Raw genomic sequence first — 144,179 nt, 5'->3', positions numbered from 1 at the left:
TAAGGTGCACCCCATCACTCCTAAGGTACCTCCATGTATCCACCTCCAACTCCCTATGCCGTATGGTCACACCCCCATTCCGCATAATTAACCTGCTGATTTCCTTATTTACCTTTACTCGGGCCCTATCAACCTTTTTAGCAGACAAAGCCCACCGCCATGACGTCCTGTAAGCGTAAAAAATCGCATTTTATGTTGTGGATAAAATCCCTCATGGACCTAACCCTCATGTCATTTCCCCCCACATGAAGCACCAAAACATCTGGAGCCCTGTCCCAACGAGTGAACTTGTGGACTTCTGACCTTACCCTGTTCCAAAGCATACCCGTTAACCCGATCCATCTGACCCGAGCCTCCTGTCTTGGGATACCTATCTGCCTACCATTCGGCCGAACATCAGCTCGTTTGGCCCCCCAGAAAAGGAATGAGTGGCCCAAGAACCAAACCAGGGCCCCTGAGTCACCTGTAGAGCAAGATTGACAAACACAACAGTTAGTTCCCCCCAACCTTAAAGTCTAACCCCAAACTGAAACCCCCGTTAACAAGCCTGTAATAAATGTGGGCGGATATAAAGCTTGAATCTATCTGAGTCCCACCTACCAATGCGCTTCACTGCTTCAAAACTGAGACCAGCCCTAGCAGCCCCTGTAGCAGCACCTATACGGAAAGAGTGGGATGAGTAGCTTGTAGGGTCGTAGCCGGCTGCCGATAAACATTTTTTGAACACTGCTATAAATTGAAATTTTGACAAGGATGACCCATCTGCATGCATCAAGAATGAGCCCAATAATCTTGGAGGCATATCTATGAATGATACCACCGCTTTTACCAGACAAATGTGTGATTCCACAATCCGGAAAACCTCCAGTTGCACTCCCTTCCCGATCTGATCAGTTTTAGACCGTTTAATACATATTCTAACCAGATCATCCCACTGAAGCCCCCATTTTGCCCGCTTGGAGGGGCTAACCAGTTTGCTTACCCGTAACGTCCCAAAGAACGCTAATGGAAAAGCCGCGTGGAATAAAGCGCTTTCAAACTCTGAACTGCAAATGGATGATATATGTCAAAATAGACCGTGTAATCAAAAGACACCGGGCGCCGACCATCCCTCTTCCTATGCGCTTTCCTGTATCCTTTCACTGCTTGTTTCACCCAGAAGTCTTGTGTATGGTCTCGCAGCCCTTGTAACTTAAAAAGAAAGGCCAAACCTGCCAGTTTCTTATCGATGGCAGCTACCGAGATGCCCTGCTTAAATCCCATATTAATAAAATAAAGAATCGCATGAGGTACCTCCCGCAGGGTCGATTTCCAGCCTATGCAAGCATGCCAGCCAGTCTTGCCATACCTTGGAGTAAGCGTCCCAAGTGGCCTTACTCACGGAGTGTTGAATCCACCTTGCCGCGTCCCCAAGGCAACGTTCCACATCCAGTCAGGGCAAGTAACTCCCTGATGCTCTGCGTCTGGTGCCAACTACCAAAACCTGTCCCACTGAAAATGAGACAGTGCATCAGCTAAGGTGTTCTCAACCCCTGGTAAGAGTACAGCGTAGATGAAAACATTCAATTTCAAACAGCGCAATACTAAATACCTCAGCAACCTGACCACTGGCATGGACTTGGCTGACAAGAGGTTAATCACCTGGACAACACCTAAGTTGTCACAGTTGAGCAGCACTTTCAAGTTATCCATCCAGATTTCCATTGCCACCACAATTGGAAACAGTTCCAGGAGGACCAGGTTCTTCAAAAACCCAGCCTCCACCCAAGTAGGGGGCCAGCGAGCGGCACTCCAAGTTCTTTGAAAAACGGCCCCATAGCCCGTAGATCCTGCCGCGTCTGTGAATAAGTCAAGATCCCAGTTACTGATGGGACCTGACATCCAAAGAGCACGCCCGTTAAATGATTCCAGGAATTCATGCCATACCCACAAGTCCTCTCTATGGTCACTGTTAAGAGTCACAAAGTGAGTGGGGGTGGTGACCCCCGCAGTCGCTGCCGACAACCGCCGGCAAAAGACCCTACCCATGGGAATTATTCGGCAAGCAAAATTCAGCTTACCCAATAACGATTGTAGCTGCCTCAATTGCCCCTTGTGCTTACCAATGGTCCCACGCACTTCTGCCTTGAGAGTTTCTAGCTTGTCCGACGGCAGTCGGCACTCCATTCCCATGGAATCCACCTCAATTCCCAGAAAAATGATATTGGTCGTGGGGCCCTCCGTTTTGTCTGGCGCTAACGGGACCCCGAAACGCTCCGCTATGTGCTGTAACATCCCTAATAGGACTGCACAAACGTTAGAACCCGCTGGGCCAACACAAAGGAAATCGTCTAGATAGTGGATGACTGAATTGATCCCAGAAACGTCCCGTACCACCCATTCCAGAAACAAACTGAACGTTTCAAAGAAAGCGCATGAGATAGAACATCCCATCGGGAGGCAGCAATCCACGTAGTATGCCCCATTCCATGTGCAGCCTAGCAAGCAGAGACTTTCCGGGTGGACCGGCAAAAGCCGGAAAGCAGATTCAATATCCGCCTTTGACATAAATGACCCCCGCCGTAGCGACGGACCCATGATATTGCTGCATCAAAGGAAGTATACGTAACCACACACCTCCGGCGCAATCGAATCATTGACTGACCCACCCTTCGGAAAGGAAAGATGATGAATCAACCTGAATTTATTTGGCTCCTTCTTTGGAACTACTCCCAATGGGGATATCACCAATCCTGGAAGTGGGACTGAAGTAAAAGGGCCAGCCATGCACCCCAACTGTATTTATTTTTCTAATTTTTCCGCAACCACTGTCGGATGTGTGAGGGCCGAATGTAAATTCTCGCGAATCCTGATTCCAATAACTGAGCAGCATTTCGGTTGGGGTACCTACTGAGGAAAGGACGCATCCTTTCCACCCGCACCGGCGTCGTCCCTCTTATTCGCAGGCTCTCCGCCACACCCCTTCCCTCTTCTAAAACACTTTGACAGTGCGTGAGATCCCCCGCAACCGGAGCATTTGTGCTTGAATAGACAAACTTACAGGTGCCCTCATTAAACTGCCAACAGAAGCCCCATATCTTTTCGGTGGGTTGTCCTGGAGCTGTGGTACCTCCGACCCCTGCCTGAAAAAACTGGTTCGGGGCCCTCGCTGCAGTCATAAGCTTCATCCACAGGCTGATATCCTTATGATCCCAGCATAGTGAAGGTCATACAGCCATCCGTTGCCTAAACTGCTCGACGTATCGCAGCCATGCCACTCTGCCGTATATCTGGTGCGCCTCACTAATGGCATCTTAGTACACAAACAAGGCCGAGCAGTGCTCGGGGGACTTTTCCCCAACCACACTCGCCAAAATAGCGAACGCCTGCAGCTAATTGTCCCAGCTTCGATTGTTGGTGTAACCGAATTTCCACTAACCGCCACCATTGGTGCTGGCGTAGCCACTGCAGCTGCATCTTTTCCCTGTGGTGTAGCCCACGCCCTCGCTGGTGATGAACTGTCCCCCATGGTCAGCTCAAAGTGCTGTACTAAATCCTGCAAACCTGCCAATAAATCCTGCAGGCCTTCTCTTGCCTCCCTGGGTTGTTCTGCAGGTGGCCTAACCACACTAACCCCTGCTGAACTACCCCCTGGAGGAACCCCCTTTTCTGCCCTGCTCGAATACCTTTTCTAACAAAAGAAGAAATAGATAAAGTAGAGCTGCACTCACCAGGCTGCCCAGGACTGGGCCCACCAACCGCCACTCCGGAATCCACCGCTGACAAATTTCCCTGGTCCTCATCCCTCTCCGACCCAGACAGCTCCCCTTCTGATCTGTCGCTGACCTCCTCCGAACGAGCGAACGTTGGCTGCACTCCAGAGGTAATCGCTCTAGCTGCCGGGGGTCTGCGCTGTTGCTCTTGTCCCACTCTCTGAGTTGTAATGCCAGACCCGTGTCCTGCCCACCTGGATGGACTTCTGTGCCGCCAACCAGTCTGGGCATCTGTTGCTCTCCCTCTGCCTCTGCTCACCAACGACACTGCGCTCCTCACGGTCCGTCCTCTGCACGGCACAGGGCTGCTGGCCACCTCGGCCACCTGGCCAGCCACCCGATTGACTGATGACGAACTCTAGTCCGACTGGCTGCTCAAGGCAACCCGTGAATCACCGGCCATCTGCTCCTGACATCTGCAACAAGCTGAGGGGGGGAACCATGGGTTGCGCTGGTCTCCCCCATCCCTGCACTCCGGCCTCTCTGCTGTGTCCCCCTCGAGTCCCCTCTTCTGGCTCCCTAAACCTGCTGATCACTGGGGGTGGCTGGATCAATCCCCCTCTGGCCTGATGCTGTGGCCTCTGACCCCCAGGAGCTGAGTCAGGGCTGAATCACTCCGGCGTCCTGGAACGGAGCACACGTGGAGCCTCTGGGCCCCCCCGTTCATTGCCGCTCTGTCCTCTGTAAGGATGGCTGAGACCTGAGCCTGCAGCCAGTCTGCCCCTTGTGCTGCCACCACCGCTTGCAGCTGTTCCAACATCGCTGCCGATGAGATAGCCACCAATGCAGTAGAATCAGTGGAGCGATGGGAGCGTGTGTGAATCTTTCCCCCCGCTGCTCTCCACTGACGTCAATTCCCCCTTCTTCCACCTAATCTTCCCCCAGCATAGCCTCCCCTGCTTCTGCCACTCCCCCTTTCTTAAAGGGGAAAAGCATACAACAGCGTGACTGTGCAGTCCGCACATGTCATGCTGTCCCTACGCTGATCCCCTTCTATCCTCTGCTCTGGGACCTTCTGGACAGGCAGGGTCAGGGCCAGAGGCATTACTAGAACCTTCAGGGCACTGGTGCCAGAAACCATGCAGGGCCCCACTGACCCCTCCCCACCACCATTACATCACGGTCCGCAGCGTTCCCCTTTACATCACGGTCCGCAGCGTTCCCCTTTACATCAGAGTTTTCCCTTACATCATGGTCTGTAGCATTCCCCTTTACTTTAGAGTTCCCCCTGACATGAGGGTCTGCAGAGTTCCCCTTTTCATCAGAGTTCCCCTTTACATCACAGTCCACAAAGTTTTCTCTTACATCAGAGTCCACAGAGTTCCCCTTTACATCAGAATTTGCAGGGTTCCCACTTACAATGTATCCTGATGAAAAGGAGAACTCTGATGTAAAGAGGAATGCTACGGACCATGATGCAAGGGAGAATTCTGCAGACTATGGTGTAAAGGGAAACTTTGATGTAAAGTGGACTCTGGTCAACAGAGCCCCCCCTTACATCAGAGTCTACAGTGTTCCCATTTACATTATGGTCCACAGCACTCCCCTTTACATCAGAGTTCCCCTTTACATCATGGTCCGCAGAGTTCTTCCTTGCACTGTAAGGGGGAATCCTGCAGACTTTAATATAAAGTGGATGATGTAGAGGGGGGGCTCTGGTGACCACATTAACCCCCTTTAGACTCTGTGTGGCCCAGCTGGAGCTGTCACACTTACCTCACCTCCATTATTTGGGTACAGGGCAGGCTCAGTCAGACAGACCTTGGCTTTTCTCCATCATCCTCTCTTCTCCCGGCGTTCCCACTCCTCCTCTTCATATCACCCACCCGTTCAGTGTAGTTGGTCATCTCTAGCACAAGTAACATTTGCCCCAATATAAGTGCTGTGTCCAATCACAGCTGATCCCATGTAAACAAATACCAGCATTTCCTTTCCTCAGCACTGTCACTGATTATCAGTGCAGCCCCATCAATGACAATCGGTGTCCATCAGTGCATCAATGACAATCGGTGTCCATCAGTGCAGAATATTAGTGCAGCATACCAGTGCCCATCAGTGCTGCCTATCAGTGCTCATCAGTGCCACCTTATCAGTGCAGCCTTATAAGTGCCCATCAGTGACTGCCCATCAGCACAGCTTATCAGTGGCATCAGTGCATTTGCCCCAATATTGTTGAAGACCAACTCTACTCTATGTATGTGGGCAGACTTCAACAAAATGGCACGGCAATAAAGACATCATCTTGTCAGTGGGGGAGGGGGTTTCAAGCTCCTGGTGATGGCGAGCTGAAGGAGAGATGTACCGTCCAGGCCGATGTCCGGAGTGCGGCTCTGCAGACTTTGCTTCAGTTTTCTGTAATCTGGTATTTCCTGTGTGCTGATCTAACCTCCTTCTTTATACAAATGTTACCATGCCCGCCCTGGCCCTTGAGCCTGTCCAAACCCGAGCACCATTTGGCCGTCTTGGGGCCCCCCACAGTGGTGGAATGCCAGGGCCTGGTTGCAAGTGTGACCTTTGCGACCCTGGTAGTTTCACCACTGGTCAGGACATCCCCAGACATGTTTTTAAATGGAGTTTTGCATCTTTCAGCATTATCGATTTTTGCATGAGGTTCCCACTTAAAATCCATACCGAAACCATAGGGCCTGGTATTAATTATGGGGGGAACCCCCTGACATTTTTTTTATCTAGCATAAAGGTTTGGTATATATCCGACTGAAGTCTGATCTATAATGGGGTACACAGTATAATAAGGGGGATGAACACTGCTCTGATATATACAGAGTTAATAGAAGGGACCCAGCAGGGACAGGACACACGTCACTCACCTGGACAAGCATCATGTGTCTGATTGGTGGATCTCTCACTGATGTGGTTCTTTGCTGAACAGCTGATATTCCAGGAATCGGGTGGTGACACAGGAGGCACAGTGACACGGACTGTCCACTCTGAGCTGGTGACATTATATACCTCCAATTCTCCACTCACAGTCAGGTAGATGGAGGGGTCAGTCCCCTTCTCCACCCCGCAGGAGATCTCAGCGCTGCCATTCTGGAGACACTTCACATCCAGGACTGGATCCGATACCGGAACTGAGAGACACAGAGATAGGGAGATCTGTAACATGGCACTATAATGGAATATAATCCCCTGTAATACCCCGTCCACCCCAATCCATTACAGTCATAAAAAGTCACCGAAATCCTGAAATAGTTTTACTGCAGAAACCTCCACTGCAACATCCCACAGGGGCCAGTCATGTGATCAGGATGCCTAGGCTTTGGTTGGGGGATCTCTGCAGAAGGTGACCACCAGCCAATGAAAATCTACTCCTCTTCAGACTAGGCATTGGGTCACATGACCACACTCTGTGGGATTGCATTCAGTGGTTTGTGCAGGCATTCAGGCATTTTTGTTGGCTTTTATATGTTTGTTGGTAATATTATTATTGTTGTCCTATAACAGATTGATGGCTGGGTGGGACTCTCCTCTTTTCGAGTGGATGTCATATGACGTCCTCCCGGTCACACCACTTATGCACACCCCCGGCAGCACACAGCACGGCGATTGATGGTAAACCGTGTCCCTTATACACAGCACATCACTGATCAGGGTAAATGTCATTGGCTCTTTACCATGTGATCAGCTGTGTCCAATCACAGCTGATCCCATGTAAACAAATACCAGCATTTCCTTTCCTCAGCACTGTCACTGATTATCAGTGCAGCCCCATCAATGACAATCGGTGTCCATCAGTGCAGAATATTAGTGCAGCATACCAGTGCCCATCAGTGCTGCCTATCAGTGCTCATCAGTGCCACCTTATCAGTGCAGCCTTATAAGTGCCCGTCAGTGACTGCCCATCAGCACAGCTTATCAGTGGCATCAGTGCATTTGCCCCAATATTGTTGAAGACCAACTCTACTCTATGTATGTGGGCAGACTTCAACAAAATGGCACCGGCAATAAAGACATCATCTTGTCAGTGGGGGAGGGGGTTTCAAGCTCCTGGTGATGGTGAGCTGAAGGAGAGATGTACCATCCAGGCCGGTGTCCGGAGTGGGGCTCTGCAGACTTTGCTTCAGTTTTCTGTAATCTGGTATTTCCTGTGTGCTGATCTAACCTCCTCCTTTATACAAATGTTACTGTGCCCGCCCTGGCCCTTGAGCCTGTCCAAACCCGAGCACCATTTGGCCGTCTTGGGGCCCCCCACAGTGGTGGAATGCCAGGGCCTGGTTGCAAGTGTGACCTTTGCGACCCTGGTAGTTCCACCACTGGTCAGGACATCCCCAGACATGTTTTTAAATGGAGTTTTGCATCTTTCAGCATTATCGATTTTTGCATAAGGTTCCCACTTAAAATCCATACCGGAACCATAGGGCCTGGTATGAATTATGGGGGGAACCCCCTGCTATTTTTTTTATCTAGCATAAAGGTTTGGTATATATCCGTCTGAAGTCTGATCTATAATGGGGTACACAGTATAATAAGGAGGATGAACACTGCTCTGATATATACAGAGTTAATAGAAGGGACCCAGCAGGGACAGGACACATGTCACTCACCTGGACAAGCGTCATGTGTCTGATTGGTGGATCTCTCACTGATGTGGTTCTTTGCTGAACAGCTGATAATCCAGGAATCGGGTGGTGACACAGGAGGCACAGTGACACGGACTGTCCACTCTGAGCTGGTGACATTATATACCTCCAATCCTCCACTCACAGTCAGGTAGATGGAGGGGTCAGTCCCCTTCTCCACCCCGCAGGAGATCTCAGCGCTGCCATTCTGGAGACACTTCACATCCAGGACTGGATCCGATACCGGAACTGAGAGACACAGAGATAGGGAGATCTGTAACATGGCACTATAATGGAATATAATCCCCTGTAATACCCCGTCCACCCCAATCCATTACAGTCATAAAAAGTCACCGAAATCCTGAAATAGTTTTACTGCAGAAACCTCCACTGCAAGATCCCACAGGGGTCAGTCATGTGATCAGGATACCTAGGCTTTGGTTGGGGGATCTCTGCAGAAGGTGACCACCAGCCAATGAAAATCTACTCCTCTTCAGACTAGGCATTGGGTCACATGACCACACTCTGGGGGATTGCATTCAGTGGTTTGTGCAGGCATTCAGGCATTTTTGTTGGCTTTTATATGTTTGTTGGTAATATTATTATTGTTGTCCTATAACAGATTGATGGCCGGGTGGGACTCTCCTCTTTTCGAGTGGATGTCATATGACGTCCTCCCGGTCACACCACTTATGCGCACCCCCGGCAGCACACAGCACGGCGATTGATGGTAAGCCGTGTCCCTTATACACAGCACATCACTGATCAGGGTAAATGTCATTGGCTCTTTACCATGTGATCACCTGTGTCCAATCACAGCTGATCCCATGTAAACAAATACCAGCATTTCCTTTCCTCAGCACTGTCACTGATTATCAGTGCAGCCCCATCAATGACAATCGGTGTCCATCAGTGCATCAATGACAATCGGTGTCCATCAGTGCAGAATATTAGTGCAGCATACCAGTGCCCATCAGTGCTGCCTATCAGTGCTCATCAGTGCCACCTTATCAGTGCAGCCTTATAAGTGCCCGTCAGTGACTGCCCATCAGCACAGCTTATCAGAGGCATCAGTGCCATCTTATCAGTGCCCATCAGTGTGGTGTCATCAGTGCCCCATCAGTGCCGCCTCATCAGTGCAGCCTATCAGTTCCCATCAGTGCCGCCTTATAAGTGCCCGTCAGTGAGTGCCCATCAGCACAGCTTATCAGTGCTGTCTCATCAGTGTAGTGTCATCAGTGCCCATCAGTGCTGCCTATCAGTGCCACATTATCAGTGTCTTTTTCTTTTTATTTAGCAAATAATAATAAAAAAAAAAAAAACAGTGGCGATTAAATATCACCAAAATAAATTTCTATCTGTCTTTAAAAAAAAAGATAAAATTGCCATATGGGTACAGTGTTGCATGACCTCACAATTGTCATTTAAAGTGCAGCAGTAGCCAAGTGTTTAATGAAAGGCCAACAATCCTCCTTTCTCTATATCTATCGTCCTCCATCTTATCCAATTGACTTCATAAGGTGGGCTGAACCTGAGATAAAACAACAACAAGGAGAGGGGTGCCTCTGAGTATAAATCATAAATACATTTTATTAAAATAACAATATCCACTCACATGGAAGTTGGAGAAGTTGCATTAGGGTCAGTTGGCTGGGCTGGAGAGATGCGGTGGAACTACAGGTCACAGCGGTTCCTGCAGGGCATGCCAGGTCCAAAGAAGATTAGTTCTTGCAGCCAGGTGCAGTCTCTTGCAGCAAACAGTCCAACACAGATCCTGCTGAGTTGGGAGCCAAGTTATATCCCAGATGCACAGATAGGGGTTCCAGGGAAGGGGAGGGAGAGATGTGTAGGACGTCAGAGCATCCGTTCAGCCATGCTGCTGCTCACTGGTAGAATGGTGTGAAGCCTCTAGGAAGGGATAAGGCCGGCCGAGCCGAAAATCTTCTTTGGACCTGGCATGCCCTGCAGGAATCGCTGTGACCTGTAGTTCCACCTCATCTCTCCAGCCCCTCTCCTTGTTGTTGTTTTAGCTTGCTGGACCCTGCTTTTGGCTCCTTTGGTGGCCGCCCTGACTGACCTCTCGTATATACCCCCAGTATATATGCATGAACTTACACATGCATCTTTACAGTTTTCAGTTCCTGGACTAATCGGTTTTACTTTCAAGGTAACTGTGCTTTGCGCCTTTTTACTTGTATGAACCTGAGATAAAAGGATAACAAGCCTGAAACTACACATGGAGGGAAAAATGGAACACATTTAAACCTAAACACAGCCAAAAACACAAACAGAAAAATCAGCACAAGGGACAAAACTTACAGTAAGTAGAATGTGTCCCTTGTGCTGATTCTTCTTCTGTCGTTAGTAATTCTCCTCCATCCTGAACACCACGCTCACTGCCATAATAATACAGCTCAGGGGCTGTCACAGGCTCTCATCAAAATATCTGGATTATGCCCGCCCTTTCCTGCCAGAGCCACCAACCATAGAAGCCTTACTATGTCAGAACTTTTATGAAGAAAATAGGTATATTTTTTCATTTCAATTTTTGGATAGGAGACAGATTCCAAATAAGCAGAGACCAATATTTTAATTGAAGTCTCTACCATAAGGCATTCTGTTTTTCTCAACTGGAACTGCTGAGGGGTCTGTAAACAAACTTGCTTATGGAGCTCATGAGTTTACGTTACTTCTCCCACCTAAAGCCTAGAAGAGACTTTTCTTATTGTCTTCCAAAGAGTTTCTGCTTGACAAACATTGGACCAAATAAATACAGTCCTTGAAAAAGTATTCATACCCCTTGATATTTTTCACATTTTGTCATGCTACAACCAAAAACGTAAATTAATTTTATTGGGATTTTATGTGATAGACCAACTCAAAGTGGCACATAATTGTGAAGTGGAAGGAAAATGATAAACGATACAAATAATATGTGAAAAGTTTGGGGGGGGGGGCATTTGTATTCACCCCTCTTTACTCTGATACCCCTAACTAAAATCTAGTGGCACCAATTGCCTTCAGAAGTCACCTAATTAGTAAATAAAGTCCACCTGTGTGTAATTTAATCTCAGTATAAATACAGCTGTTTTGTGAAGCCCTCAGAGGTGCATTAACCTTAGTGAACAAACAGCATCATGAAGGCCAAGAAACTCACCAGACAGGTCAGGGATGAAGTTGTGGAGAAGTATAAAGCAGGGTTAGGTTATAGAAAAATCTCCCAAGCTTTCACCATCTCACAGAGCTCTGTTCAATCCATCATCCGAAAATGGAAAGAGTATGGCACAACTGCTAACCTACCAAGACATGGCCGTCCACCTAAACTGACCGGCCGGGCAAGGAGATCATTTATCAGGGAAGCAGCCAAGAGGTCCATGGTAGCTCTGGAGAAGCTGCAGAGATCCACAGCTCAGGTGGGAGAATCTGTCCACAAGACAACTATTAGTCATGCACTCCACAAATGTATTTATTTTTTATTTATTTATTTCAGGTACTTATATAGCACCTTCAATTTACGCAGCGCTTTACATACACATTGTACATTCACATCAGTCCCTATCCTCAAGGAGCTCACACTCTAAGGTCCCTAACTCACATTCATACATGCTAGGGACAATTTAGACAGGATCCAATTAACCTACCAGCATGTCTTTGGAGGAAACCGGAGTACCCAGAGGAAACCCACACAGGCATAGGGAGAACATGCAAACTCAAGGCAGGTAGTGTTGTGGTTGGGATTTGAACCAGCAACCCTTCTTACTGCTAGATGAAAGTGCTATCCAGTACACAACTGTGCCACCCAATAAATCTGGCCTTTATGAAAGAGTGACAAGAAGAAAGACATTGGTGAAAGAAAGTCATAAGAAGTCCTGTTTGCAGTTTGTGAGAAGCCATGTGGAGGACACAGCAAACATGTGGAAGAAGGTGCTCTGGTCAGATGAGACCAAAATTTAACTTTTTGGCCTAAAAGCAAAACACTATGTGTGGGGGAAGACTTATGCCCCGTACACAAGGTCGGATTTTCCGATGGAAAATGTCCGGTCGGAGCGTGTTGTCGGAAATTCCGACCATGTGTGGGCTCATCGGACATTTTCCATCGGAGTTTCCGACACACAAAGTTGGAGAGCAGGAGACAAAATCCATTGTCGGAAATTCCGATCGTGTGTACACAAATCCGACGAACAAAGTGCCACGCATGCTCAGAATTAGGGATGAGCCGAACACCCCCCTGTTCGGTTCGCACCAGAACATGCGAACAGGAAAAAAGTTTGTTCGAACATGCGAACACCGTTAAAGTCTATGGGGCACGAACATGAATAATCAAAAGTGCTAATTTTAAAGGCTTATATGCAAGTTATTGTCATAAAAAGTGTTTGGGGACCCGGGTCCTGCCCCAGGGGACATGGATCAATGCAAAAAAAAGTTTTAAAAACGGCCGTTTTTTCAGGAGCAGTGATTTTAATAATGCTTAAAGTCAAACAATAAAAGTGTAATATCCCTTTAAATTTCGTACCTGGGGGGTGTCTATAGTGTGCCTGTAAAGGGGCGCATGTTTCCTGTGTTTAGAACAGTCTGACAGCAAAATGACATTTTGAAGGAAAAAACTCATTTAAAACTACCCGCGGCTATTGCATTGCCGACAATACACATAGAAGTTCATTGATAAAAACGGCATGGGAATTCCCCAAAGGGGAACCCCGAACCAAAATTTTAAAAAAAATATGACGTGGGAGTCCTCCTAAATTCCATACCACGCCCTTCAGGTCTGGTATGGATATTAAGGGGAACCCCGGCCAAAATTTAAAAAAAAAAATGACATGGGGTTCCCCCTAAATTCCATACCAGACCCTTCAGGTCTGGTATGGATTTTAAGGGGAACCCCGCGCCAAAAAAAAAAAAAAAACGGCGTGGGGTCCCCCCAAAAATCCATACCAGACCCTTATCCGAGCACGCAACCTGGCAGGCCGCAGGAAAAGAGGGGGGGACGAGAGTGCGGCCCCCCCTCCCTCCTGAACCGTACCAGGCCACATGCCCTCAACATTGGGAGGGTGCTTTGGGGTAGCCCCCCAAAACACCTTGTCCCCATGTTGATGAGGACAAGGGCCTCATCCCCACAACCCTGGCCGGTGGTTGTGGGGGTCTGCGGGCGGGGGGCTTATCGGAATCTGGAAGCCCCCTTTAACAAGGTGACCCCCAGATCCCGGCCCCCCCCTGTGTGAAATGGTAAGGGGGTACATAAGTACCCCTACCATTTCACGAAAAAAAGTGTCAAAAATGTTAAAAATGACAAGAGACAGTTTTTGACAATTCCTTTATTTAAATTGATCACACCTGATGTACTGGTGGCCTATCTCTGATAATTCGTCATCAATGGGTGTTTTGTGTACAGGGAGAAATTAGTTATTAACCACTGCAGTACCGGGCACTTTCACCCCCTTCCTGCCCAGGCCAATTTTCAGCTTTCAGCGCTCTCACACTTTGATGACAATTGTACATTGTCATGTAATGCTGTACCAAATTTGTTTTATATTTTTTTTGAGACAGATAGAGCTTTCTTTTGATGGCATTTAATCACCACTGAGTTTTTTTGCTAAACAAATGAAAAAAGACCCACATTTTTGAAAAAAAAAAGTTTCTGTTACAAAATTTTGTAAGTAATTTTTCTCCTTCACTGATGTGCGCTGATGAGGAGGCACTGATCCAGCACTGATGAGCAGCCTTTGTGGCACTAATGGGAGGCACTGACAGGCATTACTGGGGGGCACTGGTGGGCATCAATGGGGGGCACTGGTAGGCATCACTGATTATCAGTACAGATCCCCCTGTCAGGGGAGACACTTATCACACCTTGTGAGCACGAGTAGATGAATGACAATAACTGGCACTTCCTATTCACACTGTGATTGGACACAGCTGATCACATGGTAAAGAACCTATGTCATAGGCTCTTTACCGTGATCTGATAATTGTTTGTCCTTTTTTTCATACAAATAGAGCTTTATTTTGGTGGTATTTGATCACCTCTGGGTTTTTTATTTTTTGCGCTATAAATGAAATAAGACCGAGAATTTTGAAAAAACACATTTTTCTTTGTTTCTGTGATAAAATGTTGCAAATTATTAATTTTTCTTCGGAAATTTTGACCACAATTTATACTGCTACATATCTTTGGTAAAAATAACCCAAATTAGTGGATAATATTTGGTCTTTGTGAGAGTTAGAGAATCTACAAGCTGTGGTGCAAATCATAAAAAATTGATCACACCTGATGTACTGGTGGCCTATCTCAGTTCTTGTGACCCAACAAACCAGGAAGGTACAAATACCCCCCAAATGACCCCCTTTTTGAAAAGTAGACATTCCAAGGTATTTAGTAAGAAGCATGGTGAGGTTTTTGATGTTGTCATTTTTTCCCACAATTCTTTGCAAAATGAAGATTTTTTTTTCCACAAAATTGTCTTTGTAATAGGTTATTTCTCTCACATGGCATGTATATACCACAAATAACACCCCAAAATACATTCTGCTACTCCTCCTGAGTATTATGATACCACATGTGTGGGACTTTTTCACAGCCTGGCCACATAGAGAGGCTCAACATGCAGGGAGCACCTTCACGTGTTCTAGGAGCATAAATGACACATCTAATTTGTTGACTACCTATTACACTTTTGAAGGCCCTGGAGCACCAGGACAATGACACGTGACACTGATGTGGCACTGATGACAGATGGCACTGATACATGGCACTGATGACACTGATGTGGCACTGATGAAGATGGCACTAATATGTGACCCTGATGACACGTGACACTGATGACAGATGGCACTAATACGTGGCACTGATGACACGTGACACTGATGACAGATGGCACTAATATGTGGCACTGATGACACTTGACACTGATGTGGCACTGATACGTGGCACTGGGGACAGATGGCACTAATAGGTGGCACTGGAGACAGGTGGTACTGGGGACAGATGGCCCTGATAGGTGGCACTGGGGATAGATGGCACTGATAGGTGGCACTGGGGACAGATGGCACTGACAGGTGGCACTGGGGACAGATGGCACTAATAGGTGGCACTGGGGACAGGTGGGCATGTGTGTTGTGTGTGTGGCACTGTGTTAGTGTTCACTCACGTTTCACTGATGCTGCAGCTGCAGCACAGAAGCTCCCCCTCCTCACACGCTGTCTCTGTGTGAGGAGAGAGAGATGGCGATGAGAGATGATCTCATATGTTTACATATGAGATCACCTCACATTGGACACGCCAATTGAGTGCTAAATGGCCGCTGCAATTGGCCATTTAGCACGATATGTGATTGGCTGTGTCCAAGGTACACGGCCAACACAGAACTTCCCTGACGCGCACCCGCGGCAGCACGCAGAGGGGAAGTAAACAGGAGGACATCAAGGGATGCCCTCCCGGTGCTGTAGCCATCTTTCAGCTATAGCGCGGGCATGAAGTGGTTAAGTAAATACATACAAACACTATCAATTAGCTGAAGAATCATATAATATCAATTGATCAAAGTCATTCACACATACTATATTAATGAGTAATCATAAATCCAAATATATTTTGCAAGCTTGCCATGAATATAATATAACACCTATGAGTGCCGAATTATAAATTTGGAATAGTATTCTAACAGTGGGTCAGTGTAACGGAGGGGGAATTTGGACATGAAAGTGGGCAGTGTGACAAGATGGAAGGGGCAATGTGACAAGAGGGGAGGGGCAGAGTGACAAGAGGGAGGGGCAGGGTGACAAGAGGAGGGGGCAGAGTGACAAAAGGGGGGGCAGAGTGACAAGAGGGGGGCAGAGTGACAAGAGGGGGGGCAGAGTGACAAGAGGGGGCAGAGTGATAAGGGGGGGCAGAGTGACAAGAGGGGGGCCAGAGTGACAAGAGGAGAGGGGCAGAGTGACAAGAGGGGGGCAGAGTGACAAGGGGGGAATGACAGGAGGGGGGCAGAATGACAGGAGGGGGGCAGTTGGACGTGAGGTAGGGCAATGTGACAGGAGGGGGACAGTGGGGCAGGAGGGGGGAGGGAGTATAAAATGAGGGGGCAGTATGACAGGGGCACTATGACAGAAAGGGGAAAGTGTGACAGGAGGGCGTATCAAAAGGAAGGGGGAGTGTGACAGGGGGGCAGTGTCAAAAGGAGGGGGAGGCAGTGTGACAAAAAGGGAGAGGCAGTGTAACAGGAGGAGGCATTGTAACAGGAGCCAAGGGCAGTGTGACAGGAAGAGGGGCAGTATGACAGGAGGGGGAGCATGTGACGGGGACAGTATTAGAGGAAGGAGCAGTGTGACAGTATGGGAAGGCAACATAACAGGACCTCGGAGCAGTATGACAGGAGGGGGGCACTGTGAGCAGAGGGGGGCAGTGTGACAGGAGGGGGAGGCAGTGTGACAGTGTGACAGGGGGTGAGGGCAGTGTGATGGGAGGGGGAGTGTGATGGGGACAGTATGACAGGAGGGGGGTAGTGTGACAGGAGGGGGGGCAATGTAACAGGAGCCAAGGGCAGTGTGACAGGAAGAGGGGCCATGTGATGGGGACAGTATGACAGTATGGGGCAGTGTGACAGGATGGGAAGGCAACATAACAGGAGCTGGGAGCAGTATGACAGGAGGGGGGCCGTATGACAAGAGAGGGAGGCAGTGTGACAGGAGGGGGACGTAGTGTGACAGAAGGCACCAAAGGGGCTATTTAAACTGGCTCATTCCCCAAGATCAGTGCTGTCTGGTCTACAGCGTTTCCTGTCTCCTGCTATCCGCTGCCTGTACCAGTTCCTGTTGACCTACCCGGCTTGCTCCCGACTACTCCCGTTATCTGCCTGCACCTGACGGCATCTTGCCTTTGATTACACTCCTGTCTGTTCCTTCTGCCACCTCGCTGTCAGCCTGTTGCCAACCCTGCCTGCATCTGATTACGTTTCTGCATCAGCACCTGTTCTGGACTTGTTCTCCGGTGTCTGATTCAGCCTGCATGCACCTGCCTGTGCTCCAATCATTACCAACACCAAGTTCTGCTAACTGCTGTACCTACGCTCCAGTCTGTGGTACCCAAGTACCAGCCTACTCCAATCTCCAGCCATTCAGCTGTTCCTGGTCGTCCTGGTGTGTCGGTGTTCCTCCATGGCTCTGTCTTCAGTTCCGGTTCAGACTCCCTGCTAGCAACTTGCCAGGCACTCCTGCGACCCTGCACTCCTGTGCCACCTGTCTGCTCTACCAGGGACCTGGAGTCAGAGGTGTAAGAGAGGCCTTCCTCTGCATAACAGACTCTACCATCAGGTACGTGACAGAGGAGAGCAGTATGACAGGATTGGGACCATGTGATGGGGGAACAGAGTGACAGGAGGAGCGGAGAACAGCATGACAGGAGGAGGGGGAAACAGAGTGACAGGAGGAGGGGGAAACAGCGTGACAGGAGGAGGGGGAAACAGCGTGACAGGAGGAGGAGGAAACAGTGTGACAGGAGGAGGGGGAAACAGCGTGACAGGAGGAGGGGGAAACAGCGTGACAGGAGGAGGAGGAAACAGCATGACAGGAGGAGGGGCAAATAGCATGACAGGAGGAGGGGGAAACAGCGTAACAGGAGAAGGGGAAGGGGGAACAGCGTGACAGGAGGAGGGGGAGGGGAAACAGCACGACAGGAGGAGGAGGAGGGGGGAACAGCATGACAGGAGGAGGAGGGGGAACAGCATGACAGGAGGAGGAGGAGGGGGGACAGCGTGACAGGAGGAGGAGGAGGGGGGACAGTGTGACAGGAGGAGGAGGAAGAGGGGGGGGACATCATGACAGGAGGAGGAGGAAGAAACAGCGTGATGACAGGAGGAGGAGGAGGAAGAAACAGCGTGACAGGAGGAGGAGGAAAAAACAGCGTGACAGGAAGAGGAGGAAGAAACAGCATGACAGGAGGAGGAGGAGAGGGACAGCGTGACAGGAGGAGGGGGGACAGCGTGACAGAAAGAGGAGGAAGAGGAGGAGGAGGGACAGCGTGACAGGAGGAGGAGGAGGAAGAAGCAGCGTGACAAGAGGAGGAGGAGGAGGAAGAAACAGCACGACAGGAGGAGGAAGAAACAGTGTGACAGGAGGAAAAGGAGGAAGAAACAGTGTGACAAGAGGAGGAGGAGGAGGAAGAAACAACGTGACAGGAGGAGAAGGAAGAGGGACAGCATGACAGGAGGAGGGGGGACAGCGTGACAGAAGGAGGAGGAGGAAGAGGGACAGCGTGACAGGAGGAGGAAGAAAAAGCGTGACAAGAGGAGGAGGAGGAGGAAGAAACAGCGTGACAGGAGGAAGAGGAAGAAACAACATGACAGCAGGAGGAGGAAGAAACAGAAAGACAGGAGGAGGAGCAGGAGGGACAGAGTGACAGGAGGAGGGGGGACAGCATGACACAAAGAGGAGGAGGAGGAGGGACAGCTTGACAGGAGGAGTAGGGACAGCATGACAGGAGAAGGAGGAACAGTGTGACAGGAAATGGAGGGACAGTGTGACAGGAGGAGGAGGAGAAGGAGGAGAAGGACAGCATGACAGGAGGAGGGGGACAGCATGACAGGAGGAGGTCAGTGTAATGGGGGGCACTGTGACAGGAGGGGAAGTAGTATGGCAGGAGGAGAGGCAGTATGAAAGGAGGGGGGACAGTGTGATAGGAGGGGGCAGTAAAACAGAAGCCGGGGGCAGTGACAGGATGGGTACAGCATGACAAAAGCGAGATGCAGTGTGACAGGAGGAGGAGGGCAGTGTGACAGGAGGAGGAGGGCAGTGTGACAGGAGGAGGAGGGCAGTGTGACAGGAGGAAGCTGTCAGGAATCAGTGGCAAGGAGACCAGACATGTAGCTACACCCAGAAACTGAAACCAAACAAAGTATATATATCCTTTACCACTTCAGATTCACGCTATAGCCGAATGACTGCTACACCGCGGACCTTCTTTGCCGGGAGGATGTCTATTGATGCTCACGCTAATAGCGTGGAGAAAAAAAAGCTGATCACCGGTGGCTGTCAGAGGGACATCGGTCCCAATCAAAGAAAACAGCCACCAGCTCATTTGTGCCCACCTGTGCCACCTGCCAGTGCCACCTACCAGTGCACAACAGAGCCACCTATAAATGTCACCAATCAGTGCCTCATCAACAGTGCTGCACATCAGTGTCACCTACCAGTGCACAACAGAGCCACCTATCAATGTCACCAATCAGTGCCTCATCAACAGTGCTGCCCATCAGCGTCACCTACAAGTGTTATCTATCAGTAATACCTATCAGGGCCCACCAGTGCCATCGCCTTATCAGGGCCCAGCAGTGCAGCTATGAAACATGATTTTTTTTTAATTTTTTTTGTTTTTTTTGTTTGTTTAGCAAAAAAAAAAAACCCCAGTGGTGATTAAATAACACCAAAAGAAAGCTCTATTTGTGTGAAAAAAATGATAAAAATTTCATTTGGATACAGTTTTATGACCGTGCAATTGTCATTCAAAGAGTGAGAGCGCTGAAAGCTGAAAATTGGCCTGGGCAGGAGGGGGGTTTAAGTGCCCAGTGAGCAAGTGGTTAAAGTGATATTTATTATTGAATTTAAATGAAATATAAATATATGATATGTATTATTAGTGAACACACACCAATAAACATAAACCACTTCAGCAAACAAGAAGAAAAAGTAACTAATAAACCTAACTACTAACTATATACAATATATGTACAATATAAAGGACAAAAAGTAACAGGGATGCAAGGAAGGGAATTACGACTGGGTGCAAGAGCAAGGAGCAGTAGCAAGGCAGAGGGGTGCAGGAAGGATCAGGATACATAGTTACATAGTAGGTGATGTTGAAAAAAGACACAAGTCCATCAAGTCCAACCTATGTGTGTGATTATATGTCAGTATTACATTGTATATCCCTGTATGTTGTGGTCGTTCACGTGCTTATCTAATAGTTTCTTGAAGCTATCAATGCTCCCTGCTGAGACCACCACCCGTGAAAGGGAATTCCACATTCTTGCCACTCTTACAGTAAAGAACCCTCTACATAGTTTAAGGTTAAACCTCTTTTCTTCTAATTTTAATGAGTGGCCATGTGTCTTGTTAAACTCCCTTCTGCAAAAAAGTTTTCTCCCTATCGTGGGGTCACCAGTACGGTATTTGTATATTGAAATCATATCCCCTCTCAAGCGTCTCTTCTCCAGAGAGAATAAGTTCAGAGCTCACAACCTTTCCTCATAACTAAGATCCTCCAGACCCTTTATTAGCTTTGTTGCCCTTCTTTCTACTCGCTCCATTTCCAGTACATCCTTCCTGAGGACTGGTGCCCAGAACTGGACAGCATACTCCAGGTGCGGCCGGACCAGAGTCTTGTAGAGCGGGAGAATTATCATTTTATCTTTGGAGTTGATCCCCTTTTTAACCACTTCCAGCCCGGCCTATAGTAGAATGACGGCCGGGCGGTGGTTCAGTTATCCTGACTGGGCATCATATGATGTCCTGCAGGATAACAGCCGCTGCATGCCCGTAGCCCTGTCCTCAGTTATAAAAGAGCTGTCACCTGAGAGGCCGGTCATTATGGCGGGTGCCTCCCATGGAGGCAGATCATAGGCGGCGTGCGACTTTTTTTTTTTTTTCGGTCCGTTGGAGCGAGAGAAGAAGAAGATGAATGGACTTTGTGGGACACTTTTATTTTTTTATTTTTTAATAAAGAACTTGTCCCAAGCCGTGTCTTTTTTTTTTTTAACAATTTTCATACATTTTTTGTGAAATAGTAGGTGTACATCTGTACCTGTTACCATTTCACACAGGGGGGTGTGGGATCTGGGGGTCCCCTTGCCAAAGATTCCGATAAGCCCCCCGCCCGCAGACCCCCACAATCACCGGGCAAGGGTTGTGGGGATGAGGCCTTTCTCCCCATCAACATGGGGACAAGGTGCTTTGGGGGGCCGCTACCCCAAAGCACCCTCCCCATGTTGAGAGCATGTGGCCTGGTACAGTTCAGGAGGGGGGTGCTCTCTCGTCTCCCTCTCTTTTCCTGCGGCCTGCCAGGTTGCGTGCTCGAATAAGGGTCTGGTATGGATTTTGGGGGGGACCCCACGCCATTTTTTAAAAATTTTGGCGCAGGGTTCCCCTTAATATCCATACCAGACCTGAAGGGCCTGGTATGGAATTTGGGGGGACCCCCATGCATTTAAAAAAAAAAAAAATTGGTTCGGTGTTCCCCTTAATATTCATACCAGACCTGAAGGGTCTGGTAATGGACTGTGGGGGAATCCCATGCTGTTTTTATCAATGAACTTTTATGTGTATTGTCGAGACCGACAATTCATTATAGCCGCAAGTACTTTTAAATTACTTTTTTTCCTTTAGAAATGTCATTTTGCTCTCGGACCGTTCTAAACACGAGAAACATGCGCCACTTTACAGGCATACTATAGACACCCCCCCAGGTATGAAATTTAAAGGAATATTTCACTTTTATTGTTTCACTTTAAGCATTATTAAAATCACTGCTCCTGAAAAAAAACTGCCATTTTTAAAACTTTTTTTGCATTGATACATGTCCCCAAACTATTTTTATGACAATACCATGCATATAAGCCTTTAAAATTAGGACTTTTGATTTTTCCCATAGACTTTTAAAGGGTGTTCTGCGGCTTTAGAATTTGCCATGAACACCCCAAATTGTTCGCTATTCGGCAAACAGGAGAACACCCGATGTTCGCGTTGAACATCGGGCTCATCCCTAATGCCAATATTCTGATACAGGAAGCACAAGGATCTGCTTGCAAGGGGGCAATCAACAGGATAGTGACACGCTGGGGGAAGGGAGGAGCAGCCTTAAATATCTACCTGGCAGCTGAACCCTGGTGTCACTGATCTTTCCAACCTGATGGCTCTTGCGAAACACCTGCTGGTGGACACTGGAGCTGCAGCAAACAGCCACCATAGTGCCGCCAGCAAATGAACTCAATCCTAACAGACTCCGCCCCCTTAGGTAGCGGCCTCCGGATGCTCCAAACAACCATAGCTGAACCAGTCTATAAAAGACAGTCATCAATTACATGAGCCCAGATCAAAAGTTCCTCATAGCCTGAAGTGCCGAGTTCAAAACTAAATACAATACTGCCAAGATCCAGCGATAGGCAAAGTGTCCCATCGGCCGGGTCAGGTGACTGACTGGGTACCCCACTGCTGGGGTCAAGCCACTGGCTGGGTCTCCTGCTGGCCAGATTCTCTGAGATGTACAGCATTCTGGAGTTTGTGTCCAATCATGGCTGATCACGATGTAAACAGGAAAAGCCGTTGATCAGCTTTTCCTCACTCGTGTCTGACAGATGTGAGTAGAGGAGAGCCGATCAGTGGCTCTCCTGACAGGGAAGGTCTGCGCTGATTGTTTATCAGCGCAGCCCCCCTCGGATGCCCACACTGGACCACCAGGGAAGCCACCAGGACCACCAGGGAAGCCCCCAGCATGTGGATGGCCAGATATGTACTCCATGGCCATCCACATATAAAAAAAATGTCCAATACATGCCAATCAGTGCCCACAAATGGGCACTGACTGGCACCATTACAGAAATAAAAAAATAAGTGATGCCCAGCAATGCCACCCACCAGTGTAATCAGTGAAACCCTCAGTGTCCCTCAGTGCCACCTATCAGTGCTCATTCATGCCCATCAGTGCCCACCTATCAGTGACCATCAGTGCCTATCCATGCCACCTATCAGTGCCACCCATAAGTACCCATCAGTGCCACCCATAAGTACCCATCAGTGCCGCCTATGAGTGCCCATCAGTGCCGCCTATGAGTGCCCATCAGTGCTGCCTATGAGTGCCCATCAGTGCTGCATACCAGTGCCACCTATCAGTGCCCATCAGTGGGTGTCCCCTTAAAATCCATACCAGACCTTAAGGGTCTGGTATGGATTTTGAGGGGGATTTTGACGCGGGGTTCCCCTTAATATCCATACCAGACCTGAAGGGCCTGGTATGGAATTTGGGGGGACCCCAATGCATTTTTTTAATTCTGGTTAGGGGTTCCCCTTAATATTCATACCAGATCCGAAGGTAAATATCTAATCCTAACAGACTCCGCCCCCTTAGGGAGCGCCCTTAGGGAGTGGCCTTCGGATGCTCCAAACAGCCATAGTTGAACAAGTCCATAAAAGACAGTTATCAATTACATGAGCCCAGAGCAAAAGTTCCTCATAGCTTGAAGTGCCGAGTTCAAAATGAAATGCCATACTGCAAGCATACAGCGATAGGCAAAGTGTCCCACTGCCCGGTTCAGGTGACTGACTGGGTACCCCACTGCTGGGGTCAAGCCACTGGCTGGGTCTCCTGCTGGCCAGATTCTCTGAGATGTACAGAGTTCTGTACTTCAAATCTCTCAAAACAGCAGGTACCCCAATGCTGAGGTTCCACGGGTTATCTGCAGACTTAGAGCTGGGGTCATGTGACAATAATGGAACCCACTCAAGTGTCTCATCGTAACCAAGTAGCTTGCCTGGTTTCCAAGACTTGTTCTGCACATCAAAAGCCACCTAGGTCTCTCTGAGGCACTGGTTACCCAGGTCCCATAGAACATCCAGAGCTGTGGCAATCACATTTGGATCATGGCAAGGCACAGATTGTAGTCTGCCATTCCCCGTGAGCTTACCACGACCATGAAAGCTGATGCAGCTACCAGTTGCCAAGGTTATGTCCGGACCACCAAGCTTTGGTGCAACAGGAGTAGCACACTGCCAGAGGGACTCAACCTTCAAATGAATCTCAGGCCAAGCAGGTGACCCAAATAAGTTATGTGAGGACTTGGAGCTTTCAGACCCATTAGTAGGTGAACACTCAGCCTTTGCATGAGTGTTCACCTCCTCCAGTCATACTGCCCCCTCCTGTCTCACAAGGGGGGACAGTGTGACAGGAGGGGGAGAAGTATGACAGGAGGGGGAGAAGTATGACAGGAGGGGGAGAAATATGAAAGGAGGGAGAGGCAGTGTACCGGGGGAAGTGTGACAGGAGGGGGAGAATTATAACAGGAGGGAAAGGCAGTGTACCAGGGGGCAGTTCGACAGAAGGGGGAGGATGAAACAGGAATGGGCAGTATGAAAAAAAGAGGAGGAGGCAGTGTAGCAGAAGCAGAGGGCAGTGTGACAGGATGGGGGGCAGTGGGACATGAGAGGGGTATTATGACAGTAGGGGGAGGCAACGTAACAGGAGCTGGGAGAAGGAGGGACAGTATAAGAGAGGGAGGAGGCAGTGTAACAGAAGCTGGGGGCAATATGACCAAAGGAAGATGCAGGAGGGGGAGGCAGTGTAACAGGCAGTGTAACAAGAAGGGGAGGCAGTGTGACAGGAGGGGGAGAAGTATGGCAGGAGGGAGAGTCAGTGTACCGGGGGGCAGTGTGACAGGAGGGGGAGCTGTATGACAGAAGGGGGGCAATGAAACAGGAAGGGGCAGTATGAAAATAGGATGAGGAGGCAGTGTAGCAGAAGAAGGGGGCAGTGTGACAGGAGGGGGGAGGCAACATAACCAGAGCTGGGAACAAGAGGTAGAGTGAAACAGGAGGGGGCAGTATAAGAGAAGAAGGAGGAGGCAGTGTAACAGAAGCCGGGGCAGTGACAGGAAGGAGGCAGTGTGACAGGAGGGGGGAGGCAAAGTGACAGGGGGGGGCAGTATGAAAGCAAGGGGACAGTTTGACAGGAGGGGAGAGTGTGACAGGAGGGGGAGGCAGTGTAACCTCTTCCTCCTGTCATTCTGACCCCTTCTTCACAATGCCCCCCTCCTGTCACACTGCACCCATCACACAGCCCCCCTGTCATACTGCCACCATCTTTCACACTGCCCCCCTTCTGCCCCCCTTCTGTCACACTGCCTTCGGCTTCTATTACACTGTATCCCTCTCCTGCCATACTGCCCCCCTCCTGTCCCATAAGCCCCCACCTGCAGCCCCCAACAACTGCAGCACAGGGTTGTCAGGAAGAGGCCCTTGTCCCCATCAAAATGGGGACAAGGTGCTTTGGGGTGATAGGAAGAACCCCCCCTGCTACAAGGCACCCACCCCCCTTATGTTAAGGGCATGTGGCCTGGTATGGTTCAGGGGGGTCATTCGCTCATCCCCCCCTTTCCTGATCTGCTGGGCTGCATGCTCAGATTAGCATCTGGTATGGATTTGGGGGGGACCTCACACCATTTTTTCCTAATTTTTTCAATAGCCAGGTGCAGGCAACTGAGTCATTTACTGTAGAATGTTTTATACAGTACCTGCCCACGAGAATGTGTTTCCAGCGCGATCCCATCGTGCTGGTTCTCGGCGACAGGGTACTGTACATCTCGCACTAGCTGCAATGGGAAAAACTCATTTTCCTATTGCAGCGAGCATGAGAAAGAATTCCCCTCCAGGAGCATACCAGGCCCTTGTGTCTGGTATGGATTTGAAGGGAAACCCCCTACGCCAAAAAAACGGTGTGGGGGCCCCCCAAACATCCATATCAAATCAAAAGTGCTAATTTTAAAGGCTTATGTGCATGGTATTGTCATAAAAAGTATTTGGGAACCTGGGTCCTGCCCCAGGGGACATGGATCAATGCAAAAAAAAGTTTTAAAAACGGCCGTTTTTTTTCGGGAGCAGTGATTTTAATAATTCTTAAAGTGAAACAATAAAAGTGTAATATTCCTTTAAATTTCGTACCTGGGGGGTGTCTATAGCAGTGTTTCTCAACTCCAGTCCTCAAGGCATCCCAACAGGTCATGTTTTCAGGATTTCCCTCAGATGAAATGGCTGTGGTAATTACTAAGACTGTGAAACTGATCAAATCACCTGTGCAAAATAATGGAAAGCCTGAAAACATGACCTGTTGGGGTGCATTGAGGCCTGGAGTTGAGAAACACTGGTCTATAGTATGCCTGTAAAGGGGCGCATGTTTCTTGTGTTTAGAACAGTCTGACAGCAAAATGACATTTCAAAGGAAAAAGTCATTTAAAAGTACTCGCGGCTATGGGCGGAGACGGCAGCCAGAGCTCATGGACATGTGAGAGGAGAGCTCTGACACACCGGGTGTAATCAGCGGCTCACAGCGCACCAAAACCAGCCAAAAAGCATACCTTTTAAGAAAGGAGAGCGGGGGGCATACAGCGGGCACGATGTTCAAGCGAAAGGAGAGAGAGGGACCCTGAAAACTGCAGATTTTCTTCTGCCCTGCTGAGGGCCGAAATTTCCAAGATGGGAGCCGTTCATCTGGCTCCACAGCACAGTCACACAGCAATCCAATGCCATCCTCGGGTGAGTCACACTTTAATGACAATCCATTGCTATCCTCCCCATTCTGCAGCCCTGTCAAACAAAAAAGGAGGCTTGGGGAAGGAGGGGAGAATGAGGATGAGGCAGGAGCTGCAGGGGATGAAATGGAGGAATCCTCCACACAGGCAGAGCAGCTAGATGCATTCCCCACCTCAGGTCAGCCTATTATTGATACTACAATGAAGGAGATGCTGCAGACACTGAGGGGAGCTCTTCAATCTGATATAGCAGTGTTTATGAGCAACACAAAAAGGGAAAATATCAGCTGTCAGCAACAGAGTGGAATATGTAGAGAATAAAATGGAGGAGTTCACTCTAGCTCACAATGAACTGGTTGATGCTCACTTTGAGGTAGAAGACGAAATCAGGGCCATGCGCCTCAAAATGGTGGATATTGAAGATCGGGCCCGAAGGAACAATACCAAATTTAGGGGGGTCCCCGAGACGGTCAAACCCGCAGAGCTCACTACCTACCTGCAAAAGCTCATGATGACTGTCCTCCCTTCTCTAAGCCCAGTAGACATCACTATTGACAGGGCACACAGACTGCCAAAACCATCCTCCCTGCCTGAACAAATACCTAGAGATGTGATAGCAAGAATCCATTTCTACCACATTAAGGATCAACTCATGCGATTCACAAGACAGCATCCCTCTCTCCCTGACCCATATGCTGGTATTGCACTTTATGCAGACCTGTCACAAGCCACCCTGACAGCCAGGCACAACTTAGTACCTATCACTAAGATTTTGCGCAACCACAAGAGCATCTACAAATGGGGTTTCCCTGCTAAACTTCTGGTTGACATGAACAATGAATCGCATGCAATAACATTGATAGAAAAGGGCCTGGACCTCCTCCAAAAATGGCGCTTGCTTCCCGCAGACGCAGTACCTGAGGACCCTAACTCACAATTTGTCAAACGCAACAACCAATGTACACCTAAGAAATACAAATAGCATCCTGCTTAAGTTTATACTAGGGATGAGCCGAACACCCCCCTGTTCGGTTCGCACCAGAACATGCGAACAGGAAAAAAGTTCGCTCGAACAAGCGAACACCGTTAAAGTCTATGGGACACGAACATGAATAATCAAAAGTGCTAATTTTAAAGGCTTATATGCAAGTTATTGTCATAAAAAGTGTTTGGGGACCCGGGTCCTGCCCCAGGGGACATGGATCAATGCAAAAAAAAGTTTTAAAAACGGCCGTTTTTTCAGGAGCAGTGATTTTAATAATGCTTAAAGTCAAACAATAAAAGTGTAATATCCCTTTAAATTTCGTACCTGGGGGGTGTCTATAGTATGCCTGTAAAGGGGCGCATGTTTCCTGTGTTTAGAACAGTCTCACAGCAAAATGACATTTGGAAGGAAAAAACACATTTAAAACTACCCGCGGCTATTGCATTGCCGACAATACACATAGAAGTTCATTGATAAAAACGGCATGGGAATTCCCCCCAGGGAAACCCCGAACCAAAATTAAAAAAAAAAAAAATGACGTGGGGGGGTCCCCCTAAATTCCATACCAGGCCCTTCAGGTCTGGTATGGATATTAAGGGGAACCCCGGCCAAAATTAAAAAAAAAAATGACGTGGGGTTCCCCCTAAATTCCATACCAGACCCTTCAGGTCTGGTATGGATTTTAAGGGGAACCCCGCGCCAAAAAAAAAAAAAAAAAAAAAACGGCATGGGGTTCCCCCAAAAATCCATACCAGACCCTTATCCGAGCACGCAACCTGGCAGGCCGCAGGAAAAGAGGGGGGGACGAGAGTGCGGCCCCCCCTCCCTCCTGAACCGTACCAGGCCACATGCCCTCAACATTGGGAGGGTGCTTTGGGGTAGCCCCCCAAAACACCTTGTCCCCATGTTGATGAGGACAAGGGCCTCATCCCCACAACCGTGGCCGGTGGTTGTGGGGGTCTGCGGGCGGGGGGCTTATCGGAATCTGGAAGCCCCCTTTAACAAGGGGACCCCCAGATCCCGCCCCCCCCTGTGTGAAATGGTAAGGGGGTACTTACCCCTACCATTTGACTAAAAAACTGTCAAAATAGTTAAAAATGACAAGAGACAGTTTCCTTTATTTAAATGCTTCTTCTATCTTCCTTCATCTTCTTCATCTTCTGGTTCTTCTGGCTCTTCTGGTTCTTCCTCCGGCGTTCTCGTCCAGCATCTTCTCCGCGGCGTCTTCTATCTTCTTCTCCTCGGGCCGCTCCGCACCCATGGCATGAGGGGAGGCTCCCGCTCTTCTCTTCATCTTCTTCTTCATCCTCTTCTCTTCTTCATCTTCTTCATCTTCATCTTCTCTTCTTTTCTTCTGCGGGCCGCTCCGCATCCATGCATGGAGGGAGGCTCCCGCTGTGTGACGGCGTCTCCTCGTCTGACGGTTCTTAAATAACGGGGGGCGGGGCCACCCGGTGACCCCGCCCCCCTCTGACGCACGGGACATGACGGGACTTCCCTGTGGCATTCCCCGTGACGTCACAGGGAAGTCCCGCAAGTCACCGTGCGTCAGAGGGGGGCGGGGTCACCGGGTGGCCCCGCCCCCCGTTATTTAAGAACCGTCAGACGAGGAGACGCCGTCACACAGCGGGAGCCTCCCTCCATGCATGGATGTGGAGCGGCCCGCAGAAGAAAAGAAGAGAAGATGAAGATGAAGAAGATGAAGAAGAGAAGAGGATGAAGAAGAAGATGAAGAGAAGAGCGGGAGCCTCCCCTCATGCCATGGGTGCGGAGCGGCCCGAGGAGAAGAAGATAGAAGACGCCGCGGAGAAGATGCTGGACGAGAACGCCGGAGGAAGAACCAGAAGAGCCAGAAGAACCAGAAGAAGAAGAAGATGAAGGAAGATAGAAGAAGCATTTAAATAAAGGAATTGTCAAAAACTGTCTCTTGTCATTTTTAACTATTTTGACAGTTTTTTAGTGAAATGGTAGGGGTAAGTACCCCCTTACCATTTCACACAGGGGGGGGCCGGGATCTGGGGGTCCCCTTGTTAAAGGGGGCTTCCAGATTCCGATAAGCCCCCCGCCCGCAGACCCCCACAACCACCGGCCACGGTTGTGGGGATGAGGCCCTTGTCCTCATCAACATGGGGACAAGGTGTTTTGGGGGGCTACCCCAAAGCACCCTCCCAATGTTGAGGGCATGTGGCCTGGTACGGTTCAGGAGGGGGGGGCCGCACTCTCGTCCCCCCCTCTTTTCCTGCGGCCTGCCAGGTTGCGTGCTCGGATAAGGGTCTGGTATGGATTTTTGGGGGAACCCCACGCCGTTTTTTTTTTTTTTTTTGGCGCGGAGTTCCCCTTAAAATCCATACCAGACCTGAAGGGTCTGGTATGGAATTTAGGGGGAACCCCACGTCATTTTTTTTTTTTAATTTTGGCCGGGGTTCCCCTTAATATCCATACCAGACCTGAAGGGCCTGGTATGGAATTTAGGGGGACCCCCCACGTCATTTTTTTTTTTTTTAATTTTGGTTCGGGGTTTCCCTGGGGGGAATTCCCATGCCGTTTTTATCAATGAACTTCTATGTGTATTGTCGGCAATGCAATAGCCGCGGGTAGTTTTAAATGTGTTTTTTCCTTCCAAATGTCATTTTGCTGTCAGACTGTTCTAAACACAGGAAACATGTGCCCCTTTACAGGCATACTATAGACACCCCCCAGGTACGAAATTTAAAGGGATATTACACTTTTATTGTTTGACTTTAAGCATTATTAAAATCACTGCTCCTGAAAAAACGTCCGTTTTTAAAACTTTTTTTTGCATTGATCCATGTCCCCTGGGGCAGGACCCGGGTCCCCAAACACTTTTTATGACAATAACTTGCATATAAGCCTTTAAAATTAGCACTTTTGATTTCTCCCATAGACTTTTAAAGGGTGTTCCGCGGCATTCGAATTTGCCGCGAACACCCCAAATTGTTCGGTGTTCGGCGAACTTGCGAACAGCTAATGTTCGAGTCGAACATGAGTTCGACTCGAACTCGAAGCTCATCCCTAGTTTATACCACTTGATGCTATTTCTTTCAGTGAGTACTCTCCTCTCACAACTGTTATGTGGCTAGTTATGGTGATTTGCAGCTTTCTAGGAAGCTGTTCTTTCTGATCAACCACCCAATGTTCGGCTGTTCAAGGGTTTACCTTGTTGAATCCCCTACGTTAGTTATGAGATGATTCCCATGACCTACTATCCGCAATTCATGCGGCCTACATCTCATCATTTCTCAACAGTTCAAGTTTGTTCAGTTAAACTGTTCACTTACAAAGCTATGAGGACATTGCTTTCTCGGATCCCATGCATTATGACCATACCCAACATCTCAACTTCAATCCCTGAAACTACCACTAGATGGCACTGCTGCGCAACTTTCCACAAGAATGAATCTTAAACTGATGTCATACAATGTGAGAGGCTTGAATAGCCCCTACTAAAGAAGAGCCCTCTGGAAATCAGCCTTGGAAGAGAAATGTGACATTCTATGTGTGCAGGAAACTCATTTCGCTAGTGATAACTCTCCGAAATGTACACATCCCAAGTTTCCGCACGTATATATGGCCAAGAATACGACAAAGAAGAATGGAGTAATGATTGCATTCAGGGACACACTAACCTTTTCTCTCTTACAGGAACATATTGATCCCCAAGGTCGCTTTCTGATCGTAGTCGCAGAACCGGACCATATCACATATACTATAGTTAACTTGTATGCACCTAATGTTAAAACTCTAAGGTTTATTCGCAAAGTTGTAAGTATGGCTAAAAGGGTGCAAAAAGGCAACTTAATAATATGTGGTGATTTTAACTTGATTATGAACACGGAATTAGATGTGTCCTCGGTGACCTCTAAGCGGCGGCCCTGTCTAGGTTCGCTGTGCCACAAAGAGAGGCTCTATGACCCTTGGCGCTGCCTTAGATCCACCGAGAGAGATTACACATTTTATTCAGCTGTACATAAGAGCTATTCTAGAATAGATTTTTTCCTCACTGACCTGTATACTCTGCAAAATGTCCAGAAAGCTGACATCCACAATATCACATGGTCAGAGCATGCTCCAGTGACTATTGAGATTGTGGATGCCAACAAACACTCCGACAAACCACTGTGGCGTAACAGTACATTTCTTTTATCACACCCCAAACTCAGGGACGAAATTGCAGCAAAAATTACGGAATTCTTTCATTTCACCTATGACCATCTGGTGTGCACACAAAGCATTCGCTAGAGGCACCCTTATATAGGTAGCCTCTAGGGATGAGCTTCGAGTTCGAGTCAAACTCATGTTCGACTCGAACATTCGCTGTTCGCAAGTTCGCCGAACAGCGAACAATTTGGGGTGTTCGCGGCAAATTCGAATGCCGCGGAACACCCTTTAAAAGTCTATGGGAGAAATCAAAAGTGCTAATTTTAAAGGCTAATATGCAAGTTATTGTCATAAAAAGTGTTTGGGGACCTGGGTCCTGCCCCAGGGGACATGGATCAATGCAAAAAAAAGTTTTAAAAACGGCCGTTTTTTCAGGAGCAGTGATTTTAATAATGCTTAAAGTCAATCAATAAAAGTGTAATATCCCTTTAAATTTCGTACCTGGGGGGTGTCTATAGTATGCCTGTAAAGGGGCGCATGTTTCCTGTGTTTAGAACAGTCTGACAGCAAAATGACATTTTGAAGGAAAAAACTCATTTAAAACTACCCGCGGCTATTGCATTGCCGACAATACACTTAGAAGTTCATTGATAAAAACGGCATGGGAATTCCCCAAAGGGGAACCCCGAACCAAAATTAAAAAAAAAAAATGACGTGGGAGTCCCCCTAAATTCCATACCAGGCCCTTCAGGTCTGATATGGATATTAAGGGGAACCCCGGCCAAAATTAAAAAAAAAAAAATGACGTGGGGTTCCCCCTAAATTCCATACCAGACCCTTCAGGTCTGGTATGGATTTTAAGGGGAACCCCGCGCCAAAAAAAAAAAAAAACTGCGTGGGGTCCCCCCAAAAATCCATACCAGACCCTTATCCGAGCACGCAACCTGGCAGGCCGCAGGAAAAGAGGGGGGACGAGAGTGCGGCCCCCCCTCCCTCCTGAACCGTACCAGGCCACATGCCCTCAACATTGGGAGGGTGCTTTGGGGTAGCCCCCCAAAACACCTTGTCCCCATGTTGATGAGGACAAGGGCCTCATCCCCACAACCCTGGCCGGTGGTTGTGGGGGTCTGCGGGCGGGGGGCTTATCGGAATCTGGAAGCCCCCTTTAACAAGGTGACCCCCAGATCCCGGCCCCCCCCTGTGTGAAATGGTAAGGGGGTACATAAGTACCCCTACCATTTCACGAAAAAAGTGTCAAAAATGTTAAAAATGACAAGAGACAGTTTTTGACAATTCCTTTATTTAAATGCTTCTTCTTTCTTCTATCTTCCTTCATCTTCTGGTTCTTCTGGTTCTTCTGGCTCTTCTGGTTCTTCCTCCGGCGTTCTCGTCCAGCATCTCCTCCGCGGCGTCTTCTATCTTCTTCTCCTCGGGCCGCTCCGCACCCATGGCATGGGGGGGAGGCTCCCGCTCTTCTCTTCATCTTCTTCATCTTCTTCTCTTCTTCTTTTCTTCTCTTCTTCTAATCTTCATTTTCTTCTCCGGGCCGCTCCGCAATCCATGCTGGCATGGAGGGAGGCTCCCGCTGTGTGACGGCGCTCCTCGTCTGACAGTTCTTAAATAACGGGGGGCGGGGCCACTCGGTGACCCCGCCCCCCTCTGACGCACGGGACATGACGGGACTTCCCTGTGGCATTCCCCGTGACGTCACAGGGAAGTCCCGTCAAGTCACCGTGCGTCAGAGTGGGGCGGGGTCACCGGGTGGCCCCGCCCCCCCGTTATTTAAGAACTGTCAGACGAGGAGCGCCGTCACACAGCGGGAGCCTCCCTCCATGCCAGCATGGGTGCGGAGCGGCCCGGAGAAGAAAATGAAGAAGAGAAGAAGAGAAGAAAAGAAGAAGAGAAGAGCGGGAGCCTCCCCCCCATGCCATGGGTGCGGAGCGGCCTGAGGAGAAGAAGATAGAAGACGCCGTGGAGGAGATGCTGGACGAGAACGCCGGAGGAAGAACCAGAAGAGCCAGAAGAACCAGAAGATGAAGGAAGATAGAAGAAAGAAGAAGCATTTAAATAAAGGAATTGTCAAAAACTGTCTCTTGTCATTTTTAACATTTTTGACACTTTTTTCGTGAAATGGTAGGGGGTACCCCCTTACCATTTCACACAGGGGGGGGGACCGGGATCTGGGGGTCACCTTGTTAAAGGGGGCTTCCAGATTCCGATAAGCCCCCCGCCCGCAGACCCCCACAACCACCGGCCACGGTTGTGGGGATGAGGCCCTTGTCCTCATCAACATGGGGACAAGGTGTTTTGGGGGGCTACCCCAAAGCACCCTCCCAATGTTGAGGGCATGTGGCCTGGTACGGTTCAGGAGGGAGGGGGGGCCGCACTCTCGTCCCCCCCTCTTTTCCTGCGGCCTGCCAGGTTGCGTGCTCGGATAAGGGTCTGGTATGGATTTTTGGGGGGACCCCACGCCGTTTTTTTTTTTTTTTTTTTTTTTTTGGCGCGGGGTTCCCCTTAAAATCCATACCAGACCTGAAGGGTCTGGTATGGAATTTAGGGGAAACCCCACGTCATTTTTTTTTTAAATTTTGGCCGGGGTTCCCCTTAATATCCATACCAGACCTGAAGGGCCTGGTATGGAATTTAGGGGGACTCCCACGTCATTTTTTTTTTTTTAATTTTGGTTCGGGGTTCCCCTTTGGGGAATTCCCATGCCGTTTTTATCAATGAACTTCTATGTGTATTGTCGGCAATGCAATAGCCGCGGGTAGTTTTAAATGAGTTTTTTCCTTCAAAATGTCATTTTGCTGTCAGACTGTTCTAAACACAGGAAACATGCGCCCCTTTACAAGCATACTATAGACACCCCCCAGGTACGAAATTTAAAGGGATATTACACTTTTATTGTTTGACTTTAAGCATTATTAAAATCACTGCTCCTGAAAAAACGGCCGTTTTTAAAACTTTTTTTTGCATTGATCCATGTCCCCTGGGGCAGGACCCAGGTCCCCAAACACTTTTTATGACAATAACTTGCATATTAGCCTTTAAAATTAGCACTTTTGTTTATTCATGTTCGTGTCCCATAGACTTTAACGGTGTTCGCGTGTTCGAACGAACTTTTTTCCTGTTCGCATGTTCTGGTGCGAACCGAACAGGGGGGTGTTCGGCTCATCCCTAGTAGCCTCTAGGGAAAAGAAAAAGAAACAGCAGCGCATGACAAAACTACTTGAGAAGATAGCAGATTTAGAAGCACAACACAAAAATCCTGCTACCTCCTCAAGTGAAATACTCAAAAGTCTCAACAGCTGCCGGGAAGAAGTAAGACGGGAAATTAGAGCGGACTATGATACTTTTTTAAAAAAACTAAACGTCTCCTACTACTCCCAAAAAAACAGAGCAGGTAAAATCCTAGCCTCCCAGCTTAAAAAGAAACAGGCACGTTCTAATCTCAAAAATCTCAGACATCACAGTACCAAAGTCCTATACCAAAATCCCAAAGATATCGCCAACGCCTTTAAGGACTATTATGAATCCCTATATAATCTCAAGAAGGACCCAAACACTTACCAACCCTCGGACACAGAGATTGAACAATTCCTACAGACTGTTCACCTTCCCTCAATAGACAAAACTTCCCTACAAAAAATAAATGCGCCCATCACACTCACAGAGGTTGAAGCTGTTATTCACTCTCTACCCATGCACAAATCACCAGGAGCAGACGGATTCTCCGCTGAATATTACAAGGCTTTCTCTGCCATCCTTGCCCCTGAACTGGTAAAAATTTTCAATATAGCAGCTTCCGATGGTGCCTTCCCAAAAGAAATGCTCCAAGCTATCATTATCACTATCCCTAAACCTGGTAAAGACGTATCGGACCCACAAAACTTCAGGCCTATTTCTCTACTAAATTCCGATTTAAAGATATATGCAAAGATTTTAGCAAGCAGACTTATGGAAATAACCCCCTCCCTCATAGGACTCGACCAGGTAGGCTTTGTAAAGGGCAGACAGGCACCAGATGGGACGAGGAGGATGCTAGACCTCCTGCGTATATCAGAACTAAGCAAGCAGCCCAGCATCTTTTTAGCATTAGACTCAGAAAAGGCCTTCGACAGGGTCCATTGGGGCTACCTGTTTAGGGCCTTGCTCAAGTTTGGTCTATCAGGACTAATACATTTGGCAATTATGTCCCTGTATTCAGACCCATCTGCAAGAGTCTTCACCTCTAGCTTGTTATCTGACCCCTTTGCACTAACCAACGGTACCCGTCAAGGATGCCCATTGTCCCCAATTATTTTTTCTCTGGTCATAGAACCATTAGCAGAATCTATTAGAGCTAATGACAAAATAGAAGGCATTAAAGTCGGTTCTGTTAGCCATAAAATAGGTCTATTTGCTGACGACATAATACTTTCTATATCAAACCCAGCAACTTCTTTACCCATTGTCAAAACACTATTACATAAATTCGGGCAAATCTCCTTTTACAAAGTTAATACAACCAAAATCTATGCACTTTCGCTTTATATATCAAATGATACCAAAACAAGGTTGAAAAATGTTTTTCCCTGCAACTGGGACCCCCCTTCCATCACTTACCTTGGTGTGCAGCTGCCTTCCAATTCCTCCAAAATATATTCACAAAACTTCCCTCTATTATTAACAAAAATCGAAGAGGAACTACATCAAATTAACAAACTACATCTTACTTGGTTGGGGAGGATAGCTGCATACCAAATGCAAATATTACCAAAACTCCTATATTATTTTAGATCGTTACCCATACCAATCCCACAGAAATTTTTTACACAACTGGAGAAATGCCTGAAAAAATACATATGTGGGGTAAAAAAACCCAGAATAGCACTGGCCCACCTCTATAAACCTAAACATCTAGGGGGAGTAGGACTACCTAATGCACAGACATAAAATAAGGCTGCAATACTGGACCAAATGAAATACTGGTTCTCCTGCCAAACGGATAACCGCTGGTCAGATATTGAACGCACTGTAACACCAGGTCATGACCTCCCTGCATTGGCTATAGCAGCCTGTATACATTGCAGACCAAACACCCCACCTTACTTAACTATACGAGAAACGATAGATGCCTGGTCCTCCTTAGTGCATAATCATCTTACAGACACCCCAATTAGAAAACTAAACATACCACTAGCATCCTATGAATACCTAATCCCAAACTTCTCAGTCCAAACATGGAAAGCCTCGAGAGACAACTTCACCACACCTGCTCCACCCCATCAAAATGCGATAGATAGATATAGAGCATATCAAATACACCACTACACATACAAAAACCCAACACGAGAGATAGCCATACCACAGATTCTGTGGGACTTCCTTTTAAGCAGAAATTCCAATGCTCGTAAGGGAATATCGCTATTCTACAAATTCACCACCCCCCTCTACTTACAATCCAAAACCCCTAACATGATGAAATGGGAATTTGAATTACAAAAAGAATTTTCTATGTCCCAATGGCATGAAGCGATAAAATATAATCATAAATCTTCAGCATGCATAGATCACTGGGATAATGCACAAAAGCTCTTACACAGATGGTATATAACTCCGTATAGGTTAAACAAAATGAACCCTAGCATCATGCCTCTCTGCTGGAGAAACTGTCAAGTTATTGGCAATATCCTCCATATATTCTGGAACTGTGCAGCTATAAAACCTTTCTGGCAAAAAATACAGTCACTACTTAGAAATATTACCAGCTCTGATTGTGTTCTCAACCCTGCTCTCGCTCTTCTAAGCCTAAGCATCGAAAACAATCCTCCCTTGATGAGAAAAGTGATAACCCACATTTTGTTTGCCGCACGTATAGCAATAGCCAAGGAATGGCGCTCTACATCACCTCCCAAAAAAGAAGTCATTTTTAGAGTGAATGCTCAATACGCTATGGAAAAAATCCTAGCATATACAGAAAGAAGAACCCCGAGTTTCCACAAACATTGGGAGACTTGGAGTTCCTCTAAATATGCCTCCTCACATGTGTGAAAGTTATTTCTACTTCTCCACTACTGAAACACAACCACCAAATGTCTAGTGGTACAATCCAATCTTGGGTATGGTCATATAAGAAATGGTATTATAGTTAGCACACAACATAGCAATAATACACGGTTTATCTCATATTAAAGAACTGAGAAAGTCTAACTGATATAAATCAGTCACTCTACGTTTACTAATATTGGTTAACGACAAGCTTACAGGGAACTTACGTAACAGTATGTTTGAGTGGATCCTCAGTAAGGTCCCCTCAGGGCTAACTTTGAAAACTTAAGTAGAAAGTCTGTTTACAGTGTGTACCCACAAGGGGTGACAGGCTTGACAACTGCACAATGCTTAAATGAGGATATTTCTTAGTAACCCTACCAGTTAATTTGTTTTACTCTATTAATGAAGTAAGATCCTGAATGTCGAACAATATGTGTATATGAGAAATGTACAATCTGCTTGTATTTTGTATTCTGTATATTCTGAAAAAATACCATTAAAAATCTATTGTTTAAATAAAAAAAAATACTCACGGTTATTAATGAATTGCCGGTCCAACAATACACATAAAAGTTAATTGAACTTCCGGTTCCGGCGCCGCATGGAGTAGCTGTCTCTCCTCACAGCTCTCGCAACCAGGACAAAAATCTGCATAAAAAACCGTCCCAGAAGCCCGCATCCACCCTCAAACACCTCGGGCTCCAGCACCCAATACATGGACCGTTTTGTAGAAGTCCGCGTCCCCCGTACCAACACGGCCCAGACGGCGCCGCCGGCCCAGCCGCAAATCGAGGCCCCGGCTTCGGCCTACACAGACCTGCACACAGGCGCCCAGCCAGCAGACATGGAAGTAAGTGGCAGTGCAGCCCCACACACATCTCCTCAGGCCTCCCAAGCTCAACCACAGCCACAAACCTCCTCTTCTCAGGCCCCTCTCTCTCAGGCCTTTCAATTATCACCCCCCCCCAGCTTGCAGGGGACCATGCTACAGAGCGCATAGCACAGGCAGTGGCAGCTCTCCTGTCCCCCATGATTTCAACATCTGTGGAAAACGCTGTAAATGCGGGGATGAAGCAAATTAAGGGCCAGCTAGGAGAGCATAACACCAGGCTACATGAGCTAGAACATCGCCTTTCAAGTATGGAAGAAAAGATGTACCAAGCCCAAGCCACAGAACAAGCGCAGGACAAGACAAATCAATACATAATACAAAAACTTGATGATTTGGAAAATAGGTCCAGAAGGAGCAACCTGCGATTCGTGGGGATACCCGAATCGCTACAATCATCTGCTTTATCAGACTTTTGCTCCCGACGCATCCCTGAGGCGCTAGGCATAACGGGCCCCTGCACGGTAGAACGCGCCCACAGAATGGGACCATATAATGAAGAGCGCAAGAATCCTCGCCCCATCATTGCTAAATATCTAAACTACTCTGACTAAACTCTCATCCTACAAAAATTTAGACAAACCCGCACACTCCAAATTGATGGTGTGAGGGTTCTGATCTTCGCTGACTACTCCATCGAGGTCTCCAAAAAACGCAAAGCCTTCCAACAGATATGCACAGAACTCTTCAAGCAACAAATAAAATTCACTCTAGCATTCCCAGCCACCCTACGCCTCAAGACACCCAGTGGTGAACAGCTATCCTTTCAGGACCCACCAGAAGCGGAAGCATACGTGCGATCGTTACTCTCCAATACCCAACAGCAAACCCCCTCCAAGGGCACCCCACTCAACCGCTCCCTGGACCAACGGAGTCCACGCAAAGATTTCCCCAAACGCTTCAGATCCTCATACCCGGACCAGCATCGCTTCACTCCTCGCTGAACTGAAAATTTGCAACCGCCATTGCGGGCTACCTAATCTAATCTACGGACAGTATCCCAACTTGTCCCTTCTCAGGTCTTCTACCTTCCCTTTTACGGCATCACGTAATGTATGATGTTATTTGTTTTGATTGTTCTCAGTTCTCAGAATTATTATCATTATATTTTTTTCCTTCTATCAGACAACACTTGTTTGAACACAGTTTTTTTTTATATACGGTTATGTTCCCCTGGTCACACTGTGTACGGCAACATTCATCCCCCCCCAAAACTCCAGGTTCAAGCGCATCTATAGATGCCTGTCACCCTTCCACGGGCCAATTGGGCCCCAAACCATAACTGTCCTGTTATGGGAGTTGACTTACACAGTGATTCCATGCGGAAAAAAGTGAAGTTCTCAGAATTATTGTTTATGTTATTCTTTATGTTGCCTCCCCTTTATGGCATACCCACACCCTCCTTCTTCCCCCTTCTACAGGGCCCAAACCATCTCCCTCACACATCTAAAATGCCTCTTGATCACTACAAAAATGGCATACTTCTTGCCATAGCTGGTATTTCAATTCACCATCCACAAAACGATAAATTGTCATTATCTGCTCATACCCATCACAAGCCCTCCCCAACATGAAAATAATCTCATGGAACGTGAAGGGTCTCAGATCCCCTCAAAAAAGAATGAAAATTCTTAGGCACCTTAAACGACTCAAAACCGATATAGCCCTACTCCAGGAGACACACCTTTCAGCCCCAGACTTCCATCGCATGAAGAAACTCTGGGTAGGCACTGTTCTAGGCTCTGAGGCAGCAGGACGCAAAGCTGGCGTCCTCCTTCTCATACATAAAAATCTCCCTTGCTCAATCATGTCGACAAAAACCGACAACCAGGGCCGTCTGCTCACCACACATGTCAAATTAGGCTCTAAAGAACTCATAATCACGAACGTATATGCCCCCAACAGCCCAAGTAAGCAATTTTATTCAGAGCTCTCCGGTTGGCTCCTAGAAAACACTCACCTCCCACACCTAATCGGAGGGGACTTCAATGACACCCTCCATCAGATAGATGACAGATCCTCACCAAAAAACTCAAATCTACGCGTCAACCCTCCCGCCCCCTCTCTCTTCGCAAACACCATGGACTCTATTCATCTACAGGACCTTTGGCGCCTCTCCCACCCAACAGACAGGGAATTCACATTCTTCTCCAACCCACACAAAGTATTCACAAGAATAGACTATTTCTTTGGCTCTGACAACCTAATCCCTTTTCTCCAGAACACCGCAATACACGACATAACCATCTCCGACCACGCACCCATAGAGGTAACTCTCGATAATCTAAACTTACCCCCACATCCCAACATCTGGCGGTTTCCTTCCTTCCTTCACAATAACACTGACTTCCAACAATATATGTCCGATGCATGGACGGAATACTCTCTAAACAATGCCCCCCACATACACGACCCCAACCTATTCTGGGACGCCGGTAAAGCTTTCCTAAGAGGCCGTATCATCTCCTATACAACCTCTTTAAGCGCAACACCCTGTCTAAATATAAAGCAGCCAGCTCACGCCTACACCAGGCACAACGAGCATTATACACCGCGGACTCTCCAGCCAATCGATTGGAATGGCAGGCAGCAAAAAGGGATTTCAATACATGGGTAAACACCCTTGAACACACCAAACAGGCTTACTTAGAAGCCACCTTTCACAAATTTGGAAACAAAGCGGGTAAACTCCTATCCCGACTATGCAAAGGCCTGTTCCGCCCTACCCACATTACATCACTTCGCGATAGTACAGGCACCCTTCACTCCACTCCACAAACAATTAACAAAGTCATGCAACAATTTTACTCTACACTCTACGCCCCAGACCCCATAGACACACAAAAAGCATGCGCTTTCCTAGAAAAAATAAACATGCCTAAGATTTCCACACTACAACTAGAAACCCTTAACGCTCCTATAACCCCCACTGAAATATCAACAACCATTCGCCACCTGACCCTCTCCAAGGCCCCAGGCCCAGACAGCTTCACTAGTGAATTTTACAAGACCCTACAACCCCTTCTGGAACCCACCCTCCTACAAGTATACCGGAATATCTGGTCAGGGGGAGCTTACATACAGTCGGGGAACCAGGCTCTTATAAAATTACTATCCAAAAAGGGCAAAGACCCCCAAGAACCAGGCTCATACAGGCCCATATCACTTCTCAACCTAGATGTGAAAATCCTCTCAAAAATTATAGCCACCAGGCTGGCAGATATTATCCCTTCTTTAATTCACCCCGCTCAATCAGGCTTCGTAAAAGGTAGAACCGCCACCCTCAATATTCGAAAAGTCATGATGGCCCTAGAACATGCACTTCATCACCCAAACACCAACCACACCATTATCACATTAGACGCAGAAAAGGCCTTCGACAACGTTAGTTTCGACTGGCTATCTATGACAATGTCAGAGATGGGATTTACTGGCCCATTCCACCACCTCATCTCTGCTATGTACAAAGCCCCAACAGCAAAATTAGTGGTAGCAGGCCTCATGTCAGAAGAATTTCGTCTTCACAAGGGCACTCGCCAAGGATGTCCCCTATCCCCGCTCCTTTTTAATATCGCCCTAGAACCCCTATCCAGATATCTAACATTAGCAGCCCCTTTGCATGGCATAAAAATAGGCACACATGATATGCGCACATCCCTATTTGCTGACGATGTCCTCATATTTTCGGCTAACCCCCCTCAGATATGTTAACTATTAAAAGGGTGTTTGATGAATTCCGCTTGTGCTCTGGCCTTCGCATCAATTACAGCAAAAGCAAAATTCTTCCCATTGGCACTCACTCTGTACCACAATGGACCCAACAATCTATTTTCCCGGTCGCGAAATCCCATATCACCTATTTAGGGATAAAAATAGGAAAACTTCCTTCATCACTGTACCACCTAAACTATCCTCCTTTGCTGTCAAAAATTTCTCAAGAATTAAATGCCTGGATGGACCTGCCCCTCTCGCTCTTGGGAAGATGTCACCTAGTAAAAATGGTCAGTTTCGCAAGACTACTATACCCATTGCAAACTATTCCGCTACTGCTACTTCATAAAGACGTGACTTCGCTCAATGCCTCCTTAGCAAAATTCCTTTGGCGAAACAAAAGACCACGTATTGCTCTAAAAAAACTACATCTTCCCAGTCGCGAAGGGGGCATCAATTTACCACACATCAGAATGTATAATATAGCATGCCTGCTAAGAACCAGCATAGACTGGATAACGCAATCCTCCCGCTACTCAAATTTTCTCCCTGGAATCCGACATGGCCCACTCTTACTCGTTAGTGGGCCTTCTACACTGCAGATGGAAGTCAGTCCCCCCCTCCCACCAACACAATCTATTATTAAGAGACACAGCGGTGGCTTGGAGAGAAGCAAGGAAAATACTTAAGACATCTCCTTTCATGTCATCCCATCTCCCGATCCAAGGTAATCCGGCCTTCCCACAAGGACTAGATCACGAACCTTTCAGAATATGGGAACGAAAAGGCCTAACAAAATTCTCTTCCCTTTGCAACATCCAGACGGGTCGACCACTGCCATTTACCAACATTGCGGAAACCTTCGCTCTTCCCACTACTCATACCTTCTATTATGGGCAATGCATCAACTTCCTAAAAGAGACATGCAAACAAGCAGATAAAAGATTTCCAACAAACATCATAGACCAAATGATATCAAACAACTCGTACAAAATCTCGGACATCTACAAACCCCTCCTACTTAAATCATCCTCACCTCTTTCAGCATCATCGATAAAAAACTGGAATAAAGACTTCCCGGACTCCAACTTAGTGGAAAAAATCTTGCAAGGCCTCAACTCCGTACAAAAGCTAACACCCAATGAAATATGGAGAGAAACACAATTGAAAATAGCTCACAGAGCTTATATGCCCTTCTCATCGTCAAAATCAGACATGAGCAAAGCCTTCTGCCCACTGTGCCACATCCGGAAACCTTCCCTGGCCCATCGCTTCTGGGACTGCTCCTACATTTCAACTTTTTGGGACCAAGTTCTGGCCTACATATTCGAAGTGACTCTATTAAAATTACCCAAGGACCCGCTACTCCTCATCTTCGGCTACTGGGACCCAATACTCCTACCCTGGTCAAAATACACCGTCAGCGTCACAACCCCCTCAGGGAATTTAAAAGTCAACGCCTCACACAAAGGGTGGTCCCTAACCTGTCTTCTAATCGCAAGAAGAATCATCTTGAAAAACTGGATCTCGCCATCGCACCCCAACATCACCCAAGTCAAACGAGAGCTCTCACACCTACTTACCAAAGACCGCATTAACACGGACTTCAAACAGAAATCCTCCTCAGACCGCTTTCACTCTAAATGGCACACCTTTATGCTCTCATCTCTCTCCCAAGAGGAAATAGCAAATGTGAGCCAATCCACCTTCTCATACCACGACTCCTACCAGCCGATGCAAAACAAGAAAACATCCCCACAAGAGGCTACCTCCTAAAATATCCTAAAATCATCCTGGACACGGCATAGGCCTTTGAACTCACAAATCCAAGATCGCCAACAGTTTCTACATGTAACCGCATATTGCCAGCTTCCCTATTCCCAAAATTTTCTTAATTTGGTAAAATGTCTTCGATTGATCAGATACCATACCCCCACCAACCGTCTCTTCCTCATACTCCACATGGCCCTCCCCCCCCCCCCTTCCCCCAGTTTGAGTTCTCTTCTCACCCACAGGTTTTCCTATTGATATTAAGTAATCTAGTATTCACAGAGAATGTCTAATCGGATCCATCCAGGCATTTACCATATTAGTCAACTATCTACTCTGCTAGGATCTGTCTAGTTTTATCCATTCAATCATCCCTTATAGGCATATACTCCTGAAAATTACTGTTCTCCTTTCTTTAGACTTGAGTTAACACCGAAATGTCTATCTTATCTGTGAATGTACAAAACTATCAAAATATCTGTATACAACACTATATGTCATACCTTTTATTGTACATTGAAAAACGAAATAAAAACTTTTTGAAAAAAAAAAAAGTTAATTGATAAAAACTGCATGGGAACTCCCCACAGGGGAACCCCGAACCAAAATGAAAAAAAAAAAATGACGTGAGGCTCCCCCTAAATTCCATACCAGGCCCTTCAGGTCTGGTATGGCTATTAAGGGGAACCTCGGCCAATTTTTTTTTTTTTTAATGGCGTGGGGTCCCCCTCAAAATCTATATCTGGTATGGATTTTAAGGGGAACCCCGTGCCAACATTTTTTTAAAAAATGGTGTGGGGTCCCCCCAAAAATCCATACCAGACCCTTATCCAAACACGCAACCTGGCAGGCCGCAGGAAAAGAGGGGGGACAAGAGAGCGCCCCCCCTCCTGAATGCACGGGGACTTGATGGGGACTTCCCTGTGGCATTTCCGTGATGTCTGAAGGGGTGGGGTTATGTAACGGGTGACCCCACCCCCTGTGACATCACAGGGAATGCCACAGGGAAGTCCCCGTCAAGTCCCCATGCGTCAGAGGGGGCAGGGTCACTGGGTGGCCCTGCCCCCATTATTTAAGAAACATAGAAGATAGAAGAAAGAAGATAGAGGAAAGAAGAAGCATTTAAATAAAGGCATTGTCAAAAACTGTCTCTTGTCATTTTTAACATTTTTGTGAAATGGTAGGGGTACTTTTGTACCCCCTTACCATTTCACACATGGGGGAGGGCCGGGGTCTGGGGGTCCCCTTGTTAAAGGGGACTTCCAGATTCCGATAAGCCCCCCGCCCGCAGACCCCCAAAACCACTGAGCAAGGGTTGTGGGGATGAGGCCCTTGTCCCCATCAACATGGGGACAAGGTGTTTTGGGGAGCTACCCCAAAGCACCCTCCCAATGTTGAGGGCATGTGGCCTGGTACAGTTCAGGAGGAGGGGCGCTCTCTCGTCACCCCTCTTTTCCTGTGGCCTGCCAGGTTGCGTGCTTGGATAAGGGTCTGGTATGAATTTTTGGGGGGACCCCACAACATTTTTTTATTTTTTTTGGCCGGGATTCCCCTTAATATCCATACCAGACCTGAAGGGTCTGGTATGGAATTTAGGAGGGCCCCACATAATTTTTTTTTTTAATTTTGGTCTGGGTTCCCCTGTGGGGAACTCCCATGCTGTTTTTATCTATGAACGTTTATGTGTATTGTCGGACCGGCAATTCATTAATAGCCGTGAGTACTTTTAAATGACTTTTTTCCTTTGAAATGTCATTTTGCTGTCAGACTGTTCTAAACACGGGAAACATGCGCCCCTTTACAGGCATACTATAGACACCCCCCAGTACGAAATTTAAAGGGATATTACACTTTTATTGTTTCACTTTAAGCATTATTAAAATCACTGCTCCCGAAAAAACGTCCTTTTTTAAAACTTTTTTTTTGCATTGATGCATGTCCCCTGGGGCAGGACCCAGGTCCCCAAACACTTTTTATGACAATAACTTGCATATAAGCCTTTAAAATTAGCACTTTTGATTATTCATGTTCGTGTCCCATAGACTTTAAAGGTGTTCACGCCTTCAAACAAATTTTTTGCCTGTTCACAAGTTCTGGTGCAAACCGAACAGGGGGGTGTGCGGCTCATCCCTAGTAAAGGTCTTGCGAGCTACCAAAACCAAAGATCCCCCCTCTTATTATAGTGTGATGACAGCTGCTAGCACTAATCACGTTCCATACTAACGTATGATATTTACAGATAAATAATGTGCTGTGCTATCCCCTTAATGATCCGCTGAACCTGCAGCCAAAAACCTAAATAACAAAAAATGTTAACAAAAGTGATGTGCCTATAAATTCAATAACAAGAATAAAATGTATATATATAGTGACTGTTGTCGTCATACAGCTTACAACATCATAAAGCGTGAATATACATGCATTTCATAAAATATAAATATTGATGCAAAACTGATCCATTTTTTCAATAGCTGGGTACCGGAAACTTGTGTCAAATGCGATTTGACTCGTTTTTATTTCTTTAGAAATGACATTATTGCTGTAGAATGTTTTATACATGCTACAGATGCACCACTTTACAGGCACATTAAGGGGACCCCCCAGGCACTATATTTAAAGGATTTTTTTTTCATTTTTATTGTTGCACTTTAAGCATCATTAAAATCACTGCTCCTGAAAAAATAATAATTTAAAATAATAATTATTGATACATACCCGGACCCCCATACCCATTTTTGACCAATTACTTGCATATAAGCCTTCAAAATGGCCACTTTTGATTTTTCCTGTTCAGCCCTCCCAGACTTTAAGGGGGTCTGCAGTTTGGGATAGAACATTTCCCCTGTTTGGGAGTTCTGCTGCAAACCGAACAGGGGGGTGTTCAGCCCATCCCTAGTTTGTGGTGTAATTTTTTAAAAAGTCAGGGACTCCTTTCCCTGCATTTCTATGAGTGGAGCAGCCTATTGCAATGAATGGACTACCCTACACACAGCCTCACAGATGTGAACCAAGGGCTTGTTCACATGTGAGGTTGGGGGGGCCATAAAACCATGCGGTTGAAGTGTTTTTACCAACCCCTACTGCTCTCCCTTTAGCTATAGAGGCAGCAGAAGGGGTGTGCACACTGTGGCTGGAAGTATACCTAGGGTTGCCACCTGTCCAGGATTCACCCGGACAATTTGGATTTTGAATTATGTGCCCGGGTTTCAGACCGCCTGAAACCCGGGCACATTATTCAGAGCGGGCCGTGTGGCTCACTGTGCCTGATACACTGAAGCGATGAAGGAACACTCCCTGCCATCCCCCCACAGTCAGCAGGAGTCAGTCTATCCCTTCTGCAGAGCCGGGCCAATCAGAAGTGGCCAGATTCTCTGGTTCCTCCTCCTTAGAAGTTTTACCGGCGGAGTGGATTTGGGCAAAGTTAGAGACATACAAGGCATGTTCCAGGATGACAGTCTCTCCAGGGCCCCCCTCCTCCTCATTCTAGCCCTGTGTGTGTTCGCTGTGTGTGCCGGGGCAGAGCCGTGGCGCTGAGCCTGGAGTGGAGCCTGGATGCCTCCATCACATTCCCGGTCAGACAGGGGCGGACTGACCATTCGGGCACTCGGGCACTGCCCGAGGGCCCCATGCCACTAAGGGGCCCCATCAGGGTTGCCAGCCTCAATAACACCAGGGACAGTATGTAAGAATCTGTGTTTTTTAAAAAAATCTCAAGATTACAGCTGCCCCGCCTCTTCAGTACCTTTTCAGTGTGTGTATGTGTATTCTGTGTGTGTATACTGTGTGTGTATATTGTGTGTCTGTGTGTGTGTGTATACTGTATGTGTGTATACTGTGTGACCCTATAATCTATTGCCTGGGGGCCCCATAATCTCCTATTGCCTGGGGGCCCCATAATCTCCTATTGCCTCGGGGGCCCCATAATCTCCTATTGCCCGGGGGCCCCATAATCTCCTATTGCCCGGGGGCCCCATAATCTCCTATTGCCCGGGGGCCCCATGAGATGTCAGTCCGCCCCTGCGGTCAGATCATTCTGCATGCAGGCGGTTGGACAGTACAGGATTGTCGCCCACCTCCTCCCCAGGTAATGATCAGCTGCTCATCCCATCCCAGGTGATTCTTGGATCCTGCCAATACAGCCTGCATCCAGGGACACCCAGCCCTGCCCCCTCTGATGTCACCTTTCTCATTCCTGGGATTTAACCCCCACTCCTCCATACAGGGCTATGCATGGCACATCACACTTTCCTCTGACAGTGCTAAGATGAGGGGATCAGAGTAGATCTTATGTCTGAGCAAATCATACTAACTACATGAAAGCTGGCCTCCCCTCCACCTGGCTGTCATGCAGATCCTCATGTCCCGAAGTTATTGAAGCCGGCTGATCAGAGTGACAGCCAGGAAAGTCATATTTTTAGAAGGATTGACATTTCCACTAATTAGGACTATTTGGGGCTCATTCACACCACGTGCGCTGTGTATAGCACCAATTGATTTTTGTTTAAATGCAATTGAGTTATTATACTTATTATTATACAGGATTTATATAGCACCAACAGTTTACGTAGCGCTTTACAACTTGAGGGTAGACAGTACAAATACAATACACTTTGATACAGTAGGAATCAGAGGGCCCTGCTCCTTAGAGCTTACAATCTAAGAGGGAAGGTCAAGAGATACAAGAGGTAATAACTGTGGGGGATGGGCTGATTGAGAAGATAAATGGACAGTTGTTAGGTGGGGGCCAGATAGGCTTCTCTGAAGAGATGAGTTTTCAGGGATCGTCTGAAAGTGGATAAAGTAGGAGAAAATCGGACGGATTGGGGTAGAGCATTCCAGAGGATGGGGGAGGCTCTGGAGAAGTCCTGAAGGCGAGCATGGGATGAGGTGACAAGGGAGTTTGAGAGCAGGAGGTCTTGGGAGGAGCGAAGAGAACGATTAGGTTGGTATTTTGTGACTAGGTTAGAGATGTAGCTGGGGCCAGGTTGTGGATGGCTTTGTAAGTTATAGTTAGTATCTTGAATTTAATTCGGTGACTGAGTGGCAGCCAATGGAGGGATTGGCAGAGGGGTGTAGCAGACGCTGAGCGGTTTGTAAGGTGGATGAGTCTGGCAGCAGCGTTCATGATGGACTGAAGTGGGGATAGCCAATGAGGAGGGAGTTGCAGTAGTTGAGGTGGGAGTGGATTAGAGTTGATGTGTTTTTTTAATGCGTTGTATTGCGTTGATGTGTGTGTTTTGTTTTTTTTAACAGCAGAACTGAAAATCCTTTATTTCCTTTTTCTGAGCGCTGGTTCACACTATTTACAGTGTGGAAAACGTACATTTCTGCACACATTTCCCACACCACACAGAAATGTGCGGACCTCTGCAGACATGCACAGGTGCCCATAATACTTAACAGCATCCTCACACATCTGGCAAATGTGGGTGTGTCTGTGGCCCCCAAAATACATGGTTCCACAGTACAATGCAATTTAGTGTGACGCAATTTTAAAAATCATGCCTGCCTTACTTTTTGTGTGTTCCAGTGCACCACATGCGAACATGCAAAAACACACCCTTTATGGTGTGAACCAGCCCTTAAAGTGATTGTAAGGGTATGTTTTTTATTTATTTTTTTAAAATAACAAACATATCATACTTACCTCCACTGTGCAGCTCGTTTTTGCACAGAGTGGCCCTGAACACCGTCTTCTGGGGTCCCCTGGTGGCTCTCGCGGCTCCTCCCCACATCAGATAACCCCCTAGGAGAAGCGCTTCCCCGAGGGTGTTACCTTGCGGGCGCACTCCCGAGTCCAGCATTTGCGTCTATAGACACAGAATGCCAGACTCGGTCCCGCCCCCCCGGTGCCCAAGTCATTGGATTTGATTGACAGCAGCGGGAGCCAATGGCTGCACTGCTATCAATCTATCCAATCAAGAACCAGGAGCCTGTGGAGAGAGAGAGAGACAGTGTTTCCCTGCTGATTGAATGAAGGGGTTCGGGTAAGTAAAACGGGGGGGGCTAGGGGGCCGGTGACTGCCAGGTGTTTTTTCACCTTAATGCATAGGATGACAACAAACATGAACCTTTACAACCCCTTTAAGGCGAAAGGAATTCCTCCATCCACCTCATTTTTTTTTCATTCAGGCCACTGAATGAGAAAAGTACTTGTGTAAGGCCAGCTTAACAAAGTCCTTCACTATATAGTACATTACACATTACTCCTCACCAAAGTGGTCACTGTCTTAAGAGTTGTTGGTTGCTAAGCAGTCGGTAACTTTTCTAGTGAAGGTCTTCTTTAAGGTTGGTTCAAACAAAGCGTCAGCTTTCTGACTATTTTCAGTGTATGCAAAATCATATGTAATGGGTTTTATTTATTTTTTTTTTTTTTTAATGATTGTGCTGGGGTTTGTACATGCCTGTGAGACTCTTACTTGTGTCACAGCAATCTAAGACTGTTTTATGGGTACAAGAATGCTTTTGTTTTATTTAACCATCCTCCTTTAAGCTCCTCTCACTGCTAACGCAATTTGGCCACATCCACCTTTCGCCAAAGCGTGTTACACACGCCGCATTACTACTCTCTTTGGGTGTCCAAAGGTGTCCCAGGTTTTTTACAATCCTATAGTATTTACTACCAAAAAAAAATTGCCGTGCATCGCTAAAGTGCTCGGGTTTGGCTTGAAGAAAAGGTGGCAATCCTAATGCCCTGTACACACGATCGGACATTGATCGGACATTCCGACAACAAAATCCATGGATTTTTTCCGACGGATGTTGGCTTAAACTTGTCTTGCATACACACGGTCACAAAAATGTTGTCAGAAAATCCGATCGTTCTGAACGCGGTGACGTAAAACACGTACGTCGGGACTATAAACGGGGCAGTAGCCAATAGCTTTCATCTCTTTATTTATTCTGAGTATGCGTGGTACTTTGTGCGTCGGATCTGTGTACACACGATCGGAATTTAACTGATCGGATTTTGTTGTCGGAAAATTTTATAGCCTGCTCTCAAACTTTGTGTGTCAGAAATTTTGATGGAAAAAGTCCACACACGATTGGAATTTTCGACAACACAATCAGATCACACTTTTTCTTTCGGAGAATCTGGCCGTGTGTACAGGGCATATACCCCCAGGTGAATAAGGGTGCACTGCAAACATCCCACAACTGTGTGCATGGCATGTGGTAATGCTGCATTTAGGGGTTAATACAGGTGGTGAGAGGGCAACTTATTGCCTTTCCACTGCCTGTCAAATGCTTTTTAAAAGTGATCTGACCATTGATTGCTTTTTAGAGGACTGTCAGTCCTTGTTGGTCATAGGAACAAGCCCTAAAAAAGCAGTTCTGATAGTACAGGAAGGAGAGGGGGGAAGTATGACATGAGGGGGAGCAGTGCACAGGAAAGGGACAGTGTGACAGGAGGGGGGAGCAGTGGACAGGAGGGGGGGCAGTGTGACAGGAGGGGGAGCAGTTGACAGGAGGGGGGCAGTGTGACAGAAGGGGGAGCAGTGTGATGTGAGGGGGGGCAGTGTGACATGAGGGGGGAGCAGTGTGACATGAGGGGGGCAGTGTGACACGAGGGGGGCAGTGGACAGGAAAGGGACAGTGTGACAGGAGGGGGGGAGCAGTGGACAGGGGGGCAGTGTGACATGGGGGGATGGGGGGCAGTGTGACATGAGGGGGGAGCAGTGTGACATGAGGGGGCAGTGTAACACGAGGGGGGGCAATGGACAGGAAAGGGACAGTGTGACAGGAGGGAGGGCAGTGTGACATGAGGGGGGAGCAGTGTGACATTGAGGGGGCAGTGTGATATGAGGGGGGCTGTATGACAAAAGGTGGGGCGGTGTAACATGAGAGGGAAGCAGTGTGACATGAGGGGGGCAGTGTGACATAGAGGGGGGGCAGTGTGACATGGAGGGGGGCAGTGTGACATGGAGGGGGGCTGTATGACAAGAGGTGGGGCAGTGTGACATGAGGGGGGAGCAGTGTGACATGAGGGGGGCTGTATGACAAGAGGCGGGGCAGTGTGACATGAGGGGGGAGCAGTGTGACATGAGGGGGGCTGTATGACAAGAGGTGGGGCAGTGTGACATGAGGGGGCAGTGTGAAATGAGGGGGGAGCAGTGTGACATGAGGGGGGAGTAGTGCGACATGAGGGGGGAAGTGTGACATGGAGGGGGCAGTGTGACATGAGGGGGAGCAGTGTGACATGGAGGGGGGGCAGTGTGACATGAGGGGGGCAGTGTGACATGGGGGGCAGTGTGAAATGAGGGGGGAGCAGTGTGACATGGAGTGGGGGCAGAGTGACATGAGTGGGGAGCAGTGTGACATGAGGGGGAAGTAGTGCGACATGAGGGGGCAGTGTGTCATGCAGGGGGCAGTGTGACATGAGGGGGAGCAGTGTGACATGGAGGGGGAGCAGTGTGACATGGAGGGGGGGCAGTGTGACATGAGGGGGGCAGTATGACATGGGGTGGGGGCAGTGTGACATGGAGTGGGGGCAGTGTGACATGAGTGGGGAGCAGTGTGACATGGAGGGGGGGCAGTGTGACATAAGTGGGGAGCAGTATGACATGGAGGGGGGGCAGTGTGACATGAGGGGGGAGTAGTGTGACATGGAGGGGGCTGTATGACAAGAGGTGGGGCAGTGTGACAGGAGGGGGCAGACCCCTGCCCAGTGGTTGTTAGTGGATTCCTCTGGGATGAAGAGTCTCTGGAGCTATAAATGCTGGGACACCTCCAATATCTGTACAGGGGGGAGGGGTGAAGATTTCCCCGCTGAGGTAAAGGATGAGATCCTCACACCCTGTCTGTGTTTCCAGCTGGAGATCCGCCATTGTCACCCATCTTCAGAATTCCCACCATCCAGATCAGCTGCATGGAGTCCTCATAGTGAGAGAGGAAAATGAGCACAGAGGGGAGGGGCTACCCACAGTGACCAGAGTTTTTAATTGTAAGGTGAAACCTTATTGGCTGCTGTTGGAAGAAGCTCCACCTTCCAATGTTGATGAATCATCTCCATCCCAATAAACTGAACTCCAACCTACAGCAGAGAGGCGGCTCCGTCCAGGTCGGAGGTCAGCCTGAGGTCACTGAAATCCCCTCTGAGGTCTCCAGTTTGCTGCATTGCTGCATTGTCAGTGTGTGTATTGGGGATCTGTCACCCCACCATCAATGGTCACATCTAACACATTGGGGACCCCGAGCAGAAGGCACAGCACAGTTCAGATCACAGCAACTTCAGGAGGGCTGAGCACTGCAGATGTGAATCCACAGGGAATGGTGAGGATGGGGCAGTAATCAGAGGACATTGTACATACGTCTCTCCCAGATCTTCTACTATATAATGTATGGATTAGACATTTGAGGTTCGTTCTTCAGAAATTTGGATGTATCCGAATTTCCAAAATTTCAATAGTACCAAATTTAAATGAATCCGAAATAACGCAAAAAAAAACTATTCAGACAAAATTTGAAATTTGAATCCTTTCTAATAATTTTCCAATTCTAAAAGTTTTCCAATAATAATAAAATAGAATAGAAAAGAATATAACAGAAAATAAAATAATATAATATAATAGAGTAAAACAGAGTAAATCAAATTAGAATAGAAAATAAACACAGCATAGACTAGAATATAATAGAGACAAATAGAATAGACTATCATAGAACGAATATAACCATCTTCCGAAATTCGAATTTTGAATAGAATAAATTTGAATAGAAAGGAATAGAATACCAAATAATAGAAGTAGAAAAAGAATACAATTAAAAAAAAAGGGAAGAATATAACTATTTCCCAAAATTGAAATAGAATCAATTTGAATTTGGTTATATTCACTCTATTTTATTCTGGTTTTTTCCTATACTATTGTGTTATTTTCTATTTGATTCTACGCCATTCTTTTTTATTCAGTTATGAATTGATTCTATTTTAATTTTGGAAAATGGTTATACTATTTCTATTCTATTGCTCTTTTTGTTCTATTTTCTATTGTATTTGATTTTCAGAAGATGGTTATAATTTATTTAATTCTATTCCTTTCCATTCTATTCTGTTCTTTTAATTTCTATCCTTATTTGTTCTGTTTTACTCTATTCTATTCTATTCTATGCACTTTGAGAATTCAAAAACAATTCAAATATGAAAACTTTTCGAAATTGATTTGAAAACTTTTCGAATAGATCCAGATTCGAATCGATTTGAATACGAATAAACAAATAAGACAAATTCTGAAAATGAATTAAATGGATAAAACAAATTTATCTAAACAAATTTAATTGTGTAAAAATGTAAATAAAGAATGGAAACAAAACCAAACAAATGTTTTAGTTCTGCACATGTCTAGTATGGATATAAAGACACGGAGCGGGGAGGACACTGCTAGGACTGGAGGAGGGGATTGGATGGACTTACCTTCTACATGGATGATGTAATAATCTCTCTGTATAATACTTGGTGTAGAGTTGAATATATCCACATGGTATATCCCGTCATTCTCCAGAGTCACATTGGATATGACCAGACTTCCATTCTCTAATATCCTTGTATTGGGGAAATATCCAGACTCAGACAGATCACAAAACCAGTGTTGAGCTATTCCTTTCCAGTCTCCAGGAGATTTCTTATAGTACCATATAATCCAGTCACATCTCCGTCTATCTATACGGTTGATGGTGAGATGGAGTCTGATGGGGAGGAGAAGGTCAGATCCCGGCCGGGTGAATATTTCTTCCCAAACATCCTGGACTTTTCCTGTACAGACAGAATACAGATCCCAGTCACGTCACAGTGTACTCTCCCCTCCCCCCTCATATAACACACATTGATGTAGAACTATCTGGAATCTCATGAGACTAATGAATAAAAAATCCAACACTATCCAAGACGTCCAATGTGACAAACATGGGTCAGACCACTGTCACCTTCACCAACTTGTGACAAATGACAGGTCCTCCTCACACCGCGCTGTCACCGATACACAACAACGCCACTCCCAGCCTCACCCGCCACAAAGATTCTCCAGCTTGCAGGACACAATCTAAGTGCCAGCAGACTGAGAGCGATTGTCGCTGGGTTTGGATAACTAAGCAATGAACTCTTTAAACTTCCACCAACTACTTGTATTGAGAAGTAGTAATCATTCACCAGATTAGTAATAGCAACTCGGATTGTAGAACAAACGTCTGTAACACTCGCTGTCACCCCAGACAGGGATATTCAGAGATTTACACCACAGGAGCGCTCTTCAAGAAACAGCGACTCTGAGCTCTGCGTTGGGGCATTAGAGATCATTTAAAAGAGAAGAATGGGGGTTTCCCCTTTTATACTTACCTAGTTGAATGCTGCATCTGTCCCCCCCGACACCTCTACACTGAGAACTGAGCGATCGAACATCGCAGATGGCTCGGTTCTCTCGGCTCCCCGAGTGGAGAGATGCTGCCTGTCAATCAGCAGCTCTCCTCTGTTCCTCCGACTCACTGCAGCGCTGAGCTGTGGAGGGGCGGGGAACGGCTCACTGAGAGGCTGAGATGGGCATCAGTCCAGGAACCTGGTGGATCCCAACTTCATTGTCGGGATGACACGGTGCCTGGACTGATGGCAGTGACGTCAGCAGAGAGCGGACTTCAGACTGTTCTATGCTGAAAACAGGTCACAGGAGTGCAAAAGGAATTGCATTCCTGTAACCTATTAGAAGCCCAACCTAATGATCTCAGGCTGTACTTCTCCTTTATACAGTTTTCTTAACCACTTCAGCTCCAGAAGGTTTTACCCCCCTTCACGACCAGGCCATTCTTTGCGATACAGCATTGCATTACTTTACCTGACAATTACGCGGTCATGCAACTCTGTACACAAATAAAACTGATTTCCCATAAATAGAACTTTCTTTTGGTGGTATTTGATCACCTCTGCGGCTTTTATTTTTTGTGCTATAAACAAAAAGAGCGACAATTTTGACTTTTTTTTTTTTTTGCTAATATACATAATCAATAAAAAAAATTGAAAAAAATCTAATTTCTTCATCAATTTAGGCCAATATGTATTCTGCTACATATTTTTCGTAAAAAATCCCAATAAGCGTATATTGATTGGTTTGCACAAAAGTTATCACATCTACAAATTATGGGATAGATTTAGGGACTTTATATTTTTTTATATGTTTTTTACTAGTAATGGCAATGTGATCTACGATTTTTAGGGGGACTGTGACATTGCGGCGGACAAATCTGACACTTTTTGGGGACCAGTGACACTAATACAGTGATCAATACTAAAAAAAAAATGCACTGTCACTGTATAAATTACACTGGCTGGGAAGGAGTTAACATCAGGCGCGATGAAAGGGTTAAGTGTGTCCCTAAGGGGTGCTTGTTAACTGTGTGGCGATGGTCTGACTGGGAAACACAGAGATCCGTGTTCCTGCTTAGCAGGGACAAAAGATCTCCATGTTCCCCCCTTGTTTATGTAGGCAGATCGCCGTTCTGCCTCTCTGGGAAGCGATCGCAGGTGGCCAGCAGACATCGCATCTGCTGGACCCACTAATTGGCTCCCCCTCTATCCAATCGGCACAAGCGCCCCACAGAGGCTGCCGCACAGATGGATGTACAGGTACCTCGCTTCACACAGCCGGGCCACTTTACCACAGTAAATGTGCGGAAGGCGGTCCGGAAGAGGTTAATATTGTTTAATAATGAAAAGGTAGAAAATATTTACAGAAAAAGGGATTACAAGAGAATAAAGAGGTAACCGCAAAACAAAAAAGGGTTGAAGAAATGACAATACTTTCCAAGTCCTGGTTCAGCAGAGTCCAATCAGCAGGCAGAATGGTACAATGGATCTCATAATGATTTGATGTTAAAGGGAGAGAAACGTCATCTGCGGTTGCAGTCCTCTTTTCTGGACATCAAGGGGGGTGTTGACAAAAATGACTTGACCAATCATGTATGTTTATGACCATGTCCCAGATTTATACAGATATTAATATCTCTGAATAACTACATATTGCAGTCTATTAACTTGAATATTATTGTCCAGCATTGAATTACCTTTTGAAGGGATATAAATAAGTGGGGGGGTGGAATGTCTACTTGACCTAGGAGAGGTAATGTGTCCCATTGGCTCCCCATATCATCTACTATAGGGGTGTTTGGACTTTGTTAATGGATATCAGTAAAGCCCTTATTCTGGCTGTACTGTTATTTCTAGGGTTGGTCCCGATGTTCGAGTCAAATGTAAGTTTGACTTTGAACAACAGGTGTTTGTAGAACAAACGAACATATGGGGCATTCAGGGCAAACTCGAGTGCCACGGATCACCCCATTATGCACTGTGGGATTGCAGTGCATTGACAACTGCTGATTGGCCAAAGCATGCACCTGACCTGCATGCTTTGGCCAATCACAGCATGATCTGCTGTGAGAGCCATGGTTGGCCAGAGGCAGGGTGCCCTTGGCCAATCATGGCTCAGAAAGTCCACGCCCTACACTATATAAGGCTGCTTACACGGCGGCCATATGTAGTGTGATACGTGGAGGAGATTGAGAGAACGTGAGCTAGATTAGGCAGATTAGTGTGTGATTATCTATCTATCTATCTACATATACACACACCATATGCAGGGCAGTATTCCAACATGATAACGACCCCAAACAAACCTCCAAGATGACCACTGCCTTGCTAAAGAATCTGAGGGTAAAGGTGATGGACTGGCCAAACATGTCTCCAGACCTAAACCCTATTGATCATCTGTGGGACATCCTCAAACGGAAGCTGAACACACACACTATCTCACAAAAGTAAGTACACCCCTCACATTTTTGTAAATATTTTCTTCTATCTTTCCATGTGACAACACTGAAGAAATGACACTTTGCTACAATGTAAAGTAGTGAGTGTACAGCTTGTATAACAGTGTAAATTTGCTGTCCCCTCAAAATAACTCAACACACAGCCATTAATGTCTAAACCACTGGCAACAAAAGTGAGTACACCCCTAAGTGAAAATGTCCAAATTGGGTACAAAATGTCAATATTTTGTGTGGCCACCATTATTTTCCAGCACTGCCTTAACCCTCTTGGGCATAGAGTTCACCAGAGCTTCACAGGTTGCCACTGGAGTCCTCTTCTACTCCTCCATGATGACATCACAGAGCTGGTGGATGTTGGCCAGTCCATCACATTTACCCTCAGCTTCTTTAGCAAGGCAGTGGTCATCTTGAAGGTGTGTTTGGGGTCATTATCATGTTGGAATACTGCCCTGCGGTCCAGTCTCTGAAGGGAGGGGATCATGCTCTGCTTCAGTATATCACAGTACATGTTGGCATTCATGGTTGCCTCAATGAACTGTAGTTCCCTAGTGCCGGCAGCACTCAGCCCCAGACCATGACACTCCCACCACCATGCTTAACTGTAGACAAGACACACTTGTCTTTGTACTCCTCACCTGATTGCCTCCACACATGCTTGATACCATCTGAACTAAATATGTTTTTCTTGGTCTCATCAGACCAAAGGGCATGGTTCCAGTAATTCATGTCATTAGTCTGCTTGTCTTCAGCAAACTGTTTGTGAGCTTTCTTGTGCATTATCTTTAGAACATGCTTCCTTCTGGGATGACAGCCATGCAGACCAATTTGATGCAGCGTGCGGCGTATGGTCTGTGCACTGACAGGCTAATTCCCCACCCCTTCAACCTCTGCAGCAATGCTGGCTGCACTCATGCGTCCATTTCCCAAAGAAAACCTCTGGATATGACGCTGAGCACGTGCACTCACCTTTTTTGGTCAACCATGACAAGGCCTGTTCTGAGTGGAACCTGTTCTGTTAAACCACTGTATGGTCTTGGCCACCGTGCTGCAGCTCAGTTTCAGGGTCTTGGCATTCTTCTTATAGCCTAGGCTATAAAATTTTTTTTTTCAGATCCTCAGAGAGTTCTTTGCCATGAGGTGCCATGCTGAACTTCCAAAAAAACAAAATATTACAGTGCACACATGCAAAAAAGACATTTATCTCCAGCAAGGCTTATTTAAAACACCCTAAAAGATGCATTAAAGATGGTGCAGTCATAAGACCATACAACAGAACAAAATATTACAGCGCACACATGGTCGTATGGTCTTATGGCTGCACCATCTTTGATGAATCTTTTAGGGTGTGCCCCCAAATATCTTGCTTGAATATTGTATGGATTCTGACCAAATCCTTTTGGGTGAGGAGCACCCCACTCCCTCATTAAGTACCTCTCATTAGTGTCCACGTGTGTTATGGGTGGAGACCTCAAGTTCTCCCATATAGAGGAGTGTATTGCTCCCATGGTTCAGAGAAGCAGGATCTCCCAATCTATTGGATATGGATAGTGTAGGACCCACTAATCACTAATGGGGTACTTTGTTGAAGTAAGTGGGCTTAAGCACCATATAGCAATATGGTGTGACCAAATCCCCATATTGTTTGATAATGTTTTCTGTATATGTTTAGGTGTTTTAAATAAGCCTTGCTGGAGGTAAATGTCTTTTTTGCATGTGTGCGCTGTAATATTTTCTTCTACTGTACGGTCTTATGGCTGCACCATCTTTAATGCATCTTTTAGGGTGTGCCCCCCCTCCCAAATATCTTGTTTGTTTATGTTGAACTTCCAGTGACCAGTATTAGAAAGTGAGAGCAATAACACCAAATTTAACACACCTGCTCCCCATTCACACCTGATACCTTGTAACACTAATGAGTCACATGACACCAGGGAGGGAAAATGGCTAATTGGATCCTGTAAGCCCGGGTACCTGCACAAGAACTGCTGCATCACCAAATTTAGGACGTGAGCCAAACAGGGAACATGGGTCAAGTGTCCCTGTCAGAGGGCGGAGAGGAGGTTAGTACCATTGTCGCAAACCACCATTCCTGCCTGAAGCTGGCGTGGCGTCAACCCTCTCTGAACCTGCCCCTGCAGAGCTGCCAGAATTGCTGCCCCAGTGTGGCTCCTGTCCCCTAAGCAGACCAACTCAAGCACCGCATGGCGTCTTTTTGCTTGATTGCTTGCGTAGCCCCTAGATCGCCTACAGAGCACCGCTGGTTCTGAGGACAAATCTGTACAGGAAGAAGAGGGGATGGAGGAGAGAGGTGTGGCAGAATCACCAATACCAGCATTTTGGAGGCGTGGTAGAGGAACAAGCTCCAACATTACTGCACCCTTTCTTGCATCCTTCCCAACTGCCAGCAGGGTTATCCAGTGTGCCGTGAAAGAAAGGTAACATCCCTGTCCATGCCTGCTGGACCATGAGTCAGCGGCAATATGCACCTTACCACTGACCGCTATGTCCAACGAGGCCAAGACATTGCCTTCCATATGCCGGTAGAGAGCCGGAATGGCCTTCCGAGAAAAAAAAGGCATTTGGGAACCTGCCACTGAGGTACCGCACATTCCACATCTGAAAAGGCAGTTGGAGTGCTAGCAATTTAGCCAAACTAGCATTCAGCTACTGAGCATGTGGATAGCTGGGACCAAATTTCTTTCAATGGTTTAGCAACTGGGGTAGGGAAGCTTGCCTGCTACAATCGGATTTAGGTGTACCCCTAGCAGATTGCCCGCAAGTGCTTGGGACACCTAATTCTACACCTTCGTTCCTCTCAGTGCAGGTCTCTGAGAGGACTGAAGGTATAGTGGGGTTGGAGATCCTAGCTGATGAGGAGCAAGGAGAGGTCCACCTTGTTCTTTGGTGTGGGTCTTTTAAGTACTGTTGCCAATGGACTGCATGGGAGCTCGACATATGTCTGTTCAAGCATGTGATGCCCAAGCGGCTGCTGTTTTGGCCACGCTTGATATGCTTCAGACATATATTGCAAACAGCAATGGTGCAATCTGCTGCACACATCTCAAAAAAGGCCCACACCAAAGAACTTTAGAAAAAATGCTCAGAATCAGCAGTGCCCTGCACATGCGGAGCTCTGCGGTGTGATGCAATCAGTTGGCTGTCCTTAAGCTGGCCCCTGGAGGTAATCCTGCCTCGTTGGAGATGTGCCTCCCCCTCCTCCTCCTCTCTTCTATCAGGCACCCATGTAGAGTCAGTGACCTCATCATCCCCTCCCTCCTCACCACTGGAGCAAACTTGGCAGTATGCTGCAGCTGGGGGAACATGACTGCCAGTTTCTTGTCCTTCTTTGTCACCCCTCTCTCTGGGCTCATGTTACTGCCTTCATCCTCAACCCGTGTACCATCATCAGAGCCTTCAAAACGCTGTGCATCCTCCTGCAGCATGTACCCGACACTGTTGTCGAACAGTTCTGGGAACTCCTCAGGACATGATGGTGGGGCTAGGGAAGGAGTGACTGATGCCATTGAGCTGATGGAATAGGCTGCTTTGGCATCTGCATTGGCAGCCAAACTTCTCTTAGCCTGGGTGACAGAGGATGAGGACGGCTTTGTCATCCACTCTACCAACTCTTCTGCATGTTGTGGTTCAACATGGCCAGCTGTCGAATAAAAGGACAAGCATGCCCCATGGCCACGTGCTGAGGATGCACCATGTCCACGACCAGCACTGTTGGCTGTAGACACAGAGCCTGCTTGCGCTCTTTTAGTGGCCTGTGAGCGTCTGCCTTTCTTTGGTGGCCTTCTAGACATGCTGTAAAATTGGATTAGCAAAACACCACCTGAAATTTACTTGAAAAATTACACCAGGAATGTCCTCCAGTCAGGTATAGGCTTGGCTAGACTAGAATGCAGTGGATATATATGTAGGAGACTGTATATATATCTTTATGTACTGCAGATCACTAAATCACCTGCCTGCCTGCAAATGTCGTTGAAAACGTACACCAGGAATGACCTGTAGTCAGGTATAGGCTTGGCTAGACTAGAATGCAGTGAATATATATGTAGGTGACTGTATATATATCTTTATGCATTGCAGATCACTGAATCACTTGCCTGGCCCGGGCCTGCCTGAAAGTGTCTTTGAATACGTACACCAGGAATGGCCTATAGTCAGGTATAGGCTTGGCTAGACTAGAATGCAGTGGATATATAGGTAGGAGACAGGATATATATTTTATGCACTGCAGATCACTGAATCACCTGCCTGCCAGCCTGAAAGTGTATTTGAAAATGTACACCAGGAACTACCTGCAGTCAGATATAGGCTTGGCTAGATTAGAATGCAGTGGATATATATATATAGTGGAGACTGTATATATATTTAATGCACTGCAGATCACTGAATCACTTGCCTGCCTGCCTGCCTGAAATTGTATTTGAAAACATACACTAGCAATGGCCTGCAGTCAGATATAGGCTTGGCTAGACTGGAATGCAGTGGATATATATATGTTGGAGACTGTATATATATTTAATGCACTGCAGATCACTGAATCACTTGCCTGCCTGCCTGAAAGTGTATTTGAAAACGTACACCAGCAATGACCTGCAGTCAGATATAGGCTTGGCTAGACTGGAATGCAGTGGATATATATATGTTGGAGACTTATATATATTTAATGCACTGCAGATCACTGAATCACTTGCCTGCCTGCCTGAAAGTGTATTTGAAAATGTACACCAGCAATGGCCTGCAGTCAGATATAGGCTTGGCTAGACTAGAATGCAGTGGATATATACAGTATCTCACAAAAGTGAGTAAACCCCTCACATTTCTGTAAATATTTTATTCATGTGACAACACTGAAGAAATGACACTTTGCTACAATGTAAAGTAGTGAGTGTATAGCTTGTATAACAGTGTAAAATTGCTGTCCCCTCAAAATAACTCAACACACAGCCATTAATGTCTAAACCGCTGGCAACAAAAGTGAGTACACCCCTAAGTGAAAATGTCCAAATTGGGCCCTAAGTGTCAATATTTTGTGTGGCCACCATTATTTTACAGCACTGCCTTAACCCTCTTGGGCATGGAGTTCACCAGAGCTTCACAGGTTGCCACTGGAGTCCTCTTCCCCTCCTCCATGATGACATTACAGAGCTGGTGGATGTTAGAGACTTTGCGCTCCTCCACATTCCATTTGAGGATGCCCCACAGATACTCAATAGGGTTTAGGTCTGGAGACATGCTTGGCCAGTCCATGACCTTTACCCTCAGCTTCTTTAGCAAGGCAGTGGTGGTCTTGGAGGTGTGTTTGGGGTGGTTATCATGTTGGAATACTGCCCTGCGGCCCAGTCTCTGAAGGGAGGGGAACATGCTCTGCTTGGCATGTTGGCATTCATGGTTCCCTCAATGAACTGTAGCTCCCCAGTGCAGCACTCATGAAGCCCCAGACTATGACACTCCCACCACCATGCTTGACTGTAGGCAAGACACACTTGTCTTTGTACTCCTCACCTGGTTGCCGCCACACACGCTAAACACCATCTGAACCAAATAAGTTTATGTTGGTCTCATCAGACCACAGGACACAGTTCCAGTAATCCATGTCCTTAGTCTGCTTGTCTTCAGCAAACTGCGGGGTTTCTTGTGCATCATCTTTAGAAGAGGCTTCCTTCTGGGACAACAGCCATGCAGACCAATTTGATGCAATGTGTGGCATATGGTCTAAGCACTGACAGGCTGACCCCCACCCCTTCAACCTCTGCAGGATGCATACATCTATTTCCCAAGGACAACCTCTGGATATGACACTGAGCACGTGCACTCATCTTTGGTCGACCATGGCGAGCCCTTTTCTGAGTGGAACCTGTCCTGTTATAACGCTGTATGGTCTTGGCCACTGTGCTGCAGCTCAGTTTCAGGGTCATGGCAATCTTCTTATAGCCTCGGTCATCTTTATGTATATTAACAATTCTTTTTTTCAGATCCTCAGAGAGTTCTTTGCCATGAGGTACCATGTTAAACTTCCAGTGACCAGTATGAGAGAGTGAGAGCAATAACACCAAATTTAACACACCTGCTCCCCATTTACACCTGAGACCTCGTAACACTAACGAGTCACATAACACCGGGGAGGGAAAATGGCTTATTGGGCCCAATTTGGACATTTTCACTTAGGGGTGTACTCAGTTTTGTTGCCAGCAGTTTAAACATTAATGGCTGTGTGCTGAGTTATTTTGAGGGGATAGCAAATTTACATTGTTATACAAGCTGTACACTCACTACTTTACATTGTATCAAAGTGTCATTTCTTCAGTATTGTCCCATGAAAAGATAGAATAAAATATTTACAAAAATGTGAGGGGTGTACTCACCTTTGTGAGATACTGTATATGTAGGAGACTGTATATATATTTTATGCACTGCAGATCACTGAATCACCTGCCCGCCTGCCTGAAAGTGTGTTTGAAAATGTACACCAGGAAATACCTGCAAGTTAGATATAGGCTTGGCTAGACTAGAATGCAGTGGATATATATGTTGGAGACAGTATATATATTTTATGCACTGCAGATCACTGAATAACCTGCCTGGCCTGCCTGCCTGAAAGTGTATTTGAATACGTACACCAGGAACGGTCTGCAGTGAGATCTAGCAAAACTGGATACAATGTGTGTATATATGTATATCTATAGATATAGATATATATAGAGAGAGATCTATATATACATATATAGATCTCTCTCAAATACACTGCAGCTAACTGAATAGACTGCCTGCCTGAAGTATATTAGAAACAGTACACCAGGAACGGTTTGCAGTGAGATCTAGCTAACTGAATAAACTGCCTGCTCAAAGTAAATGAAATGAAATGACACTCTCTTTCTTTCTCTATCTCTCTCTCTGCCAGCAACACACTACACAAGGCCGATGTGCAGGCGGCCTTATATAGTGTGGGGCGTGGACTTAAACCCCCTGAGCCATAATTGGCCAAAGGCACCCTGCCTTTGGCCAATTATGGCTCTCTTTGCTGATGACAATGTGATTGGCCAAAGCATGCGGGTCATAGTGTGTGCTTGGCCAATCATCAGCCAGCAATGCACTGCGATTATGTGAATGCCCCATAATGTACGATCTTCATCGAACGATTGAACAGCCGATGTTCGAGTCCAACTCATGTTTGACTCGAACTTGAAGCTCATCCCTAGTAAGCAGCGACCGCAACCTGGAGAGGGTTAACACAGGCCGTGGTCACTGCTCACCTCCTGCTATACGGCTGTGCCTGTGTCTCCTCTCCAGGCTCTCCTTCCCTGCTGATGATGTCATCTATCAGCAGAGCAGGGGCGGGAGGAGCCAGAGATCTGTGCACTGAACAGGGTGAGTGCTGAGGGCTGCAATCATTCATTTCCTTTACAGTGCAGTCCCATTTATATCACAGGGCCCCATTACATTACAGTGCGGAGGACCGACTGTGTTATAATCCCATTACCAACTACCCTTGCGAACGGGTGGTTGCTGGAACATTGGCTGCTCAGTTGTTCGCCGAATTCCGAACGATATGGGCCATTCGCACCAAATTTGAGTGCCACGCCACGGCCCATAATTCACTGCGGCATCGCAGTGCATTGCTGGCTGATGATTGGCCAAGCATGCACAATGACCCACATGCTTGGCCAAGCACAGCGCCTTCTGTACTGAGCCAGGGTGGCTTTGGCCAATTATGGCTCAGGGGGGTTTAGTACATGCCCCACACTATATAAGGCCGCCTGCACGGCAGCCCTGTGTAGTGTGTTACGGTGTTGAGAGAGAGACAGAGAGACAGTGTCATTTGATTTAAGTTAGATAGAGTAGGCAGGCGAGTCAGTTAGCTGCACTTACAGTGTATTGTGTATATATATATATATATATATATATATATATATATATATATATATATATATATATATATATATATATATATATATATATATATATATATATATATATATATATATATATACATCCTAGGTGTTGTGTGTGTGTGTGTATATATATATATATATATATATATATATATATATATATATATATATGTATGTATGTATGTATGTATATATATATATACACACTGTATTCAGTTTAGCTAGATCCGTTCCTGTTATTCTCTTCCTACTACTGACAGGCAGGCAGGTGTTTTTACAGTATTTACAGCTACCTGAAGAAAATTGCTGGTGTTCTTCTGATCCTATTAGCTACAGTATTTACAGTTAGTATAGTGTGTCCTCTGCACAGTGGTCACCTAAAGCTACCTGAATAAAATTAGTGTTCTTCTGATCCTATTAGTACAGTACCGCAGGCAGCTACAGTATTTACAAGTTAGTGTAGTGCGTCCTCTGCACAGTGTGCACTTAAAGCTACCTGAAGAAAATTAGTGGTGATCTTCTGATCCTATTAGTACAGTACCGCAGGCAGCTGCAGTATTTACAAGTTAGTTTAGTGCGTCCTCTGCACAGTGTGCACCTAAAGCAACCTAAACAAAATTAGTGGTGTTCTTCTGATCCTATTAGTACAGTACCGCAGGCAGCTGCAGTATTTACAAGTTAGTTTAGTGCGTCCTCTGCACAGTGTGCACCTAAAGCTACCTGAAGAAAATTAGTGGTGTTCTTCTGATCCTATTAGTACAGTACCGCAGGCAGCTGCAGTATTTACAAGTTAGTTTAGTACGTCCTCTGCACAGTGTGCACCTAAAGCTACCTGAAGAAAATTAGTGGTGTTCTTCTGATCCTATTAGTACAGTACCACAGGCAGCTGTAGTATTTACAAGTTAGTTTAGTACGTCCTCTGCACAGTGTGCACCTAAAGCTACCTGAAGAAAATTCGTGGTGTTCTTCTGAACCTATGAATACCACAGGCAGGCAGCTACAGTATTTACAGTTAGTGCACTGTGTCATATGCACAGTGTGCACCTAAAGCTACCTGAAGAAAATTAGTGATGTTCTTCTGATCCTATTAATACCACAGGCAGGCAGCTACAGTATTTACAGTTAGTGTAGTGCGTCCTCTGCACAGTGTGCACCTAAAGCTACCAGGAGAACATTGCTGTTGTTCTGCTCCTATTAATACCACAGGCAGACAGCTACAGTATTTACAGTTAGTGTACTGTGTCCTCTGCACACTGTGCACCTAAAGCTACCTGAATAAAATTGGTGGTGTTCTTCTGGTCCTATTAATACCACAGGCAGGCAGCTACAGTATTTACAGTTATTATACTGCGTTCTCTGCACAGTGTGCACCTAAAGCTACCTGAAGGCAATTGCTGTTGTTCTGCTCCTATTAATACCACAGGCAGGCAGTTACAGTATTTACAGTTAGTGTATTGCATCCTCTGCACAGTGTGCACCTAAAGCTACCTGAAGACAATTGCTGGTGTTCTCATACTAATAATACTACAGGCAGGCAATTGATTCTGCTAGCTGCAGTATCAGTATATATATACATACAAGCTTTGTGCAGCTGCATCTCACTGCAGGCCATTAGTATGTCTGGAAGGCCAACAAGGAGAGGCAGACAGTCACAAGCCAATAAAAGAGGGTAAGCAGGCTCTGTGCCTAGAGGCAACAGTGCTGGTCGTGGAGACGGTGCATCCTCATCAGCATGTGGCCATGGAACACGCTTGTCCTTTTTTTGGCAGCTGGCTGTGTTGAGTCGCAACATGCGGAAGACTTGGTAGAGTGGATGACCAAGCCGTCCTCAACCTCCTCATCCTCTCTCTCTCTAGCCCCACCATGTCCCCCTGAGGAGTCCCCCGAACTGTTTGACCACAGTGTCGGGTGCATGCTCCAGGAGGATACCCAGCGTTTTGAAGGCTCCGATGATGGTACCCAGCTAGAGGAAGGCAGTAACGTGAGCCCAGAGAGAGGGGGTGCCCAAGAAGGACAGCAATCTGGCAGTCATGTTCCCCCAGCTTCAGCATACTGCCAGCTTTGCTCCAGTGATGAGGAGGGAGGGGATGATGAGGTCACTGACTCCACATGGGTGCCTGATAGGAGAGAGGAGGAGGAGGAGCACATCACCAACAAGGCAGGATGCCCTCCAGGGGCCAGCTTAAGGACAACACACCGACTGCATCACACCGCAGAGCTCCGCATGTGCAGGGCGCTGCTGTCTCTGTGTGTTATTCCAAAAGTTCTTTGGTGTGGGCTTTTTTTTGAGATGAGTGCATCAGATCCCACTGCTGCTATTTGCAACATATGTCTCAAGCGTATCTCTTGTGTCCAAAACATCTCCCGCTTGGGCACCACGTGCTTGACCAGACATATGTTGACCTGCCATGCAGTTCGTTGGCAAGCGTACCTAAAAGACCCACACCAAAGAACAAAGAGGACCTCTCCTTGCTTCTCATCAGCTGGGATCTCCATCCCCACTATACCTTCAGTCCTCTCTGAGACCTGCACTGAGAGGAATGAAGGTATAGAATTAGGTGTGTCACAGCCAAGTACTTGGTGGCAATCTGCTATCGGTACACCGATGTCAGATTATACCAGGCAAATTTCCCTGCCCCAGCTGCTGCACCGCCAAAAGAAGTTTGCTCCCTGCCATCCACATGCCCAGCGGTTGAATGCTAGCTTGGCTAAATTGCTAGCACTTTAACTGCTGCCTTTTCAGTTGATAGACTCTGCCCCCTTCCGTGAGTTTGTGGAATGTGCGGTTCCTCAGTGGCAGGTTCCCAAATGCCACTTTTTCTCACGGAAGGCGATTCCGGCTCTCTACCGGCATGTGGAAGGCAATGTCTTGGCCTTGCTGGATGGGGCAGTCAGCTGTAAGGTGCATATTACCGCTGACTCATGGTCCAGCAGGCATGGACAGGGACATTACCTATCTTTCACTGCGCACTGGTTGACTTTTCTGGCAGCTGGGAAGGATGCATGACAAGGTGCAGTAGTGTTGGAGGTTGTTCTGCCACCACGCCTCCAAAATACTACTAGTGGTGATTCTGCCTCAACTCTCCCCTCCACCCCCTCCTCTGCTTCTTCCTCCATGGCCTCTTCCTGTGCTGATTTGACTTTGGAACCAGCGGTGCTCCGTAGGCATTCAAGGGGCTACGCAAGCACGCAGGCCAAAAGATGCCATGCGGTGCTTGAGCTGGTGTGCTTGGGAGACAGGAGCCACACTGGGGCAGAGATTCTGTCAGCTCTGCAGGGGCAGGTTCAGAGGTGGTTGACACCACGCCAGTTTAAGGCAGGTATGGTGGTTTGCAACAATGGCACCAACCTCCTCTCCGCCCTCCGACAGGGACAACTGACCCATGTGCCCTTTTTGGCTCACATCCTTAACTTGGTGGTGCAGCGGTTCTTGTGCAGGTACCCGGGCTTACAGGATGTCCTGAAGCAGGCCAGGAAAGTCTGTGTGCATTTCCGCAGGTCATATAATGCCAGTGCTCGGCTAGCTGACCTCCAAAAGGAATTTAACCTGCCCAAGAACCGCCTAATCTGTGACATGCCCACCAGGTGGAACTCAACGTTGGCCATGCTGCAGTGGCTGCACACGCAGCAGAGGGTCATCAATGAGTACCTCTGCGACTATGGCACCAGGACAGGTTCAGGGGAGCTTGTTTTTTTCCCCATGCCAGTGGGTCATAATCAGCGATGCATGTACTGTCCTGTCACCATTTGAGGAGGCCACGAGGATGGTGAGCAGTGACAGTGAATGCATCAGCGACACTGTCCCCCTTGTCCACCTGTTGGAGCTCACGCTGCGTGGAATAATAGACAGGGCACTTGAGGCAGAACAGAGGCAGGAAGAGGAGGACTTCCTTAGCTCTCAAGGCCCCCTTTTTCCAGACAGTGTTCCTGCGTGCCCACTGATCACACAGGAAGAGGACAAGGAGGAGGAGGAGGATTGTGTCAGCATGGAGGTGGAGCCTGGCACTCAGCATCAGCAGCAGTCTTTAAGGGATCATTTACAGTCCCAGAAACCCATGGACTTGTACGTGGCTGGGAGGAGGTGGCTGCGGATCATGTTGTCCTTCGTGACCCAGGGGACTCCGGACCGAATGCCTCAGCAAACCTATGCTGCATTGCCTCCCTGATCCTGCAAAGCCTGTGGAAGGATCCTCGTATTCGTGGTATCAAGGAGAGGGATCAATACTGGCTGGCAACCCTCCTTGATTCAAGTTACAAGGGTAAGGTTGCGGACCTTATCTTGCCATCGCAGAGGGAGCGGAGGATGAAATATCTTTTGGGAGGCAAAAAGGTCTGTGCAATGCGTTCCCAGAGACTGGGAGGTTACAAACTCCTGTTCCTGGACAACATGTTGCTGAGGCTTTGGTCAGTCAAAGAAGGAGCGGTGGAGAAGGTGGCCGTCTGACCGATGCGTTCAGACAATTTTTTAGTACACAGCCCCAAGGTATGATTGGTTCCAGCAACCATCGCCAGCGTCTGTTTTACATGGTGCAGGAATACCTAGGGGCAAGATCTGACTTGGACACCTTTCCCACCGAAAATCCTCTGGGTTACTGGGTCTTGAGGATGGATCACTGGCCAGAGCTTGAACAGTATGCAATTGAGCTACTAGACTGTCCTGCATCCAGCGTTCTTTCGGAATGCACATTCAGTGCTGCTGGAGGTTTTGTAACCGATCACAGGGTGTACCTGTCCACCGACTCGGTCGATCGACTGACCTTCATAAAAATGCATCAGTCTTGGATCACCACCAGCTACCAAGCACCTGATGCTGATGTAACCGAATAATTTTTTTTTAAATGTCAGATTCCTTCAAGACGGCCTATGCTGATGCTGAGTGACTATCCTATTATGCTGAGTGACTATCCTCTTCCTCCTCAATGATCATGCTGATAACTTGTAAGAATATTTTTGGTTCTGGGCACCACCACCAGTGGCTAAGGCCCAATTTTTCAGCCCCTGTTTAACAGGGGCATGTAAGTACAATTTTTGATGCAATAATTTGGAGCAGGGCTTGTTCCTGCACTCCAACTAGAGTATCTGTGAGGGGTTGCAGTGTTGTGGCACCAGCACCAGTGCCTAAGGCCCAGTTTTTCAGCCTCTGTTTGACAGGAGTGTGTAATTACAATTTTTGATGCAATACTTTGCAGCAGGGCTCATTCCTGCGCTCCAACTAGAGTATCTGTGAGGGCTTGCAGTGTTGTGGCACCTGTTCAACAGGGACGTGTAATTACAATTCTTGATCTAATATTTCACAGCAGGGCCCATTTCTGCGGCCACCAAGAGTAACTGTGAGTACTTACAGTGTTGTGGCACCACCACCACCACCACCAAATGCCCAATTTTTCTGCCCCTGTTCAACAGGTGCATATAATTACAATTCTTCATCTAATATTTCACAGCAGAGCATGTTCCTGTGCCCACCAAGAGTAACTGTGAGGGCTTACAGTGTTGTGGCAACACCAACACCTAAGGCCCAAATTTCTGCTGAATATATAGGGCAGGCCCCTACTTTCAAACATCCAACTTACAAATGACTCTACTTGCAAACGGAAGGCAACAACAGGGAGTGAGATGAAATCTACCCCTAGGAAGGGAAATTCTCTCCTGTAAAAGTTAATATGGGAAAAACGTGTCTCCTCTCCACTGATGCTTTATCACCAATCCTTGTTTCACTAAAAACCCCAAATTGTCAAAAAACATTTGTGATTGGGACAGAAAGTGAGGTGAAATCTTCTGAAGAGGAGCACAGACAGCAAAACAAATGTCACAGGGGTGACGACCCTTCCCTATGTTTTCCAAAAATCTTAAAAATAGATTATTTGGCTGGAGCTACACTTTAAAAATGTACCAGTTCAAAATTACAAACAGATTCTACTTAACAACAAACCTACAGTCCCTGTCTTGTTTGCGCCACCTGTATACTGCTGTTCAGAGTATATAGGGCCTGGGGGCCTTTCCTTTTTTTAATTTGGGAGGGGTTCCCCTTAATATCCATACAAGACCCAAAGGGCCTGATAATGGACTGGGGAGTACCCATGCCATTTGTCTCACTGATTTTCATCCATATTGCCAGGACCCGACATTACATTTAAGCCGTAAGCAGTTTTAAATGACTTTTATTCCTTTAAAAATGTCATTTTGTGCAGGGACTGTTCTAAGTATGGGAAACATGCACCACTTTACAGGCATACTATAGACACCCCCCAGGTATGATATTTAAAGGAATATTTCACTTTTTTTTTCACTTTAAGCATCATTAAAATCACTATTTCCGAAAAAACTGCAGTTTTTAAAACTTTTTTTTTGCATTGATACATGTCCCCTGGGGCAGGACCCGGGTCCCCAAACCCTTTTTAGACAATACCATGCAAATTAGCCTTTAAAATTAGCACTTTTGATTTTGAACGTTCAAGTCCCATAGACTTCAATGGGGTTCTAATGTTCGTGCAAATTTTCGGTCCGTTCACAGGTTCTGGTGCGAAGCGAACCGGGGGTGTTCGGCTCATCCCTAGGGAAGAGGTATAGAACGAGAATAGGAGGGGCCCAAGGACAGAGCCTTGGGGTATCCCAACAAAGAGATTAAGAGGAGTAAAGGAGATGGAGTGAAAGTGCGCTGAGATAGGTAGGTGAGATAGGTAGGAGGAGAACCAGGATAAAGCAGAATCACAGAGGCCAAGGGAGTGTAGTTTGCTTAGGAGGAGCAGGTGGTCAACTGTGTCGAAGGAAGCAGAGAGGTCTAAGAGTATGAGTACCAGACATTACATTACAGCCACAAGCAGTTTTGAATGACTTTTATTCCTTTAGAAATGTCATTTTGTGCAGGGACTGTTCTAAACACGGGAAACATGCGCCACTTTACAGGCATACTATAGACATCCCCCAGGTACGATATTTAAAGGAATATTTCACTTTTATTTTTTCACTTTAAGTATCATTAAAATCACCGTCCATTTTTAAAACTTTTTTTGCATTGATACATGTCCCCTGGGGCAGGACCCGGGTCCCCAAACCCTTTTTAGGACAATAACTTGCATATTAGCCTTTAAAATTTGCATATTTGATTTCTCATGTTCGGTGTTCGAATGTTCTCGCAAATTTTCAGTCCGTTCGCATGTTCTGGATGCAAACCGAACCAGGCTCATCCCTACTCAACATAGCTGGCTGCCTTTGGGGCATGTTGGGCTCAGCCCAATACCAACCACAAAGCACCTTGTACCCACAAGTTTAAAGGGGCTTTCCACATTCTGTAAAGCCCCCTGTCTGCAGCCCCCCACCCCAGCCTAGGGTTGTGTGGAAGAGGCCCTTATCCCCATGAAAATGGGAACAAGGTGGTTGACTTTTGGGGTGTCCAAGCCCCTCCTGCCCCCAAGCATCCACCCCCTTTTATTGGCTGGCTTACTGTGTGTTTGGCTAGGGGTTTGTTAGTGTTTGGGACAGGTACAATATTCTTTGAGTTTGGGGTGGGATTTTTCATGAGGGGGATCCCTATTTAAACCTTAACAAACCCAAATGGCCTTGTATGTATTCAGGGGGGCAGGCTGTTTTTTAATTTGGGTTAAAATCTTGCAGCTGCAATGTAGATTTGCAAGTTTTCTCTAAAGCCGTACATCTTTGAAGCAGCATTTTGGATACATGCTACAGATATTTGTTGTATAACTTTTGCCCATGTTAGGCTCTTTGTTCGCCCCCTGGAACAGAGGGTGTTTGTCCCATCTGTAATTTTGTAGCATGGTGGATGATGTGCTTAATTTTGGACATGGGGGTGGCTTATTTTGTGCTAGCTGCATTTGGGTTGTTCTGGGCATGCTCAGGGACTTTGTTTTTCTTGTGTTTTTTGTGTGTGAACAGCACTTGGATATTTATGGGCATGCTCAGAGAGTGTGTTTTTTGAGTAATTTAAGGACATCATTAACAGGTGTACCCACTTTGAAGTTCTGTCTCTACATTGGGTGAACTTGCATTGTGTGTTTCATGGACTGTGAATGTGTTTTCAATTGCCTCTTTAGCACACAAACCTATGTTATATAAAGCTTGCAGATAGACTTCTATACATTGCCCTAAAAAGAGGCAAGATTGCTTGATGGCCTGAATTTTCTTTGCTGAGCACAATGGAGCGAGGGAGGATTCAGAACACCTTGCGGTTCAGGTTATGCCTGGTCATTTGCATAAAGTGAATTTGGAGTTCCTTGTGCAGGATTTGCTGGAGAAATTGGTTTGAGTGAAACCACGACCTATCTATTGTATCCAGGACCATGCAGCACCAAGGTACTATGATGTTTCTTTTGTGCATAGCATGTTTTGCACAGGAGTTATTGAGAAGTGTAAGGAATTGGAAAAAGCTAACCATGAGTCTGAAAGGCCTTTCATAGTGGAACCCTTGCATGTTATGTAGGAAAAGCCATTGGTTGTTCACCTGTTTAACCCCTTCACAGACATTGCCTTGGTAGTGGCCTTTTTGAAGAGATACTGCTCTTCAGTGAAGGGAGGCTTCAGGCTGACTAATCATCTGGGGATCTTTAATGGCAAATTTAAGTTTTTTGTCAAACTGAAGGTGGATTCTGAATGGATTGGTGGAGTGCGGCATCCACCAGCTAATTTTTCAATAGCAGAAAATAGAGGGTTTATCTACTATCCTGGTCAACCATTCCAATGAATGGAATGTGGAGATGCACTGCCAGAACTGTGGGGAGGAGGGACATGAGGCTGGGGCTTGCTTGGTTAAGCGGACCTGTGATATATGTGGACAGCATGATCACACAGTGAAGAATTGTACAAAAGTAAGAAGGGCCTATGTCTCTTATGCTGAAGCTGTCAGGCACACTGCTGAGAGTGTACAACCAGTGTCCACACAGGTGCTGTCTGACTCTCCAGAAAGACAGGGAGAGGAGGGGGAGGTGAAGGTGGAAGAGGAAGAAAGTGGACACCAGGGTGTGGAGGAGAGTGTGGAGGAGAGCATAGAAGTGCCACCCACCAGTGTGGAGCCATTAACAGTGGAGAGTGGAGCAGAGGTTGAGTGGGTACTGGAGGAGGTGGCAGCAGCCTTACAGTGGGAGCCTGAGGTGCAGGAATTCCAAGAGGAGGTGAAAAAGATGGAGACACTGGGTGCAAAGACCAAGGTGGATGCTTTGGAGAGCCCTAAGAAGAGAAGGGCTAAGGAATTGAAAGTAGAGGCAGCTAGAATTGAAACAAGTAACTCCTTTGAGGTCCTGGGGGATGTCGGAGTGGAGGTAGAATCATCAGCACTAAGTACGGGGACTCCAGGAATTTTTCAGCCGGCTACAATGTCGCCTAGTCAGGAGTAGGGATGAGCTTCAAATTCGAGTCGAACATGAGTTCGACTCGAACATCGGCTGTTCGATCATTCGACGAAGATCAAACATCACACCCCATAATGCACCGATCATAGCAGTGCATTGCTGGCTGATGATTGGCCAAGCATGCACTATGACCCGCATGCTTTGGCCAATCACAGCGCCGTAAGCAAAGAGAGTAAGAAAGGAGAGCGGCCCTCCTCCTGAACCATACCAGGCCACATGCCCTCAACATAGGGGGGTGCTTTGGGTGGGGGGGGGGCTCTGCCCTCCTTACCTCAAAGCACTTTGTCCCTATGTTGAAGGGGACAAGGGCCTCTTCCCAACAAACACTGGGCGGTGGTTGTGGGGGTCTGTGGGCGGGGGGTTTATCAGAATCAGGAAGCCTTTGACAAGGGAGTGGTATAGATTTGGGGGGATCCCCATGCTGTGTTTTTTTCCCACTTTTTTATTGCCAGCATTGTTTTTTTTATTCAGCTGTCAGCGGGGAAGTCTGTTGACAGCCAATGACTCATTGATTTATAAGGACACCATGGCTGGCTTCCTGGCCCCAGCTCCTTAACAACGAGTTATTCACTGTGCCCTGATTGGGCAAAGCTTAGCTTAGAGTGCTCTGTGCAGTGCGCAGTGCATTGCAGGGTGTTCGCCGAATGGGTAAACAGGCGATGTTCGAGCCAAACTTTTGCTTGGCCTGAACCATTCTCCCAACTCTACTGAAGACATTTCTTAGTACAGACAGGTGTGAGCGATCCTAGAGACTGTGTGCTGTTGCAACCCTTCGGGTGTTAAAGGGCCAGCTGCGGTTAAAGGGGATGTAGTGCCCCGTGTCATGAAGAGCTTAATCTATTTAATTCCTACTGAAAAGACTTTGCTTGGACTGTTCTGAATTGAAAGGTTAACCTACTTAACATTTTGCTTAAACACCGAGTCCATTCCTTTCTTGTACAAGGACTTGGCTCATAGTTCTACAGAAGATAAAGTTTTCTCCTATTTGTACATAGTTCTAGAGTATCCATACAGAATGGAGCTGTCATTTACTGGCAATGTAAAATATTTTCTTTGTAAATATCAGTGTTGCTGTATTAGGTTGTATACATCATGCAGATTGGCAGGACAGGCAGGGTCAGGGCCAGAGGCATTACTAGAACCTTCAGATACCTGGTGCAAGAAACCATGAAGGGCCCCCTTGACCCCCCCACCATTACATCACGGTCCGCAGCATTCCCCTTTACATCACGGCCTGTAGCATTCCCCTTTACATCAGAGTTTTCCCTTACATCATGGTCTGTAGCATTCCCCTTTACATCACAATCCGCAGAGTTCCCCTTTACATCACGGTCCGCAGCGTTCCCCTTTACATCAGAGTTTTCCCTTACATCATGGTCTGTAGCATTCCCCTATACATCCCAATCCGCAGAGTTCCCCTTTACATCACAGTCCACAGCATTCCCCTTTACAGAGTTTTCCCTTACATTATGGTCTGTAGCATTCCCCTATACATCCCAATCCGCAGAGTTCCCCTTTACATAGCGGTCTGCAGCGCTCCCCTTTACATCACAGTCCACAGCATTCCCCTTTACAGAGTTTTCCCTTACATCATGGTCTGTAGCATTCCCCTTTACATCACACTTGCAGAGTTCCCCTTTACATCACGGTCCGCAGCATTCCCCTTTACAGAGTTTTCCCTTACATCATGGTCTGTAGCATTCCCCTTTACTTTAGAGTTCCCCTAAAAATCAGGGTCTGCAGAGTTTCCCTTTTCATCAGAGTTCCTCTTTACTTCACAGTCCACAAAGTTCTCCCTTACATCAGAGTCCACAGAGTTCCCCTTTACATTAGACTCTGCAGGGTTCCCCCTTACGGTGTTCCCTGATTAAAAGGAGAACTCTGATGTAAAGGGGAATGCGGTGGAACATGATGTAAAGGGGAATGCTGTAGACTCTGATGCAAGGGGGAGGGGGATCTGGTGACCAGAGTCCACCTTAATTCAGAGTTCCCCTTTGCACCAGAGTCTGCTGCATTCCTACTTACATCAGAGTCCACAGAGTTCCCCTTTACATCAGAATCTGCAGGGTTCTCACTTACATTGTACCCTGATGAAAAGGAGAACTCTGATGTAAAGGGAAATGCTACAGACCATGATGTAAGAGGGAGTTCTGCAGACTCTGGTGTAAAGGGAAACTTTGATGCAAGGTGGCCTCTGGTCAACAGAGCCCCCCTTACATCAAAGTCTACAGTGTTTCCCTTTACATTATGGTTTGCAGCACTCCCCTTTACATCAGAGTTCCCTCTTACATCAGGGTCCACAGAGTTCTACCTTGCACTGTAAGGGAGAATCTTGCAGACTTTAATATAAAGTGGATGATGTAGAGGGGGAACTCTGGTGACCACATTAACCCTCTATAGACTCTGTGTGGCCCGGCTGGAGCTGTCACACTGACCTCACCTCCATTATTTGGGTACAGGGCAGGCTTAGTCAGATAGACCTTGGCCTTGTTCCATCATCCCCTCTTCTCCCGGCCTTCCCACTCCTCTTCTTCATATCACCCACCCGTTCAGTGTAGTTGGTCATCTCTAGCACAATTAACATTTGCCCCAATATATTGCCATATTGCTGAAGACCAACACTACTCTGTGTATGTGGGCAGACTTCAACAAAATGGTACCAGCAATGAAGACAACAGCTTGGCGGTGGGGGGGAGTTCAAGCTCCTGGTGATGGTGAGCTGAAGGAGAGATGTACCGTCCAGACCGGTGTCTGGAGTGCGGCTCTGCAGACGTTGCTTTGATTTTCTGGAATCTGGTATTTTCTGTGTGCTGACCTAACCTCCTCCTTTATACAAATGTTACCATGCACGCCCTGGCCCTTGAGCCCGCCCAAAACCGAGCACCATTTGTCCATCTTGGGGCCCCCCACAGTGGTGGAATGTCAGGGCCTGGGTGCAAGTGCGACCTTTGTGACCCTGGTAGTTCTGCCACTGGTCAGGGCATCCCCAGACATGTTATTAAATGGAGTTTTGCATCTTTCAGCATTATCGCTTTTTGCATGAGGTTCCCACTTAAAATCTATACCAGAACCATAGGGCCTGGTATGAATTATGGGGGAAACCCCTGCCATTATTTCATCTAGCATAAAGGTCTGGTATAGATCTGATCGATGTCTGCTCTATAATGGGGTACACAGTATAATAAGGAGGATGAACACTGCTCTGGTATATACAGAGTTAATAGAAGGCACTCAGCAGTAGGGATGAGCCGAACACCCTGTTTATGTAAATGGGTGACCCCGCCCCCTCTAACAACACGGGGAAAGTCACAGGGAAGTCCCCATGCGTCAGAGGAGGGCAGGGTCACCAGGGGGCCCCGCCCTCAGTTATATAAGAAATATCAGAAGAACCGAAGCATCACACGATGGAAGACTCCCACTGAGGCGGATCGTGCGGACGGAACGGAGAAGATGCCTGGAGGAAGATGTGGGACAAGAAGAGCGGAGGAAGAAGAAGATGGAGAAGAAGACGATGAAGAAGATGGAGGAAGAAGAAAAAACTGAAGGAAGATCAGAAGAAAGAAGATGAAAGAAGAAGAAATTAATAAAGGACTTGTCAAAAACTGTCTCTTGTGTTTTTTAACCTTTTTGACACTTTTTTTGTTAAATGGTAGGGGTACATTTGTACCCCATTACCATTTCACACAGGGGGACCAGGATCTGGGGGTCCCCTTGTTAAAGGGGGCTTCCAGATTCTGATAAGCCCCCCACCCGCAGACCCCCACAACCACCGGCCAAGGGTTGTGGGGATGAGGTCCTTCTCCCCATCAACATGGGGACAAGGTGCTTTGGGGGCTACCTCAAAGCACCCTCCCAATGTTGAGGGCATGTGGCCTGGTATGGTTCAGGAGGGGGGCGCTCTCTCGTCCCCCCTATTTTTCCTGCGGCCCGCCAGGTTGCGTGCTCGAATAAGGGTCTGGTATGGATTTTTGGTGGGGCCCCATGCCATTTTTTTTTTTTTAATTTTGGCGCAGGGTTCCCCTTAATATCCATACCAGACCTGAAGGGCCTGGTATTCTGGTATGGAATTTAGGGGGACCCCCACGCATTTTTTTTAAATTTTGGCTCAGGGTTCCCCTGTGGGGAATTCCCATGCCGTTTTTATCTATGAACTTTTATGTGTATTATCGGTCCGACAATTCATTAATAGCCGCGAGTAGTTTTAAATGACTTTTTTTCCTTTGAAATGTCATTTTGCTGTTAGACTGTTCTAAACACGGGAAACATGCGCCCCTTTACAGGCATACTATAGATACCCCATAGGTACGAAATTTAAAGGAATTTTACACTTTTATTGTTTCACTTTAAGCATTATTAAAATCACTGCTCCCGAAAAACGTCTGTTTTTAAAACTTCTTTTTGCATTGATCCATGTCCCCTGGGGCAGGACCCGGGTCCCCAAACACTTTTTATGACAATAACTTGCATATAAGCCTTTAAAATTAGCACTTTTGATTTCTCCCATAGACTTTTAAAGGGTGTTCCGCGGCTTTCGAATTTGCCGCGTACACCCCAAATTGTTCGCTGTTTAGCGAACTGACAAACAGCCAATGTTTGAGTCAAACTCATGTTCAACCCGAACATAAAGCCCATCCCTACTCAGCACCCACTCATGCGCACCCCCGGGATCACACAGAATGGTGATTGGTGGTGAGCCATGTCCCTTAAACACAGCACATCACCGATCAGGATACATGTCATTGGCTCTTTACTATGTGATAAGCTGTGTCCACTCACAGCTGATCACTAAATAAATACCAGCATTTTCTTTCCTCAGCACTGTCACTGATTATCAGTGAAGCCCCAACAGTGACAATCGATGTCCATCAGTGCAGCATATTAGTGCAGCATACCAGTATCCATCAGTGCCATCTACCAGTGCCACCTTATCAGTGCAGCCTTATCAGTGCCCATCAGTGAGCACCCATCAGGAAAGCTTATTAGTGCCATCTCATCAGTGTCCATTAGTGCAGCTTCACATCAGTGAAGAAGAAAAATTACTAATTTGCTAAATTTTAGAACAGAAACTAAGAAAAAAAGTTAATTCTTTCAAACTTTTCTGTCTTTTTCCATTTGTTTAGCAAAATATACAAAAACCCAGTGGCGATTAAATACCACCAAAAGAAAGCTCAATCCATCTTAAAAAAATGATAAAATTGTCATATGGGTACAGTGTTGCATGACCTCCCAATTGCCATTCAAAGTGCAGCAGTAGGCAAGTGTTTAATGAAAGGCCAGCAATCCTCCTTTCTCTATATCTATCGTCCTCCATCTTATCTAATTGACTTCATCAGGTGGGCTGAACCTGAGATAAAAGGATAACAAGCCTGAAACTACACATGGAGGGAAAGATGGAACACTTTAAAACCTAAACACAGCCAAAAACACAAACAGAAAAATCAGCACAAGGGACAAAACTTACAGTAAGTAGAATGTGTCCCTTGTGCTGATTCTTCTTCTGTCGTTAGTAATTCTCCTCCATCCTGAACACCACGCTCACTGCCGTAAAAATACAGCTCAGGGGCTGTCACAGGCTCTCATCAAAATATCTGGACTATGCCCGCCCTCTCCTGCTAGATCCACCAACCATAGAAGCCTTACTATGTCAGAACTTTTATGAAGAAAATAGGTATATTTTATCATTTCAATGTTTGGATAGGAGACAGATTCCAAATAAGCAGGGACCAATATTTTAATTGAAGTCTCCCACCATAAGGCATTCTGTTTTTCTCAACTGGAACTGCTGGGGGTCTGTAAACAAACTTGCTTATGGAACTCATGAGTTTCTGTTACTTCTCCCACCTAAAGCCTAGAAGAGACTTTTCTTATTGTCTCCAAAGAGTTTCTGTTTGACAAACCTTGGACCATATACAATCCCTTGAAAAAGTATTCATACCCCTTGATATTTTGCACATTTCGTCATGCTACAACAAAAAACGTAAATGTATTTTATTGGGAATTTATGTGACAGACCAACACAAAGTTGCACATAATCGTGAAGTGGAAGGAAAATGATAAATGGTTTTCAACATTTTTTTACAAATAAATATGTGAAAAGTGTAGGGGGCATTTGTAATCAGCCCCCTTTACTCTGATACTCCAAACTAAAATCTAGTGGAACCAAATTGCCTTCAGAAGTCACATAATTAGTAAATAGAGTCCACCTGTGTGTAATTTAATCTCAGTATAAATACAGCTGTTCTGTGAAGCCCTCAGAGGTTTGTTAGAGAACCTTAGTGAATAAACAGCATCATGAAGGCCAGGGAACACACCAGACAGGTCAGGGATAAAGTTGTGGAGAAGTTTAAAGCAGGGTTAGGTTATAAAAAAATCTCCCAAGCTTTGGACATCTCATGGAGCTCTGTTCAATCCATCATTGGAAAATGGAAAGAGTATGGCACAACTGCAAACCTACCAAGACATGGCCATCCACCTAAACTGACAGGCTGGGCAAGGAGAGCATTCATCAGAGAAGAGCCAAGAGGCCCATGGTAACTCTGGAGGAGCTGCAGAGATCCACAGCTCAGGTGGGAGAATCTGTCCGCAGGACAACTATAATGCCGTGTACACACGGTCGGACTTTTCGACCAGACTGGTCCGATGGATGCCGACGGGCCAAAGCCGGCGGACAATCCGATCGTGTGTGGGCTTCAGCTGACTTTTCCAGTCACAAATCTGACGAACTTTAGATTTGGAACTTGCTTCAAATCTTTACGTCGTAACTCTGCCGGACCCAGAAATCCACTCGTCTGTATGCTAGTCCGATGGACAAAAACTGACGCTAGGGCAGCTATTGGCTACTGGCTATCAACTTCCTTATTTTAGTCCAGTGTACATCATGACGTACGAATCTGTCAGACTTTGGTGTGATCGTGTGTAGGCAAGTCCGTTCATTAGAAAGTCCGTCGGAAGTCCGTCAAAAGTCCGTCGAAAGTATACTGAAAAGTCTGTCAGACCAGTCCGGTCGAAAAGTCCGACCGTGTGTACGCGGCATTACATAGTTACATATAGTTACATAGTAGGTGAGGTTGAAAAAAGACACAAGTCCATCAAGTCCAACCTATGTGTGTGATTATGTGTCAGTATTACATTACATATTCCTGTATATTGCGGTCATTCAGGTGATTATCTAATAGTTTCTTGAAGCTATCAATGCTCCCCGCTGAGACCACCGCCTGTGGAAGGGAATTCCACATCCTTGCCGCTCTTACAGTAAAGAACCCTCTACGTAGTTTAAGGTTAAACCTCTTTTCTTCTAATTGTAATGAGTGGCCACGAGTCTTATTAAACTCTCTTCTGCGAAAAAGTTTTATCCCTATTGTGGGGTCACCAGTACAGTATTTGTAAACTGAAATCCCTCTCAAGCGTCTCTTCTCCAGAGAGAATAAGTTCAGTGCTCGCAACCTTTCCTCATAACTAAGATCCTCCAGACCCTTTATTAGCTTTGTTGCCCTTCTTTGTACTCGCTCCATTTCCAGTACGTCCCTCCTGAGGACTGGTGCCCAGAACTGGACAGCATACTCCAGATGCGGCCGGACCAGAGTCTTGTAGAGCGGGAGAATTATCGTTTTATCTCTGCAGTTGATCCCCCTTTTAATGCATGCCAATATTCTGTTTGCTTTATTAGCAGCAGCTTGGCATTGCATGCCATTGCTGAGCCTATCATCTACTAGGACCCCCAGGTCCTTTTCCATCCTAGATTCCCCCAGAGGTTCTCCCCCCAGTCTATAGATTGCATTCATATTTTTGCCACCCAAATGCATTATTTTACATTTTTCTACATTGAACCTCATTTGCCATGTAGTCGCCCACCCCATTAATTTGTTCAGGTCTTTTTGCAAGGTTTCCACATCCTGCGGAGAAGTTATTGCCCTGCTTAGCTTAGTATCGTCTGCAAATACAGAGATTGAACTGTTTATCCCATCCTCCAGGTCGTTTATGAACAAATTAAATAGGATTGGTCCCAGCACAGAACCCTGGGGAACCCCACTACCCACCCCTAACCATTCTGAGTACTCCCCATTTATCACCACCCTCTGAACACACCCTTGTAGCCAGTTTTCAATCCATGTACTCACCCTATGGTCCATGCCAACGCACCTTATTTTGTACAGTAAACGTTTATGGGGAACTGTGTCAAATGCTTTTGCAAAATCCAGATACACCACGTCTACGGGCCTTCCTTTATCTAGATGGCAACTCACCTCCTCATAGAAGGTTAATAGATTGGTTTGGCAAGAATGATTCTTCATGAATCCATGCTGATTACTGCTAATGATATCATTCTTATTACTAAAATCTTGTATATAGTCCCTTATCATCCCCTCCAAGAGTTTACATACTATTGATGTTAGGCTAACTGGTCTGTAATTCCCAGGGATGTTGTTTGGGCCCTTTTTAAATATTGGTGCTACATTGGCTTTTCTCCAATCAGCTGGTACCATTCCAGTCAATAGACTGTCTGTAAAAATTAGGAACAACGGTCTGGCAATCACCTGGCTGAGTTCCCTAAGTACCCTTGGATGCAAGCCATCTGGTCCCGGTGATTTATTAATGTTAAGTTTCTCAAGTCTAATTTTAATTCCGTCCTCTGTTAACCATGTAGGTGCTTCCTGTGTTGTGTCATGAGGATAAACACTGCAGTTTTGGTTACTGAAGCCCCCCGATTCACTCGTGAAGACTGAGGAGAAGAATAAATTCAATACCTTTGCCATCTCCTCATCCTTTGTAACCAGATGTCCTTCCTCATTCTTTATGGGGCAAATATGGTCTGTCCTCCCTTTTTTACTGTTTACATACTTAAAGAATTTCTTGGGATTTTTTTTGCTCTCCTCCGCTATGTGTCTTTCATGTTCTATCTTAGCCATCCTAATTGCACCCTTACATTTCTTATTGCATTCTTTATAAATTCTGAATGCTGAGGATGATCCCTCAACCTTGTATTTTTTGAAGGCCTTCTCCTTTGCTTTTATATGCATTTTTACATTGGAGTTAAGCCATCCAGGACGTTTGTTCGCTCTTTCAAATTTATTACCCAATGGGATACATTGGCTAATGCCCTTATTTAATATGCTCTTAAAGCAAACCCATCTCTCCTCCGTATTCTTTGTTCCTAATATTTTATCCCAATTTATGCCTTTTAGCAAGGTTTGTAGTTTAGGGAAGTTGGCTCTTTTGAAATTCAGTGTCTTTGTATTCCCTTTATGTTTCCTATTTGTGTGATTTATACTGAAACTAATTGACCTGTGATCGCTGTTACCTAAATTGCCCCGTATTTCCACATCTGTTATCAGGTCTGTATTGTTGGTAATCATTAGTCGTGCTCTCCACAAATCTGCCCTTTATGGAAGAGTGACAAGAAGAAAGACATTGGTGAAAGAAAGTCATAAGAAGTCCTGTTTGCAGTTTGTAAGAAGCCATGTGGGGGACATAGCAAACGTGTGGAAGAAGGTGCTCTGGTCAGATGAGACCAAAATTGAACTTTTTGGCCTAAAAGTGAACCGCTATGTGTGGCGGAAAACTAACACTGCACATCACCCTGAACACACCATCCCCACCGTGAAATATGGTGGTGGCAGCATTATGTTGTGGGGATGCTTTTCTTCAGCAGGGACAGAAAAGCTGGTCAAAGTTGATGGGAAGATGTATGGAGCCAAATACAGGACAATCTTAGAAGAAAACCTTTTAGAGTCTACAAAAGACTTGAGACTGGGGCCGAGGTTCACATTCCAGCAGGACAATGACCCTAAACATACAGAGAGGTAGAAAGAAATCCTGGATAGCCGCACTCTGGGATAAGGACATCTTTATTTCAATAAAATCCAAACATACAGTCAATAGCAGAGACGTACAGGGTGGTAGACTGCTAACGCGTTTCACATCATTTGGATGCTTATTCGTAGCTGCCTCTCTGCAAACCAGCAAAGCCAGCACCTGGAACCAGTTCTTACTAGGGCGGTGTCATTCCAGAGCAAGAGTGTTTGTGAGCTGCATCTCCTTCTTTCCTGTCTACTTACCTGGATTTTTGACCCTAAACATACAGCCAGAGCTACAATGGAATGGTTTAGATCAAAGCATATTCATGTGTTAGAATGGCCCAGTCCCAGTCCAGACCTAAATCCAGTTGAGAATCTGTGGCAAGACTTGAAAATTGCTGATCACAGATGCTCTCCATCCAATCTGACAGAGCTTGAGATATTTTGCAAAGAAGAATGGACAAAAATGTCACTCTCTAGATGTGCAAAGTTGGTAGAGACATCCCCAAAAAGACTTGCAGCTGTAATTGCAGAGAAAGGCGGTTCTACAAAGTATTGACTTGGGGGGCGCTATACAAATTTACCCCCACAATTTTCACATATTTATTTGTAAAAAATGTTGAAAACCATTTATCATTTTCCTTCCACTTCACAATTATGTGCCACTTTGTGTTGGTCTATCACATAAAATCCCAATAATATAGATTTACATTTTTTGGTTGTAACATGACAAAATGTGGAAAATTTCAAAGAGTATGAATACTTTTTCAAGGCACTGTACAGGCCAACATCCTATAGCATGATACACACGAGTGTCAAGACAGAAAGTAAATATAACCCCTGGTCTACGAGTTACGAGAATTTTGAACTCACTCACATGTGTATGGATGCCTATCTGCCCAGGTGAAGAAAAGTCAATATTCTAGGACAGTTCAGACAATGGCAGTATCTACTACTTCACCAAACGATGGACAGCAGAAAAAAAGTTCTCTCTAAACTCCAAGTGATGAGAAAAGAATAGAAAATAAGTCAAGACACCGAGGAAATGAATACAATGTGCTAACTCTAAAAATGTGGACACTTTATAATGTATATTGATGCGCACAGAGCTCAAATATGCATATTAGTATGTTTATATATGAGTGCAACTTCTACAGTTCATCATCTGCTAAGATGGTACCTGTACCCTGTTCACCTCGGGCATTTTTCTGGCACATGTGAATTAAGAACCTTTTTGCATTTGAGTTCCTGGTTGTCATGGTTATGCAGTAGTGTTTGTCAGCTTACTTTTCCTACATGTGTTCACCTCTAGAGACCAGCCACTCTCACCTGACTGATTTTATAATCTCTCCTCTAGCATGGCTCCACCCCAGCCCCTATCAGAGAACTCTATAGTAACCTGTGCACTGAAAGCCAACCCTGCTGATCAACTTTGTGTGTTTAGCTTCCGTGTGCATCTTACTGTGCCTTCTATGTCTGATTCTAGTTATCGATCTTGGCTTGTTCTCAACTATCCCTGTCTACTGGTGGCCCTGAACTTTGGCGTGCTCTATGTTTATCCTTGTCTGCTAATCGCCCCGACCTTTGGCTTATTCCCTTATTATCCCTATCCTCCTGTAGCCTACTGTGGGCATGAGCTGGGAGACCCTGGGGGTCACGACCTGGAGCCAATTGCAGCCCAGTCCATCCTCACCACTAGAGGCTCTGGTGAACACCTGCTGGCTCTTAGACTCCGCGCCCTAGGGAATCTTACGCCCCTGTGGGATCCATCTTGGTGTTCCAGCGGGCCTGCCTTCCTTTACCACCCATACTCCCATCCGCAGCAGTCAGCCGTAGGGTCCGCTACCTTTGCAGTGCACTCCTAACCCCAATGGTGTGCATCTGTCACCTGGCCTCAGGTGACCTGACACCGGTGACGTGCGGCTGATTTTCTCCTATTCCAAGATGGAACTATTGACAACATTGCAGTTTATTGCTGGGTGCCTGACTTGGACCAAGTCATGGACACTAGGGTGTGCTGCCCCTGCTCAATCCCTTTGTCACATTTACTTTAAAGAAGGACACCGTTGATTTGGAGCCTCTACTCTGCTAAGAAAAGGACTCCTTGTTAGGAGCCAAACAGAAAGTTTATTGGCCTATGAGCATATGTGTTCACATACTGGCATGTCTGCTCAGGTTGCACTCTGCAGGAGTAAAGGAGCAGACTCCTTTTCAGGGGGTGACAAACCTGGCAGGAAACCACATGCCATTCTTGGTTCATTAAGTTTGTTCTGTTATCAGAGAGGATGATGTGACATAACCCACTGTCACTGTGTGTTTTGGAAGGGGCTCTGGGCTCACCTCCTACCCACAGACTATGGCCCAGCAGAGAACGTGAGATTTGGAGGGCTATTTGCCGTCTCCCACCACCTGGAGAAGAGGTCACCTGCAGACATCTGTGTTCGCGGTGGCCGGTTCATCGGAACCAGGTGAATGCGATATCTGTAGCTGGGCTCATAGAGTAGTTTCTGGCTACTTAAACCTATTGGCCTGGATGGGCAAAATATATACTTTTATTCCACAAAAAATGTACTTTTAACTGATAAAGGTATATTCAAGATGGCGGTATTTCCAAAGCGTGTGGCTATGAGACTTGGGGACAAAATGGCATTGAGATAATGTAATGTAATGTAATGTAATGCTACATCCCTTCTCCTCCATTTCCCCCCCATTGCTGTGTTTAATTGTGTTGGGTTATGGCACGTAGACAAAGGTCTGGAGACACATCTCAGCAGAGGATATGTAAGGAGGGGCTGCCTGCTTATCATAATCCCTTCATGTGTTTAAACTGTAGTTATTCGAATATACAAGTGTTGAGTTTCCATTGGTTCTTCCTTTTCCCCTACACCCTCTATGACAAGGCTAAGGGGAGTGTCCCTAACTGTGTTTAAAAGTGTATGTTTGGTACTTAATAAAGAGTTTATGCTCTGGATGTTTAACCCTCAACACCTGTGTGGCTTGTCTCATGACTGAGGGGTTAAGGGCTGGTTATGGCGAGTCTGCAGGCGCATTTGGAGGACAGGAGACACAGGTCTGGTGGAGGTTCTCATACAGGGGAACCAAGATCTGTCAGTTGTAATGACACCCCGAGTATGAAAGGGGTTAAAGTCGTTTAGGACATTCCATTCCTGGACACAAAGGCAGCTACCGAACACTCCAACCAGCCGAACAAAAAACCCTTACAAATAACTCTCCCCCCAAGTATGAGACGAGGCTCTGTGTTGAGGGTCAAACATGAATGAATTTAATTTGATATCTCACACAACTATATACAGCAGGATGAAAATACAACCTCTCACCAGAAACCTAATTAACATGAGCTCATTAACTAATCCCTTTAAGCAGTCTGGTCATTGCTATGATAAATCAGAATTTCACTACAGGTCAGTTTTGTTGTCACCGAGCTTCACACAGTAGATGATACATTATCATAAGTTTAAACACAGGACATTCTCACAACAGCAGGAGCTCCACTAGCAGTCAGTCCATCTCCTACATTGTACAGAGGCCCTTTCAATTAACATGTTGAGTTCAGAATCAAACAAACCAAGGATAGTCTTTACATATATCCTGGGGGATATTGTGTATAAATACTACTACTACTACTAAGACCTGTGGTAAGCAGAGTATTCCTCTGAAGGGAGCAATGCTCTGGTTCCACTTGTATGTGACATTAGTTGTAGGGTTTCTGCAGTCAGGATGTATAAAGTATGCAAATGTATATGAATACAGTGTACATGTGTCATTTTTGTACTTTTATACCAATGTTACCCCTTCCAAGTTTGTTTCCTTTTCCCCATCCAACTGATTAGATATGAGATGCCTTTCATCTTAATTAAGGAGGTATTTTGCTAATTTTTCCTACAACTGAGGACAGTTGTGATTATTAGTGGGGGGTGAATGTAGCACCCTCTACCTAAAGGTAGATGCTAGAGTAGGATTTTCTAAGCACAGGGCTCAGATGCAGGTAAATTTAGCCAGTGCATTAGGCTGGACCTGGTTGTTGTGATTTGAGACTGGGAGTGTTCAGTTTAGTGGTGGGTGTGGTCACCTGTGCTCTGACTCATGTAAGAAGCCCTGACTAATTATCTTTGGGTATTGGCAGGGGCAGGCCTCTCATATAAGCTGGGGTCACATGCTACCAAGGGGGAGTTCTGGAAAGTAGGAACAGATGATGGAGTACTGAGTTGCTGTTCTGGGCGTCCCCACGCGGGGATGCGCCATGCACGGAGGAGGGATGGAGGAACCGCCAGGAAGGAGCTTAAGATAAAGATCCTCATCCTTAAAGAAGTGTCAAGTTGTTGTGACCAGGGAACACAGGACTTGTATGCTGGAGGAGATCTGGAAGGAAGAAGTAGAAGTCAAGCGGAGGAGAGTAGAGCAGCGTTCTGTGACTGGGGACACAGAATGATTATCCTCCTAGAGAAAGGTCAGTGCAGAATGCTGTGGCCGGGGAACGCAACATTGATAGTCCTGGACTGGCTGAAAGCAGTGGTCCGCTCACTGGCATGTGTCAGGCTTTCGTGTGGAGATACCAAGTCATCTCCGGCCTGGTTAGCACAATGGTAGTGCCTTCCAAAGACTGTGTGGCTGTCTGATTCTCTGGGCCATCGGGGAAAAACAGTGTGCGCTTCTGGCTCTTTGATTCGTATGGACAATCCCATCATGGTCTACAAAGGGGAATTATTTAGAGTGATTCTTCTTTGTTCAAATGGAAGTGAACAGATAGAATATCAGTATGTTTTGCAGTAAGGATTTGTACAAGGAAACTGGAAGTAATAGTCTGCAGAAGAGTCATTCAAATGAAAGAGACTGGGGTGCAAGGAGTGTATTCAGTTTTCTGCATGTCCACAGCCACTGAATAACTACATACAATGTGCAATGTGTTAAATGCTATGGGCATCTCATGTCATCCTTTCCCCAATTCAAGTTGTATCCCTCAATAAATATGACAAACCTACGATACTGACTATTCTTGGAGTTAATTAATCGTGAGACGGATAGCAAGCAGGGTGATTGGCGGATTGCTAAGTAACCAAATCAGCAGCCCTTACGGGGGTACTGCTACACATATTTATTGGTAATTCTATTATATACTTAGTGTTGGATTTTTAGCATTATTATTAGAAATATTGTATATGTATTAAGTAGTTTAAGTAGGGAAATTATTGTTTATATATACAGTATATTTATTTTCTTTCCTCTCTGTGTATAACTAATATTGATCGTTATATATGAAACTCCACCTCTTTAGAGTTAAGGTTTTATACTTAAAATATCACTACACCAGAAAGATAATGCTCATACATTTGGCAGTTATCAGATCTTCTAAACATTCTATATATTTTAGATAATATCACATGGTCACACTTGTTATAGTGGGAAATTCATTGATCCTATAACAGATTATTTTATAAGTTTAATTTAGAATAGTCATGCCTTATCTGAGAGTGACAACCAGTGGCCAAAGGGGGTAATGCATAAGCAAATACAGATTTGATGATTAACCAGTTAAAGGGATTGAAAACCCTTGTGTTTTTTCACCTTAATGCATCCTATGTATTAGGGTGAAAACTTCTGTCACTGACCAGCCCCCCATTTTACTCACCCGAGCCCCGTAATTCCCATGCCGGAGACACGTTCTTCCCCTTTGCCCGTTGTCTCGGCTCTTGATTGGATAGATTGATAGAAGCGCAGCCATTGGCTCCCGCTGCTGTCAATCAAATCCAAGGACACGGGTGATGTAGGGGCGGGGCCGAGTCCGGCATTCATGTCTATGGACGCAAAGGCTGGACTCAGAAGCACGCCCGCAAGGTAACCCCCGGGAGAGCACTTCTAGGGGGTTATACGATGGGGGGAGGAGCTACTAGGGCTGCCTGGGGGAACACAGAAGGCGAGGATCGGGGCCACTCTGTGCAAAATGAGCTGCACAGTGGAGGCAAGTATGATATGTTTGTCATTTAAAAAAAAAATAAGCTTTACAATCACTTTAAAGTCCAGACCTTTGTCTGACATTTGTTGTTTACAAGTTTAAATTAGTATTTTTTGCTAGAAAATTACTTAGAACCCCCAAACATACATACATTATATAATATATATCTTTATTTTTTGAAGAAACCCTAGAGAATAAAATGGCGGTCATTGCAATATTTTATGTTACACTGTATTTGCGCAGCGGTATTTCAACCGCAATTTTTGGGAAAAAAATACACTTTAAAGAATTAGAACAAAACAGTAAAGTTAGCCCAATTTTTTTTGTATATTGTGAAAGATGATGTTACGCTGAGTAAATAGATACCCAACATGTCACGCTTCAAAATTGTGCATGCTCGTGGACTGGCGACAAACTATGGTACTAAAAAATCTCCATAGGTGATGCTTTAAATTTTTTTTACAGATTACCAGTTTAGAGTTACAGAGGAGGTCTAGGGCTAGAATTATTGCTCTTACTCCAAAGCCTCGTACACATAATCGGATTGTTCACCAACAAAACCATGGAATTTTGTCCGAAGGGCGTTGGCCCAAATTTGTCTTGCATACACACGGCCACACAATTGTTGGCCAACAATCCTGAACGTAGTGACTTACTATGTGGTTTTTCAGCTCTTTAGCGCCACCCTTTGGGCTCCTTCTACTAATTTCGTGTTATTAGAAGTTTGGTGAGTGTTCATTCACGCTTTTCATTTTGCACTTTTTAATTTGCGCTTTTCAGTTCATTTCTGAACGGCCATTTGTCAACCAGCCATGTTGTGGAATCGGAGGAGATAACATGTTATTTATTATTGGCCTTGGAGTTATTGCTTTGACATTATTTTTTGGCTGAATAATGATTTGATTTGGTATATTTTCTATATTTTTGGATTCATAGAATGTACTTTTTGGTTAAGTTCTATTGGCAGATATCTGTCTAATTTTATTTGTTTTCTTTTTTTAATGCACAATAAAAAAAATTGTGTAGAATAATACTTGGCTATGTGTTTTACTTCAAATGACAGTTTGGGTCAGCAGTTACATTTAAAAAATACAATGTAAAATTAACAAGGGACACCAACATAGTTGTATCTTTCATCTTATAAACTACCGGATAATGGTGTTGTGGTAACTTGCCCCCCAAAAAATAATAATAATATTATTCTTGATATCACTAGAAAATAAAAGCCTTTTTAAATACGTTTGCAATAACTCCATCAGTATCACCAGAAAAGCAGCTTCATTATTATCCCATTAAAGAAGAAGAGAATTGTGGACTGCATTTCGAGATTTCATAATTTGCCGTGTCACGAATGTTAATTCTCCATTACGAACGCTAGTCTACAAGACCGACCGCTTCCGGCTCATTCTTGCTTCCGAGCATGCGTGTTTGTACTTTGGACTTTTGTCCAACGAACTTGTGTACACACGATCGGAAAATCCGACAACACACATTTGTCCGAGGAAAATATGAAAACCTGCCAACCAACATTTGTTGGCGGAAAATCCAACAACAATTGTCCAATGGAGCATACACACAGTCGGGTTTACCAACAACAGCCTGTCATCGAACATTTCCAGTTGGAAAATCCACAGTGATACCTTAGAATCGCAGTGATACCTCACATGTGTGGATTGAACACCATTTACATATGTACGCATAGGCATTCGCTTCTGCGCGCAAGCTTGGAAGGACGGGGAGCTTTAAAAACATTTTTTGTCTTTTTTGTATTATTTTGCTTTTTATTTGTAATTTTTACACTGTCCCTTTAAAAAAAAAAAAATATCACTTTTATTCCTATTACAAGGGATGTAAACATCCCTTGTAATAGAAATAAGCATGACAGGTCCTGTTTATGGAGACATCAGGGGTAGGGATGAGCCGAACACCCCCCGGTTCGGTTCGCACCAGAACCTGCGAACGGACCGAAAAATTTACACGAACATTAGAACCCCATTGACGTCTATGGGACTCGAACGTTCGAAATTAAAAGTGCTCATTTTAAAGGCAAATTTGCATGGTATTGTCCTAAAAAGGGTTTGGGGACCCGGTTCCTGCCCCAGGGGACATGGATCAATGCAAAAAAAACTTTTAAAACGGCCGTTTTTTCACGAGCAGTAATTTTAATGATGCTTAAAGTAAAAAAAAAGTGAAATATTCCTTTAAATATAGTACCTGGGGGGTGTCTATTGTATGCCTGTAAAGTGGCGCGTGTTTCCCGTGCTTAGAGCAGTCCCTGCACAAAATGTAATTTTTAAAGGAAAAAAAGTAATTTAAAACTGCTTGCGGCTTTAATGTAATGTCGGGTCCTGGCAATATGGATGAAAATCAGTGAGACAAACGGCATGGGTACCCCCCAGTCCATTACCAGGCCCTTTGGGTCTTGTATGGATATTAAGGGGAACCCCGCACCCAAATTAAAAAAAGGAAACAGCAGTATACAGGCTCTGTACTCTGAACAGCAGTATACAGGCGGCGCAAGCAAGACAGGGACTGTAAGTTTGTTGTTAAGTAGAATCTGTTTGTAATTTTGAACTGGTACATTTTTAACGTGTTTAGCTCCAGCCAAAAAATCTATTTTAAGCTTTTTGGAAAACATAGGGAAGGGTTATCACCCCTGTGACATTTGTTTTGCTGTCTGTGCTCCTCTTCAGAAGATTGAACCTCACTTTTTGTCCCAATGACAAATGTTTTTTGAAAATGTGGGGTTTTTTGTGAAACAAGGATTGGTGATAAAGCATCAGTGGAAAGGAGAAATGTTTTTCCCATATTAACTCTTACAGGAGAGAATTTCCCTTCCTAGGGGTAGATTTAATCTCACTTTCTGTTGTCTCCTTCCGTTTGCAAGTAGGAGTCATTTGTAAGTTGGATGTTTGAAAGTAGGGGCCTGCCCTATATACTCAGCAGAAATTTGGGCCTTAGGTGTTGTTGTGGCCACAACACTGTAAGCCCTCACAGGGCCTTTGTCAGGAAAAGCCCTCTTGCAAATATCTCAGCAAACTAAAGTTCAAAGGAATGCCTGTGCACAGAAGCGCCAACCGGCGCTCCCGCGCGCGCAATAGTGCCAATAGCGCCAATAGCGCTAACGTGCGTACGCGCATGCGCAATAGCGCCAATAGCGGTGCCCTGTGACAGCACTTGGCGCCAAAGGGGCTATTTAAAGAGGACTGTTCCACTGCTGCCTTGCTGTCCGGTCTACAGCGTTCCTGAAGACCCCTTGTGCCCTGTTACTTGCATTTGCTACCTGATACCTGTTGGACTGTTCCTGACTACTCTGTTTGCTGCCTGCCCTGATCCCGGCTTTTGGACTTTGACTATTCTCCCGGATTTACCTTCTGTACCTGATCTGCCCGTCTGTGTTTGACCCGGCTTGCCTGCACCCTGCTGTCTACATCCTGCTGCTGGACTACAAGACACCTCCCTGCTGTCTACATCCTGCTGCTGGACTACAAGACACCTCCCTGCTGTCTGCATCCTGCTGCTGGACTACAAGACACCTCCCTGCTGTCTACATCCTGCTGCTGGACTACAAGACACCTCCCTGCTGTCTACATCCTGCTGCCGGACTACAGAACACTTCCCAGCTGACTACCTGATTCAGCTCTCTGCTCCAGCCTTCCAGTCAGGCACTTGTGCCCCTTCGTACTCCCGAGCCCCTGTCATCACTACCAGGGGTTCCCGAGTCGGAGGTATACGAGAGGCCGTTCCCTGCATTCTGGGCTCCACCTACCAGGTACGTGACAGCCCTGCTGTGAAATATTAGATCAAGAATTGTAATTACATGCCCTGTTGAACAGGGGCTGAAAAATTGGGCCTTAGGCACTGGTGCTGGTGGCACAACACTGCAACCCCTCACAGATACCCTAGTTGGAAAGCAGAAACGAGCCCTGCTGCAAAGTCTTGCATCAAAAATTGTAATTACACAACCCTGTTAAACAGGGGCTGAAAAATTGGGCCTTAGGCACTGGTGATGGTGCCACAACACTGCAACCCCTCACAGATACTCTAGTTGGAACGCAGAAACAAGCCCTGCTGCAAAGTATTGCATCAAAAATTGTAATTACACGCCCCTGTTAAACAGGGGCGGAAAAATTGGGCCTTAGGCACTGGTGGTGGTGCCCAGAACCAAAAATGTTCTTATAAGCTATCAGCGTGATCATTGAGGAGGAAGAGGATAATTATTCAGGAAAGTCACTCAGCATCAGCATAGGCAGTCTTTAAAGGGATCTGAGATTTCAAAAAAAAATATTCGGTTACATTAGCATCAGGTGCTTGGTAGCTGGTGGTGATCCAAGACTGATTCATTTTTATGAAGGTCAGTTGATCAACCGAGTCGGTGGACAGACCCACCCTGTGATCGGTTACAAAGCCTCCAGCAGCACTGAATGTGTGTTCCGAAAGAACACTGGATGCAGGACAGGCCAGTAGCTCAATTGCATACTGTGCAAGCTCTGGCCAGTGATCCATCCTCAAGACCCAGTAACCCAGAGGATTTTCGGTGGGAAAGGTGTCCAAGTCAGATCTTGCCCCTAGGTATTCCTGCACCATGTAAAACAGACGCTGGCGATGGTTGCTGGAACTGATCATACCTTGGGGCTGCGGACTAAAAAATTGTCTGAACATATCGGTCAGATGGCCACCTTCTCCACTGCTCCTTCTTTGACTGACCGAAGCCTCAGCAACACGTTGTCCAGAAACAGGAGTTTGTAATCTCCCAGTCTCTGGGAACACGTTGCACAGACCTTTCTGCAAGGCCTCCCGAAGATGATTCATCCTCTGCGATGGCAAGATAAGGTCCGCAACCTTACCCTTGTAACGTGGATCAAGGAGGGTTGTCAGCCAGTATTGGTCCTTCTCCTTGATACCACGAATACGAGGATCCTTACGCAGGCTTTGCAGGATCAGGGAGGCCATGCAGCATAGGTTTGCTGAGGCATTCGGTCTGGAGTCCTCTGGGTCACTAAGGACAACATGTTCCGCAGCCACCTCCTCCCAGCCACGTACAAGTTCATGGGTTTCTTGGGACTGTTCCCTTAAAAACTGCTGCTGATGCTGAGTGCCAGGCTCCACCTCCATACTGACACAATCCTCCTCCTCCTCCACATCCTCTTCCTGTGTGATCGGCGGGCACGCAGAAACACTGTCTGGATAAAGGGGGCCTTGAGAGCTAAGGAAGTCCTCCTCTTCCTGCCTCTGTTCTGCCTCAAGTGCCCTGTCCATTATTCCATGCAGCGTGTGCTCCAACAGGTGGACAAGGGGGACAGTGTCACAGATGCATGCACTGTCACTGCTCACCATCCTCGTGGCCTCCTCAAATGGTGACAGGACAGTGCTTGCATCCCTGATCATGGCTCACTGGCGTGGGGAAAAAAACAAGCTACCCTGACCCTGTCCTGGTGCCAAAGTCGCACAGGTACTCATTGATGGCCCTCTGCTGCGTGTGCAGCCGCTGCAGCATGGCCAACTTTGAGTTCCACCTGGTGGACATGTCACAGATTAGGCAGTTCTTGGGCAGGTTAAACTCCTTTTGGAGGTCTGCCAGCTGAGCACTGGCATTATATGACCGGTGGAAATGCACACAGACTTTCCTGGCCTGCCTCAGGACATCCTGTAAGCCCGGGTTCCTGCCCAAGAACAGCTGCACCACCAAGTTAAGCACGTGAGCCAAACAGGGCACATGGGTCATTTGTCCCTGTCGGAGGGCAGAGAGGAGGTTGGTGCCATTGTCGCAAACCACCATTCCTGCCTTAAGTTGGCATGGCATCAACCACCTCTGAACCTGCCCCTGCAGAGCTGACAGAACCTCTGCCCTAGTGTGGCTCCTGTCCCCCAAGCACACCAGCTCAAGCACTGCATGGTATCTTTTGGCCTCCATACTTGCGTAGCCCCTTGAACGGCTACTGAGCACCGCTGGTTCTGAGGACAAAGCACAGGAAGAACCCATGGAGGAAGAAGAAGAGGAGGAGGTGGAGGAGAGAGGTGTGTCACAATCATTAGCAGTGGCATTTTGGAGGCGTGGTGGTGGAACAACCTCCAACACTACTGCACCTTGTCCTGCATCCTTCCCAGCTGCCAGCAGAGTCACCCAATGCGCGGTGAAACTTAGGTAACGTCCCTGTCTATGCCTGCTGGACCATGAGTCAGCAGTAATATGCACCTTACCGCCTTACCGCTGACCGCCCTGTCCAGCGAGGCATGGACATTGCCTTCCACATGCCGGTAGAGAGCGTAATCGTCTTTCGTGAGAAAAAGTGGCGTTTGGGTACCTGCCACTGAGGAACCGCACATTCCACAAACTCAGGGGGCAGAGTCTATCAACTGAAAAGGCAGCAGTTGAAGTGCTAGCAATTTTGCTAAGCTAGCATTCAACCACTGGGCATGTGGATGGCTGGGAGCGAACTTCTTTCGGTGGTGCAGCAGCTGGGGCAGGGAAATTTGCCTGGTACAATCTGACGTCGGTGTGCCGAAAGCAGATTGCCTACAAGTACTTGGCTGTGACACACCTAATTCTATAACTTCATCCTCTCAGTGCAGGTCTCTGAGAGGACTGAAGGTATTGGAGAAGGGTTGGAGATCTCAGCTGATGAGGAGCAAGGCGTGGTCCTCTTTGTTCTTTGGTGTGGATCTTTTAGATACTCTTGCCAATGAACTGCATGGCAGGTCAACATATGTCTGGTCAAGCATGTGGTGCCCAAGCGGGAGATGTTTTGGCCACGCGAGATACGCTTGAGACATATGTTGCAAATAGCAGCGGTGCAATCTGATGCACTTGTCTCAAAAAAGGCAAACACCAAAGAACTTTTGGAATAACGCACAGAGACAGCAGCGCCCTGCACATGCGGAGCTTTGGGGTGTGATGCAATCAGTGTGCTGCCCTTATGCTGGCCCCTGGAGGGCATCCTGCCTCATTGGTGATGTGCGTCCTCCTCCTCCTCCTCCTCTCTCCTATCAGGCACCCACGTTGAGTCAGTGACCTCATCATCCCCTCCCTCCTCATCACTGGAGCAAAGCTAGCAGTATGCTGCAGCAGGGGGAGCATGACTACCAGATTGCTGTCTTTCTTGGGCACCCCCTCTGTCTGTGCTTACGTTACTGCCTTCATCTAGCTCAGTATCATCATCAGAGCCTTCTAAACGCTGGGCATCCTCCTGGAGCATGTAGCCAACACTGTGGTCAAACAGTTCGAGGGACTCCTCAGGAGGACATGGTGGGGCTAGGGAAGGAGTCACTGATGCATTGAGCCGAGGGAAGAGGCCGTGTTAGCAGCTGCTTTGCCAGACAAAGTACCCTGAGCATGGGTGAGAGAGGATGAGGAGGATGAGGACAGCTTGGTCATCCACTCGACCAAATCTTCAACATGTTGCAGCTCAACACGGCCAGCTGCCGAAAAAAAGGCCAAGCGTGTCCCACGGCCACATGCTGATGAGGATGCACCGTCTCCACGACCAGCACTGTTGCCTCTAGACACAGAGCCTGCTTGCCCTCTTTTATTGGCTTGTGACTGTCTACCTCTCCTTGTTGGCCTTCCAGACATACTAATGGCCTGTAGCTGCACTAAGCTGGGATATATATATATATATATATATATATATATATACATACTGATACTGCAGATAGCAAAATCAACTGCCTGCCTTTAGTATGAGAACACCACCAACCTTCTACAGGTAGCTTTAGCTGAACACTGTGCAGAGCTCGCACTACACTAACTTGTAGGTTTATCTGAACACTGTGAGGAGGATGCACTACACTAACTTGTAGCTTATTTAGCTGCATGCGGTAGTGATAGGATCAAAAAAACACCACCAACCTTCTACAGGTAGTTTTAGCTGAACACTGTGCAGAGCTCGCAAAAAACTAACTTGTAGCTTATTTAGCTGCCTGCGGTAGTGATAGGATCAGGAAAACACCACCAACCTTCTACAGGTAGTTTTAGCTGAACACTTTGCAGAGCTCGCAAAAAAATAACTTGTAGCTTATTTAGCTGCCTGCGGTAGTGATAGGATCAGGAAAACACCACCAACCTTCTACAGGTAGCTTTAGCTGAACACTGTGCAGAGCTCGCACTACACTAACTTGTAGTTTTAGCTGAACACTGTGCAGAGCTCGCAAAGAACTAACTTGTAGCTTATTTAGCTGCCTGCGGTAGTGATAGGATCAGGAAAACACCACCAACCTTCTACAGGTAGCTTTAGCTGAACACTGTGCAGAGCTCACACTACACTAACTTGTAGGTTTAGCTGAACCCTGTGAGGAGGACGCACTACACTAACTTGTAGCTTATTTAGCTGCCTGCGGTAGTGATAGGATCAAGAAAACACCACCAACCTTCTACAGGTAGCTTTAGCTGAACACTGTTCAGAGGATGCACTACACTAACTTGTAGCTTATTTAGCTGCCTGCAGTAGTGATAGGATCAGGAAAACACCACCAACCTTCTACAGGTAGCTTTAGGTGAACACTGTGCAGAGCTCGCAAAAAAATTACTTGTACTTATTTAGCTGCCTGCGGTAGTGATAGGATCAAGAAAACACCACCAACCTTCTAAAGGTATCTTTAGGTGAACACTGTGCAAAGCTCGCAAAAAACTGAACACTGTGAGGAGGACGCACTACACTAACTTGTAGCTTTAGCTAAACACTGTGCAGAGGTTGCACTACACTAACTTGTAGTTTTAGCTGAACACTGTGAGGAAGACGCACTATCCTAACTTGTAGTTTTAGCTGAATACTGTTCAGAGGACGCACTACACTAACTTGTAGCCTTAGCTGAACACTGTGCATAGGATGCACTACACTAACTTGTAGCTTTAGCTGAACACTGTGCAGAGGTTGCACTACACTAACTTCTAGTTTTAGCTGAACACTGTGAGGAGGACGCACTACACTAACTTGTAGCTTTAGCTGAACACTGTGCAGAGGTCACACTAAACTAACTTGTAGCTTTAGCTGAACACTGTGAGGAGGACACTGTACCCTAACTTGTAGCTTTAGCTGAACACTGTGCAGAGGTCGCACTAAACTAACTTGTAGCTTTAGCTGAACACTCTGAGGAGGATGCACTACACTAACTTGTAGTTTTAGCTGAACACTGTGCAGAGGTCACACTAAACTAACTTGTAGCTTTGAAATCCCATGCCAATCTCATGATTAAGTCGATCTGTGACGAAACATGTCAGGGACGTGGCTGTGATGCGTGACGCGTGACGCTGGAAGCCGCACTACACAAGAGGTGATTCGATCTAGCAGAGGACCATTGAGGAGGGGGTGAGATCAGAAGATTTAGCACTAGCACACCTCGGGTCCACCGTGACCATCCACTATGAGCTGTGTTATCCATTGTGTTCGGAGTTGCTGTGATTTGCACTTTGTTTATGCTGGTTTGAATCATGTAAAATGTGAGTGGATCATTTGAAGATTGTAGTTGTTTTAATAAATTAGCTTTGCTGTTTTACACTATTGGAGCACTTTATTATTTTACATGTGGAGCGATCCTCATACACATTGCTGGATATCGGGTTAATCTTATTACCCTGGTGTGTGGTAAAAAGCGCGTTTGAAAGTGCTAGAAACAGGAGTCGGTGAGTGCGTTTCTGAAGGGAGTGAGTTCACCTAACACTTTGGTGTGGTGGAAGACACTGGAAAGACACTTAAACATCAAGATTCCTTCATTTTTGTCACTTTTATATATGGACTTTTAGTTTATATATTTTTCACTTTATTTTTATATGGACTGTTAATTTAATTTAATTTCTTCTACTCACTCACATGCAGCACATGATGGTGTGATTGGTTGATGTATATTGTATTTACATATTATTTATATATGTGAACACTGGTTATTTATGTCTTTATCAAGATAGCACTTGGTGAATATTGTATTAATTTATACATTGTTTTTAGACACGGATTTACACTGTTGTCTGTTAGAGCACCACTATTTCTTCCTATGTATCTACAGCGGGGAGTTGTTCAGGTGTATGGATAAATTGGATAGAATTTTTTCATGTCTTACCCTCTTATATAGGGGCAGCTCATTCACTTCAATTCACAAATATTTCACTAATATTATTTTACGTTATCACTATATTGGTGGCGCAGTGGTGGTATTTTGAGTAAAGGGTGTTGTGGTACTATAATATCTACAATCATTAACTTGTAGCTTTAACTGAACACTGTGAGGAGGACACATTACACTAACTGTAAATAGTCTAGCTGCCTGACTGTGGTACTAATAGGATCAAAAGAACACCAGTAATTTTCTTCAGGTAGCTGTAAATACTGTAACAAGACAAGCCTGCCTGTCAGTAGGAAGATAACAGGAACGGATCTAGCTGAACTGAATACAGTGTATATATATATATATATATATATATATATATATATATATATATATATATACACAACACCTGGGATGCATATATATACACAATACACTGTAAGTGCAGCTAACTCACTGACTGTCCTGCCTAATCTAGCTAACTCAAATGAAATGACACTGTCTCTCTCTCTCTCTAAGCACGCCGGAACACACTACACAGGGCCACTGTGGCAGGCGGCCTTATATAGTGTGGGGCGTGTACTAAATCCCCTGAGCCATAATTGGCCAAAGCCACATTTGAAGATTGTAGTGGTTTTAATAAATTAGCTTTGCTGTTTTACACTATTGGAGCACTTTATTATTTTACATGTGGAATGATCCTCATACACATTGCTGGATATCGGGCGAACAGACGATGTTCGAGTCGAACACGGGTCCGACTCGAACACGAAGCTCATCCCTAATCAGGGGTCAAAAAGGCGTAAGTGATGTCAGATGTCGCTTTGGCCCTCCAAGGGCATAAAATCCAATGGGGCCCATGTTGCCCTCACTCGACTTCCTGCCCATTGCTTCACAGGATCGGATTGTTTCTGCCGCTACCGACCACTCCGGTAAGTAGAGGGAACAGACCGGTAAGAGGCGGCACCTCTCCTCCTCCCCATAAAAGTGATTTTGTGGCAATTCTGCCACCTGGACCACTTTTATGTGAAAGATCGCCCACTGTTTAAAAAATACCGGGGTTATGGCAGCTAGCTAGAAAGAATAAACATTCTTTCCTATTCAATTATTTTCTTTTCTAATCTTTTCATTCAAATTCATTCTATTTGACATGCACATTTCTGAAGACAGTTATATTCTTTATATTTTATTCTATTCTATTCTATTCTTTTTTATTCTATTCTCCTATTTTCTATTCTGATATTTTCTATTGTTTTTGATTGCATTGTTTTGGATTCTATTCTAATCTATTTGAATTTGAATCTTTTCTATTCAAAATTCGAATTTCAGAAGGCGGTCATATTCTTTTTTATTTCATTCTGTTCTAATCTTTACTATTCTTTCATTTTTATTCTATTGCTTTATTATTTTATATTATATTTTATTGTATTTTTTTTTAAATCAATGTCTAATTTTTTCAAATTTATTTTCAATTCAAAATTTGTTTTCAAATCAAATTTTGTCTGAATTTTGGTTCGTTATTTCGGATTCATTTTAAATTTCATTGTAATTCGGTAATTTGGATACATCTGAATTTCTGAATAACAAAAAATATGTCCAAATTTTGATTTGGAACGAAAGGAACTGCACATGTTTAGTGACCATTTTAAGCCAACAGCCATTTTGAAAGGGAAATTATAGTATATACTCTTTTGATTTGCTTGCCAAGATTCATAAGCCAGCACTGATGGGCAGCCTTTGTGGCACTGATAAGCAGCACTGATGGGCGGCACTGATGAGGAGGCACTGACAGTTATTACTGATGGGCACAGATTGGCATCAATGATGGGCACTGGTGGGCACTGGCAGATATCACTGATAATCAATGCACTGATTATCAGTGCAGATTCCCCTGTCAGGGGAGACACTTATCACACCTTGTGAGCACGAGTAAATGAATGACAATAACTGGCACTTCATATTCACACTGTGATTGGACACAGCTGATCTCATGGTAAAGAACCTATGTCATAGGCTCTTTACCGTGATCTGAAATGTGGTGTGTCCAGGTGACACACTGCACCACCGATCGCCGCACTGCACGCTCCTGGGCTTGTTCTGCAAGACATCACATGACCTCCAGCCAAGACAATGGAGCCCCCCTATAGCAAAATGACAGTGTTAAAATGAATCCATTCTACAAATATATATATATAATTCCAAGGGTGAGGTGCACTGTGGTGAAGATCAAGTGCAAGCAACCAGGCCCTCCCACAGGCCATATATAGAGCAAAAACCAAAAAGGGATTGCTGCACAAAAATAATGTTTATTCAAAAATTTGTAAAAAAGTTACAAGATATTCATTGTATGTAGGTAACAGTTTTGGGCTTAAGCGATAAAAGTAAAAAAAAAAACTTGTATATATACATACACACAGGAGAAGGAGCAATGTGACAGGGGTGCTATGACAGAAAGGGGGAAAGTGTGAGACAGGAGGGAGGGGGGCAATGTGACAGGAGGGGGGCAGCGTGACAACAGTGCTGCCTACCAGTGCCACCTACCAAAGCCAACTATCAGGGCCCACAGTGCCACCTATTAATGTCATCAATCAGTGCCTCATCAACAGTGCTGCCCATTAGTGTCACCTACCAGTGCCCATCAGTGTCACCTACCAGTGGTACCTATCAGAAACACCCATCAGTGCCCCCCATAAGTGCCACCCATAAGGGCCCATCAGTGCCACCTTATCTGCCCCCATCAGTGCCTATCAGTGCTGCCTTATCTGTGCCTATCAGTGCCCATCAGTGCAGCCCATCAGTGCCCACCAGTGTAGCCTCATCAGTGCATATCAATGAAGCAGAAGAATTACCTGTTTGCAAAATTTTAACTAAGAAACATGATTATTATTATTTTTTCATTTTCTGTCTTTTTTTGTTTGTTTAACAAAAAAACTCAGTGGTGATTAAATACCACCAAAAGAAAGCTCTATTTGTGTGAAAAAAATGATACAAATCTCATATGGGTACAGTGTTGTATGACCGTGCAATTGTCATTCAAAGAGTGACAGCACTGAAAGCTGAAAATTGGTCTCGGTAGGAGGGGGGTTTAGGTGCCCAGTAAGCAAGTTAAAGTGATATTTACTATTGAATGGGGGAAAAGGGCAGTGGGACTTTAAATGAAATATAAGTATATGATATTTATTATTAGTGAACACACACCAATAAAACATACACCGCAACCAGTGAAAAAGTAAACCACTCCAGGACACAAGAACAAAAAGTAACTAATAAACCTAGCTACTAACTATATACAATATATGTACAATATAAGGAACAAAAAAGTAACAGGGATGCAAGGAAGGGAATCACGACTGGGTACAAGAGCAAGGAGCAGGAGTAAGGCAGAGGGGTGCAGGAAGGATCAGGATACAGGAAGCACAAGGATCTGCTCGCAAGGGGGCAATCAACAAGATAGTCACGCACTGGGGGAAGGGAGGAGCTGCCTTAAATATCTACCTGGCAGCTGAACCCTGGTGTCACTGATCTTTCAAGCCTGCTGGCTCTTGGGAGACACCTGCTGGTGGACACTGGAGCTGCAGCAAACAGCCACCATAGTGCCACCAGCAGGTGAACTCAATCCTAACAGACCCCCCTTAGGGAGCGGCCTCCAGATGCTCCAAGCAGCCATAGCTGAACCAGTCCATAAAAAGACAGTCATCAATTACCTGAGCTGAGAGCAAAAGCTCCTCATAGGCTGAAGTGCCGAGTTCAAAGTGAAATGCCATACTGCCAAGATCCAGCGATAGGCAAAGTGTCCCACCACCCGGGTCAGGTGACTGACTGGGTACCCCACTGCTGGGGTCAAGCCACTGGCTGGGTCTCCTTCTGGCCAGATTCTCTGAGATGTACAGTACAGCATTCTGTACTTCAAGTCCCTCAAAACAGCAGGTACCCCCATGCTGGGGTTCCATGGGTTATCTGCAGACTTAGCGCTGGGGTCATGTGACAATACTGGAACCCAGATACTGAAGTGTCTCATCATAACCAAGTAGCTTGCCTGGTTTCCAGGACTTGCTCTGCACATCAAAAGCCACCTAGGTCTCTCTGAGACACTGGTCCCCTAACACACCCAGAGCTGTGGCAATTGCATTTGGATCATGGCAAGGCACAGATTGTATTCTGCCATTTCCTGGGAGCTTACCATGACCATGAAGGCAGATGCAGCTACCAGTTGCTAAGGGTATGTCCGAACCACCAGGCTTTGGTGCCATAGGAGTAGCACACCGCCAGAGGGACTCAGCTGAGGCAATCGTCAAACAAATCTCAGGCCAAGCAGGTGACCCATCTAAGGTATGTGAGGACCTGGAGCTTTCAGACCCATTAGTAGGTGGACACTCAGCCTTTGCGAGAGTGTCCACCTCCTCCTGTCATACTGCCCCCCCTCCTGTCTCACGAAAGGGGGCCAGTGTGGCAGGAGAGTGGGCAATGCGACAGAGGAGAGCAGTATGACAGGAGGGGGGCAGTATGACAGGAGGATGAGGGGAGCTTCCCTGGACCCAGGATATTCCACCCTTCTGTCTTACTTTCCTTATGCCGTAGGAGGGGTTCTTAAACCCTGGTTCCATTGTTTCTGGACACAAATCGGTCTCCAAAAAGTTATGTATGTGATAAGATCTTTCAGGTAATGTATTTTCCGGTCCTCATTGACCCGACCCAAGTAATAAGCTTGGAGCAGTATCATGGGGACTGTAGGAGGTACATCTCTAGTATTACCAAGAAACAAAGAATAGCATGAGATATCTATGAACCAATCCCCTTACCTCCCACACACATATCTGAACAGGCGAAAACTATAGTCACTTCAGTATGTCTACTGTATGGTCGTGGCAGGTTACCTAAGTCAGCATTTCCAACACATGCCCATGAAGGCTGACTGAAAAAAAAAAGGGAGGGAGGGGGGCGTGAACATTCCATGAATCGGACTTGAGGCACATATGCAGTCTCCATCCAGAGCTTTGCAGGCAACTCTGCGTAGTGCAACAGGGAAGGCTGAAAATTTGAACATTAAGCTGTGACCCTGTGTGGAGCATTTGTCATGAGCATCATTAGGAATCAAATGACACAGCAGGAGTCTGATACACGGCCAGGCTGTAGCACGGTCTAGATCTGCGATCATGTACCCCAAAGCCTGGGGTCACTTCCGACCCTTGATAGCAGAATACTGAGAGTCAATTCACACAATACAGGTGACATCATGTTTAAATGCCATAATCTAGTAGTGTCATAGTAAAGATCAGACCTTATGATAATAAAGCTCAGGGGTAACCATACAGTCAGCAGTGACAATCAGTGTTATAAAATATGGGGGAGAGTAAGTGCAGTGGTAGTTCAGGGATCAGCTTACCACACTGTTCCCTGTGTCAGCAATGATCAGTCCTTCGACGGACGAACGATGGCGAGACCCGTGGGTTCTCTTCCATCTCCATATCTCCTTGCATTCTTGGTGGGGTGCCGGCAGAAGGTCTGCAACATCTTCGTCGATTCCTCTGTGATCTCGGGGGGGCATCAGGCTGGGTGGGGATCCAGGGATCTGGCTGGAGAAATGCACTATACCAGTCAGGGACACTGATTATTGACCTCTTAGATTGTAAGCTCTAAGGAGCAGGGCCCTCTGATTCCTACTGTATCAAATTGTATTGTACTTGTACTGTCTACCCTCAAGTTGTAAAGCGCTACGTAAACTGTTGGCGCTATATAAATACTGTATAATAATAATAATAATAATTATTGGAATGCCAAGGGTGTCACAAAACTGCTGCAGCTCTGCCGGTGTTCTCAGCAATGCTGTGTGATTTCCAGTCATTGCTTGAAGACAAAAGAGGAACTTCCAGCCACAAGGGATACGTCTGTCTTGCAGGACTTGGAGAAGAGGGCGCAGGTCTCTCCTGTGTTGCAACGTGATGGAGGAAAGGTCCTGGAAAGATCCTGGAATAGCTGGATGCATGTTCCAGGTTAGCATGATTGCGTGCTAGTCGCAAGATTTCTTCCTTCTGAATAAAGTTCACTAGGCAGCATACTGCATCTATAGGCGGGTCGGTTTCTCTGCCCCTAGGTCAAAGTGCTCTGTGGAATCTCTCCATTTCGACTGGGACGACGGGCGATCTGCCTAACAATGTGTTAAAGATTACCCAAACAGCAGCTTGTAATTGGGGGCCTTCCATCCACTCCGGTATACCTCTAATACACAAATTGCATCTGCAGCCCCTATTGTCCAGGTCCTCCATATGCCTGTACATTTCCATGAGGTGCTGGGCTTGAGAGGTTGAGGCTCGTTGAACTTGCTGGTCCCGGATGTCATGATGGCCAACTCCACGTGCTCCATCCGAGTAGCCAGTGCTCTAATCTCACTTTTTAGATCCGAGATTGTGGCAAACAGGGAGCTCTTAATATCCACGGCCACTTGTTGCAGGTCGACCAAGCATAGGAGGGGAGAGGGGTATGAGGTGTTCATACCTTACAGCGGGGTACAACTGGAGCAGCGGGCGAGGCTGAGCGACTCGTTGTACTACAGTCCAAGGCCTGAGATGCGGCTTGTGAGTTGACTTGTTGCATGCGGAACATCGCTGGTATGTTCCTGCTCAGCTGGGCTGAAAAGTCTAGCTGTGACCAGGTGGCAGACTGACTTCTCCCGGTCATCTTGGCGCCTTAGTGCTGAGGGATTCCCGCTGATGATGAGCTAGTCTGGAGTTCTTGCTCCGGTGACAGGCCACGCCCCTCCCTCCTGTCATTCTGACCCCTTCCTCACAATGTCACCATCCTTTTACACTGCCTCTACCTCCTGTCACACTGCCTCCCCCTCCTGTCACACTGCCTCCCCCTCCTGTCACACTGCCTCCCCCTCCTGTCACACTGCCTCCCCCCTCATGTCACACTGCTTCTCCCTCCTGTCACACTGCCTCCCCCCTCCTGTCACACTGCCTCCCCCCTCATGTCACACTGCTTCTCCCTCCTGTCACACTGCTTCTCCCTCCTGTCACACTGCTTCTCCCTCCTGTCACACTGCTTCTACCTCCTGTCACACTGTTTCTCACCTCCTGTCACACTGCCTCTCTCTCCTGTCACACTACAACTTTCTCCTGTCACACTGCTTCTCCCCTCCTGTCACACTGCCTCTCTCTCCTGTCACACTGCCTCCCCCCTCCTGTAACACTGCCTCTCCCTCCTGTCAAACTTCTTCTCCCTCCTGTCACACTGCCTCTCTCTCCTGTCACACTGCCTCACCCCTCCTGTCACACTGCCTCTCTCTCCTGTCACACTTCTTCTCTCTCCTGTCACACTGCAACTTTCTCCTGTCACACTGCCTCACCCCTCCTGTCACACTGCCTCTCTCTCCTGTCACACTTCTTCTCCCTCCTGTCACACTGCCTTTCTCTCCTGTCACACTACCTCTCTCTCCTGTCACACTGCCTCTCCCCTCCTGGCACACTGTTTCTCCCTCCTGTCATGCTGCTTCTCCCTCCTGTCACATTGCCTCTCTCTCCTGTCACACTGCCTCACCCCTCCTGTCACACTGCCTCTCTCTCCTGTCACACTTCTTCTCTCTCCTGTCACACTGCAACTTTCTCCTGTCACACTGCCTCACCCCTCCTGTCACACTGCCTCTCTCTCCTGTCACACTTCTTCTCCCTCCTGTCACACTGCCTTTCTCTCCTGTCACACTACCTCTCTCTCCTGTCACACTGCCTCTCCCCTCCTGGCACACTGTTTCTCCCTCCTGTCATGCTGCTTCTCCCTCCTGTCACATTGCCTCTCTCTCCTGTCACACTACCTCTCTCTCCTGTCACACTGCCTCTTCCCTCCTGGCACACTGCTTCTCCCGCCTGTCATGCTGCTTTTCCCTCCTGTCACACTGCCTCTCCCCTCCTGGCACACTGCTTCTCCCTCCTGTCATGCTGCTTCTCTCTCCTGTCACACTGCCTCTCTCTCCTGTCACACTGCCTCCCCCCTTCGGGCCCTTTCACACTTTCAAGATAAAAAAAAAAAAGATAGCGAAACAAGCTCACAAGATCAACTTGTGATAAAAGTAATAACAAGAAAACACGATTGAAATAATAGTGAGCAATTCCGTGCCAAAAAATGTTAATAAATTAGGATACTTCAAAGCAGCTACACCCTAACAAGATGAATAAGATCATCAGTGCATAAGTGAAAAAAGGGGAATAAGGGGAGCGCTAAATATATGTGAAAAAATAGTGTATAAAGGATAAATATTTTGAATAAAAATATATATACCCAGTTCTAACCGCAAATAATAAATTCTAGTTTATAATAACCAGCCTACCTATGTGAATCAAACATAAATGAATAAATTGCTGGGACTAGAACCAATAAGAAATAATGGTGTACAATGATAATTGCACAACCATAACACAGATGAGTGATACCAATAATGATAACTCAAATATACATAATGAAAAAGTAAGTTAAATATACAATGAATAATAAAAAATATACAATGAATAATAAAAAGTCCATCAAAGGTGAAAAAATATTTAAGGTGAAATCCTGGTCTGAATCCTGACATCAAAACGTGAACAGCAAAATCCCTTCACCATCACTGAAAACACACCAATGTGCTCATGGAAACGGGTGTCAGCTTACCAGATGGAGTTGACACCATTTATTTAACCACTTCAGCCCCGGAAGGATTTACCCCCTTCCTGACCAGAGCACTTTTTACAATTTGGCACTGCGTCGCTTTAACTGCTAATTGCGCGGTCATGCAATGCTGTACCCAAACAAAATTTGCGTCCTTTTCTTCCCACAAATAGATCACCTCTGCCGTTTTAATTTTTTTACGCTATACACGGAAAAAGACCGGAAATTTTGAAAAAAAATGATATTTTCTACTTTTTGTTCTAAAAAAAATTTAAATTTTAGTCATACATTTAGGCCAAAATGTATTCGGCCACATGTCTTTGGTAAAAAAAAAGTCAATAAGTGTATATTTATTGGTTTGCGCAAAAGTTATAGCGCCTACAAACTAGGGTACATTTTCTGGAATTTACACAGCCTTTAATTTATGACTGCCTATGTCGTTTCTTGAGGTGCTAAAATGGCAGGGCAGTACAAAACCCCCACAAATGACCCCATTTTGGAAAGTAGACACTAGGGATCAGCTTCGAGTTCGAGTCGAACTCATGTTCGACTCGAACATTGGCTGTTCGCAAGTTCGCTGAACAGTGAACAATTTGGGGTGTTCGCGGCAAATTTGAATGCCGCAGAACACCCTTTAAAAGTCTATGGGAGAAATCAAAAGTGCTAATTTTAAAGGCTAATATGCAAGTTATTGTCATAAAAAGTGTTTGGGGACCCAGGTCCTGCCCCAGGGGACATGGATCAATGCAAAAAAAAGTTTTAAAAACGGCCGTTTTTTCAGGAGCAGTGATTTTAATAATGCTTAAAGTCAAACAATAAAAGTGTAATATCCCTTTAAATTTCGTACCTGGGGGGTGTCTATAGTATGCCTGTAAAGGGGCGCATGTTTCCTGTGTTTAGAACAGTCTGACAGCAAAATGACATTTTGAAGGAAAAAACTCATTTAAAACTACCCGCGGCTATTGCATTGCCGACAATACACATAGAAGTTCATTGATAAAAACGGCATGGGAATTCCCCAAAGGGGAACCCAGAACCAAAATTAAAAAAAAAAAATGACGTGGGAGTCCCCCTAAATTCCATACCAGGCCCTTCAGGTCTGATATGGATATTAAGGGGAACCCCGGCCAAAATTAAAAAAAAAAAATGACGTGGGGTTCCCCCTAAATTCCATACCAGACCCTTCAGGTCTGGTATGGATTTTAAGGGGAACCCCGCGCCAAAAAAAAAAAAAAAAAACGGCGTGGGGTCCCCCCAAAAATCCATACCAGACCCTTATCCGAGCACACAACCTGGCAGGCCGCAGGAAAAGAGGGGGGGACGAGAGTGCGGCCCCCCCTCCTGAACCGTACCAGGCCACATGCCCTCAACATTGGGAGGGTGCTTTGGGGTAGCCCCCCAAAACACCTTGTCCCCATGTTGATGAGGACAAGGGCCTCATCCCCACAACCCTGGCCGGTGGTTGTGGGGGTCTGCGGGTGGGGGGCTTATCGGAATCTGGAAGTCCCCTTTAACAAGGGGACCCCCAGATCCCGGCCCCCCCCTGTGTGAAATGGTAAGGGGGTACAAAAGTACCCCTACCATTTCACTAAAAAACTGTCAAAAATGTTAAAAATGACAAGAGACAGTTTTTGACAATTCCTTTATTTAAATACTTCTTCTTTCTTCTATCTTCCTTCATCTTCTGGTTCTTCTGGTTCTTCTGGCTCTTCTGGTTCTTCCTCCGGCGTTCTCGCCCAGCATCTCCTCTGCGGCGTCTTCTATCTTCTTCTCCTCGGGCCGCTCCGCACCCATGGCATGGGGGGAGGCTCCCGCTCTTCTCTTCATCTTCTTCATCTTCTTCTCTTCTTCTTTTCTTCTTTTCTTCTCTTCTTCTCTTCTTCTCTTCTTCATTTTCTTCTCCGGGCCGCTCCGCACCATGCTGGCATGGAGGGAGGCTCCCGCTGTGTGATGGCGCTCCTCGTCTGACAGTTCTTAAATAACGGGGGGCGGGGCCACCCGGTGACCCCGCCCCCCTCTGACGCACGGTGACTTGACGGGACTTCCCTGTGACGTCACGGGGAATGCCACAGGGAAGTCCCGTCATGTCCCGTGCGTCAGAGGGGGGCGGGGTCACCGGGTGGCCCCGCCCCCCGTTATTTAAGAACTGTCAGATGAGGAGCGCCGTCACACAGCGGGAGCCTCCCTCCATGCCAGCATGGTGCGGAGCGGCCCGGAGAAGAAAATGAAGAAGAGAAGAAGAGAAGAAGAGAAGAAAAGAAGAAGAGAAGAAGATGAAGAAGATGAAGAGAAGAGCGGGAGCCTCCCCCCATGCCATGGGTGCGGAGCGGCCCGAGGAGAAGAAGATAGAAGACGCCGCGGAGGAGATGCTGGACGAGAACGCCGGAGGAAGAACCAGAAGAGCCAGAAGAACCAGAAGAACCAGAAGATGAAGGAAGATAGAAGAAAGAAGAAGTATTTAAATAAAGGAATTGTCAAAAACTGTCTCTTGTCATTTTTAACATTTTTGACAGTTTTTTAGTGAAATGGTAGGGGTAAGTACCCCCTTACCATTTCACACAGGGGGGGGCGGGATCTGGGGGTCCCCGTGTTAAAGGGGGCTTCCAGATTCCGATAAGCCCCCCGCCCGCAGACCCCCACAACCACCGGCCAGGGTTGTGGGGATGAGGCCCTTGTCCTCATCAACATGGGGACAAGGTGTTTTGGGGGGCTACCCCAAAGCACCCTCCCAATGTTGAGGGCATGTGGCCTGGTACGGTTCAAGAGGGGGGGGCCGCACTCTCGTCCCCCCCTCTTTTCCTGCGGCCTGCCAGTTTGTGTGCTCGGATAAGGGTCTGGTATGGATTTTTGGGGGGACCCCACGCCTTTTTTTTTTTTTATTTGGCGCAGGGTTCCCCTTAAAATCCATACCAGACCTGAAGGGTCTGGTATGGAATTTAGGGGGAACCCCATGTCATTTTTTTTTTTTTAAATTTTGGCCGGGGTTCCCCTTAATATCCATACCAGACCTGAAGGGCCTGGTATGGAATTTAGGGGGACTCCCACGTCATTTTTTTTTTTTAATTTTGGTTCGGGGTTCCCCTTTGGGGAATTCCCATGCCGTTTTTATCAATGAACTTCTATGTGTATTGGGATGGTGAACCCGCGCAGTGGAAGTAAAGGCTTATTTGGTGAAGCTTGGAACTGCTGCCTCCCAACAAGTAGTCACCCTAAATGGGGACAGCTGAGAAATATTGAGAATGATAGAAGGGTTTGGCACTGTTCCTATTAGTTTCCTACCTTCATATAGGTTACTAGATACAAATTAAAAATATATAGATTCCTAGGTGCACCGTGCATATGTCAAATGAATATTAAATACAAATTAAAAATATAAATTCCTAAGTACACCGTGCATATGTCAATTAAATATTCTGCTACAATATTGTACAATCATAGGTGATACATAGACATTGGATACGTAACTTAAATATGTGGTATTACTATTAAAGAGGGAGGGGGGGGGGAGGGGGGGGGAGGGACAATGGAGACCGTAAACAGTTCTCCCTATTAATGTCAAATGCAGATATATGATGTTAAATCAATCGCACACTATAAAAGGTTATACGATTAATGTGTAATAACCTTTTATAGTGTGCGATTGATTTAACATCATATATCTGCATTTGACATTAATAGGGAGAACTGTTTACGGTCTCCATTGTCCACAAAAACACAGGCAAAATGGCCGCCGGATTATGCAGCATAGACATACAGAGACAGGTGACTTGAACTACTGTCTGCAAAAATCTCAGGCAAAATGGCCACCACTAGCCCCTTAGAAACACTGCTATTTACACAGGAAGTCGGACTTCGGTCTGCAAAATATAAACAAAATGGCCGCGGACGAACTTCCGGTCCGCGGAATCACAGGGAAAATGGATGCCAATTGAAAATTCAACAAGGGGACACCGCACACTATATAAGGATGGGAAGACACAACACAGGTCACGCTCCCGTAGACGTCCTAACGACGAAACGCGTAGGGCGTGGCCTAATCTGTGCTTCCCAAACATCACCTCCTGTACCAGCGCTGAAGGACATTTGTGACGGTTTTGACGTTTTTTACCATTTCGCTTGATTTTTACTGTAAAAATGTGAGTACCCTTCTATTTTGTGTAATAAAACCTTTTAAAAGCAATTTTACGCTATGGGCACTCCCTCTCTCTTTACATATGATATACCACGATCCTGAGCCCGCCAGCGATCGCTGTACAGTGGCGCAAAAACTGTAACTGCCTACTACCCCCGCAGGGGTGAAGTGATCTGGTGAGTGGCTGCACTTTCAGAGCAAGGAGATATTATAAGTGAAGGATTATTACCACAGCACAAGAAATTGCACAAGAGACATACTAAAGAATTTTTTGAATTTCACTAGCACGTTTGCACTTTATCTTGTTATTGCTAATTTTTCCTCAGGAGCAGATCTCCTACACCCCCCCTCCCCACTTTCACTCCCCTTTCCCCCCTCTCCCTCCCCCCCCCCCCTCCCCCCCCCCCCTCTTTAATAGTAATACCACATATTTAAGTTACGTATCCAATGTCTATGTATCACCTATGATTGTACAATATTGTAGCAGAATATTTAATTGACATATGCACGGTGTACTTAGGAATTTATATTTTTAATTTGTATTTAATATTCATTTGACATATGCACGGTGCACCTAGGAATCTATATATTTTTAATTTGTATCTAGTAACCTATATGAAGGTAGGAAACTAATAGGAACAGCGCCAAACCCTTCTATCATTCTCAATATTTCTCAGCTGTCCCCATTTAGGGTGACTACTTGTTGGGAGGCAGCAGTTCCAAACTTCACCAAATAAGCCTTTACTTCCACTGCGCGGGTTCACCATCCCTTTACTAGTCACTGTTTAATTTAAAACTAAACAGAAACCTGCAGCAATGGATATCTTTAGATACCTAAACAACAGAAACATTAACCTCACCGAAGTCTTTAATCAAGAACAAGTAGCCATTCGGCAGGACATAGACAGTCTATTTAAACATCTGAAACACAATATCGAAAAACAAATAAGAGTTTGGTGGGATATAGCAACTATTGAGATGTACATTACAGAAAAAATCACCCCAAGACGTTTGAGGTGGGATATCTCACCCAACGATGCAGTCAATGACAAAGGATTGATGGAAGACTGGTATAGATTCTTCAATGATAGTGAAAATGCACTGCTCGGGAAAATAGTAATGCGAAGACGACATAAACTAAAGAACATAGAAACAGAAATACTACAAATAAGAGACCAACTCGCACCCTTCTTGGAATCCAGAGAATATAAAGAAAAAGAGAATAAGTTACAAGAAGCCATGACTAAATATGACAAAGAAATACAGCTGAAGAAACAAAAAAAGTTTAGAAGAGATGTGCTGGACTACAAAAACCAGCAGGTATATAAATGGCAAATAGATGAGAATTACATGGAAGATAACCACAATATCTCTATGATAGATGAATCAAGGGAAAGTTCAGTAATAGAAGATACTACACCATGGCAAGAGACAAGACCCGCAGAAATTAGGACACCAAGAATAAGACCAGAAGAGCTATCAAATTTAATAATGAGAAGAGAGGGATCTAGCCCGGAACGTAGGTACTACAGGGATCAAGCCAGAGATGAAAATAGACCACAACAATGGAACAATCCCTCAAGTATATTGAGGACACCAAGATATAACAACAGGTACTCCCCTCTGAGGAACGAACAACAATACACCCCCTATGAAGAACCATCACATAGACGGGGTTTTTTTCCCAGGGAATACAGAGGGAGACCCCCAGTCTTCAGAGACAGACGGCCTCCCTACAGGGATACATACGGGCCTCAAGGCAGACAAAGGGGAGGACAACCCTTCAGGTTCCCTACCAGGAACCGAAACAACGGAGACCCTCGACGGAGCTGGAATATGAGGACCACCAGGAACACATACATGGGCCCGAGGAACAGAATGCAAGAAGAAACCCAACGGGAAGAAAGAACAGAGCATACATACAGACCACAGAGATGGGAAAGAGGAGAAGAGCACGCGGTAAGAGAGGAGGAATCAAGAAGAAAAAGAAGAAGAGAATATTAGGTACAGGAATTTTTAACCTAAGCGAAGCCAATTTTAATGAGGAAGAATTGAGAGTGTTGGATTTAGGCTTAAAATATGCCCCTGATAAGAATCTTGACCCCTTCGAAGTATACATAGACCTCCAAAAATTCGTAAGAAAACTTAACATAAAAAAATTTTACCTAATGAAAGGATATAATAACAGGAACGTGCGAACAGATGATGACCCCCCTCTATTCCAACATTCAGGACTAAGAAACAATTCAACCTTCAACCCGAATGTTCAACAAAATGAGAGCCTGATGACTTTCAAAAAAATGGTCGAACAAGATCTTAGGAAAATGAAACCGAAGAAAATAAAAACAAACATATGGAACACTATTAAAGAAATAGAGGGGAAGAAAAATATAGTCATCCGACCGGCCGATAAGGGAGGGGGCCTGGTCATTTTAAACAAAAAAGACTATGAGTCAGAAATGAAGAAGCTGCTGGAGGTACCCAACACATACAAGAAACTGAGGGGCAATCCAAGAACAGAATATAAGAAAAAATTGAAGACCTATGTCAAAAAAGGAGAATAAATGGGGATTCTAACAAAAAAAGAAGCCAAATATCTAACCCCTGAAATAGCCAAAACTCCAATTATATATTACGTACCAAAGATCCATAAAGACCAAAAGAACCCACCTGGTAGACCGATAATCAGTGGCATTGATTCACTGTTCTCCCGGTTGGGAGCATACCTGGACGGCTACTTACAGCCCCTAGTTAAAAAAGGTAGATCGTTTCTGAGAGACAGTAAACAGCTAATTGGGGAACTAAACAACTTTGAAATAAATGATAACGACATACTAGTAACCGTTGATATAAATTCTCTGTACACCAACATCGTACAGAAGGATGGTATTAGTGGTGTGGAATGGGCTTTACACACACTAACGGATCTAAGGGTAACACAAATTAATTATATCTTGGAGGGGCTAAAATTGGCCATGAGCCATAACTACTTTTGGCACAAGGGCGACTTCTACTCCCAAATAAAAGGAGTAGCCATGGGGGCTAAGTATGCCCCCAGTGTAGCCAATCTACTACTCAATAAATGGGAGGAGGAACAAATTTATAGTACGGAAAGAAGAAATCTGAAATTATATAGGAGGTACATTGACGACATTGTCATGGTATGGGGGGGCACGATAGAGGAATTACAGAATTTCTTCAACGAGATCAATGGCAATGCTTACGGACTGACCTTCTCAGGAAACTGGAATAAAGAAACTGTGGATAACCTGGACCTACAAATATATAAAGAGAATGGACAGCTGAAAACAAGAACATATTTCAAAACTACGGACAGAAATGGGTACATCCCAACTAGCAGTTGCCACCACCCCCGATGGCTAGGAAATATACCTAAGGGTCAGTTCATGCGGTTATATAGGAATTGCTCCAACAAACACGATTATGAGAAACAAACGGACATTCTAATAAACAAGTTCGTGGAAAAGGGATACAAAAGAAAGGACCTGGTGGCAATGAAACACACAGTCGGGAAAATGGACAGAAACAAAATGTTAGATGAAACAGGAACACAACATAGAAGAACAAAAAATGAAAAACCGGAAGTGGCTTTTCTAACGGGGTACAATAGACAATACAAACATGTGGAGACTATAATCAAAAAACATTGGCCCATTTTACAATCTGATAGGACCCTTAACTCTATATTGCCTAGGAAACCGGTTTTCATCTACAAAAAAGCACCAACTCTGAGGAACAAATTGGTACACAATGCAATAGATCCACCTAGGGAGATAAAAATAGGAAAAGGCTTAAAAGGGTTTTTCAAATGTGGCAAATGTTTACCTTGCAGAACCAGCAAAAGAACCAGCAAGAAAACAACGAAATTTAGATCCACTGCCAACGAAAAAGAGTTCAATATTCGAGAGCTCATCACCTGCCACAGTACCCACGTCACTTACGTGTTAGAGTGCCCATGTCGGAAGCAATATGTAGGAAGTACAACGAGAGAGCTACATGTCAGGGTCAGAGAACACATTAAAAACATCAAGAAAGGTTTTAACAAACACAGCGTCTCCAGGCATTTCAGAGATTACCACAATAGAGACCCGGCGCAGATGACCTTTTACGCAATAGACAAAATCAAGGGCCACTGGAGAGGTGAAAATAAAAAAACTAAGGTCTCACAAAACGAAACCAAGTGGATATTCTTATTAGATACCCTGCAGCCTATGGGCATGAACATTGACCTTGACCTTAACTGCTTCCTAACCAATTATTAATATTAACATCAATATGGGAGACATAGAGCACCTACACTTTTGACTCACAAACACTTTGACACTTAACTATCCTTTCCCTTTCCTTATAAATGAGCAGAAAGTACTAAAACAGGATATAAACATGAAAAGTAACCAACAGGTCCAGTATACCCTCCAGTACATATATATACACACGCACGAATAGTATAATACAGATCTCAAAATACCCCTCCTCCTTCCTTTTTCATTCCTCCTTCCTTTTTCTTAATAATACACTTGAAATATCTTATTTATTTTTAATTACATATAGATTTGGAATGCTATTTTATACCACTATATATATATATTTTTTATATTTTTTACATATATCTTTTTTTATATAGTCCATTTATGGGACATAGATCCAGAGTGGTACACAGAAAGAAACGCTAACTAAAAAATCTAAGATACCTTTCTCACGTACGCACTACAGAAGTAATTACTCTCAGATAGTAAACAAATGAGGATATATAATGTATAAATGTGGACATTCTAAAAGTCAATATATACACCAAGCCCCCTTAAAAATAAAAATATGTTCCCCCTCTCTCCAGATACATAAAAATGTCACATAATATATGAATTTAATATTGAAAGTTTTAAAATAGTTTATGTTTTATTTATTTAATTAATCTATTTTCCAATTTATTTTAATTTAAGAATGACATGTATTTAGTAAGCTCTCATTCCGTTTTTAAGTATTCCTCATGATCCTTTATGTGCTCCTCATGATTTTTAATTTTTATTTTTATTTTTATTGATTTTTTATGTATTCCTCATGTTTTTTCCATGTATTCCTTACGGGTTTTAAATTATTTTGGATTTAGCATAAATATTTTTGATTTTTAGCGTCATACAAAGCAAGCCGATTAATGTGTAATAACCTTTTATAGTGTGCGATTGATTTAACATCATATATCTGCATTTGACATTAATAGGGAGAACTGTTTACGGTCTCCATTGTCCACAAAAACACAGGCAAAATGGCCGCCGGATTATGCAGCATAGACATACAGAGACAGGTGACTTGAACTACTGTCTGCAAAAATCTCAGGCAAAATGGCCACCACTAGCCCCTTAGAAACACTGCTATTTACACAGGAAGTCGGACTTCGGTCTGCAAAATATAAACAAAATGGCCGCGGACGAACTTCCGGTCCGCGGAATCACAGGGAAAATGGATGCCAATTGAAAATTCAACAAGGGGACACCGCACACTATATAAGGATGGGAAGACACAACACAGGTCACGCTCCCGTAGACGTCCTAACGACGAAACGCGTAGGGCGTGGCCTAATCTGTGCTTCCCAAACATCACCTCCTGTACCAGCGCTGAAGGACATTTGTGACGGTTTTGACGTTTTTTACCATTTCGCTTGATTTTTACTGTAAAAATGTGAGTACCCTTCTATTTTGTGTAATAAAACCTTTTAAAAGCAATTTTACGCTATGGGCACTCCCTCTCTCTTTACATATGATATACCACGATCCTGAGCCCGCCAGCGATCGCTGTACAGTGGCGCAAAAACTGTAACTGCCTACTACCCCCGCAGGGGTGAAGTGATCTGGTGAGTGGCTGCACTTTCAGAGCAAGGAGATATTATAAGTGAAGGATTATTACCACAGCACAAGAAATTGCACAAGAGACATACTAAAGAATTTTTTGAATTTCACTAGCACGTTTGCACTTTATCTTGTTATTGCTAATTTTTCCTCAGGAGCAGATCTCCTACACCCCCCCCTCCCCACTTTCACTCCCCTTTCCCCCCTCTCCCTCCCTCCCCCCCCTCCCTCTTTAATAGTAATACCACATATTTAAGTTACGTATCCAATGTCTATGTATCACCTATGATTGTACAATATTGTAGCAGAATATTTAATTGACATATGCACGGTGTACTTAGGAATTTATATTTTTAATTTGTATTTAATATTCATTTGACATATGCACGGTGCACCTAGGAATCTATATATTTTTAATTTGTATCTAGTAACCTATATGAAGGTAGGAAACTAATAGGAACAGCGCCAAACCCTTCTATCATTCTCAATATTTCTATGTGTATTGTCGGCAATAGGGTAGTTTTCAATGGCTTTTTTCCTTCAAAATGTCATTTTGCTGTCAGACTGTTCTAAACACAGGAAACATGCGCCCCTTTACAGGCATACTATAGACATCCCCCAGCTACAAAATTTAAAGGGATATTACACTTTTATTGTTTGACTTTAAGCATTATTAAAATCACTGCTCCTGAAAAAACGGCCGTTTTTAAAAAATTTTTTTGCATTGATCTATGTCCCCTGGGGCAGGACCCAGGTCCCCAAACACTTTTTATGACAATAACTTGCATATTAGCCTTTAAAATTAGCACTTTTGATTATTCATGTTCGTGTCCCATAGACTTTAATGGTGTTCGCATGTTCGAACGAACTTTTTTCCTGTTCGCATGTTCTGGTGCGAACCGAACAGGGGGGTGTTCGGCTTATCCCTAGTAGACACCCCAAGGAAATTGCTGAAAGGCATGTTGAGCCCATTGAATATTCATTTTTTTGTCCCAAGTGATTGAAAAATGACAAAAAAAAAAAAAATTACAAAAAGTTGTCACTAAATGATATATTGCTCACACAGGCCATGGGCATATGTGGAATTGCACCAAAAATACATTTAGCTGCTTCTCCTGAGTATGGGGATACCACATGTGTGGGACTTTTTGAGAGCCTAGCCGCGTTCCGGGCCCCGAAAAACAATCACTGCCTTCAGGATTTCTAAGGGCGTAAATTTTTGATTTTACTCCTCACTACCTATCACAATTTTGAAGGCCATAAAATGCCCAGATGGCATAACAGCCCCAAATGACGCCATTTTGGAAAGTAGACACCCCAAGCTATTTGCTTTGAGGCATATTGAGTCCATTGAATATTTTACATTTTGACACAAGTTGCGGGAAAGTGACATATTTTATTTTTTTTTGCACAAAGTTGTCACTAAATGATATATTGCTCACACAGGCCACGGGAATATGTGGAATTGCACCCCAAAATACATTTAGCTGCTTCTCCTGAGTATGGGGATACCACATGTGTGGGACTTTTTAGGAGCTTGGCGCGTACGGGGCCCGAAAACCAATCACCGCCTTCAGGATTTCTAAGGATGTAAATTTTTGAATCCACTCTTCACTGCCTATCACAGTTTTGGAGGTCATGGAATGCCCAGGTGGCACGACCCCCCCCCCCCAAATGACCTCATTTTGGAAAGTAGACACCCCAAGCTATTTGCCGAGAGGCATGGTGAGTATTTTGCAGCTCTCATTTGTTTTTGAAAATGAACAAAGACGGGGGAGATGGGCGGAGTCTAGCAGAGCAGACATGCATTGTTAGAGCTCTGCACCGCTGAGGAGAGAAGAGAAGGACAAAGCGGAGCCTGCAGGCTCAAAAGGTATCCATTTGAACCTTTTTGCCCCAGGGAACAAACTGTGAAAGTTTGGGCAGGAAATATGGTACTGGGGGAAACCGTGGCAGAAATAAAAATCACCTCACAAAGAGCTCACAGGCACTCACTGCAACTAAAGCAGCTCCAGTCACCTCACAATATACAGCATCAGGGCGCTCTCACAGACAGAAAATGTCACAGCAAGACTCTCCATTTGAGTCAGATACAGAACAAATCCTCTCACAAACTTCTCCACAAGCCTCCTCAGCATCCCCAGTAATATTATTACAATTTGAAAAGATGCTTCATAAGGCTTTAAAACAAACCTCAGACCAAATAACAAAAAGCCTAACCAAAGAAATAAGAGAGCTGGGAAACCGCACCGCAGCCTTAGAAATAAAAATGGATGAAATTGAAATTACAACCCAAGAAAATATAACAGAATTGGAACAATTAAAAGAAGAGAATTTAATACTTCAAACTAAGCTCGAAGATTACGAAAATAGAGCCAGACGTTCAAACTTGCGCATAAGGGGAATACCTGAAACTGTGACAGACCTGCAATCTACTATTACTGCTCTATTACAAGAACTAAAGCCAGATATCCCTATTGAACCTTTAGAACTGGACAGAGCACACAGAGCCCTCACAGCCAAAAAGAAAGATGGACCCCCACGTGATATAATCACAAAATTTCATTATTACAGAACGAAAGAACAAATACTAATTGCTGCAAGAGAAAAAAAGGAACTTAATTTTCAAGGACACAATTATCAAATTTTTGCTGACCTATCCCAACTTACTATTACTAAAAGACGATCCATGAAACCCCAACTAATGGAACTGCAACGCCACAACATTATGTATCAATGGGGCTTCCCCTTTTCAGTCAGATTTAACTACCAAGGTACAATTTACAGAAGCAGATCAGCAGATGAACTACAACAAACCCTTTTAAAATTAAATCTGACAGAACCCACAAGCAGCAACTCTCCCACACGCAGAAGAATGGCATCATCTTCACCTTCAGGCAGCACCCAGAAAATTTCAGAACAAAATGGGAATCATCATTCTCACAAAAGAGGCCGTTATGCCACATCATCCATGGACCGAGAAGATTCAATGGACTGACATCCCAATTCCTGATATCTCTTCATTTATTATACTAAGAGATGGTTCTCTATAAAAAACCTGTATTTATAACTGAATGTAACTGCATTCTGATAGTCACACACTGTGTGGGATCATGTTACATTCCAGTTATATTTCTTATTACTTCTGATTCATATAGCCTTAGAATATATAAGTGAAATAAGGAAATTCTTGTTCAGTTATATATTATCTGGTAATAACAATAGATTTATTACTTTTTAGGACAAATATGTTCAATAATCCAGAAGTAATGGAAGCTTTTTCTTTCTTTTCTTAAAACAAATATTTTATTACCTAACTAGTTCCTAGAACTATGTTTTTGTTTATTCTAATCTGAAGCAATACAACCTCAATTTTATGAGTTAACATATCTAAACAGTTACATATGAATAAAATATGTAATTGTTTACTCTAAAAGGGTTAAAATCCCAAAATAATTCAAACTATCTTCATCAATACCAAAGTTATTAACAGTACCTTTCTAACTGAATTATTTAGCCTAGGGCAAGACTAACCATATACAACTACCCTGGAATAAATAATTTCAACAAAAACCATATTCTGCACTCCAATTAATGAATCATCATTTTGATGTCTTTTGACATAGCACTTCTCTCCTGTAAGCGGAAGATTCGTGTACCCCCATTAGCCCTCCTCATTCTCCCAACCATATTATGTGGGAGTGTGACAAAGGCACTTATTCCCCTGAGAGAGATATTTATTCTCTTTCACGGGTAAATTGTGATTACTTGCAAAAAATAATTTATACAATGTATCATCTAATCTCATATGTTTTTTGTTTACTCTTTACTCCAGAATTCACTGGTTTCTTTTCTATCTTTTCATCTCTTCAGTCCACACAGGTTGATCTGCGCAGTCAGCTCTGCATAACAAAAAGTAAGTCAAAACTATTTGATCTGTTGCCATGGCACCACTGAATATACTTTCCCTGAATGTTCAGGGAATAAATGTCCCTCAAAAAAGGACCAAAGCCTTCCGTACTTTCCATAACAAGAAGGCTCACATAGTATGCCTCCAAGAAACACACTTCACCAAAGATTCTACTCCAAAATATATTTCTCCTTTTTATCAACAAATTTACACGGCTTCTGCCTGTACCAAACAAAGGGGAACTCTAATTGCATTTCACCGATCCACACCATTCACCTTATCATCAGAAATGAAAGACCCAGAAGGTAGATACCTGATACTCATGGGTTATATAATGGATACAGCAATCACGGTGATTTCCTACTACGCTCCTAACAAACAACCTACACCATTCCTCTCACATATATTACAAGTGATTAATACACACAAAATAGGAACAGTGATAATGTGCGGGGATTCGAACCAGGTCCTCCTCCCATTTCTAGGTAAATCACCTTTTACACCATCCAAAATAACCTCTAGATTACCTTTTTCTCAACTTCTTTCCAAATACAATCTGGTAGATTCGTGGAGAGAAAGTAACCCAATGAAAAAGAAATTCACGTATTTCTCGCACCCTCATCAAACCTTCACCAGAATAGATCATATTTTTCTAACAATAGGAATGATACCAGAAATTATTGCATCAGATATAATTCCGATTCCGTGGTCTGACCATAATGCAGTATACACTACTATAGCCTCAGCCATACCAAAAGCGCATGACCCAACGTGGTACTTACCGGACATAATGCTCAAACACCCACTACATCAGATGGCCATTGAACAAGCTTTAAAGGAATACATATCAATTAATAATACAACAGACATTTCCCCAATAACACTGTGGGAAGCTCATAAGCCTGTCTTGCGTGGTACAATACAAAGACAAATGGCACTATTTAAACGGGAACGCAAAAATCTAGCAAAAAAACTAGAACTCAATTTTAATGCAGCCTACATATCATTCCAAGATAATCCATCTCAGTGTACAAAATCTCATCTGGAAAAATCTAGATTGGAATACGATCTATTTCTCACTGAGTCAGTTGATAAATCCCTCAAACGCTCCAAACACAATTTCTACATGAATACAAACAAACCAGGTACATATTTGGCTCGGGCATTAAATTCAACTAACAAATCTTTCAAACCAATACGTTTGAAATTATCAAAAAATGTTTATACTTGTAATCCAGTTAAAATAGTCCATAAATTTCACTCACATCTCGCAACTTTATACAAGACAAACAATGAATTTAATCCTACAGAGGCTGAATCCTTCTTCTCAAAAATAACCTTACCTGAGTTGTCTCAGAATCAAAAAAGCAGTTTGGATGAGCCTATAACTATAGATGAAGTTGCTAACGCCATAAAAGACCAAAACTTAACAAAAGACCAGGCCCAGACGGCTACTCGGCTTTATACTATAAAACATTCTCAGAAATACTCTCTCCCATTCTCACTGAAACTTTTAACAAACTTCTAGAAGGACATTCTTTTCGGCAAGAAACACTAATGGCAATTGTTTGTATGATCCCAAAACCCCTTTCTGATGATACTTCCTGTGTGAATTATCGGCCTATCTCTCTGTTAAACCTTGATATTAAATTATTAGCAAAAATAATAGCAAAACGCCTCAATAGCATTATAGGAAAATTAATACATAGAGATCAAGTAGGCTTCATGCCAAATAGACAGGCAGGCGATAATATACGCAGGGCAGTGTTATTGGCACATATTGCTAAAAAACGGAAAATCCCTTTATGTTTTCTATCTCTCGATATTAAGAGGGCATTTGACACAGTATCCTGGCAATATATGCAATATTCATTACAAAAATGGGGTTTTGGACCCCACTTTTTAACATGGATCAAAGCATTATATAATAAACCCAAAGCCTATATAAAATATGCTGGATACAAATCTGATGCCTTTAATATCGAAAGAGGTACCCGACAGGGTTGCCCATTATCTCCCTTATTATTTGCCCTTATACTCGAACCCATGGCCCAATACATCAGAACAAACCAAACTATAACTGGCATTGAAGTAGGAGGTATTACACACAAATTATGTATATTTGCAGACGATATATTACTTTTTCTATCATCACCACAGGTCTCTGGTCCTAACTTAATACCAGCTCTTGATGAATTTGCAGCCCTATCCGGCCTTATGATTAATCCTAAGAAATGCCTAGTGCTTAATATTTCACTCACAAACATGGAATTGATCCCGGCTAGGGCTGCACTCCCATTCACATGGGCAGAAAAATCAATCCCATATCTTGGAATTCATTTAACAGCATCTCATTCTGACTTATTCTCAACCAATTATCCTCCTGTATTAAGACAGATCACAAATCTAATAAAACAATGGTCGCAACTTCCTTTATCCTGGATAGGGAAGATTAATGCAATCAAAATGACTATTCTACCCAAATTGCTTTATCTATTCAGAGTCCTCTCTATTCCAATTCCTTCCTATTTTTTGAGAATAGTACAAAAAAGAGCAACTTCGTTTATATGGGGCTCTTCTAAACCACGTATACCTATACACACACTACATCTTCCCAAAAATAAAGGAGGCCTGGGATACCCTAATTTTACTAACTACTACAGAGCAGCACATTTGGCCAGTCTGTCCAAATACCATGCAAAACAGGAAATCCCATTATGGGTATTTATAGAGGCTTCAGAAAATGACCCTCTATTAATATCAAACTTGTTATGGCTTGATCCTAAAGACCGCTTTAAAATTCATAATCCCATAACTAAACACTTCTTATCTCTCTGGGATAAACTAAAAACCAAATATCAGTTACAATCTCCACACAATCCTCTCCTTTCTTTTATCAGAAATCCGGCCTTTTATCCGGCATGGATCTACCCAAATTCTTTCAAAGCTTGGACAACATCAGGCATTCAGACACTAAATGACTTCATAGCATCTAAATCATTCCTTTCATTCCCATCGCTTAGAGAAAAATATGATCTACCAAACTCTGAGATATTTAGATATCTCCAAATCAAAAATTTCTATACACCATTCCTAAAGGGGGATACACCATTATCCCAATTATCCATTTTTGAATCAATCTGTACAAAAGATCCATTTGCTAAAGGTACAATTTCATCACTTTATAATCAATTATATGGAGTAGTAAATCTTAATAGACCCTCTTACGTTCAGAGGTGGGAGGAGGACCTGGGACGAACTTTAGAAGACACGGACTGGTCTAACATATGGCTCACATCTAAGTCATCTTCACCCAACATCTTAGCACTGGAGACAAATTATAAAGTCCTAACTCGCTGGTACCTTGTACCCGCTAGAGTGGCAAAATATTCACCTAATACATCAGCTCTTTGTTTTCGAGGATGCCCAGAAATAGGCACACATTTACACATATGGTGGACGTGCCCAGTAATCCAAACCTTCTGGAAGGAAGTCTTCGTGATTGCATCTAAAATATTTAAAAAAATAATACAACCAGATCCATATATAACTTTACTTAATCTAAAACCGGAATGGTTAACACTCTCTCAATTCAAACTTATGATCCAACTAATAACGGCTGCAAAACAAACAGTGGCCAAGGCATGGAAATCTTCTACATTGGTACTAGCAGAAACAATTCACAGAATGAATAATACAATGTCCCATGCTAAGATGGTAGCCATCGATCAAAATCAAATTCCAAAATTTGAAAAACTTTGGCATCCTTGGATAAAACAACAGTTTCTGTCAAATTTCAATGACTCTGTCCTGTTGCCATGGTAACAGATTAAATGACTTACAGAGACACCCATTCTAAGGCTTCAAAGAGAACTAAAAAGAATAATAAACTGACGAGCGGGACAACCTTGTGGACCATACCTCTTCCTTTCTACCCTTTTTCTTCTTTCTCTTTCCTTTTCTCCACCTTACGATTAAAGCTCATTATCAGAATTTATTTGACCTATATACACTCTACCTGTAAACAATATGTATAGTAGTTACTAGGTGGCTGGGCGGCCCTCAATGTAATACAGCACCTCATCCCAAAAATTGAAAATCAAACCAAAGAAAAGGGAATACAGGGATTATAACGGTGCCAGGGCAAACACAATACATTCAAAAGTTTTTTAAAAAAAGTAATTTTTATTAATACATAGAGATTATAAAAAATGGACAAAGAAATCACAAAAACATGGTGTGCATAGACATTAAAAACATATCTGTAGCGAGCTTCACGTTGCTTGGCCTCAGGAATGTAACGGCCAAAGCAGTAGATAGGTATTTTAAATGCCCGACATGTTTCGCCAGTATTGGCTTCTTCAGGGATAGATTGTTAATACCTAAAGCTCTACAATAATTCTATAGAAAGAAATATCACAATTAGTGTACATACTAAGACAAATGTTACATTCATTGCACAAAGGATATCAAAGATCTAAATATACATATGTTTGCGAACTGTCAGTGTAGGCCAACCCCCACCACCACCCAAAAAGAGCACCAAGAGAACCTCCCCACACATAAGGCACCAGATGCCCAAGACACCCTAAAGATGGAAATCAAGTACCTGCAAATCACCAGGGGGGTGTCACACACCTCTCCAGGGCCAAGCCTCCAGCATAGATCACACTAGGTAGCTGCAGGGAGCAATAAGAAAGACCTGGCCGAGTGTACGTCTAAAAGGTATAATTATTTGTAGATAGATTAATTATCAAAAAAATCCTTTATCTTACCGAATATTCTTTATCACACATTTTATCTATCTCTCTTTATCCTCCATTTGGCCCTCTCCACGTGTGAGATAGTCATGTTAGATTAGGACACAGCCCCCCCCCTTCCTTCTCTGCTTCCTTCCTATTTATACTCTTTATCATTAAGTATATGAACATATATGACAGACGTATACCTAGCATATGTTTTTTCAATCATTATGACATGTATATCATTGCGAATATATGTTCTAAATATAATTCTTTGATTTTTTGTTTGTGGATATTTTATGTTATTCTTCAAGATGGTCTTTGCGAACTGTCAGGACGACCTGTGTGGACACATCCCAGGGATTCAGCCCCCCTCTACTGTTCTTTTCCATTTCTGTCCCAATTTTTCATGCCTTGTGTGCAGGCGACCCTTTGGGGCTTATATATATCCTTGGCTTGTCTTCACCCACCCCTGCCTCTCCCCTTTGATTGCCCTGGTGACATCTCCGCACTTCCAGATGCCCCATCTTTTCCTTCCCCTCCACCTTCCATTTCCGGCTCTTATTCCTTCCCTCCCTCCTTTTTTTCTTTTTCCTTTTTTTCTTCTTCATTCCCTCCCCTTCTTGTTTCTCTTTGCCTCGAGCCCCTGCACTTCGCTATGGTGGATGCGCATTCGATCTGGCGCTATTGGCCCCCTGCTATAGGACACAATCAGCTGTATGGACACCTAAGGGCATTGGATTATCCTCTGCCCGCTTTAGCCACGGCGCATTGGAAATTGATACCAACTTCCAGGTATCACGCTGCCTTTAGCGGCGTTTGACTACCGCGGTTTGTCTGTGATGTGTTCACACATCACCATAGACACCACCGCAATGCCCTCTGGACCTTGTAGGCCTGGATGGATTTGCGGGCGGCGCATGCGCTGTGGCTCTTTTTTCGTCCGCTCACACGTGCGGTGACGTCAGACGCCGCACGTGTTTGGGGGGCATAAGAACGCCGGCATCCCAGGCCATCAGACACACCAGGGATGTTCCAGGACACCCACGTACCTATTACCTTCTGATCCAGTAGGCATCTTTATGAATCATTTACTTTCAGGGGAGAAATGGATTTATCCCTTGCTGACATTATCTTCTGCCCTTTAGCACATCCCATCTGACACTGTAATTGGCTGCAGGCTCTTTCTTACTCCATCATTTCACTCTATACATATTTAGTGGTGAGTGTTAAATTTACTTTGTCCTTTGCTGGTTCAAATTTATTTATGGATTAGCTAATGTGCAACTCACACTATTCTTTAGAAAACTTCACAGTGCCATAGAATCCTCTTTCTATTTAATCCATAGAGATACGTTTTTTGCTGTGGCTGAAAGAGAAAAACTCTCCTCAATACTAGGGATCTATCGGTGTCCTGCTATTAATTTCAAGGAGTATTTCTTTGTAAGTAAAGCAACTTGAGACTATGTTAGTCCTATATATTTTCATTAATTAATGGAGGATACTTGACCCCTTTTGATAATTAATCTATCTACAAATAATTATACCTTTTAGACGTACACTCGGCCAGGTCTTTCTTATTGCTCCCTACAGCTACCTAGTGTGATATATGCTGGAGGCTTGGCCCTGGAGAGGTGTGTGACACCCCCCTGGTGATTTGCAGGTACTTGATTTCCATCTTTAGGGTGTCTTGGGCATCTGGTGCCTTATGTGTGGGGAGGTTCTCTTGGCGCTCTTTTTGGGTGGTGGTGGGGGTTGGCCTACACTGACAGTTCGCAAACATATATATATTTAGATCTTTGATATCCTTTGTGCAATGAATGTATCATTTGTCTTAGTATGTACACTGATTGTTATATTTCTTTCTATAGAATTATTGTAGAGCTTTAGGTATTAACAATCTATCCCTGAAGAAGCCAATACTGGCGAAACATGTCGGGCATTTAAAATACCTATCTACTGCTTTGGCCGTTACATTCCTGAGGCCAAGCAACGTGAAGCTCGCTACAGATATGTTTTTAATGTCTATGCACACCATGTTTTTGTGATTTCTTTGTCCATTTTTTATAATCTCTATGTATTAATAAAAATTACTCTTTTTAAAAAACTTTTGAATGTATTGTGTTTGCCCTGGCACCGTTATAATCCCTGTATTCCCTTTTCTTTGGTTTGATTTTCAATATGTATAGTAGGTATAAATCATTTAAATACCTACAAAAGTAACTAAGGAAATGATATATATCTTTAATTTAGGTTTACGTGAACCCAATGTTTAATATTTGAAATTTCATGATATTTACCTATATAAACCCTACTGTAAAACAATGAGCTTACTTTATAGATCCTTGTAAACTTACTTTATGTATCTTTATAATATTGTATACTCAATAAACTTCTTTTGACAAGGAAAATGAAGAAAGACAAGAAAAACATTTTTTTTTTCTTTTTTCAATTTACAAAACTTTGTGACAAAAAGTGAGGTCTGCAAAATACTCACTATACCTCTCAGAAAATAGCTTGGGGTGTCTACTTTCCAAAATGGGGTCATTTGGGGTTTTTTTTGCCACCTGGGCATTCCATGGCCTCCGAAACTGTGATAGGCAGTGAAGAGTGAAATCAAAAATTTACGCCCTTAGAAAGCCTGAAGGCAGTGCTTGGTTTTCGGGGTCCCGTACACGGCTAGGCTCCCAAAAAGTCTCACACATGTGGTATCCCCGTACTCAGGAGAAGCAACAGAATGTATTTTGGGGTGTAATTTCACATATTCCCATGGCATGTTTGAGCAATATATCATTTAGTGACAACTTTGTGAAAAAAAAAAATGTGTCTCTTTCCCGCAACTTGTGTCACAATATACAATATTCCATGGACTCGACATGCCTCTCAGCAAATAGCTTGGGGTGTCTACTGTCCAAAATGGGGTCATTTGGGGGGGTTGAACTGTCCTGGCATTTTATGCACAACATTTAGAAGCTTATGTCACACATCACCCACGCTTCTAACCACTTGAAGACAAAGCCCTTTTTGACACTTTTAGATCCCCAAAACATTATATATTTTTTTAAAGCAAATGCCCTACAGATTAAAATGGTGGGTGTTTCATTTTTTTTTCACACAGTATTTGCGCAGCGATTTTTTAAACGCATTTTTTGGGGATTTTAATGCACTAAAACACACTATATTGCCCAAATGTTTGATGAAATAAAAAAGATGATCTTAGGCCGAGTACATGGATACCAAACATGACATGCTTTAAAATTGCGCACAAACGTGCAGTGGCAACAAAATTAATACATTTTTTAAAGCCTTTAAAAGCCTTTACAGGTTACCACTTTAGATTTACAGAGGAGGTCTACTGCTAAAATTACTGCCCTCGATCTGACCTTTGCGGTGATACCTCACATGCATAGTGCAATTGCTCTTTACATTTGATGCCAAACCGACGCTTGCGTTTGCCTTAGCGTGAGAGCAGGGGGGACAGGGGTGCTTTTTTTTTTGCTTTTTTTTTTTTGCTTTTTTATCTTATTTTTAAACTGTTCCTTTCATTTTTTTTTTTAAATCATTTTTATTGTTATCTCAGGGAATGTAAATATCCCCTATGATAGCAATAGGCATTGACAGGTACTCTTTTTTGAAAAAATTGGGGTCTATTAGACCCTAGATTTCTCCTCTGCCCTCAAAGCATCTGACCACACCAAGATCGGTGTGATAAAATGCTTCCCCAATTTCCCAATGGCGCTGTTTACATCTGGCGAAATCTAAGTCATAAATAGGGATGAGATTCGTGTTCGAGTCGAACCCATGTTCGACTCGAACATCGGCTGTTCTGCCGTTCGCCGAATTGCGAACGATATGGGCCGTTCGCGGCAAATTCGTGTGGCGCGTCACGGCTCATAATTCACTGCGGCATCGCAGTGCATTGCTTGCTGATGATTGGCCAAGCATGCACTATGACCCGCATGCTTGGCCAATCACAGCGCCGCCTTAACAGAGAGCCGTAATTGGCCAAAGCCAAGGAGGCTTTGGCCAATTATGGCTCAGGGGATTTAGTACACGCCCCACACTATATAAGGCCGCCTACACGGCGGCCCTGTGCAGTGTGTTCCGGTGTGCTGAGAAATAGAGAGAGAGAGAGACAGTGTCATTTCATTTGAGTTAGCTAGATTAGGCAGGACAGTCAGTCAGTTAGCTGCACTTAAAGTGTATTGTGTATATATATGCATCCCAGGTGTTGCATATATATATATATATATATATATATATATATATATATATATATATATATACACTGTATTCAGTTTAGCTAGATCCGTTCCTGTTACCTTCTAGACTATTTACATTTAGTGCAGTGCGTCCTGCTCACAGTGTTCAGCTAGATCCGTTCCTGTTATCTTCCTACTGACAGGCAGGCTTGTCTTGTTACAGTATTTTGAAGAAAATTACTGGTGTTCTTTTGATCCTATTAGTACCACAGTCAGGCAGCTAGACTATTTACAGTTAGTGCAGTGCGTCCTGCTCACAGTGTTCTGCTAAACCTACAAGTTAGTGGGGTGCGTCCTGCTCACAGTGTTCAGCTAAACCTACAAGTTAGTGGGGTGTGTCCCCCTCACAGTGTTCAGCTAAAGCTACCTGTAGAAGGTTGGTGGTGTTCTCATACTACAGGCAGGCAGTTGATTTTGCTAGCTGCAGTATCAGTACATATATATATATATATATATATATATATATATATATATATATATATATATATCCCAGCTTAGTGCAGCTACAGGCCATTAGTATGTCTGGAAGGCCAAGAAGGAGAGGCAGACAGTCACAAGCCAATAAGAGAGGGCAAGCAGGCTCTGTGTCTAGTGCTGGTCGTGGAGACGGTGCATCCTCATCAGCACGTGGCCATGGGACACGCTTGGCCTTTTTTTCGGCAGCTGGCCATGTTGAGCCGCAACATGCAGAAGACTTGGTCGAGTGGATGACCAAGCCGTCCTCATCCTCCTCATCCTCTCTCACCCATGCTCAGGGTACTTTGTCTGGCAAAGCAGCGGCCTCTTCCCTCAGCTCAATGTCATCAGTGACTCCTTCCCTAGCCCCACCATGTCCTCCTGAGGAGTCCCTCGAACTGTTTGACCACAGTGTTGGGTACATGCTCCAGGAGGATGCCCAGCGTTTGGAAGGCTCTGATGATGATACTGAGCTCGATGAAGGCAGTAACATGAGCATGGACAGAGGGGGTGCCCAAGAAGGACAGCAATCTGGCAGTCATGCTCCCCCTGCTGCAGCATACTGCCAGGTTTGCTCCAGTGATGAGGAGGGAGGGGATGATGAGGTCACTGACTCAACGTGGGTGCCTGATAGGAGAAAGGAGGAGGAGGAGGAGGAGGAGGCGGCACATCACCAACGAGGCAGGATGCCCTCCAGGGGCCAGCCTAAGGGCAGCACATTGACTGCATCACACCCCAAAGCTCCACATGTGCAGGGCGCTGCAGTCTCTGTGCGTTATTCAAAAAGTTCTTTGGTGTGGGCCTTTTTTGAGATGAGTGCATCAGATCGCACCGCTGCTATTTGCAACATATGTCTCAAGCGTATCTCGCATGGCCAAAACATCTCCCACTTTGGTACCACATGCTTGACCAGACATATGTTGACCTGCCATGCAGTTCATTGGCAAGCGTATCTAAAAGACCCACACCAAAGAACAAAGAGGACCTCTCCTTGCTCCTCATCAGCTGAGATTTCCAACCCCACTAGACCTTCAGTCCTCTCTGAGACCTGCACTGAGAGGAATGAAGGTGTAGAATTAGGTGTGTCACAGCCAAGTACTTGTGGGCAATCTGCTTTTGGTACACCGACGTCAGATTGTACCAGGCAAATTTCCCTGCCCCTGCTGCTGCACCGCCGAAAGAAGTTTGCTCCCAGCCATCCACATGCCCAGCGGTTGAATGCTAGCTTGGCAAAATTGCTAGCACTTCAACTGCTGCCTTTTCAGTTGGTAGACTCTGCCCCCTTCCGTGAGTTTGTGGAATGTGCGGTTCCTCAGTGGCAGGTACCCAAACGCCACTTTTTCTCACGGAAGGCGATTCCGGCTCTCTACCAGCATGTGGAAGGCAATGTCCATGCCTAGCTGGACAGGGCGGTCAGCGGTAAGGTGCATATTACTGCTGACTCATGGTCCAGCAGGCATGGACAGGGACGTTACCTAAGTTTCACGGCGCATTGGGTGACTCTGCTGGCAGCTGGGAAGGATGCAGGACAAGGTGCAGTAGTGTTGGAGGTTGTTCCGCCACCACGCCTCCAAAATGCTAATGATTGTGACACACCTCTCTCCTCCACCCCCTCCTCTTCTTCTTCCTCCATGGCCTCTTCCTCGGAACCAGCGGTGCTCCGTAGTCGTTCAAGGGTTCAAGTACGCAGGCCAAAAGATGCCATGCGGTGCTTGAGCTGGTGTGCTTGGGGGACAGGAGCCACCCTGGGGCAGAGGTTCTGTCAGCTCTGCAGGGGCAGGTTCAGAGGTGTTTGACGCCACGCCAACTTAAGGCAGGAATGGTGGTTTGCGACAATGGCACCAACCTCCTCTCTGCCCTCCGACAGGGACAAATGACCCATGTGCCCTGTTTGGCTCACGTCCTTAACTTGGTGGTGCAGCGGTTCTTGGGCAGGTACCCGGGCTTACAGGATGTCCTGAGGCAGGCCAGGAAAGTCTGTGTGCATTTCCGCCGGTCATATAATGCCAGTGCTCGGCTGACGGACCTCCAAAAGGAGTTTAACCTGCCCAAGAACCGCCTAATCTGTGACATGCCCACCAGGTGGAACTCAACGTTGGCCATGCTGCAGCGGCTGCACACGCAGCAGAGGGCCATCAATGAGTACCTGTGCGACTATGGCACCAGGACAGGGTCAGGGGAGCTTGTTTTTTTTCCCCACGCCAGTGGGCCATGATCAGGGATGCATGCACTGTCCTGTCACCATTTGAGGAGGCCACGAGGATGGTGAGCAGTGACAGTGCATGCATCAGTGACACTGTCCCCCTTGTCCACCTGTTGGAGCACACGCTGCGTGGAATAATGGACAGGGCACTTGAAGCAGAACAGAGGCAGGAAGAGGAGGACTTCCTTAGCTCTCAAGGCCCCCTTTATCCAGACAGTGTTCCTGCGTGCCCGCCGATCACACAGGAAGAGGACGAGGAGGAGGAGGAAGAGGAAGATTGTGTCAGTATGGAGGTGGAGCCTGGCACTCAGCATCAGCAGCAGTCTTTAAGGGATCAGTCCCAAGAAACCCATGGACTTGTACGTGGCTGGGAGGAGGTGGCTGAGGACCATGTCGTCCTTAGTGACCCAGAGGACTCTGGACCGAATGCCTCAGCAAACCTACGCTGCATGTCCTCCCTGATCCTGCAAAGCCTGCGTAAGGATCCTCGTATTCATGGTATCAAGGAGAAGGACCAATACTGGCTGGCAACCCTCCTTGATCCACGTTACAAGGGTAAGGTTGCAGATCTTATCTTGCCATCGCAGAGGGAGCAGAGGATGAAACATCTTCGGGAGGTCTTGCAGAAAGGTCTGTGCAACGTGTTCCCAGAGACTGGGAGGTTACAAACTCCTGTTTCTGGACAACGTGTTGCTGAGGCTTCGGTCAGTCAAAGAAGGAGCGGTGGAGAAGGTGGTCGTCTGACAGATGCGTTCAGACAATTTTTTGGTCCACAGCCCCAAGGTATGATCGGTTCCAGCAACCATCGCCAGCATCTGTTTTACATGGTGCAGGAATACCTAGGGGCAAGATCAGACTTGGACACCTTTCCCACCGAAAATCCTCTGGGTTACTGGGTCTTGAGGATGGATCACTGGCCAGAGCTTGCACAGTATGCAATTGAGCTACTGGCCTGTCCTGCATCCAGCGTTCTTTCGGAACGCACATTCAGTGCTGCTGGAGGCGTGGTAACCGATCACAGGGTGCGTCTGTCCACTGACTCGGTCGATCGACTGACCTTCATAAAAATGAATCAGTCTTGGATCACCACCAGCTACCAAGCACCTGATGCTGATGTAACCGAATAATTTTTTTTGAAATCTCAGATCCCTTCAAAGACTGCCTATGCTGATGCTGAGTGACTATCCCTGAGTAATTATCCTCTTCCTCCTCAATCATCACGCTGATAGCTTGTAAGAACATTTTTGGTTCTGGGCACCACCAATTTTTCAGCCCCTGTTTAACAGGGGCGTGCAATTACAATTTTTGATGTAATACTTTGCAGCAGGGCTCGTTCCTGCATTCCAACTAGAGTGTCTGTGATGGGTTGCAGTGTTGTGGCACCAGCACCAGTGCCTAAGGCCCATTTTTTCTGCCCCTGTTTAACAGGGCGTGTAATTACAATTTTTGATGCAATACTTTGCAGCAGGGCTCGTTCCTGCGTTCCAACTAGAGTGTCTGTGAGGGGTTGCAGTGTTGTGGCACCAGCACCAGTGCCTAAGGCCCATTTTTTCTGCCCCTGTTTAACAGGGGCGTGTAATTACAATTTTTGATGAAATACTTTGCAGCAGGGCTCGTTCCTGCGTTCCAACTAGAGTGTCTGTGAGGGGTTGCAGTGTTGTGGCACCAGCACCAGTGCCTAAGCCCAATTTTTCAGCTCCTGTTCAACAGGGGCATGTAATTACAATTCTTGATCTAATATTTCACAGCAGGGCCCTGTGAGGGCTTACAGTGTTGTGGCCACAGCAACACCTAAGGCCCAAATTTCTGCTGAGTATATAGGGCAGGACCCTACTTTCAAACAACTAACTTACAAACGACTCCTACTTGCAAACGGAAGGAGACAACAGGAAGTGAGATGAAATCTACCCCTAGGAAGGGAAATTCTCTCCTGTAAGAGTTAATATGGGAAAAACATTTCTCCTTTCCACTGACGCTTTCCAATCCATTGGGACAAAAAGTGAGGTGAAATCTTCTGAAGAGGAGGAAAGACAGCAAAACAAATGTCACAGGGGTGATAATCCTTCCCTATGTTTTCCAAAAAGCTTAAAAAAGATTTTTTGGCTGGAGCTAAACACGTTAAAAATGTACCCGTTAAAAATTACAAACAGATTCTACTTAACAACAAACCTACAGTCCCTGTCTTGTTTGCACCGCCTGTATACTGCTGTTCAGAGTATATAGGGTCTGGTGGCCCCACACCTTTCCTTATTTTGATTTGGGTGCGGGGTTCCCTTTAATATCCATACAAGACCCAAAGGGCCTGGTAATGGTCTGGGGGTACCTATGCCGTTTGTCTCACTGATTTTCATCCATATTGCCAGGACCCGACATTACATTAAACCCGCAAGCAGTTTTAAATGAGATTTTTTCCTTTAAAAATGACATTTTGTGCAGGGACTGTTCTAAACACGGGAAACACGCGCCACTTTACAGGCATACTATAGACACACCCCAGGTATATTTAAAGGAATATTTCACTTTTTCTTTTTACTTTAAGCATCATTAACCACTTAACAACCGGCCCATAGCCGAATGACGGCTGCAGGGCGGTTGCTTAACTCTGGGAGGACGTCATATGACGTCCTCTCAGAATTCCCCTCTCGCGCGCCCCCTGGGGCGCGCACCCGAACACATCCGTGACCGCCGGGTCCTCAGGACCCGGCGCATCACGGATCCCGGTAAATGGCCGCTGATCGCTGCCATTTACCATGTGATCGCGCCGTCAAATGACGGCGCGATCACATGTAAACAGACCGGCGGCGTCTGATGACGCCGGTTCCTCTCCTCCCCTCCTGTGTACCGATCGGTACACTGTGGAGGAGAGGGAGATGGATGGATGGCTGCAGCGCTGTGGGCTGGTTGTGTAGTGCCCACAGCGCTGCACAGAGACATCCAACCATCCATCCATCCATGCTCAGCCATCCCCACTACTCTGCAATACTCTGCTATGCCCCACCTTACTCTGCAATACCCCAATATTACTCTGCAATACCCCCACATTACTCTGCAATTCCCCCACATTACTCTGCAATACCCCCACATTGCTCTGCAATACCCCCACATTACTCTGCAATACCCCACAATACCCCACAGTACTCTGCAATACCCCGCATTTCTCTGCAATACTCTGCAATACCCCGCAATACTCTGCAATACTCTGCAATACCCCGCAATACTCTGCAATACCCCGCAGTACTCTGCAATACTCCGCAGTACTCTGCAATACCCCGCCATACTCTGCAATACCCCGCCATACTCTGCAATACCCCGCCATACTCTGCAATACCCCGCCATACCCAGCCATACCCTGCCATGCTGAGCCACGCTCGGCTGTACTCGGCCTCTGTATGTGGCCAGGCTGTGGAAGTCTCACACATGTGGTATCGCCGTACTCAGGAGGAGCAGGAGAATCTATTTTGGGGTGTCATTTTTGGTATGTACATGCTATGTGTTAGAAATATTGTATAAATGGACAACTTTGTGTTAAAAAAAAAAATACGTTTTAACCACTTCCCGCCCGCCAACTGTCATACAACGTCCTTGACTTTGTGCGGGGATATCTGAATAAAGCCTGCAGCTACAGGCATCATTCAGATATCAGCTTTTTCAGACGGCGATTCCCTACACCATAAGAATGATCATAGCGGCTGTTCCACTGCTTGATCGTTCTTACAGGAGGCGAGAGGGGATGTCCCCCCTCCCGCCGCACTCCGCTGCTTCTACCGACTCACCGCTACGATCGAAGCCAGGATCGTTTTTTTTTTTTTTTTTTTTTTATTTCAGGCTTCCCAGCCTAGAGGTGAGATGTGGGGTCTTATTGACCCCATATCTCATTGTAAAGAGGACCTGTCATGCCATATTCCAATTACAAGGGATGTTTACATTCCTTGTAATAGGAATAAAAGTGGTCAAAAATTTTTTTTTTGTAAAAAAGCATCAAACAAAAATAAATAAAGTAAAATGAACAATAAAAAAAAAAAAAAATTTTAAAGCACCCCTGTCCCTGTGTGCTTGCATGCAGAAGCGAACGCATATATAAGTCCCGCCCACATATGAAAACGGTGTTCAAACCACACATGTGAGGTATCACTGCGATCGGTAGAGCGAGCGCAAAAATTTTGGCCCTAGACCTCCTCTGTAACTCAAAACATGTAACCAGTAAAAAATTTTAAAGCGTCGCCTATGGGGATTTTTGGGTAGCAAAGTTTGGCGCCATTCCACAAGCTCGTGCAATTTGAAAGGTGACATGTTGGGTATCTATTTACTCGGCATAACTTCATCTTTCACATTATGCAAAAACATTGGGCTAAATTTTCTGTTTTGGTTTTTGTAAAGCACAAAACAGTTTTTTTTTCCAAAAAAAAGCGTTAAAAAAATTGCTGCGCAAATACCGTGTGAGATAAAAAGTTGCAACGACCGCCATTGTATTCTCTAGGGTCTTTGCTAAAAAAAACATATATAATGTTTTGGGGTTCTATGTAATTTTCTAGCTAATAAATGATGATTTTTACATGTAGGAGAGAAATGTCAGAATTGGCCTGGGCACTCCAGAATGCCTGAACGTGCTCCCCTGCATGTTGGGCCTCTGTATGTGGCCACGCTGTGTAAAAGTCTCACACATGTGGTATCGTCGTACTCGGGAGTAATAGCAGAATGTGTTTTGGGGTGTAATTTGTGGTATGCATATGTGGAGTGTAAGAAATAACCTGCTAATATGACAATTTTGTGAAAAAAAAAAAAAGTAAAAAAAAAAAAAACTTGATTTGCAAAGAATTGTGGGGAAAAATGACAACTTCAAAAAACTCACCATGCATCTTTCTAAATACCTTGGAATGTCTTCTTTCCAAAAAGGGGTCATTTGGGGGGTATTTGTACTTTTCTGGCATGTTAGGGTCTCAAGAAATTAGATAGGCCGTCAGTACTTCAGGTGTGATCAATTTTCAGATATTCGCACCATAGCTTGTGGACGCTATAACTTTCACAAAGACCACATAATATCCACCCAATTTGGGTTATTTTTACCAAAGATATGTAGCGGTATAAATTTTGGCCAAAATATATGAAGAAAAATTACTAATTTGCAAAATTTTATAACAGAAATGAAGAAAAATTTATTTTTTTACAGAATTTTCGGTCTTTTTTCTTTTATAGCGCAAAACATAAAGAACCCAGTGGTGATTAAATACCACCAAAATAAAGCTCTATTTGTGTGAAAAAAAGGACAAAAATTTCATATGGGTACAGTGTTGCATGACTGAGTAATTGTCATTCAAAATGTGAGAGCACCAAAAGCTGAAAATTGGTCTGGTTAGGAAGGGGGTTTAAGTGCCCAGTGGTCAAGTGGTTAAAATCACTGCTCCCGAAAAACGGCCGTTTTTAAAAGTTTTTTTTGCATTGATACATGTCCCCTGGGGTAGGACCCGGGTCCCCAAACCCTTTTTAGGACAATACCATGCAAATTAGCCTTTAAAATGAGCACTTTTGATTTCGAACGTTCGAGTCCCATAGACGTCAATGGGGTTCTAACGTTCGTGTGAATTTTCGGTCCGTTCGCAGGTTCTGGTGCGAACCGAACCGGGGGGTGTTCGGCTCATCCCTAGTCATAAAATGCTCGTAGCTTCTGGTTTCTTAGGCCATAGAAATGTTTGGAGCCACTCTGGTCTCTGATCAGCTCTATGGTCAGCTGGCTGAATCACCGGCTGCATTCTCTGTTGAGACAGGAGAGCCAGAGAAAAACACGGAAGACGGTGGGGGAGGGGGGGCATTCCCTCCCACTGCTTGTAAAAGCAGTCTAGAGGCTAATTAGCCGCTAGGATTGCTTTTACATGAAAGCCGACCGCTGGCTGAAGAGAATAATACCAAGATGATACCTAAACCTGCAGGCATCATTCTGGTATAACCACTCAAAGTCGTGAATGGCGTACCTGAAGACAAAAAATGGTTAACAATAAAGCACAGTAAACGGTAAAGTATAAAAAAATTGCATACCTGAAAAGCAATCATGATAAAACATAATAACAATAAAACATTGCAGAATAGAATACAGTAAAAAAGAGCAGAACAATAGAGAGAGAATAGAGAGAGAGAGAACAATAAAACGACAACTATTTTTTTTTATTTTACATTTTTGTTTGTGGTTTTTTTTTACATTTTTTTTGTAACTGTAACTTTTATAACTGTAACCGGTTCCAGGTTCGGGTCTCTGAAAATGCGATGGCATCTTGGGAGACCCTGTGAAAGTGTGCCTAGTCTGTGGAATGCTGTACCCTATGCTAATACTCAACTAGTGAATGGTAGCGTTCAAAACATTCACCAATGCAAAGACCAGGATTGTCAGGACAGGAGGGACAATAATAGCGGGTGTCACTCCTATATCCGCGCTTGCTGCAGACACGAAATCTTTTTTGGGGGGGTTCGTTGGGTAGGGGTACTCGGGAGGACATAAAGAAAATGCCTCTCATGCAGCCGACTGCATTTGGTTGGGGATGTGAATGGGGGAAGTACGGGTGCTGCAGAAGTGGTGGGTTCCCAATTAGGATTGGCTAATGCAGCAGGAAGGGCACTATGGGCACAATGGGCCTGTGTTTGTCTTATTCTTGGTGGCAGCGGGACACTACTTGTGCTTGCCACCTCACCAGCTTGAACTGCACTTATAGGACTCACCACGTCACCAAGTGTTACTGCAGTGCTGGTTTGACTACGACCGGGGTGTACTAGGCCGCTGGTGCTTGCCAGTTCACCAAAACGCTACCAAAAAAACTGTTAGCGATCGCAGGGATCAGGCCTGACTCTGCGAATGCTGCAGTTATACGTTTAGTGTTTTGTAAGTGTCAGTGATCGATCGATACTGCACTTGGGTGGGCTGGGCCGGGCGGAGGGGCAAAATGCAGGTGCTAGCAGGTATCTGGGCTGATTCCGCTAACACTGCGTTTTTGGGAACCCTAAACTGCTGGGGATGCTAGTATAGATCTGATCGGATCAGATATTGATCCGTTCAGATACTATACCACTAAGGGAGGTGTATGCTGCGTGCGTGGGTGTTAGCGCTACTGGCGCTAACTTGATGCTGCTTGGGGCTGGTGCTTGCCAGTTCACCAAAACACTACCAAAAAAACTGTTAGCGATTGCAGGGATCAGGCCTGACTCTGCGAACGCTGCAGTTATGCGTTTAGTGTTTTGTAAGTGACAGTGATCGATCGATATTGCACTTGGGTGGGCTGGGCTGGGCTGGGCTGGGTGCAGGGGAAAAACGCAGGTGCTAGCAGGTATCTGGGCTTATCCCGCTAACACTGCATTTTTGGGAACCCTAAACTGCTGGGGACGCTAGTATAGATCTGAATGGATCAGATATTGATGCGTTCAGATACTATACCACTAAGGGAGGTGTATGCTGTGTGCGTGGGTGTTAGCAGTACTGGCACTAATCTGACGCTGCCTGGGGCGACGCATATCACTGCCGGGCGATCAGGGGGCTAAACCTTTATTCGGTAATAAACGGCGGGTGCCCTGACACTATAAAAAATAAACGAACTAACCAGCGTCAACCGTAACAGTTATACAGTGATCAGTGGTGAAAGGTATAACTAGGGGGCAATCAAGGGGTTAAAACCTTTATTAGGTAGTATATGGGGTTCCCTGTCGCTATAAAACGCTGACGGCGAACCTAAATATTTACCTCCCTAACTAACGTCACCAGCGACACTAATACAGCGATCAGAAAAATGATCACTTAGCGACACTGGTGACGGGGGATGATCAAGGGGTTAAAACTTTATTAGGGGAGTTAGGGGGGTACACTAGACCTAAAGGGGGCCTAACACTAACTGCCCTACCATTTCTAACTGTCACAAACTGACACCATGCAGTAATCAGAAAAAAAAAACTGCTTGGTGTCAGTGTGACGGGGGGAGGGGTGATTGGGGGGGTGATCGGGGTGATCGGGGGTGTAAAGTGTGCCTGGCATGTTCTACTGTGTGTGTGTGTTGGTGCACTTACTCAGATGTCTTCTCTCCTCGGCGCCGGAACGGAAACTGACGAGCCGAGGAGAGATGACATCACATCCTCTGCCTGTGTGTACTACACACAGGCAGGGGAGGATTCTCATTGGCTGGGAGCGATCGCGAGGGGGGGCCACAATCGGATGGCCTCCCCCTCATCTCTGAACGCTCCCAGACCAAAGCCGACTGCCGCTGGCACCGGGGGGAGTCCGATCAGACCCCCGCCCGCGGGAAGGCAATCGCGTACCAGGTACGTGATTTTGCCTGCCCGTGCCATTCTGCAGACGTATATCTGCGTTAGGCGGTCGGCAAGTGGTTAAATAATTGGATAAAAACAAACATAGCCAACGTACGTCGAGGCGGTACTTGGTCACGCAACTACATCACATCCAGCCTCTGTGGTTCGTCTGTCTGTTGTGGGTGGAATGCACGCCGCTGCCGTGATCAGCTGGGAACTTTTTTGCAGAGCAATTTCCCCACCAAAGATATGCTTTCCAGCCTCAGTGCCGGGCAATGGCACCTTGTATGTGAGTAGCCCTTTGGCTATGTTTGTTTTTATCCAATTTTTTTTAAATAAATTGTGTTACACTATGTTCGGTTCCTCTCCATCTGTTTTATATCCCATGCGCGAGACGCTGTGATGTGAGGACAAGAGTCCGGTCCGCCTTTCTCCAATGCAGCAAGCATTATCTTGCTAAAGCCTATTTGACCTTTTTTTCATTAAATTGGTCTTTTACAACTCCATATCTCGTACCAGAGGTGTGGAGGTTGTGCGAGAATTTTTAAATGAACGAGATCTTGACTCATGGAAGTACAACTAATTTGTGATTGAAATTCTTAATTTTATACTTGTAACGAGCCCCTTGCTCGCTCGATTCCACTCTCCCGACACTCCTCTGCAGCTATTGAATCAGATTGCAACGTCTGTTGGTTCGGTCATCCGAT

The sequence above is a fragment of the Aquarana catesbeiana genome, linkage group LG02 (assembly GCF_042186555.1).
Source record: "Aquarana catesbeiana isolate 2022-GZ linkage group LG02, ASM4218655v1, whole genome shotgun sequence".
NCBI lineage: Eukaryota > Metazoa > Chordata > Amphibia > Anura > Ranidae > Aquarana > Aquarana catesbeiana.
The sequence above is the reverse complement of the archived record's forward strand: the minus strand, read 5'-3'. Positions refer to the sequence as shown.